Source organism: Chlorocebus sabaeus, chromosome 11 (assembly GCF_047675955.1).
Source record: "Chlorocebus sabaeus isolate Y175 chromosome 11, mChlSab1.0.hap1, whole genome shotgun sequence".
NCBI lineage: Eukaryota > Metazoa > Chordata > Mammalia > Primates > Cercopithecidae > Chlorocebus > Chlorocebus sabaeus.
The window spans coordinates 50,953,323-51,071,986 of record NC_132914.1 but is presented as its reverse complement, the minus strand read 5'-3'; the positions used below and the strand labels follow the sequence as shown (position 1 = coordinate 51,071,986).

Genomic DNA, 118,664 nt, shown 5'->3' with positions numbered 1-118,664 from the left:
CTCTCATAGCTGATGGGCAGCCAGAGTTAAAAAAACATAAGCTAAAGGCCTATATCCATTGACCCAAGGGAAGACAATAAAGATTCATGCCACTCTACCTGACCCAATTTTGAAGAGTTCTCCCACTTAAAAAACATAGGAATCACATGGTGTCTTCCTCAGTGAAGCTCTGGTTCCCTTCTATAAAATTGATACACTTTAAAGGGTCTGTGGAAGATTAGCAAAAGTTGTAGAATGTGCCATACCCAGCCAAGGTGATAGCACAGGTGAACAGAGACCAGGAGAAATATCTTTATTTGAATAGGACCTGAGACAGCATACTGGGCTAAGGAGGAAAGGTAAGGTTCCAAAATGGCGGTCAAAGCTCATCGACCAAACGGACTCTACTTCCCAGCAACTTTGCAGTTAGTGCAACCAACAAAAGGCCTGCTGGGGAATGTATTTGCCACTAAATTCCCCAAGTATGGCAACATTACAAAAAAGATAGAGGTTTTTCATCATAATTAAATTTCCGCAAACCTCCCCAATCACAAGTATTATAAGCGGAAGTAAAAAAATCACATTTTACAGATCTCAAACTTGTCTTCAACATTTAGTTCATCATTTTCAAAAAATAGCTCCCCTGCCTAATTCATTAGCTATATGATCTATCCAAGCAGCAACAAGATGGCCAGGCCATGGCAATCCTCTTCCCATTTCCCCTAGCCACTCAGGGCTCAACAGCAGGGTGAGGCTCAGGTGGAGGTAGGGGGTGGGGAGCACAAGGGCTACTTTCCCCCAGTACAACATGGCATCTGAAGCTTGATGGGAGAGCAGAACTGGTGAGACTTGAGGGAAGGGTCCAGGGCCTGTATTCAGTCAGAATCACTGCTGGAAGAGGAGGAGGAAGAGGAGGAGGAATGCTGCAAGGGGAAAGGGGAAAGAGGAAAGAAGCATCAGATCCAAATGACCTTTCATCACTCCGTGGGCCATTCTTTGGTGCCCTACCCCTCTACCCAAGTATCCCTTGCTTCCCTAAGAAGGTCAGGAGTCTTGAACAGACTGTACCTAAACAAAAGCAAGGGTTTCCTTCAGCAGTGAGCACACAGGAATGGATTAAACCATCCTAAATTATCACACAGAATTTTAAAAATTTAACATATTGCCTTTGGAGCAAATTTCCAACTTTCTTTACCTGAATCGATGCCTAGGCAAGGAATAAATTACAGGCCCAAGCATAGTATGGTGCTAGGAAACAGCAGTTACTTTATAAATGCTTATTTATTAGCTGCATGCAAAGTCCTATGATTTTAAGAAATTGGATTCTACAAATCTAAGAAGACAGTAGAAACAGCAGTTGTGTGTGCACGTATCTCTAGTTTTTCCAAAGCACAATGTGAAAAAGTGGGGAAGATGTAAGAAAAGGCTGGGAGTTCTATTCAATGATCCTTAAGCACATACTCCCAGCAATGCTACAGTTATTAAATAAAAACATTTTTCAGTCTCTCCAGGGTAATTTCTCCCCCTTCTTCCCCACTAAATCTCAATTCTCTTCAGATTTCTTTTTTTTTTTTTTTTTTCAGATGGAGTCTCACCCTGTCGCCCAGGCTGGAGTGCAATGGCATGATCTCGGCTCACTGCAACCTCCACCTCCTGGGTTTAAGAGATTCTCTGCTGGGTGCGGTGGCTCACACCTATAATCCCAGCACTTTGGGAGGCCGAGGTGGGCGGATCACAAGGTCAGGAGATCGAGACCACAATGAAACCCCATCTCTACTAAAAATACAAAAAATTAGCCAGGTGCTGTGGCGGGTGCCTGTAGTCCCAGCTAGTTGGGGCGGCGGGGCGGCGGGGGGGTGGGGGGGGACTGAGGCAGGAGAATGGCGTGAATCCTGGAGGCGGAGCTTGCAGTGAGCCGAGATCGCACCACTGCACTCCAGCCTGGGGGACAGAGCAAGACTCCGTCTCAAAAAAAAAAAAAAGAGAGATTCTCCCGCCTCAGTCTCCAGAGTACCTGGGATTACAGACACGCAGCACCATGCCCAGATAATTTTTTGTATCTTTAGTAGACATGTTTCGCCATGTTGGCTAGGCTGGTTTCGAACTCCTGACCTCGTGATCCGCCTGCCCCGGCCTCCCAAAGTGCTGGGATTACAGGTGTGGACCACAGTGCCTGGCCTTCTCTTCAGACTTCTATCAAATACCCAGAATCAGGAATTAGAATCCACAAGGCAAATAAATTTACTGGGCAGTTAAATGTAAATGGAGGCCTCATCAAGATGCAGATTGGTTTAATCCTTCCAGAGTTGTCCTCAGAGTTGCTTTTATCCTTGCACTTTTTTTTTTGAGATGGAGTCTTGTCTGTCACCGAGGCTGGAGTGCAGTGGTGAGATCTGGGGTCACTGTAACCTCCGCCTCCCGGGTTCAAGCAATTCGCCTGCCTCAGCCTCCTGAGTAGCTGGGATTACAGGCATGTGCCACCACACCCAGCTAATAATTCCCAAGTGCTGGGATTACAGGCATGATCCTTACTAATTTTTAACAGTCCTCTAAAATAAAGATACCCAGCCTTGGGGCTGAGTATAAAACCTCCTTAGTCCTAGGCTGTTAAGAGGCTGAGTCACTGACTGCTCTTGTCCTCACTTTTTCTGCTGGATGATAGGGCAAAGGGCCCATGTAATTAACACAAGGCCCTAAGAACACTGAAAGAGAGAAAGAACTCCAGGAACTAGGGCCATATTATTATTCTGTTAATTATTATAAGACTTTGCTTTGTCAAATCAATGACTTTAATTGATGTTTTGATAATGTCAGTGAGGGGGTCCAATTTGCTAGAATATGCACCTGCGGGGAGGGGAGCAAAAGTTCTGGGAGAGAGTAGGGCAGAAAAGATTTGGCTTTTGATTCTAAAAATCCATTTTAAGGCTCACCGTAGCTCCCCCCAGATAGGAGAAGCCTGATGTTTCTTTTCAAGATAATCAGATTCTTCCCAGTAGCAATCTTTTACAAAAAGGAAGAATCATCTACCAGAGCGACACAATCGTCATCCCCCACGTCCACAGAATGTGAATCCCCCTCACCCAACCCCTGCCTACCTAGTCCCTCTGAGGGGGCACCCCTTCCCTAGCCAGGCTCCAGAGGGTCAGAGGGTACTGACCTTGCCACGCTTGTGGTGCTTGTGGTGCTTGTTCATCTTTTTATGAGCTTTCTTCATCTTCTTCTGCATCTTCTTGTCCACTATCACTGCTGGTCCGACCATGCCAGGAGCCAAGGGATTCACAGGAGGGATTCCAGGGGCAGGCGGTGGGTATGGAGGAGGGTAGGGACCCAAGGGTTGGCATCCTGGATACCCTGGCTGTGGCACAGGATGAGGGGGCCCACCTGGGGGGAAAGCTGGATTGCCCTGGGGAGCTCCTGGGGGAGGAGGACAGGGGCCTGAGGGAAAGAGTGGGTTAATAGGTGGTGGGTGGCCAGGATTGGAACCTCCAGGGCACCCGATGTTGGGGGTATATGGATTTGGCCCTGGCTGCCCTGGGGGAAGAAGCAGATAATAAACATTAGAATTCCCCAGAGTCTCCGACAACAAACAACAAAAACAAAGAGATTCTTTCTCACCCAATACTTAAAGGGAAATGGAAAGGTGACAAAGGAGAATAGATGGTAGGGGAGACAAACCTGAGTTGGGGATAAAAGGGGGAATGTCCCTGGAAGGGCTGGAGAGAAGAGGGAGACAGTGAACTCTGAGGAAGACAAAAGCAGTGGTCAGGCCGGTGGGGCATGGTGGCTCAAGCCTGTAATCCCAGCAGTTTGGGAGGCCGAGGTGGACAGATCACATGAGGCCAGGAGTTGGAGACCAGCCTGGCCAACATGGTGAAACCCCGTCTCTACTAAAAATACAAAAAGTAGTCGGACGTGATGGCGCACGCCTGTAATCTCAGCTACTCCAGGGGCTGAAAGAGGAGAATCGCTTGAACCCAGGAGGCGGAGGTTGCAGTGAGCCGAGATCGCGCCACTGCACTCCAGCCTGGGCGACAGAGACTCCGTCTCAAAAAATAAATAAATAAAATAAAATAAAATAAAAAAGCACCGGTCAGCTGTAGACTAAGGACTTTGCTTTTGCGGGTGTGGCGGGTCAGGGGTGGGGCAGCTGATAGAGAAACTTCCTGTTACAGAGTCCATCAGAAAAAGGGTTAGGGGTGGTACAGAACCCCCAAACACTTACCGGCATTGGGATTCCACATGTTTAGGTGTGTCCTCCAGCCTGAGGAGAAAGAAATGAGGCAAAAAAGATGACAGTCTAGAGGTAGGAAGTGGACTTAGCACCGGAGCCCAGCCCTAACGTCTTCCACCCCACAGTAGGCTCTCCCACCTGGAGAACTACCACGACTTCCACATAAGACACATCTCTTTTCTGGCTGGGCGCGGTGGCTCACGCTTGTAATCCCAGCACTTCGGGAGGCCAAGGCGGGTGGATCACGAGGTCAGGAATTCGAGACCAGCCTGGCCAACATCGTTAAACCCCGTCTCTACTAAAAATCTAAAAATTAGCCGGGCGCGGTGGCGGGCGCCTGTAATCCCAGTTACTCGGGAGGCTGAGGCAGGAGAATCGCTTGAACCTGGGCGGCGGAGGTTACAGTGAGCTGAGATCGCGCCACTGCACTCTAGCCTGGGCAACAGAGCGAGACACCGCCTCGAAAAAAAAAAAAAGAAAGAAATGTCTCTTTCCACTTGTTTCTTCGCCCTCAATACCTACTTGGTTCCTAACACAGGAATCTAGTTCCCAGAGCCCCTCCACCCAGGTTGAAGCGTCTAACTCTTCGCAAGAGGGCATAGCCCGCGAGTCTCGGCACCCCCATCATTCATCCCCCTTGGGAACTGAGTCCGGAGGCCTTTAACCACCCACAGAGTAAGAAAGGATCTCAAACAACTTTCTCCCTGGGGAGGACCTCACCTCAGGCTAAGAAAAGGATACGCCTGGAGGCGAAGAAGGAAGTTGCTCAAGAACCTCAAATACTTAAATAAATGGACACAGCCCAATTCCTCCAAAAAAGAAAAAAGGCAAATGAAGATCCTAGCCCCAAGCTGCGAAGGGGCTCTTAACCCAGCAATGGGAAAAGGAAAAAACCCATGGAATCCAGATACCACGTCACCTTTCCACCGCCGCCTGGGCTGGATGCGTTCTTCGCAGTCTCGGCTCTTACTTCCTAGTCACACCTAGTCACCCAGACCCCGTGCTTCGGTACCCGCCTCTGCTACTGCCTAATTGGTAATTATGTGGCCACTCGGCTGATGATTGGACAACAAACTAATCAATCACTCTGGTCCGACTGAGGAGGAAACGGTTGCTCTAGCTGCAGAGCCGAGCCCTTTACGACTAGGCAAGTACTGAGAAGCCGGAAATCTCCTGGGGGCGGAGCTAGGCGGAGAGCGCTAGAGGGGGCGGGGCCAGCTGCTGGGCAAAGTCCTAGAGACACCGAGAAGAAACTCTGCCCTTGCCCTCTGCTAGTCATGGTTCACTGGGTGCAATACCTTGTAAAGTGAATATACTATGGTAAGTGTTGTAATACAGATATAGACAGAGTTCTCGGCAAGGGCAGAGGAGCTGCTAAGTCCTAGCCCCAAGCCTCAATGTTCCCGGCTCCCTCTTACACTCGCAAGGGAAGCAAACAAACATTCTTGCGGAAAATACAGAGATTTCATAATCTCTCCCAGGATTCCCTCTCTCAATTGCATAGCTCCGCCATCTGTCAAGAAGCCTAAACCAGAAACCAAGGAGGTCTTCCGTGATCCCTCTGTCTCCTTCACCTCCCTTACCCCAAATTATCAGTTTTGTCTCACAAATACATCTGGAATCTCTCCACTTCTCTCCGTCTTCCCTGGTCCAAACCTCCCATCATCTCTCGCCTGGATTCATTTCTCCCCTGAATTGCTACAATGGCCTCTTTTCTTTCTTTCTTTTTTTTTTTTTTGAGACGGAGTCTTGCTCTGTTGCCAGGCTGGAGTGCAGTGGTGCGACCTCGGCTCACTGCAACCTCCGCTTCCCGGGTTCAAGCGATTCTTCTGCCTCAGCCTCCCGAGTAGCTGGGACTACAGGCGCGGCTAATTTTTGTATTTTTTAGTAGAGATGGGGTTTCACCATGTTGGCCAGGATGGTCTCCATCTCTTGACTTCGTGATCTGCCTGCCTCGGCCTCCCAAAGTGCTGGGGTTACAGGCGTGAGCCACCGCGCCCAAACTTTTTTTTTTTTTTTAAAGAAAACAATACAAGTGGCCAGGCACATTGGCTCATGCCTGTAATCCAAGCACTTGGGGAGGCCGAGGCGGGCGGATCACGAGGTCAGGAGTTCGAGACCAGCCTGGCCAGCATAGCAAAACCCCGTCTCTACTAAATATACAAAAAAATTAGGCCAGGCGGGGTGGCTCACGCCTGTAATCCTAGCACTATGGGAGGCTGAGGCAAGTGGATCACAAGGTCAGGAATTCAAGACCAGTCTGGCCAACATGGTGAAATCCCATCTCTACTAAAAATACAAAAAAAATTCGACGGACGTGGTGATGGGCACCTGTAGTCCCAGCTACTCAGGAGGCTGAGGCAGGAGAATGGCATGAACCTGGGGGGCAGAGCTTGCGGTGAGCCGAGATTGCGCCTCTGCACTCTAGCCTAGGCGACAGAGCTAGACTCCGTCTCAGAAAAATAAATAAATAAATAAATAAATAAATATATATATATAGTGTGTGTGTGTGTGTGTGTGTGTGTGTGTTTAGTAGAAATGGGGTTTCACCATGTTGGCTAGGGCAGTTTCAAACTCCTGACCTCAAGTGATTCACCCACCTTGGCCTCCCAAAGTGCTAGGATTACAGGCATGAGCCACCAGGCCTGGCCTGTTATTTCTTGACTTTTTAAAAATCAGCATTCTGACTGGCATGAGATAGTATCTCATTATGGTTTTGATTTACATTTCTCTGATGTTCAGTGATGTTGTGCTTTTTTTCATGTTTGTGGGTTGCATGTCTTCTTTTGAGAAGTGTCTGTTCATGTCCTTTGCCCACTTTTTAATGGGATTGTTTTTTTTTCTTCTAAATTTGTTTAAGTTTATTGTAGATTCTGGATATTAGACACTTTGACAGATCATAAAAATTTTCTCCCGTTCTGTAGGTTGGCGGTTTGTTCCGATGTTAGTTTCTTTTGCTGTGCAGAAGCTCTTTAGTTTAATTAGATCACATTTGTCAATTTTTGCTTTTGTTGTGATTGCTTTTGGTGATCTCATCATTAAATCTTTGCCCCTGCCTATGTCCTGAGTGGTATTGCCTAGATAGTGTTCTTTTATTTTGTTTTTGTTTTTGTTTTTTTTTTTTTTTGAGACGGAGTCTCGCTCTGTCGCCCAGGCTGGAGTGCGGTGGCGCAATCTCCACTCACTGCAAGCTCCGCCTCCCGGGTTCACGCCATTCTCCTGCCTCAGCCTCCCGTGTGGCTGGGACTACAGACGCCCGCCACCGCGCCCGGCTAATTTTTGTATTTTTAGTAGAGACGGGGTTTCACCGTGTTAGTCAGGATGGTCTCGATCTCCTGACCTCGTGATCCGCCCATCTCGGCCTCCCAAAGTGCTGGGATTACAGGCGTGAGCCACCGCGCCCGTCCTGTTCTTTTATTTTGAAATAATTTTAGACTCACAAGAAGTTGTAAAATTTACCCAGCTTCCCCCAGTGATAGTATCTTACATAACAAGACTGCATTTTGGCCGAGTGGGGTGACTCATGTCTGTAATCCCAGCACTTTGGGAGGCCGAGGCTAGTGGATTCCCTTGAACTCAGGAGTTCGAGACCATCCTGGTCAACATGGTGAAATCTTGTCTCTACAAAAAATAGAAAAATTAGCTGGGCGTGGTTGTGTGCACCCATAATCCCAGCTACTCAGGAGGCTAGGGTGGGAGGATCACTGGAGTCTGGGAGACAGAAGTTACAGTGAGCCAAGATCATTCCACTGCACTCCAGTCTCACTCACAGAGTGAGACCCTGTCTCAAAACAAACAAACAGGCTGGGCGCGGTGGCTCATGCCTGTAATCCCAGGACTTTGGGAGGTTGAGGTGGGCAGATCACGAGGTCAGGATTTTGAGACCATCCCAACAAACATAGTGAAACCCCATCTGTACTAACAATAAAAAATTAGCTGGGCGTGGTGGCACACACTGTAATCCCAGCTACTTGGGAGACTGAGGCAGGAGAATCCCTTGAACTAGGGAGGCAGATGTTGTAGTGAGCCGAGATCGCACCACCGCACTCCAACTTGGGGGTGACAGAGTAAGACTCCGTCTCAAAAAAAAAAAAGTTTGCCTACTCTAGAAGTTTATTTTTTCTTTTCTTCTTTTTTTTTTTTTTGAGATGGAATTTCGCTCTTGTTGCCCAGCCTGGAGTGCAATGGTGCCATCTTGGCTCATGGCAACCCCAGCCTCCTGAGTTCAAGTCATTCTCCTGTCTCAGCCTCCCAAGTACCTGGGATTACAGGTATGCACCACCACGCCTGGCTAATTTTGTATTTTTAGTGGACACAGGGTTTCTCCATGTTAGTCAGGCTGGTCTCAAATTCCCGACTTCAGGTGACCAGCCCGCCTCTGCCTCCCAAAGTGCTAGGATTACAGGCATGAGCCACTGCACCCAGCCCAGGTTTCTAAAAAGTGTATTTACATGCCTAATACATCTCTAGGAGCATGAAATCACTACTCATAGGAATATCATATTAGGCAAACATTGGATTTGGTAAACTCATCTTCACAATTGGAACTTTCATATTTTATCATTTTATCACAGAATCATGGAACTATAGGGTTGGAAATGACTTAGAGAAACATTTATTCAATTTCCTGAGAAAAATAAACTTTCCTAAGAGTGCACAGTTAGGAGATACAAGATTATAACCTATATTTTCTGGCTTTTAGTGATTATTTATTTATTTATTTATTTATTTATTTATTTTGAGACAGAGTCTCGCTCTGTCGCCCAGGCTGGAGTGCAGTGGTGCAATCTTGGCTCACTGCAAGCTCGGCCTCCTGGGTTCACGTCATTCTCCTGCCTCAGCCTCCCGAGTAGCTGGGACTACAGGCGCCCGCCACTACGCCCAGCTGATTTTTTTGTATATTTTAGTAGAGACGAGGTTTCATCGTGTTAGCCAGGATGGTCTCGATCTCCTGACCTCATGATCCGTCTGCCTCAGTCTCCCGAAGTGTTGGGATTACAGGCGTGAGCCACCGCGCCCGGCCTAGTGATCTCTTCTATACAACATATTACAATACACTCATTCAAAAATACTACAAGTAGGCCAGGCGCGGTGGCTCAAGCCTGTAATCCCAGCACTTTGGGAGGCCGAGACGGGCGGATCACGAGGTCAGGAGATTGAGACCATCCTGGCGAACACGGTGAAACCCCGTCTCTACTAAAAAATACAAAAAAACTAGCCGGGTGAGGTGGCAGGCGCCTGTAGTCCCAGCTACTCGGGAGGCTGAGGCAGGAGAATGGCGTAAACCCGGGAGGCGGAGCTTGCAGTGAGCTGAGATCCGGCCACTGCACTCCAGCCTGGGCGACAGAGCCAGACTCCATCTCAAAAAAAAAAAAAAAAACTACAAGTAGAAACTGTAATACCACAACACTCCCCTTGTCTTTTTATTTATGGCCTCTCTGATGTTTGGGATATGGTCATTGTTTGTTTAAAATACGGAATGCTTCACAAATGTGCATGTCATCCTTCCACAAGGACCATGCTAATCTTCTCTGGTTTTTTTTTCCTTTGTTCGTTTCGATATGGAGGCTCACTCGTCCAGGCTGGAGTGCAGTGGTCTGATCTCAGCTCACTGCAAACTCCACCTCCCGGATTGAAGCGATTCTCCATCCTCAGCCCCCGGAGTAGCTGGGATTGTAGGTGTGCACCACCATGCCCAGCTAATTTTTGTATTTTTAGTAGACACAAGGTTTGTCATGTTGGCCAGGCTGGTCTCCAACTCCTGACCTCAGGTGACCTGCCTTCCTCAGTCTCCCAATCATAGGCTTATTTATTTTATTTATTTTTATTTATTTTTTTTATTTTTATTATTTTTTTTTTTAGACAGGGTCTCACTCTGTCACCCAGGCTGGAGTGCAATGGCGCAATCTTGGCTCACTGCAACCTCCGCCTGCCGGGTTCAAGTGATTCTCCTGCCTCAGCCTCCCAAGTAGCTGGGATTACAAGTGTGCACCACCACACCAGGCTAATTTTTGTATCTTTGTGTTTTTTTTTTTCTGGTTTTTTTTTGAGACAAAGTCTCTCTCTGTCGCCCAGGCTGGAGTGCAGTGGCACGATCTCGGCTCACTGCAAGCTCCGCCTCCCAGGTTCACGCCATTCTCCTGCCTCAGCCTCCCAAGTAGCTGGGACTACAGGCACCCAGCACCATGCCCGGCTAACTTTTTGTATTTTTGGTAGAGACAGGGTTCCATCGTGTTAGCCAGGATGGTCTGGATCTCTTGATCTCATGATCCACCCGCCTTGGCCTCCCAAAGTGCTGAGATTACGGGCGTAAGCCACTGTGCCTGGCCTAATTTTTGTATTTTTAATAGAGATGGGATTTCACCATGTTGGCCAGGCTGGTCTCGAACTCCTGACAGGTGATCCACCCGCCTCGGCCTCCCAAAATGCTGGGATTACAGGTGCGAGCCACCACGCCCGACCCATAGGTTTATTTTTGATTGAATATAGCCTTATGCTCATCAGCATGTTTGTACATTCTTTTCTTTTTCTTTCTTTCTGTTTTTTTTTTTTTTTTTTTTTTTTTTTTTTTCTGAAACAGAGTCTGGCCCTGTTGCCCAGGCTGGAGTGCAGTGGCACCATCTCGGCTCACTGCATCCTCCGCCTCCCAGGTTCAAGGGATTCTCCTGTCTCAGTCTCCTGAGTAGCTGGGATTACAGGCGGGCACCATCATGCCCAGCTAGTTTTTGTATTTTTAATAGAGACAGTGTTTCACCCTGTTGGTCAGGTTGGTCTCGAACTCCTGACCTCGTGACCCTCGGCCTCCCAAAGTGCTGAGATTACAGGCGCATGCCACCGGGCCCAGCTTCTTTTTTTTTTTTTTTTTTTGAGAGGGACTATTGCTGTGTCACCTGGGCTGGAGTGCAGTGGTGCAATCTCAGCTCCCTATAATCTCCACCTCCCAGGTTCGAGCCCTTCTCCTGCCTCAGCCTCCCAAGTGGCTGGGACTACAGGCATGTGCCACCATGACTGGCTAATTTTTCTATTTTTTGTAGAGATGAGGTTTCACCATGTGGGCCAGGCTGGTCTCGAACTCCTGACCTCAGGTAATCCATCCACTTTGGCCTCCGTCAAAAAAAATTTTTTTTGTGAGTGAGGCTCCGTCCGAAAAAATTTAAAAAAATAAAGAGTATCCAAAGAGTACTGTTTAGCCTAGATTAGGGGAAACATAAGCTGCCAGGGGGTAATTATAGTAGTTGGGGCCTGCAAGTCCTAGGAAGAAGGAAAGAGAAGGTGCCCAGAAGCAGGCCCTGCCCATCAAAGTATGATGTAGGTTGATTAAGAAAGGAAAAGAAGGTCAGGCGTGGTGGCTCACACCTGTAATCCCACCACTTTGGGAGGCCGAGATGGGTGGATCTCGAGGTCGGGAGTTCGAGACCAGTCTGGCCAACATAGTGAAACCCCATCTCTACTAAAAAACACCAAAAATTAGCTGGGTGTGGGTGGCGGGCGCCTGTAGTCGCAGCTACTTGGGAGGCTGAGACAGGAGAATCAGTTGAACCCAGGAGGCAGAGGTTGCAGTGAGCCGAGATCCCACCATTGTACTCCAGCCTGGGCAACAGAGTGAGACTCCATTTCGAAAAAAAGAAAAAGAAGAACTAGCCCCTGCCTAGGTTGCCTCAGTGGGACTTGAGAACTGACTGGATGTGGATGAGAGCTGAGTCACAGGAAGGGACAAGAACACGCTCCTGGGAAACTCTTGCTCAGTTAAGACACAGCTCAATCATCCTGTGCTCTGTGAAGCATTCCTGCTCAAGTCTCTCCTGTTACCCCCAGGACAGTGTACAGGACCCCAACAATGTGATGTGCAGGTCTTTGAACACCTTTAGGGCAGTGATTTTTGTTGTGTTTACCCTTCTTTCCCCACCATGAGATCCCACCTTTAAAAATAAATGTTGAGGCTGGGTGTGGTGTCTCATACTTGTAATCTCAGCACTTTGGGAGTCCTAGGCAGGTGGATCCCTTGAGCCCAGGAGTTCAAGACCAGCCTGGGCAACATGGCAAAACCCTGTCTCTATGAAAAAATACAAAAATTAGCCGGGTGTAGTGGCATGCATCTGTAGTCCCAGCTATTTGGAAGGCTGAGGTGGGAGGATCGCTTCAGCCCAGGAGGTCAAGGATGCTGTGAGCTATGTTCACAGCCTGGATAACAGAACAAGAGCTTATCTCAAAAACAAAAATAATAAACAATTTACTTTGGGAGACCAAGGTGGGCAGATCACGAGGTCAGGAGATCAAGACCATCCTGGCTAACACGGTGAAACCCTGTCTCCACTAAAAATACAAAAAAATTAGCCAGCTGTGGTGGCTGGTGCCTGTAGTCCCAGCTACTTGGGAGGCTGAGGCAGGAGAATGGCATGAACCCGGGAGGCAGAGCTTGCAGTGAACTGAGACCGTGCCACTGCACTCCAGCCTGGGCAACAGAGCAAGACCCAGTCTCAAAATAAATAAATAAATAAAAATTTAAAAAAATAAACAATTTGCTGGGCGCGGTGGCTCACGTCTGTAATCCCAGCACTTTGGGAGGCCGAGGCGGGCGGATTACAAGGTCAGGAGATCAAGACCACGGTGAAACCCCGTCTCTACTAAAAATACAAAACAAAAAATTAGCCAGGCGCGGTTGTGGGCGCCTGTAGTCCCAGCTACTCCGGAGGCTGAGCCAGGAAAATGGTGGGAACCCGGGAGGCGGAGCTTGCAGTGAGCCGAGATCGCGCCACTGCACTCCAGCCTGGGCGACAGAGCGAGACTCCGTCTCAAAAAAAAAAAAAAAAAAAAAAAAAAAAAAAAAAAAAACACAATTTAAAATGCTGGGTGCAGTGGTTTATGCCTGTAATCCCAGAACTTTGGGAGGCTGAGGAACAAGGACTGCTTGAGCTCAGGAGTTCGAGACCAGCCTGGGCAACATAGCAAGACTTCATCTCTACAAAAAATAAAAAATTAGGCCAGATGCAGTGGGCCTGTAATCCCAGCACTTTGGGAGGCCAAGGTGGGCGAATCACGAGGTCAGGAGATCGAGACCATCCTGGCTAACACAGTGAAAACCCATCTCTAGGCAGGGCGCGGTGGCTTAAGCCTGTAATCCCAGTACTTTGGGAGGCCGAGACGGGCGGATCACGACGTCAGGAGATGGAGACCATCCTGGCTAACACAGTGAAACCCCGTCTCTACTAAAAAAAAAATACAAAAAACAAACAAACAAAACAAAAACCCGTCTCTACTAAAAATACAAAAAATTAGCCAGGCATGGTGGCGGGTGCCTGTAGTCCCAGCTACTCGGGAGGCTGAGGCAGGAGAATGGCATGAACCCGGGAGGCAGAGCTTGCAGTGAGCGGAGACTGTGCCACTGCACCCTGGCCTGGGTGACAGAGCAAGACTCTGTCTCAAAAAAGAAAAAATAGCTGGGTATGGTGGTCCATGCCTGTGGTCCCACCTATTCAGGAGGCTGGGGTAGGAGGATCACAAGAGCCCAGGGAGGACAGGGCTGCAGTGAGCCATGATCGTGTCATTGCACTCCTGCCTGGACAGAAACTCTGTCTCCAAAAAAAGAAATCAGATAAATAAATAAAAATAAATGTTAGTGGAAGAGAAGAGAGACAAGAGGGTTCCTGGATTACAGGAATAGAGGAAGGCCCAAGGATATGCGTCAGGAAAGCTGACTTTATTCTGTTTCCTACACACCTACACCGAGTCACTGGTCAGAACTGTGGACTGGATGCCCGCAGAAGAATCCAAGGATTCGGCAGGTGGGAAAGGCAGTGATGAGGCAGACAAGACAGCTATGCAATCGCCATGTTTATGCTGGCATGTACATTGATTACATATAAACTGCATATTTACATAGGAGAAAGGGTACAGGCAGGCTGAGGATTCCTGGAACAAGGGCCTTGCTGAACACTGAAGTGGCAGGCACTCCGCTGAGGCCTACAGGGCAGGATGGTAGGGGCAGGAGTTGAAGTACAGTCTTCTGGGCAGAGAGGTGTGCAACCACATGGACAGCTCTCTGGAAAGGGGTGGCTCTCCTGAGGATGGGCCAGGGCAGCCAGGCGCTGCTGTACACACTCAGCCGTCAGCCGTGCTTCTGGGTCTGCATCCCAACAGTCTTCTAGGAGCTCCCTCAGCCCATCAGGGTCCTGGGAGGAATGACAGGGAGGGAGGGTTGACTCTAGGATCTTGAGTGGGCCCCAGAGTTAAAAGGCATCTTCAGTGTCCATCACTCTCCTGCTTTCAACACCCACTTCTGATCTTTCCTGGAGCCTCCCTCCTTTCCCTCTTGCTGAATTCCAGCCTTCTGAATCTTGTTCCCTATGAAACAGGCTCTGCGGGGGCCTTCTGTACAGCCCACTGTTTCCTCTGAGGAGCTAATATAGGTTGAAAGCTTAATATGCTAATGGGAAATTACTCTCTTTCCTCTCAGAGAGCCAGAGTCTTCTGCAAGTAATGCCCAGTTTCCGTTAGCTAACTTAACACTTGTGCCGTGGAAATTTCAGATCAGGTAGCAGAAGGCACATTCTGTTAAAAAAGTATTTGTGGCCAGGCGCGATGGCTCACGCCTGTAATCCCAGCACTTTGGGAGGGTGAGACGGGCGGATCATGAGGTCAGGAGATCGAGACCATCCTGGCTAACATGGTGAGACCCCGTCTCTACTAAAAATACAAAAAATTAGCCGGGCACGTTGGCGGGCACCTGTAGTCCCAGCTACTCGGGAGGCTGAGGTAGGAGAATGGCGTGAACCCAGGAGGCAGAGTTTGCAGTGAGCCGAGATCGCACCACTGCACTCCAACCTGGGCGACAGAGCGAAACTCTGTCTCAAAAAAAAAAAAACAGTGTTTGTGCAAAGCCCTGAACTTTCACTGTGAGGCCACTGCTTTCACCCTTTATACCCAGAACTACCTTTTATTGGGTCACAGCAGAAACATCATCAATGTATGACAGAATGGGGACTTACTGAACTGATTTTTGGGCTTTACTGTATTAGGAGAGCAGATGGGGCAGAGCTCAGGACAAGAGCAAAGCCAAGGAGGGCATCCTGGAGAAGGGGACTGAGGAACAGGGCTAACTGATGGTAGAGAGGAGAGACAGGCTGGGCAAGGTTGAGCAGGAGGAAGGTGTGTGTCTCAGGTAGATGGAATGGACTGTGTGAGACTTAGGGTGGAAGAGGATGAACTGAGGGAGAGAGCAGGCTTGCCCAGTTCCAGCTGAGCATGAACCAAGGAGTGATGGGAGATGAGAGGAGATAGGAGTAGACAGATGCCCTGGCAGAGATGTCCTTGAAGCCCATGCCCAGCCCCCACTCTCCAGGTTCCCAGCCCAACAGCCTAGGCCTCTTACTGTAGCAAAGCAGCGCCAGGTGGATGGGATGTAGGGACGCCTCCTCTCTTGCACTGCCAAGGCCCATAGCTCATCACAGGTAGGCGTATTGCCCAGTTCTGCCTCATAGGCCAGTTGGAAGGGTGGTGGACTGCTGTCTGGAGGGAGGTAGAGGGGCTGGGTGTCAGTTAGTCCTAGGGGTGCCTACCATATAGAAAAGGCAAGACAGGGAAGAGCAGAGCTTTCTCAGGACCAGGTCAGGTTGGGGTGAACCTAGAATGGGTGAGGGGGAGCCCAGGGGAAGGGACTGTACCACTTATCCTTACCAGGCCTCAGATCTGGGCAGCGGCTCAGTATCTCCCACAGGAGCAGAGCCAAAGAGTAAATATCAGCTCGTCGGAGGGCCATGCCCCAATCCTGTAGGTCCAGAGTCTTGTCCAAGAGCTCTGGTGCCATGTACCTCTGGGTGCCAGCCTGGAGAGCAAGGCACGAAGGGCCAAGAATCATCTCTGTGGCAATCCTCATTGCAGCAATGGTCCACGCAATATCCCCAACCACAGACTCAGCAATGTCCCAAATGCTATAGGTATTGCTACAACTGTTGACACACAATGGCTGCATTGCCATCAGCAGCACCACCATCATCCTGGGCCTCACCAGTTAGCCAGAGAACTCACTTCCATGATGGCAGCTGGGCCTTGTGGTTGAGTAGGGGTCCAGGCAGAGGGCTGAGTGAGGCCAGGGAGCACCAAGGCAAGGCCCAGGTCTCCAATGGCACACGATCCATCTTCCCGAATGAGCACATTCTGGCTGCTCAGATCTCGGTGGGCAATACCTGGTTTATATTGGCCTGTGGGGGAATCCAAGGTCGAAGGAACATGGATGTTCTTCCTCCCTTTTTTTTTTTTTTTTTTTGAGTCAGCATCTCGCTCTGTTGCTCAGGCTGGAGTGCAGTGTCGCAATCTCGGCTCACTGCAACCTCCACCTCCCGGGTTCAAGCGATTCTCCTGCCCCTCAGCCTCCCGAGTAGCTGGGACTACAGGCACGTGCCACCACGCCTGGCTAATATTTTGTATTTTTAACAGAGACGGGGTTTCACCGTGTTAGCCAGGATGGCCTCGATCTCCTGACCTCGTGATCCGCCCGCCTCGGTCTCCCAAAGTGTTGGGATTAAAGGCGTGAGCCACCGCGCCCGGCTCTTCCTCCCCCTTTTGACCCAATCCTTCCCCTCCAAACTAAGGGAGAATCAGAAACATAGCAGTGTGGCTGCCTTGACTTCCTATGCCCAGCTCACCCACCATTCTGCCAGCGCTCCTCATGGAGAAATGCCAGGCCCTGGGCCAGGGACAGTGCCATCCGCAGGGAACTTCCCCAGTCACTGGTGTGCTGGGTCAAGTAGTGGTACAGGGAGCCCTGGGAAAAAACAGAGAGAAAAGGACAGTACACAAAGCTGGAGGTGGCTGATCCATCCCAGGGAGCAGAGATCAATTGACAGTCTTCTCCCTGCATCTCCCCAGCAGACAGAAACACTGACGGATGCTGGCCAAGACAATAGGTAGAAGGAGTAAGACTGTGCATCAATTGACATGAAAAATAGTAACTCGAGATCAAGGTTACTAGGCACTTACTGTGGTCCAGGCCCAGTGGATGTGACCTCCTGTAATCCTTGTGACAACCCTAGGAGGTAGGTCTTCCTGTCACACCCCCATTTAACAGATGAAGAGCTTTTCCTCAGAGAACTAAGGAAACTCGCTTGAAGTCAGTCGGTGAGGCAGGAGTGGAGCTTGAATCCAAGCAGTCTGACTCAAGATCACTTACTAATAACCACCACCTTATACTGACTCAGAAAATGTGGGGCAAAGACAGTAACAGAGGAGGCAGGGTAAGCTAGTCAAGGGCATCCCTCATAAGCCACCTTGTCTGAGGTATCAGGCATGTGTACACATAGACAGGCAGAGCCAGTAGATAACAGAGTAGCAGGTGGAGGGCAAGTGGGAATTGGAGGGAAGGGAGCAATAGAACCCCTCATTCGACAAGTGTCATCGAGCACCTTCAGTGGCCATGAGTTGTGTGCAGGCACTAAGATGGCTCAGATGAGAAGGTAAGAGATAAAGAATGCAGTAAACCCCAAGATGGGAAAATTAACCGAGTGCCAAGGGGCATAAAGCAAGAATGACTAACACTGCCTGGAGAAGTCAGAGAAATTTAAACAAACAAACAAACAAAAAAAAAAACCAGTGATTTTTGAGCTGGGCCAGGAGGTATGTGGTCAAAGAAGGGATTTTCCATCATTCAAGATTTCGGAGGTGCAGAAGCTATAGGGGCTGAAAAAGTCCAGGGAAGAGCCACTGCATTTGGGCACTGAAACAGGTGGTGGAGGTTGAACTACTTACAATAGGGCAAAGTGAGTTGTGGGGAGCTCTTCTACGTGGACAGAGACACACACAGTCCTGGTGGAGGGGTAAACAGGAGGCAACAGACATGATCATGAGGAGCCAGCTCTAGAGTCACATAGATTCTGGGCAAATGACTTTCCTTTTCTGAGCCCCCTGTGGATAATCATTCCTACCTCATAATGTGTTTGCGAAGGGTGTGTTTGGAAATGTTTAAAGTGTGTAGCATGGCCGGGCGGGGTGGTTCACACCTGTAATCCCAGTACTTTGGGAGGCTGAGGCAGGCGGATCACTTGAGGTCAGGAGTTTGAGACCAGCCTGGCCAACATGGTGAAATCCCATATCTACTAAAAATACAAAAATTAGCCAGGAGTAAGTAGTGGCGGCATGCCTGTAATCCCAGCTACTCGGGTGGCTGAGGCAGAATTGCTTGAACCCAGGAGGCGGAGGCTGCAATGAGCTGAGATCGTGCCACTGCATTCTAGCCTGGGCAACAGAATGAGACTCTGTCAAGAAAAAAAAAGTGGGTAGTGTAATGCCTAGCAGGAAGCAGATGGGAAATGGTATGAAAGCTTTAAAAGTCCCAAATCTTTAGCAGGCCCATAGGGCCTGGTGTGGCTGGCCTCTGCCTACCTTTTCCTCTTCTTTTTGCTCATTGCTCTCCCCTTCAAGTCACATCTTATTATTCTTATAATTCAGTGACCCTCTCTTCTAGCACTTAGCACAGTTGACATTTGACACTTGTGTTTACTTGATCCATTTCTGTCTCCCCGGCTAGTCTATAAAATCTGTAAAGGCAGGGAATGTGTTTTTTCTGGCCTCTAGCATAGTGTCTGACATATAGTTCATAATTATTTGTTGAATGAATATATGAATGAGTTTGGAGGGTTGTGCCTGAAGGTATTTCTTTAACATTTTTTTTTTTTTTTTTTTTTTTTTGAGATGGAATCTTGCTTTGTCACCCAGGCTGGAGTGCAGTGGCGTGATCTCCACTCACTGCAAGCTCTGCTTCACGGGTTCACACCATTCTCCTGCCTCAGCCTCTCGTGTAGCTGGGACTACAGGCGCCCACCACCACGCCCGGCTCATTTTCTTAAATGTATTTTTAGTAGAGAGGGGGTTTCACCGTGTTAGCCAGGATGGTCTCGATCTCCTGACCTCGTGATCCGCCCGTCTCGGCCTCCCAAAGTGCTGGGATTACAAGCGTGAGCCACCGCGCCTGGTCAACATTGTTTTTTTTTTTTTTTGGCTGGGCACAGTGGCTCATGCCTGTAATCCCAGCACTTTGTGGGGCTGAGATGGGTGGATCACTTGAGGTCAGGAGTTCGAAACCAGCCTGGCCAACATGGTGAAACTCCGTCTCTACTAAAAATGCAAAAATTAGCCAGGCGTGGTGGCAGGCACCTGTAATCCCAGCTACTGGTGAGGCTTAGGGAGGAGAATTGCTTGAACCCACGAGGCAGAGGTTGCAGTGAGCCAACCTTATGCCACTGCACTCCAGTCTGGGCAACAGAGCAAGGCTCTGCCCCCCTCACAAAATAAAATAAAATAAAATAAAATAAATAAAATAAATATATAAACATGTATTGTTTATGTAATAAAAAATAAAAATAAATAAAAATTATTATTATTTTGAGACAGGGGCTTACTCTGTCACCTAGGCTGGAGTGCAGTGGCACAATCTTGGCCCACTGCCAGTCTTGACCTTCCCAGGCTCAGGTACTCCTTCCACCTCAGCCTCCCAAGTAGCTGGGACCGCAGGCACGTGCCATCACACCCAGCCAATTTTTTCTTTTTTGTAGAGGTGGGGTTTCACAGTGTTGCCCAGACTGTTCTTGAATTCCTGAATTCCTGGGTTCAAGCAATCCTCCCAAGTTGGCCTCCCAAAGTGCTGGGATTACAGGCGTGTGCCACCGTGCCCAGCTTGTTACTATTTTTTGAGATGGTCTCACTCTGTCTCCCAGGCTGGAGTGCAGTGGGATGCTCACGGCTCACTGCAGCCTCAACCTCCTATGCTCAAGCGATCTTTCCACCTCAGCCCCCTGAGTAGCTGGGACTATAGGTGTGCACTGCCATGCTGAGCTAATTTTGCAGTGATAGGGTTACCTCATGTTGCCTAGGCTAGTCTTGAGCTCCTGGGCTTAGGTGACCCACCCACCTTGGCCTCTCAAAGTCCTCGGATAACAGGCGTGGGCCACCTCACCTGGCCATTTTTAATGTCTTAGAAAAGAGAAAATCGAAAGCAGAAGCATCAACAAGGCCCAGCTGCCATGTAGCCCCCACCTCCATACATACACACAGGCACACATACACATATATACTCCTTGGTGCTCACCTTGGGATGCAGTTCCAGTACCAGCAGGGGCCCAGAGAGCAGGGGGCCAGGGCCCCCCCAGCTGGCGGTGATAAATCGGACAATGTGGTCGTGCTGTAGGCCTGGAAGTTCGTACAATGCTCTCTCAGCTTGGAACTGAGCCACAGACCTCGGTGGAAAGGCCTTGATGGCAACCAGTTTGCCTTGCAGCTGCCCGGCCCAAACCACTGCATGACCTCCTTCCCGGATTACCTGGTAGGGACACTGTGCTGAGTGTGGGCCTCTGAGCTATAATAGGGCCAGGCTTCCTCCCCAGCACAACCTCCAGGAGTGCCCAGAGGATCCCTTCTCTCCCTCCCTGGGGCACCTGGGAGAAGCACAGCTCGGGCAGCTCCTGCAGCTCCACACTCCAGTCCCTGCCCAAGTCTGGCCCTGGCTTTGGCACTGGTTCACTTCGCACTCTGTAGTTCTTTCGCTGTAGCAGGGCTGGAACAGAGAAGAGCCTTAGGTTCAGGGTGCACATGCATGGGGACAGGAAAAGGGACTCTATGGAAAGGGAGCTTTGTGAGAGGTCATGGGAGTCTGGGAATCAGGCTATAGAGATCCCAAGACCATGGGGTCAGGGGTGCCTGGAGAGGGATCAGAGCTCTGGGGACAATGTCTTGGGGTCACAAGGGAGGGATGGGGTGGATTAGTACCCAAGATGATGCTGCCCAGCAGCAGCAGGAGGAGGAGGAACAGCCCCAGCAGCACCAGTGCCATCCAGATGGACTCACCTGGACATCAAGGCAAGAATGCAGGCTGGCAAGCACTGACCCAAACCTGCTCTCTGCTGTTCCCCTCCTGAGAGCTTGCTTCTTAACCCACCCCCACCCTGGTCACAAGACCCCTTATCTCCCAGTCACCAGGGCAACCAACTTCCCAAGGCCAGGAGGAGGAAAGTGTGGGGTGGGAGTAGGGTGAGAACTGGCCCTGGTTCCACCTCTCATCCTAACCTGGGCCCCAGCCCCCACCAGCCTTCAGTACCCTTGGGTGGCTACCTGGGGCAGCCTGGGGACCCTGGGAGCCAGGAGTCCCAGGGCTCCCTGGAGGAGGCAGATGGCTGTAATTGGCATTGCAGAAGTCAGTGCCACAGGAGCAGGTGAAGAGAGTGGAGCCAGGGCTGGGGTGGGTTCGGGGACTTGGGTCACAGTGGAGGGACTCACAACCTGGCTCATCACTGTCTCGGCATCCTGATGGGGCGGGATTAGGGGAAGAGGAGAGAAAGGGGGAAAACGGAGAAAGCATAATGGCATGTGGAAACAGGATAAATCCCTTCTCTATCAGAGGCATCCCTTCCATCTCTCATGGGCTTTTCTTTCCCACCACATGTTCTATTTCTCCCCTTCCCCCTTGGTTGCCACCCACACCCCAGGATGTGTCTGTCTCCCACCCTAGCTATCACCTGCCATATACTTTGCCATTCACCTTGCATTTCCACCTGTGCCCGGTCTTGGGTCAGGTTCCAGATCCCAAAGCAGCAGCGGCTGTAGAGGCAGCGGATAGCTCTAGGGAGCTCTGGGCCTGTATCTAGCAGCTCTCCCAATGTCTTTGTGCTTCCCTGCACTCCAGGGGCCTCAAAGAACACACAAGTTCGCCTGTTTGGGGGTGCTGAGGCCCAGGGTGGGGAAAGGAAAGGATTCGAGATGGGAGTGAATGCAGAGGCAAAAAAGTGGCCAAAAGAACAGACAAAACATGTTCCACATCCCAGCGTCAGTATGGTAAAGCCACAGGAGGAAGCAGGGTCAGCAGAGGGCTGGAACCTGAGCCCCGCCATGGGGACACATGGCTCTGTCCTTCACCCTCACTCACCCAGCCCACTCACCACTCTTCCAAAGGGGTGGCTCTTGCTTCAAGCGCCCCTTTCCCTCACGGGATGGATGGAAAGACCCTTCCCCTCCCTGTAGACGCTTACCTTCCACAGCTGTGGGAAGTAATGCCCAAAGCCCCAGTGACCCTAGCATCTTGCTGGAGGATGGCAGCAGCAGAAGGAGGAGAGCATGAGCCAGCACAGCTGCCCCTGGCCAAAGCTTTCTTCAGATACAGGGCATCCTGGGGCTTCTGATCCCTCAGTCCCCAACTCCGCCCCCCTCATTCTATCCCAGCCTCTGTGGGGGAGAAGGCTGCTGTGGGGGAGAGGGTGGGTGTGGGGAAAGCAGGGAAAGAAAGGGAGGAGCAGAGAACCAATCTCATATCCTCTTCTCTTCTGCAACCTCCTCTTTGCTCTGCCTAGTGGGAGGAGGGGACCTTGCAGGCCCAGCTGAGAACCCAGTGATGCCTAATTTCAAATCTTTGCCCTTTCCTGACCTTGGAAGAAGATGCTGGACTCTGTTGACTCTTCTCAGGAGGAAACTAAGGTGAGGTCAAATGCTTAGAGCCATTCAGCTCTGCCCAAGATCCCTTCTAGCCTAATATCCCTTTATATTCAGGGTTCATATCTGCAGCTGCTTGGGCAGAGGAAGGCCTCACAGCCCATATTAGAGGTTACCTTGTTTTCCAACTTAAGAATCAGAAAATACATAAAACTTACCTGAATTAAAAAAAAAACACACACATTGAAAACAGTAACAATGGTAAATTTTGCTATGTGGATTTCACTTAAAAAAAATCACATTGGTTCACAGGCTGAACAAATAACCATTATTAAGGAAGTGACAAAGTTCTTATCAAGCACCTACTATATTCTGGGTCACAGCTAGGGCTATGCATTTTACAATCATCTCATCTAATTCTCCCCTGAAATATTTATTATTATTATTATTTTATTTATTTTTTGAGACTGAGTCTTGCTCTGTCACCAGGCAGGAGTGCAGTGGTGCCATCTTGGCTCACTGAAACCTCCCACTCTCTGGTTCAAGCGATTCTCCTGCCTGGGCCTCCCAAGTAGCTGGGATTACAGGCACACGCCACCATGCCCAGCTAATGTTTGTATTTTTAGTAGAGATGGAGTTTCACCATGTTGGCCAGGATAGTTTCAATCTCATGACCTCGTGATCTGCCCGCCTCGGCCTCCCAAAGTGCTGGGATTGCAGGTGTGAGCCACTGTGCCTGGCTTATTATTTTTATTATTTCCACTTTATAGGTAAGAAAATTGAGCTTAGGTAAGTCGCCCAAAGTCATTCAGCTAGGAAACAGCCGAGCTGGAATTTGAACTTAGGCGGGTCTGACTCCAAAGTCCAGGTTCTATTCTTTTTTTTTTTTTTTTTGAGACGGAGTCTTGCTCTGTCACCCAGGCTGGTGTGCAGTGGCGGGATCCCGGCTCACTGCAAGCTCCGCCTCCCAGGTTCGTGCCATTCTCCTGCCTCAGCCTCCTGAGTAGCTGGGACTACAGGCGCCCGCCACCTCGCCTGGCTAGTTTTTTTGTATTTTTTTAGTAGAGACGGGGTTTCACTGCGTTAGCCAGGATGGTCTCGATCTCCTGACCTCGTGATCCGCCCGTCTCGGCCTCCCAAAGTGCGGGGATTACAGGCTTGAGCCACCGCGCCCGGCCTATTCTTTTTTAAAAATTATTATTTTTGTACTTTTAGCAGAGACGGGGTTTCACCATGTCACACCATGTTGGCCAGGATGGGGTCGATCTTTTTTTTTTTTCTTAGACGGAGTCTCGTTCTGACGCCCAGGCTGGAGTGCAGTGGCGCGATCTCGGCTTACTGTAAGCTCCACCTCCCAGGTTCACGCCATTCTCCTGCCTCAGCCTCCCGAGTAGCTGGGACTACAGGTGCCCACCACCACACCGGGCTAATTTTTTGTATTTTTAGTAGAGACGGGGTTTCTCCGTGTTAGCCAGGATGATCTCAATCTCCTGACCTCGTGATCCACCCGCCTCGGCTCCCAAAGTTCTGGGATTACAGGCGTGAGCCACCGCTCCCGGCCTATGGGGTCGATCTCAACCTTGTGATCCCTCCGCCTTGGCCTCCCAAAGTGCTGGGATTGCAGGCGTGAGCCACTCCACCAGGCCGGCTGTATTCTTTGTATTACACCATACTGCCTGAAAGACGTACAAAATTCAACAATGAAAAAAAAAAAAAATAACGACTTAGTACTATACTTGGACATTTGAATTTAAATTGAGAAAATATGCATCATTACCTGCCAACATGCTACCAACTAAAAAGGGAGGATACAGTTCAAACTATCACCACCAGAGGTCAGCAGAGGAGAAATTCCCTGCTGCGGTGAGAGGGCAGAAAGTACCTCCTCTGATGACTAATACATATAGTACACCTCCTACATTTACTAAGCTGCAGGAACTATAAAATGTAAAGGGCGGGCACAGGATGTGAAGAATTTCAGCATGGGGGTGGGAGAGGGCTATGGCTTGTTCTGCAATAGAGACAGAGGAGTCCAACTCCACCAGACTCTTTCCCAGAGTAATAAACAACAGAAATAGGTAATCACTTCCACCCCTGTGAGCCACTGGCTCATTGAGAATTAGAGTCAGAGGGGACTTGTTCTCTGTTTCCCTAGCTTTCTGTCGCCCTAGTGGCTGCCTGGAAACCCTTTCTTGGAATGATGGGGCTTAGACCAAGGATGATAGTCCCGAGTACTGACTTTTTTTTTTTGAGACGAAGTCTCACTCTGTCACCCAGGCTGGAGTGCAGTGGCGCGATCTCGGCTCACTGCAATCTCTGCCTCCCGGGTTCAAGCGATTCTCCTGCCTCAGCCTCCTGAGTGCTGGGACTACAGGCGCCCACCACCACGCCCGGCTAATTTTTGTATTTTTAGTAGGGACGGGGTTTTACCATGTTGGCCAGGCTGGTCTCAAACTCCTGACCTCAGGTAATCCACCCACCTGGGGCTCCCAAAGTGCTGGGATTACAGGCAGGAGCCACTGCGCCCAGCTTGAGTACTGACTTTTTGATTCTGGGGTCTTTCTTCTGGGGAACCTGCATGAAAGGAAGAGATAGTAAAAGTTCCAGTAGTCGTGTAACAGCAGCGGGAGGAATGACCAGGGATAGAGATAGCCGCCCATCCTTCCTTGGGCCCTTCCAGGAGTCTGCAGGACCTTGCCAGTGAGGTGGAATGTTGTGCTTCCAGCTACTTTTCTTCACTGGCTCCCAGATCAGATAAGTCTGGGGTGGTGTGTGTGGTGGGGGGTGAGGGGAGATTTGAAGGTGAAATAGCTTCCTGTGTCTGGAATGTCTCAGGAGACTATCTCCTCCAGAGTGGGAGCAGGGTAAGGATCAGGCAGAAAGGCAGTCTCCTCACCCAAAGCTTTGGATAACTAATTCTTCCCAAGACAGAAACATTCCAGTCAGGTTTATGGGAACTATACCTGCTCTGGGTTGTTAGGTTTTAGAGTTAAGATGGTGATAGAGGCTGGGCGCTGTGGTTCATGTCTGTAATCCCAGTACTTTGGGAGGCCAGAAGTTTGAAACTAGCCTGGGCAACATGGTGAGACCCCCATCTATATTATTAAAGAAAAAAAAAAAAAAGCATTTCCTTTTTTTTGTGACGGAGCCTCACTCTGTCACTCAGGCTGGAGTAAAGTGGTGCAATCTCCGCTTACTGCAACCTCCGCCTCCTGGGTTCAAGCAATTCTCCTGCCTCAGCCTCCCAAGTAGCTAGGATTACAGATGCCTTCCACCACGTCTGGCTAATTTTTTGTATTTTTAGTAGAGATGGGGTTTCACCATGTTGGCCAGGCTGGTTTCAAACTCCTGATCTCAGGTCATCCACCGCCTAGGCCTTCCAAAGTGCTGGGATTACAGGCGTGAGCCACTCCACCAGGCCAAAAAAAAGTCTTTCATTAAGTGCTGGGCCTACAAAGATAGAGATATGATTACTGCCCTCTGGGAACTCATAGTGTAGAAATGCAGGCAGATACATGGACAAGCAACCAGAAAACTGTGTTTCCTACTAGGGGCATGAGCAAAGAGCTATACAAATAGATCAAGTAAGCTAATTCTGCCTAGGGCATAGAAGAAAGGTGCCCAGAGAGTTTCACAGAGAAGGGGATATTTAAATAGTCCCAAAGGTAAACACAATGGTAAGAGGAGAACAGTTGTTCTAAGCAAAGGGAATGACAAGAGTAAAGGCACAGAGAAGTAAACACAAAGCCTTGTGTGTTAGAGGTGGAAGGAGTGAGGAGGAAGCAGTATGAGATATGAGACAGAAAATCACCTCAGAGAGAGATGGACCAAATTGGAAAGGTTTTCAATTCTGTATCAAGGAGCTTAGACTTTCCCAAAAAGCAAAATATTTTAGGCAGGGGCCTGGTGGCAATTGGAAGATGGATGACTACTGGGGTTTGGAGAGATCAGTTGCAAGACCTAAGCAGTAAACAAAGTGAGTACTGAGACAGTGGAAATGAAAATAAAAGAGGAGGCCGGGCGCGGTGGCTCATGCCTGTAATCCCAGCACTTTGGGAGGTCAAGACGGGCAGATCTCGAGGTCAAGAGATCAAGCCCATCCTGGCCAACATGCTGAAACCCCGTCTCTACTAAAAATACAAAAATTAACCGGGCATGGTGGCGCGCGCCTGTAATCCCAGCCACTCAGGAGGCTGAGGCAGGACAATCGCTTGAACCCAGGAGGCAGAGGCTGCAGTGAGCCAAGATCACGCCACTGCACTCCAGCCTGGAGACAGAGCGAGACTCCATCTCAAAAAAAAAAGAGGAAAAATTTGATATATATTGTATAGGTAATGTTGACAGGATTGGTAATCAAATGAATATTAGTAGGTGAAAGGGAGAACTAAAAGATGATTCTGAGGTTTCAAGTGTGAGTGATCAAGGAGCAGTGGGTGATATTATTTAGGGAGATGTGAAAGACAAAGAATTATTTCCCCTTCTACCATGTTGAATTTATCTGGAGGACATCCAGATGAAAATGTCTAGCAAGCAGACTTCCAGGTCAAGAGAAAAGTTAGGGCTTATGATTTGGGAGTCATCAACGTGGACATAATCTAATGTTAGAGTGGATGGGACTTGTTTAAGGGGGAAAAAGGTAGAGAAAGGAAAGGACACAAGACAGGGAACACAAATACTAAAGAGACACAGGAAGAAGTGGCTATGAAGGAGACTAAAAAATACAGAAATGTAGGCCGGGCGCGGTGGCTCAAGCCTGTAATCCCAGCACTTTGGGAGGCCGAGATGGGTGGATCACGAGGTCAGGAGATCGAGACCATCCTGGCTAACACGGTGAAACCCCATCTCTACTAAAAAATACAAAAAAAAAAAAACTAGCCGGGCGAGGTGGCGGGCGCCTGTAGTCCCAGCTACTCGGGAGGCTGAGGCAGAAGAATGGCGTAAACCCGGGAGGCAGAGCTTGCAGTGAGCTGAGATCCGGCCACTGCACCCCAGCCTGGGCAACAGAGCAAGACTCCGTCTCAAAAAAAAAAAAAAAAAAAAAAAAATACAGAAATGTGCCGCGCACGGCGGCTCACACCTGTAATCCCAGCACTTTGGGATGCTGAGGCAGGCAGACCACCTGAGGTCAGGAGTTCGAGACCAGCCTGGCCAACACGATGAAACCTTGTCTCTACTAAAAATACAAAAATTAGCTGGGCATGGCAGCGGGTGCCTGTAATCCCAGCTACTCAGGAGGCTGAGGCAGGAGAATTGCTTGAACCCAGGAGACAGAGGTTGCAGTGAGCCAAGATCATGCCACTGCACTCCAGCCTGGGTGACAGAGTAAGACTCTGGCTCAAAAAAAAAAAAAAGAAAGAAATGTTGAAGGAGAACCAAGAGTGTATCAGTGTCACATTTTATGGGAAGAAAGCTCTAAGATATAGTAGTCAAAAGTAGCACATTGAAGCAGTGAGGTCTAAGAGGTTAATGACTAAAAGATCACCAGAGCTGGCATCCAGATGGTTGATGCTACTGGGAAATTTTCTGGTAAATGATGGATGCTGAACAAAGTAGCCTGGGCCAGGTACAGTGGTTCATGCCTATAATCCTAGCACTTTGGAAGGCCGAGGCAGATGTGAATCACTTGAGCTCATGAGTTCCAGACCAGCCTGGGCAACATGGCGAAACTCTGTCTCTACAAAAAATACAAAAATTAGTCGGGTGTAGGCCGGGCGTGGTTGCTCACGCCTGTAATCCCAGCACTTTGGGAGGCCGAGGCGGGCGGATCATGAGGTCAGGAGATCGAGACCATCCTGGCTAACACGGTGAAACCCCGTCTCTACTAAAAATACAAAAAATTAGCCGGGCATGGTGGTGGGCGCCTGTAGTCCCAGCTACTCGGGTGGCTGAGGCAGAAGAATGGCATGAACCCAGGAGGCGGAGCTTGCAGTGAGCCGAGATCCCGCCACTGCACTCCAGCCTGGGCGACAGAGTGAGTGAGGTTCCATCTCAAAAAAGAAAAAAAAAAATTAGTCGGGTGTGATGGTGCGCACCTGTAGTCCCAACTACTTGGGAGGCTGAGGTGGGAGGATAGCTTGAGCTTAGGGGATGGAGGTTGCAGTGAGGCAAGATGAGTGATGCCACTGCACTCCAGCCTGGGTGATAGAACTAGACCTTGTCTTGGAAAAAAAAAAAAAAAAAAAAAAAAGAACAAACAAAAAACAGGCCAGGCACAGTGGCTAACACCTGTAATCCCTGCACTTTGGGAGGCCGAGGCAGGCGGATCACCTGAGGTCAGGAGTTCAAGACCAGCCTGGCCAACATTGTGAAACCCCATTTCTATTAAAAATACAAAAATTAGCCGGGCATGGTGGCGTGTGCCTGTAATTCCAGCTACTCGGAAGGCGGAAACAGGAGAATTGCTTGAACCCGGGAGGTGGAGGTTGCAGTGAGCTGAGATTGTGCCACTGCATTCCAGCCTGAGTGACAGAGCAAGACTCCATCCCAAAAAACAAAAACAAAAAAAAAACAAAAGCAAACCTACAAAGTAGCCTGAGGATTGAATAAAGGAAGAGAAAAATGAGTGTAAACTACTTTCACTAACTTTGGAAATGGAAAAAACTAATCAGTAGCTTGAAGAGGAAGCTGAGGTTTTTCAAAATGGGGGAAGGGGGAATACTTGAACATGCTTTTTTTTTTTTTTTTTTTTTTGAGACAGCTCTGTTGCCCAGGCAATGTGTAATGGCGCGATCTCGGCTCACTGCAACCTCGATCTCCCGGTTCAAGCAATTCTCCTCCCTCAGCCTCCAAGTAGCTGTGATTACAGGTGCCAGCTCCCATGCCCTGCTACGTTTTTGTATTTTTAATAGAGACAGTGTTTCGCCATGTTGGCCAGCCTAGTCTCAAACTCCTGACATCAGGTAATCCACCCAGCTCAGCCTCCCAAAGTGCTGGGATCACAGGGGTGAGCCACCGCGCCCGGCCAGAACATGCTTATAGGCTGACAAAAGGTAACAATGGCTGTAGCTGGGAAAATTTAAGCAACAAAATAGTATTGGATTATAATCTATGTATAAATACACATTAACACATACTAATATAAATTGACTAAATGAGGGAGAAGAGACAAACCTTCCTTTCTTACAGAATTCCACCATAAGCTTGGGAAGCTGGGAGGAAAAAAAATCCAGATAATAGATGTAGATATCATCCTCTAGGAGGTAAGGTCGTAAGTGTTAACAATGGGGAAAACACCAGACAAACCCAGATTGGGGGATATTCTACAGGATATCTGGCCAATACTCCCAAAGACTGTCAAGGTCATGAAAAAAAGGGAAAGACTGAGAAACTCTGAGCCTACTGGGGAGACATGACGAGTAAATGCTATGTGGTACCCTGGGATGGAGCCTGGAACAGAAAGAACACATCAATGGAAAAACTAATGAAACCCATAGTCTGGAGTTTAGCTAATGTAATGTACCAATGTCAGTTTCTCTTTTTTTTGAGACGGAGTCTCGCTCTGTCGCCCAGGCTGGAGTGCAGTGGCGTGATCTCAGCTCACTGCAAGCTCTGCCTCCTGGGTTCACGCCATTCTCCTGCCTCTGCCTCCCGAGTAGCTGCAACTACAGGCGCCCGCCACCACGCCCGGCTAATTTTTTGTATTTTCAGTAGAGACGGGGTTTCACCATGTTAGCCAGGATGGTCTCCATCTCTTGAGCTCGTGATCTGCCCACCTCGGCCTCCCAAAGTGTAGGGATTACAGGCGTGAGCCACAGCGCCAGCCCCCATGTCAGTTTCTTAATTTTGACAATGTACCATGGTAATATGTTAACAATGAGGGAAACAGGGTAAGGATTATACGGAAACTGTGTTCTAGCTTTGCAACTTTTCTGTAAATCTAAAATTATTCCAAAATAAAAAAGCATATGGGAAAAAAAATAAAGTTAGTGCTGCCTGTTTGTCTTGGTCCTCCACATTTCCATGCAGTTGTGGCACATTGATCTGATCATGAAAACATTTACCCAGGAGTTAAGTGTAGGGCAACTGCACTGATTAACATGTATGGAGCACAACACAGTATAGCTGTAAACCTTTGTTAGGTTCAGAGTATGAAGTTATAAACGTACACTCTCCCCATTCCCAACCCTCCTCAATACACCAGAGACATGGCTTTTTATTAAAAAACTTTTTAATTGGTTTACAAAGGAGGCTACAGACTACATTGAAACTAACCTTTGTACAAAAGGCCAAAAAAAAAAAAAAAAAAAGTCCCAAAACACCAAGAGACAAAAGGTAGGAGGAAAAACAAGAAAGGAAGATACAAAAGGAGCAGGAAGAAACTTACTTAGGGACAAGATTAGCATCATACACACCTAAGAGTAGGGGGTGAGGGGGAAGAGCAAGATGAGAGAGCATTTAAAAGCATTTACCCACACAGCCCTGGTGATAATTGGATTGGAATCAACAACAAACACAGCATGAAATTATTAAGAGGTTTTAAAAGGCAACAGTGGTGTGGACTGGTTATTGCCAGTGTTGAGAAATAAACTTGGGTTTTTAGGCACCAGAGACTGGAGCACCACCCCTCCCTTCCAGAGGATGACAGACTTAGGAAGAGGAAGCAGGCCCTGGGGCAGCTGCCACTGGTGTGTGTAGATGTCTCCTCAGGTCAATCTCAGCGTATCTTCCCCAAAGTCTTTGTGCCCTAGACTCTAGGTAAGGGCTATGGGATTTCACTGGGAGTAAGGGATGATCAGAAATATGAAGACCTGCCCTTGTCCACAATGGTCAAGAGCAGTTACCGGGAAACTGGAGCACTGAGTAGACAGAGCCCATATCCCTGGGGAAAAGGCACAGTGTAATTCCTGAAGGCAAGATATGGGAAAGCACACATCCCAGTAGAGGTATCAACAAACTCCTCACTACTTGCAGCCCTAGTCTAATCCCATTTGTTAGGTTTTTTTTTTTTTTTTTTTTTTTTTTCCCTGATAACTTAGCTAGGACTTAAGGCAGTTGAGGGGCAGATCATCATACCTCTACTCTTAGCAGAAACAAGGAAGACTGGGGCTGTTTGATAATAAGGAAGGGGAAAATGGGACAAAATACTCCCCTTTTCAAATGAACACTGTGGAGAAAATCTTTCTGGGTTTGGGGAAGTCAGAGTGAAGACTTAGGGGAGTAATAAAGCCAGGGATCCCCCTTCTTTTCCTTTCCCTGCCTTGGATCTAAGGCAAGTGAGCCAAATTTGGAAGAGGGAGTAGGAATTTAAGCTTAAGACTGCTTAATGTCTTCCTGGGGGCTGGTGTTTTGGGAAGGCAGACAAAGAGAAACAGGTCAACCTCAAAGCTGGTCTGCTCATCCTCCTAGAAGAGGTCTGGTATCTATGGAGTAGAGCCAAGAGAGGCACCAGAGAGAGCACAGTCTCCCAAACAGAAGTAATAACCGGCTCATATTTTATCAGCAGTTTTCAAAAGCAATGTTTTCCAGGGTTGGAGAAGTGCCATATCTTCCTCCCTTTCCCCAAAGCTACTGCTGTGACCTTTCATCCTTGTACGTAAGTTACTGGCTCTCTTCTAAGGGAGATAAATTCCAAGATTTCACATTTTCCCTCTCAACCCCAAGAGGCTACCCAGCTTCAGTGAGGGGGAAGGAGAGCTATGCAAAGGGCCCCTCATTTGAGGCAGCTAGACTGTCCCTATTTCCTTGGTACCTGATCTCCGAAATTCTTGATCTGATCCCAAGGTCCAAAAGGCATCAGGGTACTTACAACTGAAAACTTCAAGCAAGTAGCACCAGGGCTCCCCCTAAGCATAATAGGGGCCTGATTAGCACCCCCAGAAGAACCCCTCAAAAAGTATATAAATTTATTGCGTCCTAGCAAAGATCTGCAGCTTCCAGTATTCACAAAACGTGAAGATATTAACAATACAAAATATACTTTGAAAGTCAAACACCTGCAGTTCATAGTGCTTTTTTAGATTTGTTAAAAAAAAATACAATGCTTAGTTTCCTATATAGGATACACAAAAGCAAAAAATATATATGTATATAGTAGAAATAAATCAGCCATAGTAATTTACAGCTTTTGTCTCCAAACCTCCCCTAATCATAATCTATCCCACACTTCAATATATACTTTCTGGGATCAAAGGTTCAATTTATTCTGAACCAGGCTGAGAAATATCCATTAAATTGCATTCTGTGTAGCACCCACAGAGTGCCAGTTGGGAAGTTCCTGAAGGAAGATGGTGTGGGTTGTTACTGTTCTGGGTAAAAAGTGAGACAGTCAAATGATATGCAAATGAATATAAATGGGCAACCTGAAAACCTGAAAAGATGAGGGAATAAGTGTTGTACTATCTCACCACTCTTCTGGGCATCCCCTGCCCTGCAAGATTGGTCATCTAAAAAATTAATTTAAAAAACTCATTCAAAAAAATGAAAAAAAACTTACGAAAAAATTTCAGAATCAATATGCATGTCAGTTACATTAATTTTTGTTAGCCAAAAGTTCAGGGAAACGGGGTTTTTCTGTAATGAGCTCCTGACTCAAGGAATGTAGGCTCCTAACTTCCTGTGGAAAAGACTGAGTGGCTCACTACTGCTGGGAGACAAAAGAAGCTGCTTCTGTTTTGAGGCCAAACAAGATACTGGATCTGGAGCTTCTTTGGTGAGAAGAGAACAGGGCAAGTGGAAATAATTAGATATAAATTCACTCATGGTAATGCTAATGAAGAGGGTTGAGGGTAAACCAGCAGCTTTCCATTCAAGAGAGAAATACCATCAAATTACCTTCTAAAAGCTTATATCCTCACTATCATTACACTAGTTTATATCTAGTAATTTCATACTGGAGAAGATTCCATTCCTTGAAATGCACTAGCAAATACTGTACACTTCAGTGAGTTATCCTGCCCCTTTCCTCCAAAAGATGCCAAAGTACATGATTACAGACATAAAATAACAGGTTCTGAGTTCTGCCTTTCAGTGAGAATAAAGGGTATGATAGTGGCTGTGCATGGATGACTTGTATCTCAGCGTTAATAGAATTTGATCTGGGGAAAGTTTCTTGTCATAGTTCCTGAGTTGAAAACAGAATTACATCTGTGGAGAAAGGACCAAATGGAATGAACTATTGTTTAGAGTATTAAGTTATTATATTTCAGGTTAAACAACACACTTACCCAAAACTTAATTTGGATGGATTTTATATAAAATATATAATAGAATCATACCATCATCTATTTGTAGCCAAAGTAAAAAGATTTATGAAAAGAATAAGGACTCTGCTATAGATCTGCATGTTGGTTTCACTTTCAAACACAAAAATAGTTTCTTTTTTAAAAAGTACAGTAGAATATCCTCCATTCATAATTGTAATTAATTTAGCATAAGCAAAGAAATGACCTTAGGAACATACCCAGGTTTTAAGATAGATTTCTAGGTAATGGGCCTGAAAGATATTTTGATCTGAATTTATTTTCCAACAATTTCAAATATAATTTGTCATCTGTGTATAGACACATACAGGCATGAACACACATTCACCACACATACAAAAACACTTGCTTTCTATCAGATCAGGGTAATTTTTTATTGCAGGTCTCTTTTAATATTGGCTAGCAGAAAACCTATCCCCAACCTAACAGATTACACACACACACACACACACACACAGCCATTTTTCTACACTTCCTCACAGTGAAAAGCTCTCTAACAAGATACCAGAAGGTCAAGAGAGGCAATGCTTTTATGGCTGGGCCTTGAGGACAATTCTGGTTGCATTTATATCTCAGTGCCAAATGCTCTAGGTTCCCTGCCGTTATAATTTTTGGATCAGTCTCTTCTGAAATCAGGTCACAGAGAAAACAGGATTTCTCCCAATCTCTCCTATAAACCACCGTGGTAAGACAAGATTTCTTTTTGTTCTGGGCTAGCATTCCCATGATCATGTGCTTCCTTTTCCCTTAGGAACCACCCAAGAACATTCAAGGAAAAGTTAAGGGAAAAGATCCTAAGAACCACTGTCTTGCCACTAGTACATGTTCTGGAGGAGTTCTGCAGAATGGAAACCTGAAACAGATTCATTGGCTGATGCTCCTTATTGACAATGGAAAAGAACCTAGTGGGGATGTTCAAAAGTATATTTACTTTCAGAATGTAAACTCAGAAGCCCACACATCAAAACTTAGAGCTACCCTGGAAGACAGTGGTACCAAAGTCCAAATATTCTAACTTCTGAACCTGACTACAAGTCATCTCCTCTCTGAGCACATGATTTTCCTAGTGAAAGCCCCCTACCTATTATTTGAAAATTTGACAGTTTATACAAACTGAGTCAAGATTATAATCTTCAAAGGGACTCTTGTACAATTCCACCCAAAGACTTCTAATTTTCGATGCTTAGAGCAGCTAATGAAGGGAGATGACTTTGACTCTCCAGCGCCAAGAAGGTGCCTGCGTCAGCAGTATTTTGAACACTCCCTCCACACCACAGCTACTTCAAGCATCAGCCTGGGCTTCAAGGATTTTTCCATTCTGCTGCTGGAACTAAGGTCTTGAAAAAATTGACAGAAGTGCCTCATCCAGGCAGTAACAAAAACAAAACATGAGAGAAGGTGAGACTGCAACAGTTGAGTTAGGAAAGGAGTGCAAGAAGCTGATCCCAAATAAAAAGACAAAATTAAGAAAGGAAAAACATTATGTATGTATATATGAACTAAAAGCAGAGCGTATGAATGCTTAATCTGGTGGGAAGCCAAGACAACATCTATAGAAAAGCTTGATGTGTCACAACAAGGCTCAGCCATAGGGAAATAAGGCAATATAAAAAAAAATGACCAAGGTATTTTGGTCACAGAATGGTCTTCTTCCTCCTCCCAGCCAACCCCTGTGAATGCATCTCTATATATCTTTATATATATATATATAATAATATAGAATCTGTTTCTTGTTAAAAAGTATTTCAATGATCATATATATTTATCAAGGCATGATGGCTTTAGGAAAGGGGGGGGGAATCCATCATGGAAGAGCTGAGAAGAGAAATGCAGGAAGGGTAGGCTGGGGTAAGAAGTGTAAGAAGAAACTGGGGTCAAACAAATGCTCATCAAAGGGTGGCACCAACAGAATTTTCACTAATGTTTCCCACCTTCTAAGAGGCACTGATGATACAGATGGGTGCCGGGACCCCATCTCTTCTCTTGTATCCCTCTCCTGATTCTTCTCACCACCATGCATTTTAATGCTTCATGGCTCTCTCTTCCCACATGTCTCTTGGACCCATGCTACCTTGCATCCCGGGGTTGATGGGTATGGCCCATATGTCTCTGGCCCCGGGTGCCTGATCTCAGAAGCCATTGCCACTGATATTAATGGACTGCAGATCCGCCACCTGCATGACGTTGATGCCACTGTTGGCAAGACGGGCAATGCCCTCTGGACAGATGGCCTCCATGGCTACCATATTGGTGGTAATAAGGGCTGAAGGAGTGGCAGTGCCACTGCCTTCTGAACCTGCCCCACTGTCCAGGGGCAAAGTGCCCACACTCAGAGCTACACCTGGGCCTCCCTTCTTATTTTGGTGGGTCTTGATATGTTTTGACAGGTGGTCACTCCTCATGAAGCGCTTAGGACACTCAGGGCAGGCAAATTTCTTCTCACCTAGGTAAAGGAAGGAAAGATAAGAAGCTGACATGTTAGGAAGTGAGGTTATCTTACCCAGTTCAGTAATTACTCTTCTAAGCTGAGTAAGACCAGTATGAGAAGATGATTAAAAACAAGAAAAATCTTCAAGTATCTTTTCCTTTGGTGGGGGCGTGGGGAAGAAAAGTAGATAAAGGTTGGGGAGTACTCAGTAAGGAGGGTAGAACTTAGCAGAAAAGTAAGGCAGGGCAGAGACTAAGAGTAATGGTTTCAACACTTTGCCTTCAAAACATCCCACTCAAAATCTAGCTCCTTCCTTCTTTTTTTTTGAGACAGTCTTGCTCTGTCGCCTAGGCTGGAGTGCAGTGGCACAATCTCAGCTCACTGTAACCTCCACCTCCTGGGTTCAAGCAATTCTCCTCCCTCAGCCTCCCGAGTAGCTGCGATTACGGGTGTGCACCAGCACGCTTGACTGTTTTGTAATTTTAGTAGAGACAAGGTTTCCCCATGTTGGTCAGGCTGGTCTTGAACTCCTGACCTCAAGAAATCCACCTACCTCGGCCTCCCAAAGTGCTGGGATTACAGGCGTGAGCCACCACACCCAACTCCTTCCTTTTTTTTTTTTTTTTTTTTGAGACGGAGTCTTGCTCTGTCGCCCAGGCTGGAGTGCAGTGGCCGGATCTCAGCTCACTGCAAGCTCCGCCTCCCGGGTTTACGCCATTCTCCTGCCTCAGCCTCCCAAGTAGCTGGGACTACAGGCGCCCGCCATCTCGCCCGGCTAGTTTTTTTGTACTTTTTAGTAGAGACGGGGTTTCACCGTGTTAGCCAGGATGGTCTCGATCTCCTGACCTCGTGATCCGCCCGTCTCGGCCTCCCAAAGTGCTGGGATTACAGGCTTGAGCCACCGCGCCCAGCCCCTTTTTTTTTTTTGAGACAGAGTCTCACTCTGTCGCCCAGGCTGGAGTGCAGTGGCACAATCTTGGCTCACTGCAAGCTCCGCCTCCCAGGTTCCTGCCATTCTCCTGCCTCAGCCTCCCGAGTAGCTGGGACTATAGGAGCCTGCCACCATGCCCGGCTAATTTTTTTGTATTTTTAGTAGAGACGGGGTTTCACTGTGTTAGCCAGGATGGTCTTGATCTCCTGACCTCGTGATCCGCCCACCTTGGGCTCCCAAAGTGCTGGGATTACAGGTGTGAGCCACTGTGCGCAGCTCCTCCTTCCTTCTTAAAAGGTTTCCAGATTAACTCCAATTCCATTTGTGACCCATATATTTAGTTTCAAATTAAGTTGTTCAGAAATTTTAGTTATTTTGTAGGTATACTTTGTATTTTTCATTCTAGGCTATTACTCTATTTTTCTCCCATAAGCTCTTGCTCACCTGTGTGTGTACGTTTGTGCCTCTGTAGCTCATCTGAACGTGTGAAGCGTTTCCCACAGTACGACCAGGTACACATAAATGGCCTCTCGCCTGTATGCCAGCGCAAGTGTGCCCGCAGGTGTGAAGTCTTGCCATACACTTTCCCACAGCCTTGGATGTGGCAAATATGTTGTTTCTTTTTGCCAGGATCCCCCGAGCCCCTGAAAGTGAGGATACAACTATTTATCATTCATTCTAGAGACAGAAACTAAAGAACCACAAAGTATCAACAACAGTCACCCAACCTACACCAAACTAACCCAAACTTTTATTTTTTGAAAAAGCCTTCTTTTTTGTTCTGTTTTTTTTGAGACAGAGTCTCACTCTGTCGTACAGGCTGGAGTACAACGGCATGATCACGGCTCACACCTCCTAGGTTCAAATGATTCTCCTGCCTCAGCCTCCCAAGTAGCTAGGATGCACGCCACCATGTCCAGTGCACCAACAGGTGCATGCCACCATGTCCAGTTGAATTCTGTATTTTTAGTACAGATGAAGTTTCGCCATGTTGGCCAGGCTGGTCTCAAATCCCTAACCTCAGGTGATGGATCTGCCTGCCTCCACCTCCCAAAGTGCTGGGATTACAGGCATGAGCCACCGCGATGCACCAAGGCTTCCTTTTAAAAAGCCTTCTAGGGGCTGGGCGCGGTGGCTCACGCCTGTAATCCCAGCACTTTGGGAGGCGGAGGCAGGCGGATCACAGGGTCAGGAGATTGAAACCATCCTGGCTAACATGGTGAAACTCTGTCTCTACTAAAAATACAGAAAAAATTAGCCAGGCGTGGTGGCGGGAGCCTGTAGTCCCTCCTACTCGGGAGGCTGAGGCAGGAGAATGGCGTGAACCTGGGAGGCGGAGCTTGCAGTGAGCCGAGACTGCGCCACTGCATTCCAGCCTGGGCAACAGAGCGAGACTCAGTCTCAAAAAAAATTAAATTAAATTAAATTTTAAAAAAGGCTTCTAGGCTGGGTGCAGTGGCTAATGCCTGTAATCCCAACAATTTGTGGGGCTAAGGCAGGAGGACTGCTTAAGCCCAGGAGTTTGAGACCAGCCTGGGCAACACAGGGAAATCCCATCTCTATAAAAAACTTAAAAGTTAAGCTGGGCACAGTGGCTCACACCTGTAATCTCAGCACTTTGGGAAGCCAAGGAGGGTGGATAACAAGGTCAAGAGATTGAGATCACCCTGGCCAACGTGGTGAAACCCCATTTCTACTAAAAACACAAAAATTAGCTGGACATGGTGGTGCATGCCTGTAGTCCTAGCTACTCAGGAGGCTGAGGCAGGAGAATCACTTGAACCCGGGAGGCAGAGGTTGCAGTGAACCAAGATCGCATACCACTGCACTCCAGCCTGGCCACAGAGCAAGACTCTGTCTCAAAAAAAAAAACAAAAAAGCAAAAAACAAACAAAAAAAAACCCCAAGGCCAGGCACGGTGGGTCATGCTTGTAATCCCAGCACTTTGGGAGCCCAAGGTGGGCAGATCACCTGAGGTCAGGAGTTCACTGACCAACCTGGTGAAACCCCATCTCTACTAAAAATACAAAATTAGCCAGGTGTAGATTACATGCTTGTAATCCCAGTTACTTGGGAGGCTAAAGCAGGGGGAATTGCTTGAACCCGGGAGGCGGAGGTTGCAGTGAGCCGAGATGGCGCCACTGCACTCCAGCCTGAGAGACAGAGTGAGACTCAGTCTCAAAAAAAAAAAAAAAAAATTAACCTTCTTCCTCTTTCCTCCAAATCCTATTATTTTTTCTTCATATTTGTAAGAAACTTGCTGGGTCAACTCACCTTCCTTCACTGTCTTTACAGTAGGGGCAGGTGCATGCTTCCCGCCGGGTCCTCCGACCGGCTTGGGGTTGGGCATCTGGGCTGTTTTCTCCTTCCTCTCCACCTGCTGTGTCATCATGTATTCCATCACCACCAGCCCCATGGAGACCAAGCTGAGCTCCATGATCACCTATAATTAAGAGAGAAAAGAGTCAACATGTGACACGGGCAGGTTATCACTGGCATCTCAGTGATACCCTACAGTCACGGCATGATTTCTTTTTAACTGACATCCTACGTTCACAGTATCACAAGTTTTGAAGCCTTTTTATGTTCAGCCATTCCATTCACTGACACCTGAAGACTCACTGAAATCTCAAGAATCATCATTGAAAATACAAAGAGTGACTGGGCACAGTGGCTCACGCCTGTAATTCCATCACTTTGGGAGGCCGAGGTGGGCAGATCACCTAAGGTCGGGAGTTCAGGACCAGCCTGACCAACATGGAGAAATCTCGTCTCTACTAAAAATACAAAATTAGCTGGGCGTGGTACGAATGCCTGTAATCCCAGCTCCTCAGGAGGCTGAGGCAGAAGAATCGCTTGAACCCGGGAGGTGGAGGTTGCAGTGAGCTGAGACTGCGCCACTGTACTCCAGCCTGGGCGACAGAGCAAGACTCTGTCAAAAAAAAAAAAAAAAAAAAAAGGAAGAAAAGAAGAGAAGGAAAGAAGGAAAGAAAGGAAAGAAAGAGAGAAAGAAAATACCAAGAGCCAATAAATACATAAAAATCTGATCAAATTTCAGTCATAGTTTTTAAAATGCAACTCCACTTATAACACATTTGTAATTTTTCACCTATCAGATTACCAAAAGTTGAAACTCTTTATACAGCATTGGTAAGGGTACAGGGAAACAGACCCTCCCTCTCTCTCTTCCTTCCCTCCCTCCCTCCTTCCCTCTCTCTTCTTTCTTTTCTTTTTTTGAGAGAGAGTCTCCCTGGCTCTGGAGTGCAGTGGCGCAATCTGGGCTCACTGCAACCTCCATCTCCTGGGTTCAAGTGATTCTCCTGCCTCAGCCTCCCAAGCAGCTGGGACTACAGGCATATGCCACCAAGACTGACTAATATTTTTGTATTTTTAGTAGAGATGGGGTTTCACCATGTTGGTCAGGCTGTTCTCAAACTCCTGACCTTAGGTGATCCACCTGCCTCGGCCTCCCAAAGTGCTGGGATTACAGGCATGAGCCACCATGCCCGGCAGGAAACAGATTTTCATACACAGATAGTGATAAATTAGTACAACCTTTCTGAAGGCTAGTTTGAAAATATTTAAAAGTACATCTACTTTGAACCAGCAAAATCCACACACTTACATGTGGTTCTGCCTGTAACCTCAGCACTTTGGGAGGCTGAGGCAGGAGAATTGCTTGAGATTAGGAATTCCAGACCAGCCTGGACAACATAGAGACACTCTGTCTATAAAATAAATAATAGGCTGGGCACGGTAGCTCACGCCTGTAATCCCAGCACTTTGGGAGGCCAAGGTGGTTGGATCACTTGAGGTCAGCAGTTCCATACCAGCCTGGCCAACATGGTAAAACCCCCATCTCTACTAAAAATACAAAAACAAAACAAAACAAAACATCAGCTGGGTATGGTGGAGCACACCTGTAATCCTAGCTACACGGGAGGCTGAGACAGGAGAACTGCTTGAACCCGGGAGGCGGAGGTTGCAGTGAGCCAAGACTGCCACTGCACTCCAGCCTGGTCGATAGAGTAAGACTTCGTCGCCAAATAATAATAATTAGCTGGGCATGGTGGCATGTGCCTATGGTCCCAGCTACTCAGGAGGCTAAGGTGGGAGGAGGATTGCTTGAGCCAAGATGTTTAAGGCTGCAGTGAGCTATGGTCACATCACTGTACTCCAGCCTGGTCAACAGAACAAGATTCCAACTCAAAATAAATAAATAAATAAATAAACAGTGAGGCCAGGCGCGGTGGCTCATGCCTGTAATCCCAGCACTTTGGGAGGCCGAGGCGGGTGGATCACGAGGTCAGGAGATTGAGACCATCCTGGCTAACACGGTGAAACCCCGTTTCTACTAAAAATACAAAAAATTAGCCGGGTGTGGTGGCGGGCGCCTGTAGTCCCAGCTACTCGGGAGGCTGAGGCAGGAGAATAGCGTGAACCTGGGAGGCGGAGTTTGCAGTGAGCCGAGATTGCACCACTGCACTCCAGCCTGGGCGACAGAGCGAGACTCCGTCTCAAAAAAAAAAAAAAATAAAAAAGAAATAAACACTGTATGCTAAAATGTTTTAGACTCTCATCATGACTCGGTCACATCTGACATTTTCACCATGTTAGCCAGGATGGTCTCCATCTCCTGGCCTCGTGACCCGCCTGCCTCGGCCTCCCAAAGTGCTGGGATTACAGGCGTGAGCAACCACGCCCGGCCATTTCTTCCCTTTTTTTAAGGAGACTGGGTCTTGCCATGTTGTCAGGCTGATCTCGAGCTCCTGGGCTCAAGTGATCCTCCCACCTCAGCCCCCCAAAATGTTCTGTTGTGATTACAGGCGTGTTAGCCACTGCTGCCTAGCCTTTCTCAAATTTTCAAAGCATTTACTATAAATAAGTATTAGTCTATAATGGCACCTTGTAAATAAGTTAGCAAGTCTATCCATATATTTAAGATGTCTGGGCAGGCACGGTGGCTCACTCCTATAATCCCAGCACCTTGGGAGGCCAAGGCAGGAGGACTGCTTGAGTCCAGGAGTTTGAGATTGGTCTGGGCAACACAGTAAGACCTTATCTCTACAAAAAAAAAAAAAAAAAAAGAAAAAGAAATTAGCTGGGCATGGTGGCGTGTTCCTGGAGTCCCAACTATTTGGGAGGATGAAGCAGGATAATCACTTGAGACTGAGGGGTGGAGGCAGCAGTGAGCCGTGATTGTACAACTGCATTCCAGCCTGGGTGACAGACTAAAAGCCCATCTCAAAAAAACAAAAAACCAAAAAAGATTTCTATAAACACAAGGTGTTAACTTTGCCTGCTTTATCTATTTTATAAGGAAAGAAAGTAACTAAATGAGGTAGGACAGACTTAACATCTAGAAATCCAGGTTCTTGATTTTACTTCCTTACGTAATCTCTAATCTTTTCAGCTCTTCGACATAATTTTGAGTTACTATGCCTAATAAACCTCTCCTTGTGCTTTCCTTCTCACTCTTTTTTTCTTTCTTAAGACGGGGTGGGAGTGCAGTAGCAGAATCTTGGCTCACTGCAACCTCCGCCTCCTGGGTAGCTGTGATTACACGTAGAGGCTACTGCCACCATGCCTGGCTAATTTCTGTGTGTTTCTTTTTTTTTTTTTTGAGACGGAGTCTCTCTCTGTCCCCCAGGCTGGAGTGCAGTGGCGCGATCTCGACTCACTGCAACCTCTGCCTCCCGGGTTCCAGCAACTCTCCTGCCACAGCTTTCTAAGTAACTGGGACTACAGGCTACAGGCATGCGCCACCATGCTCGGTTAATTTTTCACTCTTTATTAGTAAAGATGGGGTTTCACCAGTTTGGCCAGGCTGGTCTCAAACTCCTGACCTTAGGTGATCTGCCCTCCTTGGCCTCCCAACGTGCTGGGATTACCAGTGTGAGCCACCTTGCCCTGCCTCCTTCTCATTCAATCACTTTTAAGGTGCAGCCTATGGCACTAAAATAATTTTAATCAGAACATCTGAGATTTTCATGATATTGGCAGAGCTAAAATAGGAAGATGTACTGGAGTACAAGGTTAAGAACAGGTTTTGGAGTAAGAGAAAATTAGATATGAGTCCTTTCACAACCATTTAATTAAGTTTCTGACAATGAGCAAAAACTTTTCTGGTTGTCAGTTTCTCCATCAGTAAAACTGTGATGAATTATCAACTTCATAAAATTACTGTGAAAAACTAATGAAGTAGGCTCACACCTATAATCCCAACACTTTGCAAGGCCGAGGTAGGCAGGAGTTCCAGACCAGCCTGGCCAATATGATGAAACTCCATCTTTGCTAAAAATACAAAAATTAGCTGGGTGTGGTGGTGGGCGCCTGTAATCCTAGCTACTTGGGAGGCTGAGGCAGGAGAATCGCTTGAACTCGGGAGATGGAGGTTGCAGGGAGCCAAGATCGCACATTGTAGCTAACAATATTAGGAAAATATCTTAAGGAGTGGCAAAACCATAGTAAGTAATCATGAAATAAGATATATACCAATATTTTATTTAATCAACACTGAGCACGGCCCAAAATCATGTTTTCTTAAAATAAGTAATGATTATGATGAACATATCAAAATTTTCTTGACTGTGCAAAATTTTCTTGACATCTCAATATGCCTTGCCAGTATCATTATTTGTTGTGTGCATGAAATAGATAAGAGCATTCAGTGCTTTTATTTATTTATTTTTATGAGATAGAGTCTTGCTCTTGTCGCCTGGGCTGGAATGCAATAGCAATCTTGGCTCAATGCAACCTCCACCTCCTGGGTTCAAGTGATTCTCCTGCCTCAGTCTCCTGAATAGCTGGGATTACAGGTGCCTGCCACCATGCCTGGCTAATTTTTATACTTTTAATAGAGACAGGGTTTCGCCATGTTGGTCGGGCTGGTCTCGAACTCCTGACTGCAGGTGATCTGCCCACCTTGGCCTCCCAAGGTGCTGGGATTACAGGCGCGTGCCACCACGCCAGGCCAGAAAAACTTAGTATTTCTAGGACATAAGTAAAATAGTAAGACTGCCAAGGATAGTAACAAAATCTGGCAACCAATATGTTTAAGATCAAGATATAGACTCACCCAGGCAAGGTGGCTCATGCCTGTAACCCCAGCACTTTGGGAGCCTGAGGCAGACGGATCACCTGAGGTCAGGGGCTCGAGACCAACCTGGCCAACATGGCGAAACCCCGTCTCTACTAAAAATACAAAAATTAGCCAGGCATGGTGGCAGGCACCTGTAGTACCAGCTACTCAGGAGGCTGAGGCAGGAGAATGGCGTGAACCTGGGAGGCGAAGCTTGCAGTGAACTGAGATCGCGCCACTGCACGCCAGCCTGGGCGACAGAGTGAGACTCCGTCTCAATAAAAAAAAAAAAAAAAAAAAGAAAGAAAAACATCCAGGCGCAGTGGCTCATGCCTGTAATCCCAGCACTTTGGGAGGCCGAGGCGGGTGGATCACCAGGTCAGGAGATTGAGACCATCCTGGCTAACACAGTGAAACCGCGTCTCTACTAAAGATACAAAAAAAAAAAATTAGCCGGGTGTGGTGGCAGGCGCCTGTAGTCCCAGCTACTTGGGAGGCTGAGGCAGGAGAATGGCAAGAACCCAGGAGGCAGAGCTTGCAATGAGCCGAGATCATGCCACTGCATTCCAGCCTGGGCGACAGAGGGAGACTCCATCTCAAAAAAAAAAAAAAAAAAAAAAAATTAGCCCAGTGTGGTGGTGCACACCTATAATCCCAACTACTCCGGAGGCTGAGACAGGAATTGCTTGAACCTGGGAGGTGGAGGTTGCAATGAGCCTAGAGCATACCACTCCAGCCTGGGTGATGGAGCAAGGCTCTGTCTCAAAAAAACCCACAAAACAAAAGAAACAAAACAAAGGTACACACTTGAACTCATCACAACTGAATCTAACCCAGTAACTCCACTCCTAAGTATATTACCAAGAGAAATTAAAACATATGTTCACATAAAAACTTATACACAAATATTCATAGCAGCATTATGCATGATAGCTAAAACACAGAAATAACCCAAATGTCCACCAACTGATGAATGAATAAACAAAATGTGGTATATATACACAAAATGAAATATTTAGCAATAAAAAAATAGAGTACTAATACATGCTACAACATGGATGAACCTTGAAAACATTATGCTAAGTGAAAGAAGCCAGTCATAAAAGAGCACATACTGTATGATTCTATTTATGTGAAATATCTAGAATAGTCAATTCTATAGAGGTGAAAAGTACATACGTTACTTGGGGCTGGAAGTGAACATGAGAATGGGGCATGGCCAATGGGCAAGAGGTGTTTCTTTGTTGGGTGATGAAAATGTTCATAGGTTGTGGTGATGGTTGCACAATCCTGTGAATATACTAAAAATGAGCTGGGACCGGTGACTCACGCCTGTAATCCCAGCACTTTGGGAGGCCTAGGCAGGCGGATCACGAGGTCAGGAGATCGAAACCATCCTGGCCAACATGACGAAATCCTATCTCTAATAAAAACACAAAAATTAGCCGGGCGTGGTAGTGCACACCTGTAGTCCCAGCTACTCAGGAGGCTAAGACTCAAAAAAACAAAAAACAGGCCAGGCACAGTGGCTCATGCCTGTAATCGCAGCACTTTGGGAGGCCGAGGCAGGCGGATCACAAGGTCAGGAGATCGAGACCATCCTGGCAAACATGGTGAAACCCCGTTTCTACTAAAAATACAAAAAATTAGCCGAGCGTGGTGGCAGGCACCTGTAGTCCCAGCGACTCGAGAGGCTGAGGCAGGAGAATGGTGTGAACCCTGGAGGCGGAGGTTGCAGTGAGCCGAGATCATGCCACTGCACTCCAGCCTGGGCGACAGAGCCAGACTTTGTCTCAAAAAAAAAAAAAAAAAAAAAAAAATCAAATATTGGATAAGGATGTTCATCACAGTATTGCTTATAACATGAAATTTTGGAAACAAATGTACATCAATAAGGTTAAATAAATTCTAGTAATTCTACTACAAATACCCTACGGAATCACCATAAAATCATTTTAAATGATGAAGACTTTACATTTACTTACATATAAAAGATGTTCATAACACACTGGTCAGTGAAAATAGGTTACAAAGCACTGTGGATAGTATGATTATAATTAAGTGCCTATGGACAAAACTACACATAGATAATTGTACAGAAATGTACAAAAAGATGGCTGGAAGGATAGTCACCAAATTGTCAACAGTGAATCCATTTGGACAAATTTCAGTAAATTTTACTTTCTCTTATTAATTTTGCATTGTTTGACTATTTTTAATCAATATTATTTATATAGATAATTGTTACTTATTTTTCCCATCCTCAAAAAAAGTTTGCAAATTTAAGTTCTACAGATCTTTATCAAGTAAATGCTTTGAATTTTCCCATTACCCACACTGAAACTGTAATTTACATCAGCAGTCCTTTGTGCACAACCACTGTTCTCCTTCACGTCGTATTTATTCTGTACCCAAATGTTTATGGCAGCAAACACATTTTGTATTATTAAAAAATAAAAATAAAAAGGCCAGGTTTGGTGGCTCATGTCTAATCCCAGTACTTTGGGAGGCCAAGGAGGGTGAATCACTTGAGGTCAAAAGTTTGAGACAAGCCTGGCCAACATGGTGAAATCCTGTCTCTACTGAAAATACAAAAATTAACTGGACGTGGTGGTGCACATCTGTAATCCCAGCTACTCAGGAGGCTGAGGCAGGAGAATCGCTTGAACTCTGGAGGCAGAGGTTGCAATGAGCCAAGATCATGCCACTGCACTCTAGCCTGGGAGATAGAGGAAGACTCTGTCTCAAATCAAAAAACAAAAACAAAAACAGAGGTGGTTCCTGCCCTATAGGCAGTTAAGATCTAAAACACTGACATATCTGAAGTGGTTCAAGAGGCACAAAGAATAGTTAATACACATGAACTTAATTTGTTCATATGTATTTGTATATCTATAAATCTACATCACAATAAATTCAGTAGTTATAATCATCCTACTTCTAAAAGCAGAAGTCAAGAAATTCCACTAAATTAAAACAGTCAGTTCAGACCAAAATAGTTTAATTTTCTACTTTCATTTTAAACTAGAAGATTAAAGTAAGGAAGTTCATCTACACACACAACCATATCATTATCTGGTAAAACCAAAGGTTCTGTAGCAATGTTAAAAAGTGTTAACAAAGGGTGCTTTTATGGGCTTTACCAGTATTTGTAACGTATTGCTTCATGAACTTGGATACAGGTAAAAGATTATCTATGGTCGGGTGCAGTGGCTCCCGCCTGTAATCCCAGCACTTTGGGAGGCCGAGGTGGACGATCACCTGAGGTCAGGGATTTGAGACCAGCCGGGCCAACATGGTGAAACCCTGTCTCTACTGAAAATATAAAAATTACCTGCGCATGTTGGCAGGCACCTGTAATCCCAGCTATTCAGGAGGCAGAGGTTGCAGTGAGCCAAGATCACACCGCCACACGCCACTGCACTCTAGCCTGGGAGAAGAGCAAGACTCCATCTCAAAATTAAAAAAAATTTAAAAAAATAAAGAAGAGTCGCTTGAACCCAGGAGGTGGAGGTTGCAGTGAGTCAAGATTGCACCACTGCATTCCAGCCTGGGTAAGAGAGCAAGACTCCATCTCAAAAAAAGAAAAAAGAAAAAAAAAAGATTACTATATTATCGTATATATTGCTTAGATGTCTTGAATTACCTCATAAACATTTTTGAAGTGTTGGGGTTTTTGAGGGGAGGATGAGATGGGTGACAGGAATTAGCTGAGAGTAAGAAAAGTAAAACAGTGCTTTTAATAAAACCAGAGTCTAAGGCCAGGCACAGTGGCTCACATTTGTAATCTCAGCATTTTGGGAGGCTGAGGCGAGTGATCACTTGAGGTCAGGAGTTTGAGATCTTCCTGGCTAAAAAGGTGAAATCCCGTCTCTACTAAAATACAAAAATTAGCTGGGCGTGGTGGCAGGCGCCTGTACTCTCAGTTACTTGGGAAGCTGAGACAGGAGAATTGCTTGAACTCAGGAAGTGGAGGTTGCAGTGAGCCGAGATTGCACCACTGCACTCTGACTTGGGCGACAGAGCAAGACTCCCTCTCAAAACAAAAAACAAAACGGGGTCTAGAAAGGTAGGGAAAAAAAATGTTTTTTTTTAATTTATAGAAAACAGAACAACTCTCAAGAAAACAGGAGAGGCCGGGTGTGGTGGCTCACAACTGTAATCCCAACACTTTGGGAGACTAAGGTTGGAGGATCACTTGAGCCCAGGAGTTTGAGGCTGCAGTGAGCCATGTACACACTCTTAAAAAAAAAATGTATTTTAATAAATAATCTAATAACATCTAACACAGTACCCACAAGACTATAATATAAATCAAAATATTTATGGCCCTATTATTTCATACATTTGTCTGCAACTCTCAGGAATAGGTGAGTGAAAACTGGTCTCCTCTGAAGTGCACTAAGTAAAGCTATAGCATAAAAGCAACTGGAGCAGAGGAGCACACTAAGAAGGCAGCAACCTTATCTGTTTTTGTTTTTGTTTTTTTGAGACAGAGTCTCGCTCTGTCACCCAAGCTGGAGTACAGTGGCGTGATCTCGGCTCACTGCCAGCTCCGTCTCCCAGGTTCAAGCGATTCTCTTTCCTCAGTCTCCTGAGTAGCTGGGATTACAGGCGCACACCACCATGCCTGGCTAATTTTTGTATTTTTAGTAGAGATGGGGTTTCACCATGTGGGCCAGGATGGTCTCGATCTCCTGACCTGTGATCCACCCATCTCGGCCTCCCAAAGTGCTGGGATTACAGACGTGAGTCACAGCACACGGCTTTTTTTTTTTTTTTTTTGAGACACAGTCTGTCACCCAGGCTGGAGTGCAGTGGCGCAATCTTGGCTCACTGCAAGCTCTGCCTCCCAGGTTCATGTCATTCTCCTGCCTCAGCCTCCCGAGTAGCTGGGACTACAGGCACCCACCACCACACTCAGCTAATTTTTTGTATTTTTAGTAGAGACGGGGTTTCACCGTGTTAGCCAGGATGGTCTCGATCTCCTGATCTTGTGTTCCGCCTGCCTCAGCTTCCCAAAGTACTGGGATTACAGGTGTGAGTCACCGCACCCAGCTTTTTTTTTTTTTTGAGACAGAGTCTTACTCTGTTGCCCAGGCTGGAGTGCAATGGCACGATCTCGGCTCACTGCAACCTCCACTTCCCAGGTTCAGGTGATTCTCCCGCCTCAGCCTCCGAAGTAGCTGGGACTACAGGCGTGAGCCAGCACACCCAGCTAATTTTTGTATTTTTAGTAGAGACAGGGTTTCACTATGTTAGCCAGGCTGGTCTCGAACTCCTGACCTTGTGATCCGCCGGCCTCGGTCTCCCAAAGTGCAGGGATTACAGATGTGAGCCACCGCGCCCAGCTACACTTGGCTTTTTTTTTTTTTTTTTTTTTTTTGTAGTTTAGTAGAGACGGGGTTTCACCGTGTTAGCTAGGATGGTCTTGATCTCCTGACTTTGTGATCCGCCCGCCTCGGCCTCCCAGAGTGCTGGGATTACAGGCGTGAGCCACTGCACCCAGCCTAGCAGCAGCCTTACCTGTTTCAAGGGCTCCAAGAAGCTAGGGCATTGGCACATAATAAATGTTCAATAAATTTTGCTAAATCTGTCTAAGAATGAAGTACCAAAAATTGGAACTCATTTTTACTTTTACACTTTTCTCATTCTTGAGCCTGCTGGGAGTAATTATATTACTAAGTATACTGGTGTTCAGCAAATGCCTATGTAAATTAACTGAACCATAATATAACTGAATTTCTTAAAGAGCACTTAAGAAAGCTAGATAAGAAGCCTTAAAATGTGATAACACCAGATGCTCTTTTTTGTTTTTTAATATGACAAGACAGAAGATACAAATATTCTGTTGTTTTCTGAGATGGAGTTTTGGTCTATCGCCTAGGCTGGAGTACAGTGGTGTTGTCTCAACTCACTGCAAATTCCACCTCGCAGGTTCAAGCGATTCTCCTGTCTCAGCCTTGGGAGTAGCTGGGATTAAAGGTGCGTGCCACCAAGTCCATCTACTTTTGTATTTTCAGTTGAGACGCGGTTTCATCATGTTGGCCAGGCTGGTCTCAAACTGCTGGTCTGAAGTGATTCACCCACCTCAGCCTCCCAAAGCGCTGGGATTACAGGCATGAACCACTGCGCCTGGCCAGAAAATACAGATTTTCTTTCAAAGGGACACCAAACCAAAGAAACTTGTGCCCATAATCCCAGTTACTGGGGAGGCTGAGTCGGAGGATTGCTTGAGCCCAGGAGTTCAAGACTACTCTAAGCCACACAGAAAGACCTTATCTCCTGCCAGGCGCAGTGGCTCATGCCTGGCTCGACCTTCTTGCTTTCAAAGGCTAATTAAAGGCTGGGCGCGGTGGCTCACAACTGTAATCCCAGCACTGAGAGACCAAGGCGGGAGGATCACCTGAGGTCAGGAGTTTGAGACTAGCCTGGCCAACATGATGAAACCCCGTCTCTACTAAAAATACAAAAATTAGCTGGGTGTGGTAGCCCACACCTGTAATCCCAGCTATTTGGGAGGCTGAGGCAAGCGAATCGCTTGAACCTGGAAGGTGGATGTTGCAGTGAACCAAGATTGCACCACTGCACTCCAGTCTGGGCAACAAGAGGAAAACTCCGTCTCAAAATTGAAAAAAAAAAAAGGAAATGCAGTCCGGGTGCGGTGGCTCACTCCTTTAATCCCACCACTTTGGGAGGCTAAGGCTAACAGATCACCTGAGGTCAGGAGTTCGAGACCAGCCTGAAAAACAGGAGACACTCCGTCCTACTAAAAATATAAAATTATCCAGGCGTGCTGGCACACGCCTATAATCCCAGCTACTCGGGAGGCTGAGACAGGAGAATGGCGTAAACCCGGGAGGCAGAGCTTGCAGTGAGCTGAGATCCAGCCACTGCACTCCAGCCTGGGCAACAGAGCTGACTCCATCTCAACAACAACAACAAAAAAAAAAAAAAAAAAAAAAGCAAGACTCCATCTCAAAAAAGAAAAAATAAGAAAGAAAAGAAAAAAGAAAATTTAAATAGAGATGGGGGTTTCACTACATTGCCAAGGTTGGTTTTGAACTTCTGGGCTAAACCAGTCTTCACACCTCAACCTCTGAAAGTGCTGGGATTACAGACTTGAGCCATTACCTGTCTAAGTCTTTGTCTTGATCTAGGTATTTTATATTTTAAAACTCCTTCTATCACGCCTGTAATCCCAGCACTTTGGGAGGTTGAGACGGGCGGATCACGAGGTCAGGAGTTCAAGACCTGCCTGATCAACACAGTGAAACCCCGTCTCTACTAAAAATACAAAAATTAGCCGGGCATGATGGCAGGCAATTGTAATCCTGACTACTCAGGAGGCTGAGGCAGGAGAATCGCTTGAACCCAGGAGGTAGAGGTTGCAGTGAGCTGAGATGGTGCCACTGCATTCCAGCCTGGGCGACAGAGAGGCTTTGTCTCAAAAACAAACAAAAAAAACACCTTCTAGCCCAGGCATGGTGGCTCACGCCTGTAAATCCCAGCACTTTGAGAGGCTGAGGTGGGCGGATCACCTTAGGTCAGGAGTTCGAGACCAGCCTGGCCAGCGTGGTGAAACCCCATCTCTACTAAAAATACAAAAAAATTAGCCAGGCGTGGTTGTGGGCACCTGTAATCCCAGCTACTTAGGACGGTGAGGCAGGAGAATTGCTTGAATTCGGGAGGCAGAGGTTGCAGTGAGCTGAGATCGCGCCACTGCACTCCAGCCTCTGTGACAAGAGCATGGCTCCATCTCAAAAAAACAAACAAAAAACTCCTTCTTCCAAGTGGTTAAATTATTATTTATTTTGTATATAGGTGAGAAGGAGAATTCACAGAAAATTAGATATGCACATCCAAACTTGTCAAACAAGTCATACTGCCCAATTTTCACAAGCCAATCAGAGTCCCAAAAACACTAGAACAAAAGGACAAATCCAAATTACAGCACAGATTTGCAACCAACTCAAAGATACACTTAGAAAGTTTCTACAGAAACGTTTTTCAGGATAGCCATAAAAAAGAATGAAATCAGGCCGGGCGCGGTGGCTCAAGCCTGTAATCCCAGCACTTTGGGAGGCCGAGACGGGCGGATCACGAGGTCAGGAGATCGAGACCATCCTGGCTAACACGGTGAAACCCCGTCTCTACTAAAAATACAAAAAACTAGCCGGGCGAGGTGGCGGGCGCCTGTAGTCCCAGCTACTCCGGAGGCTGAGGCAGGAGAATGGCGTAAACCCGGGAGGCGGAGCTTGCAGTGAGCTGAGATCCGGCCACTGCAGTCCAGCCCGGGCTACAGAGCAAGACTCCGTCTCAAAAAAAAAAAAAAAAAAAAAAAAAAGAATGAAATCATATATTTTGCATCCATGTCTGGATGCAGCTGGAAGCCATTATCGTAAGTGAATAAATGGAGGAACAGAAAACAAAATACCGCATGTTCTCACTTGTAAGTGGGAGCTAAACACTGAGTATTCATGGACATAAAGATGGCAACAACAGACACTGGGGACTACTAGATAGGGGAGGGTTGAGGGTAAGGTTGGAAAAACTAACTGTTGGGTGCTACGCTCACGACCGGATCCGGGGAACAAGATCATCTGTATCCCAAACCTCAGGATCATGTAACAAACAAAATAAAAGTTGAAATTACTTTAAAAAAGGCCAGGCACAGTGGTTCACGTCTGTAATTCCAGCACTTTGGGAGTCTGAGGCTGGTGGATCATGAGGTTAAGAGATTGAGACCATCCTGGCCAACATGGTGAAACCTTGTTCTGCTAAAAATACAAAAATTAGCTGGGCCTGGTGGCGCCTGAGCCTGTAGTCCCAGCTACTCAGGAGGCTAAGGGAGGAGAATCACTTAAACCCAGGAGGCGGAGACTACACTACAGCCTGGCAACAGAGCGAGACTCCATCTCAAAGAAAAAAAAAGAAAGAAATTACTTTTAAAAAGTTTCTCAGTCTTCTAAGGGAAATAATTCTTACTTAAAGTCTAGCACAGTATTGACAATACAGTCATATCATGGTGTGGGCAAATACATTTTAAAGTAATCCTTTAGCATACCAGGCCCTGTATATTGCTAAATGTTAAAGAAAATGACAATACTATTGTAACACTGTCTGTAGGAAATATGAAAAATAATGTGCTTGTTTTTCAATTAAATAGTAAAACAAAAAAACTCAACTATTATCCACTAATGTTGACAGACACCCAATAAGTAATTTAAAAAGCATTACATAATAAAGTTTTTCTACAGATGTTCATCTTACATTTTAAAACATTTTCAAAGCAAGTAATGAGCAGAACTAAATTATTAGCTGCACGTTTACTTTACAAAATGAAACAAAGGGAAAGAGAGATATAACAGATACTAAACTTTTCTGAAACAGAAGCCACTCTTGTTATTTAATTAAGAACTAAAATGGCCCCATTACACAAGGCAACGTGATTTAACAATGACGTCATTCATAAAGAGAAAGCCACTGGAATGAATAAATAGGAGCCATGGAAAAGGTCTGAAGACTGTCTTCTCATATTCCACTGATTTTCAAATCAATCAAAGCACTTAGATTTTTTTTTTTGAGACGGAATCTAGCTTTATTGCCCAGGCTGGAGTGCAGTGGTGCAATCTCAGCTCACGGCAACCTCCGCCTCCCAGGTTCAAGAAATTCTCCTGCCTCAGCCTCCCGACTAGCTGGGACTACAGGCGCATACTGACATGCCCGGCTAATTTTTTGTATTTTAGTAGAGACGGGGTTTCACCATGTTGCCCAAGCTGGTCACAAACTCCTGAGCTCAGACAATTCGCCTGCCTTGGACTCCAAAATTGCTGGGATTATAAGCGTGAGCCACCGCGCCCGTCCCCCTCAAAGCACTTAGATTTTAAATGAGATATTTCCTACTTAAACTGAAATAACCATTTAAAAAGCACCAAACACCCTAAGAACCAAGTATATCTTTCTGTGCTGATATCTGTAGAAAATAAAATTTTTGGCTGGGCGCGGTGGCTCACGCCTGTAATCCCAGCACATTGGGAGGCCGAGGCGGGCAGATCACAAGGTCAGGAAATTGAGACCATCCTGGCGAACACAGTGAAACCCCGTCTCTACTAAAAATACAAAAATTAGCCAGGGGTGGTGGCGGGCGCCTGTAGTCCCAGCTGCTCGGGAGGCGGAGGCAGGAGAATGGCGTGAGCCCGGAAGGCGGAGGTTGCAGTGAGCCAAGATCGCGCCACTGCACTCCAGCCTGGGCGACAGAGCGAGACTCCGTCTCAAAGAAAAACAAAACAAAAAAAAAAAAAGAAAAGAAAATTTTTAAATTAAAAAGAGAAACAAGTATAATACTAGGTAAAGACAAAAGATGCAGAAACATTCAATATTATATTTGATAAAATATCTTAAAATAGAAAATTCTCTCATATGACCTTTTGCACAAAAATGATAACTGGTAAGACATTTAAATCATCTAAACCTACTTTTCATTAATGTCCAAATTTACTGGTCTAAAACACAACTTTTTAACAAATGAGATCTCAGCAATCTGACCCCAAGTTTAGTAACACCCTTGGCAAACCAACCCTGGTATCACATTCAACTTAACTTCTAAGAGAAGACATTTTCCTGACCCCAATAAAACCCAGCAGATGTGAAATCGTTATTTTTAGTACCTGAAATTTGGTTCGTGAGTGAATTATACCCATCAAGGAAATATGTTCTATTCTCCTGCCAAAGCCCAGTCCTGCACTCTTTATTAGACAGAACTCACAAGTAGTCATCCAAACTTAATCTTTAAAAGTCAACTCCCCCTCAACCTGTGGCAAGAGCTTCAGGATTCAGCAGTGGCTAAGAAAAACATCTGAGGCTTTAAATAAGAAATAAAATAAAACAGGCCGGGAATGGTGGCTCACGCCTGTACTCTCAGCATTTTGGGAAGTTGAGGTGGGTGGATCACTTGAGGTCAGGAGTTCAAGACCAGCCTAACCAATGTGGTGAAATCCTGTCTCTACTAAAAATACAAAAATTAGCCAGGCGTGGTGGCGCATGTCTGTAATCCCAGCTACTTGGGAGGCTGAGGCAGGAGAACTGCATGAACCCAGGAGATGGAGGCTGCAGTGAGCCAAGACCGCACCACTGCACTCCAACTGGGGTGACAAAGCAAGACTCCATCTCAAAATAAATAAATAAATAAAATAAAACAAAGATCTGGGAGAATATGACTACAAAATGAAAGGAAAAGCTGCTGATAAAGAAAGAGGAGTGTCAAGAAAAAAAAAAAAGCTCATACCTGTAATCCCAGCATTTTGGGAGGCCAGGAGATCAAGACCATCCTGGCCAACACGGGGAAACCCAGTCTCTACTAAAAATACAAAAATCAGCAGCTGGGCACAGAGGCTCACGCCTATAATCCCAGCACTTTGGGAGGCCAAGGCAGGCAGATCACCTGAGGTCAGGAGTTCAAGACCAGCCTGGCCAACATGGTACAACTCTACTAAAAATACAAAAATTAGCCAGGTGTGGTAGTGGGCGTTACTCGGGAGGCTGAGGCAGGAGAATCGCTTGAACCCAGGAGGCAGAGGTTGCAGTGAGCTGAGACCACGCCATGGGACTCCACCCTGGGCAATAAGAACAAAACTCCGTCTCCAAAAAAAAAAAAAGAAAAAAAATCATTAAAAAAAAAAATAAATGTAAACAGACTAAGTAAACACATGGAAGCTGCAATCTCCCACAATCATGTAATATATCTCATTTTGTACAGTGATATATACACATATCATACATTTCACATCCAATGTTCTTTCTACATCATACCATTAAGAAGTTGAACATATTGCAAAAAGGTTAAATTTTACAGTAAAATAACTATAAGAGAAGGGGGTAAAATGAGACACTTTTTTTTTTTTTTTTGGCCAGGGACTCACCCTACCGCCCAAGCTGGAGTGCTGTGGCGTGATCATGGCTCACTGTGTCCACAATGTCCCGGGCTCAGGCGATCCTCCTACCTCAGCCTCCCAAGTAGCTGGGACTATAGGTGTGTGCTACCATGCTCAGGTAATTTTCATATCTTTTGTAGAGATGGGGGAATCCCTATGTTGCCCAGGCTGGTCTTGAACTCCTGGGCTCAAGAGATCTGCCCGCCTTGGCCTTCCAAAATGCTGGGATTACAGGCATAAGCCACCATGCCTGGCCAAAACAAGATACTTTATAGCAGGAAGACAAAAGCTGAAAAAGCAGTGAGCTTCTGGGAAGTAATTTTTTTATCTTTCATGAAGGATAAAGTCGTATAAACTAAAGGGGAAATACTACACAATTATTATTAGCCAGAAAGGAGGAAATCTGGATCTTCAAAAACCCCTATTAATGAAGCAAACAATCTCAGCTCTCACAAAACAGCCTGTCAATGCCTCATTATCCCATTAGTGAATGTCAAGCTCCTGTTACCTTACAGAAACACATGCATTTTCTTCAGCTCAAAGACCATCGGTAACTAGGTAGCACTAGCCTATGACATATTAAATGGTAGACTTCCCCAGAGCATGATTTATCTATGAGAATGCATCACATCTTTTCTCTAAAGCCTAAGTTATAATAAGCCTTTAAGAATTGCAAGGATCCAAATTATTAACAGGAATAATCCATTTTGCTTTGAAGAAAAGCAAAACTGGGTACTTCAATCTAAGAGCAAATAGAAAACAAACATGAGGCCCGGCGCGGTGGCTCACGCCTGTAATCCCAGCACTTTGGGAGGCTGAGGTGGGCAGATCACGAGGTCAGGAGATCGAGACCATCCTAGCGAACACAGTGAAACCCCATCTCTACTAAAAATACAAAAAATTAGCCGGGCATGGTGGTGCGCGCCTGTAGTCCCAGCTACTTGGAGGCTGAGGCAGGAGAATGGCGTGAACCCAGGAGGCGGAGCTTGCAGCGAGCCGAGATTGCACCACTGCACTCCAGCCTGGGCGACAAAGCCAGACTCCGTCTCAAAAAAAAAAAAAAGAAAACAAACATGATGGTGTAGGTTGCCCAGAAGTGTCTAATTTTCTATGCTGTAGAGCTCAGTTTTTATAAAGCTTTTCCCATTTCTACTCCCATGTTTAGTTTATAAAACACCTGTCAGTTCTAGAGCATTAAATCGTAAAGCAAAAACATCTTTTCAAACACATTTTTAACAATCTAAAGAATTTTTCAAGTCCCTAGTTAAAACAGGTTACACCCTAGACTAGTAGAACTAGCCCCAGCTCTGTCTGTTATCTCATTAAGTGATTCTCTGTACCTCAATTTCCTCGTCTAGAAAATAAGGCAGTTGTACTGGATAAATTCAGTCCCTTCCAGCTCTAACTTTCAATTCTAAGATTTCAATTAACTAAGAAAATTACTGTCTTGTTAAAGCTCAACATGTAGTATTTCTAAACACACCACAGAAATGTAAGAAAATCAGGGAACTCAAGCAGACTTTCCCCCCAGATTTACCAAAACTGCAAGAGGCAGGAAATATGGTTGCCTATTTGTTACCCTCACTTATGTAAGAATCAGTCTAAATGGAATGAGAACTTGGTAACAAAAGTAAACAATTTATAAACCCACATATATATGCCAAAAGAACTAGAAGTGGCCAGGTGCGGTGGCTCACACCTGTAATCCCAGCACTTTGGGAAGCCAAGGCAGGTGGATCACGAAGTCAGGAGTTCGGAACCAGCCTGGCCAACATGATGAAACCCCACCTCTACTAAAAAAATACAAAAAATTAGTAGGCATGGTGGCGTGCGCCTGTAATCCCAGCTACTCGGGAGGCTGAGGCAGGAGAATTGCTTGAACCCGGGAGGCAGAGGTTGCAGTGAGCCAAGATCATACCACTGCACTCCAGCCTGGGAGACAGGCAAGACTCAATCCCAAAAAAGAAAACGAAAAAAAAAAAAAAGAACTAGAAGTTGCGTGATATTATTTGGTGACACTGAACTATTTTCCATATTTGTATAATTGTGCCAGAATATAAAAATGTGTGTATATCCTTTTACTGTGCTTTATTAAAGATCAGCTCCATACAACGGAATTTAAAATGTTACAGTCAGGCAGGTCGTGGTGGCTCACATCTATAATCCCAGCACTTTGGGAGGCCGAGGCGGGCGGATCACTTGAGGTCAGGAGTTCAAGACCAGACTGGCCAACACAGTGAAACCCCGTCTCTACTAAACATACAAAAATTAGGCGGGCATGGTGGCTCGCGCCTGTAATCCCAGCTACTTGGGAGGCTGAGGCAGCAGAATCACTGGAACCCAGGACGGGGAGGCTGCAGTGAGTAGAGATTGCACCACTCCACTACAGCCTGGGCAACAGAGCAAGACTCAGTCTCAGAAACGAAAAAAAAAAAAAAAAGACACGGTCTACATAGACTTACACCTGCTTACTGTTTTAATTTCAAATTAATAGTGAAACATTTAGTTCAAAATGAAAGACCCTGAACACTATGGTCAACCGATTCAATATTCTTCCCAGATTATTTTTCCCTTCAATGCTCTCCTCATTCCTAACTCTTCTCAATCCCACATCCCCCACTCCATTCCAGACCCCAACTTACCCCACTCCCTTTCTCTCTCCTCCCTTCCTAACCATACACAGTACTTTCAAAGCAGACTAGGAAGTTAGACTGCTACCTAGGAAATACCAGAATCACCTAGGACACTCATATGTTAGTGTGAAGGGAAGCTATGGGATTTTGTTTTTAAGATAACTAGGAGTTAAAAAAAATTCAACCCTGATTAACCAGCACGCTCAGTGTGGGATATTCTGGTTAATACTAACCAGGGAACTTATTTTGTTGAAAAGCAACCCATTAGATCATTTTCCCTTCAATTAGGAGTTACAGTTCACAAGAAATACCTGATGATAATCTGTGTTCTACAAACGGGCAAAATTCATAATCAATTTTTTTTTTTTTTTTTTTTTTGGAGATGGAGTCTTGCTCTGTCGCTCAGGCGGGAGTGCAGTGGCACGATCTTGGCTTACTGCAACCTCTGCCTCCCAGGTTCAAGAGATTCTCCTGCCTCAGCCTCCCGAGTAGCTGGGACTACAGGTTTGTGCCACCACGTCTGGCTAATTTTTGTATTTTTAGTAGAGACGGGGTTCACCATATTGGTCAGGCTGGTCTTGAACTCCTGACTTCATGATCCGTCCACCTCGGCCTCCCAAAGTGCTGGGACTATAGGCGTAAGCCACCGCGCCCAGCTCATAATCAAATTTTTTATTTTTATTTTCTGAGACAGGGTCTTGCTCTGTCAACCAGGCTGGAGTGCGATGATGTGATTTCGGCTCACTGTAGCCTCTGCCTCCCAGGTTCAAGCAATTCTTGGCCTCAGCTTCCTGAGTGGCTGGGACTATAGGTGCGCATCACCATGCCCGGCTAATTGTTTGTATTTTTAGTAGAGAAGGAGTTTTGCCATGTTGGCCATGCTGGTCATGAACTCCTGACCTCAGGTGATCGACCCATCTCGGCCTCCCAAAGTGCTGGGATTACAGGCATGAGCCACCGTGCTCAGCCGCCCGACTACATTTTGTATTTTTTTTTTCAGAGTCTCACTCTGTAGCCCAGGCTGGAGTGCAGTGGTGCAATTTTGGCTCACTGCAACCTCTGCCTCCCGGATTCAAGCGATTCTCATGCCTTAGCCTCCCGAGTAGCTGGGACCATAGGCATGTACCACTATGCCTGGCCAATTTTTGTATTTTTTGTTGGACAGGGTTTCGCCATGTTGCCCAGGCTAGTCTTGAACTCCTGAACTCTACCCATCCACCTGCCTCGTCTTCCCAAAGTGCCTGAATTACAGGAGTGAGCCACCGTGCCTGGCCCATAATCAATTTTTATCATATGGAGGAGTTGGCCTACAGGCCAAAGAAGGCCTTAGAGCTAAAAATGGTTTTACATTTTTAAAAGGGTGTGGAAAAAAACATACAAAAAAGAAAATGTGGCTAGGCGCAGGGGCTCGTACCTGTAATCCCAGCACTTTGGGAATACAAAAATTGGCTGGGCGTGGTGGCGTTTGTCTGCAATCCCAGCTACTCAAGAAGCTGAGGCAGGAGAATCGCTTTAACCCGAGAGGCAGAGGTTGCAGTGAGCCGAGACTGCGTCACTGCACTCCAGCCTGGGTAACAGAGCAAGCCTCTATCTTAAAAAAAAAAAAAAAAAACGAAAACAGAAAAGAAAACGTGACCACATGAGGCCCACAAAGCCTAAAATATTTACTATCTGGCCCTTTACAGAAAAAGTTTGTCAACCCTTATTCTGCAGCACCAAAAACACTGAGTAGTACACAGACTCCAAAATATTGCCCAGAAGTGCTCCTTTCTCATCAAACTAACTGGAGAAGTTTCCTTTACTTCAGTTCCAAATTACTTAAACAGAATCTCTATTTCTCAAATTTATTTGCCTAAATGACTAGCCCTCAAGAAAGTGTTATCTCAAAAGGCTCTATTCCCTTATTTAGACTCAAGTTTCAGCTAAGATGCTAGGGTTGGTTCCCAATAAATGCAAAAGATCGGAAAGCTTACCTGGTGCATTTGCTATAGCCAACGGCAGGCCTTGAATTGGGTGCACCTGGATTCCTGAAGTACCCAATGCACTGAGGTTAATGGTCTGGAGGCCTGGCATGGAGGAGAGTTGAGCAGCATTCACAGTGACTGTGCCAGCAGGAATGGAAGCAGCTGAGGCAATGGGTGTAAGAGTGGTGCTGCTGCTGCTGGTCTGTCCCAAAGAAACACCCTGCATTGGGGCTAAGGTGATTGTCTGGGCTTGTGGGTTCTGAACTTGGAGGTTCTGCAGCTGTAGAGTCTGCCAACTGACCTGTCCGTTGGGCCCCACTGTTGGTGTCCGGATGATGATGGGACCAGAGTTTGGAACAGCCTGAAGCTGGAGGTTCTGGAGGGTTTCTTGGGAGATAGCTTGAGTTGTAAAGGTCTGCCCTGACAATGGTGCTGCTTGGAGGGCCTGGAGGGCCTGTCCCCCTTGAACTAGCTGAGGCTGGATAAGAATTTGTTGCTGCTGTGTCTGCTGGTTTTGCTCTCCTTCTTTTTGCTGACCTGCTTGCAGTGAGCCTCCAGATGTCTGGTTTTGCTGGATGTTCAGAGCATCAGACCCCTGTAGCCCACTGACCCTCTGGGGTGTCTGGCCTTGAGAGTTGGTCCCTGATGATCCACTGGTAGTAAAGTTCATAATTCCCATGTTGCTGGTGGTAGTAGTAGTTGAGTAGCTATTGGCATTGGTAAAAAAGGAGCTGGAACTGGCTTGTGATGACACCAAGCTGGCAGAACTGATGGTAGTCCCTGAGGTGACAGGCTGTGAGCCGCTCTCCTGGGACCCAGAGCTGCTGATGGTGACTGCCTGAGAGCTGGGAGTCAAGGTAGCTGCAGAAACGCTGTTGACAGGTAGCAAGGTGATGTTCCCATTCAGGGCCACTGGTACATTGGTCACATACTGAGTCTGTCCTGAGAGTACATTATTAGCCAGGCCTTGGAGGGGAACAGCCTGCTGGAGTAGATTTGGCATAGCAGCAATGATGTTGCCTCCACTTCCTCGATTTGTGATAATCTGTTGGTTTGCACCTGGTATGATCTGTATTTGACCAGAACCATCCTGCTGCACTTGGGCCCCAGTGGCAGCAAACTGCAGCTGTTGCCCATCAACGGTCTGGAACTGTGGGATTACTTGATACTGAATATTAGGCATCACTCCAGGTAGTCCTGTCAGAACTTGCTGGTTCTGTAAGTTGGGAGTGGCAGCCACAACATACTGCCCACCAGAGACTGTGCGATTCTTGGAAGACTCACTGCCATTGCTGCCATTGGTACTGCTGCCACTCTGTTCCTTTGAGGTAGGGGTAGCCCCAGAGGAGGAAGAGATGATCTGCCAGCCATTGGCACCCTGTGAAAGTTGTGTGGCTGTGAGGTCAAGCTCACCTGTTCCCCCTGACTGACTCGGGCCCTGGGAGTTGTTGCTGTTCTCATTGGGTGACTCAATTCTGCTGCAAGTTGCTGCCAGCAGAGCCAAAGGGGATGGCTGGGACTCCTGGCCAAAAATAAGGGAGAGGAAAGGAGTTAGTGACACCCAGCTGCCAGCCTAGGGGGCAGTATACAACAAATAAACAGCAACGTAGTGCAGACAAGGAGCAAAAAACAGAAACAAAAAGCTGACCTATCTGTATTGCTGAAACTCCTGTCTTTGGGGATCTCCATACTCCTACTTCTTATCTATAAAATGGTTTTGATAAGCTCCCTAAAAAGCTTTCTATGAAGAGTAAGGCAATTATCTAAGAATATTTACATCCTCTCAACATCTTCCCCACTCTATTATTATCACTTACCTGCCCTCCTCCTCCTCCACTGCTGCTGCTACTGCCTGTGCTGCTACTTCGAGCCTGTGAAAAGGCACCACCACCATTACCACTGCCCCCATTATTGCCACCAACTCCTTTTTCAATCTTCACCACAGCTGTCATTTCATCCATGGAGTGATCTTGGTCTAAAACAATTAAAAAACAAACAACTTAAACTTGAGGGAAGAAAAGAGATGAAGTAGGAAGGATAAAAGGAGGCTATGATGAAATAGCAATGACTAACAGGAAGGCGAAAGGCGCCAGTATAAAGAAAATGGATTGGAGGGCAGAGGGGAGCTGCAGGGCATGCAGGACGTGAACTAGGCTCAATGGTGCCAAAAGTGGGCCTCAATTCTCCCTTACACAAAATTAAACTAAGAAAACATTCAAAAAGTGCTTTGGGGATAGGAAATGTGAAGGACGGTAGTCATGCTGAAAGAGTTTCAAAATAAAAAGTATCCTAAGGGAAAAAAGGACAGGTAAGGCAAAAAACAATATGTGGGTGGATGGAAAGCTTGCTAAAATTAAGGTTAAAAGAGATGGAGAGGCCAGGCGCGGTGGTCATGCCTGTAATCCCAGTACTTTGAGACGCTGAGGCAGGAGGATCACCTGGGGTCAGGAGTTTGAGACCAGCCTGACCAACAAGGAGAAACCCCGTCCCCACTAAAAATACAAAATTAGCCGTGCGTGGTGGCGCATGCCTGTAATCCCAGCTACTCCCGGAGGCTGAGGCAGGAGAATCGCTTGAATCCGGGAGGTAGCAGTGAGCCGAGATCGCACCATTGCACTCCAGCCTGGGCGACAAGAGCGAAACTCCCTCTCAAAAAAAAAAAAGAGAGAAAGAAACAAAAATCCAAGTATTAAAAGTAACAAGAGGAGAGGGGGAAAAGAAATAAAAAGTTTGAGTAGGAAAACATTTGTGAATACTACTAAGGAACTAAAGGGGTGTACTGGTTAGTAGTCAGGAGGTTTCGGGGCGGAGGGCGGGCCCTGAGGGAAAGGGCGGTTTCGGGGTGAGGGGCGTGGAAAGGGCGGGACGGTGGGGCGGGGGGAAGGGAAATCTACGGAAAGTGGGGGGAGGAGGGCGCCGGAGCAGGCGGCGACCAGAGGGCGGACCAGACAAGCGGTTGGCCCGGGCGGGGCCTTCACTGCTCGGGCCGCCCCCGCGGCTCCAGCCCCCGGCGGGAGGAGCCTCAGGCGGGCGGCCGAGTAGTGGGGGGTAAGGCCCGTCCCCCGTGGCCGGGGCGGGCAGGGGGCGGGCGAGGCCACGCTGCCCCCTCCCCCGGGGCGGGCGGCCCATCCCCCTCCTCCTCGGAGGCCCCGCCACTGCCCCGTCTCCCTCCCTTCCCTCCGCCCCGGGCGGGACCTAGGCCGCCGCCGCCGCCTCCCGCCCGCCCCCCCTCACGGCGGGGATCGCCCGGTCGGCCCTCGCGCGCGCCCCCTCACTCGCCTCCCACCCCTAAGCTTGGAGTGGACTCATCCTTACCGCTCATGGTGGCAGCTGAGGGACAAGCTCAAGGGGGTCCTGTCCGGGGGGGTTGGGGGGGGCCGGGAAAAACGCGGACGCTGACGAGGCAAGCGAACCCGGACCGGACAGGGAGGGGGGGGTGAGGAGGAGGGAGCAGCGCGCCACAAGCCCAACCTATGCCCCGCCCCTTCTCTGCTGCCCCGCCCAATGAGGGAGGGGGAAAGGTGGGACTTGCAGAAGAAAGACGGTGAGGTTTTCCAATGGCAAGACTCGCTTGCTCTCTAAGGCGTGTAAGACTAAGTTGCGTGCCTGGTGTCCGCCCAAAAAGACAGCCCTCTCAGTGTTAAAAGCCAATGAAGGATGCAGGAAGTGAAGATGGGCGGGAGCTGGGGATTATTGGCTTGGAAGGAAACCAGTCAACCGGCAGGCGGGCTCCCTGAGACGTTGGGATAGGGAAAGCTTTGATAGGAATGACAGAACAACGGCCAACTAGAATCCGGGATATGCTTGGGCAAAATCCTAGTGGGAGGAGAGGTAAGAAGTAGACAGGAATAGGATAGGCTGAAGCTGATTAAAACCAATCAGAAATCAGGCGGGCAGCCAGGAAAGTTATGATTGGATTAAGACTGAAAAAAGACAGGAAAGGACGCATATTGACGTGAATTAAAAGCCAATTAAACGCCGGATTAACTCTGAGGGCGGAAACTTGGAGTGGCAGAGGAGAATTGGCGGCTCCCTCAGTTATTCAATCCAATGAGGGAACGAAGTAAGCCTGGCACCGCCTCCTAGTTGGCCAATGGGCGTTACCGGAGCCGCCCATCATGAGGGAGGGAAGAGGGCTGTGCCAAGAGGAGACCGTCGCCATATTGGCCCACCTCAGGGGACGTTGTTACAGTCATTAGGTGGGACGCTTTAGTGGAGTCTTGCAGCTCAACAGGTGTCAGAGCCAAGGCATTCGGCGCGCAGTTCCGCATCAACACTAGGATTTATTTGAGTCTTCATTTAACTGCCCCTATAAAGTACCTCTCAAATCTTACCCGTTTCCCGGGTGGGCGGACAGGCGGGCAGATACCTCAATGTCGCTGCAAGCCCTGCGAGTGCAGCCGGAACGGGATTTGGGGACAGCGCTCACCAAATAAGTTAATACTGAGCTGACCAATATGCAGAGTCTCCGTAAGATTCCAGAAAACGCCATTTTGTTAAGTTCCGCCAGACAAAGGCGCTAACCAATTACGACTGGTTAACTTTTCAAGCTTTGGGGCTAAAGTGCGGATAAGTCACTTCCATTTTTCCGAGTTAATAGTAAATACTGCCTATGCATAAAGCAAGATAGCTGAGCTCCTGCTTTTTGCAATCACGAAGGTTAAACTTTACTGCAGGCACCTGGATTTCTGGCCTCCTCTTTATCCGTGTTTTGGTGGAGCCGGCCTTGATAGCTTGTCAATGACACGATAAGGTCATGTCCTTCAGTATTTGTATCTTAAATGTTGTCGCTTGCTTGTATGTTCTTATGTTTTAAAATCTGAATTCTCCTATACTATTTTAAGCCCTTTGGAGTTAAGAACTGAGGCCTCTGCTGCTTTAGACAGGTAAAAAGGTTAAGTGATTGCTGACTGCCTACCGTGTTAGGTGCCTAAGTCAGGGGGGCAGTTGGTATTTCGTGTCATCCTTATCAGGAAGATTTTATTAAGTATTAGCTATATTATGTATTTTATAAGTGAAGACATTCAGGCTGAGAAGTGACTTACCCAAGGTCACAAAGCAAATGAGTCTTAAGTGTTAGATTCCAACCCAGAATAGTTCCACAAAAAGTTTTCTGTAAATTCTTCAGTGAATTAATGCTGCCGGGCGCAGTAGCTCAGGCCTGTAATCCCAGCACTATGAGAGGCCGAGGCGAGAGGATCGCTTGAGCCCGGGGGTTCAAGACCAGCCATGGGCAACATGGTGAAACCCCGTCTCCACAAAAAAATAACAAAAATTAGCTAGACGTGGTCATGTACGCCAGTAGTCCCAGCTACTCAGGAGGCTGGGGTGGAAGGATCGCTTGAGCCCGGGAGGTTGAGGCTGCAGTGAGCCCAAATCCTGCCACTGCACTCCAGGCAAGACAACAGAGCGAGACCTTGTCCCCAAAGTAAGTAAATATATAAATGCTTTTTAATTTTTACTGTCTAGCTCCTGGAAAAAAAAAAAAAAAAACCTACCCCTACACCCAGGACAGCTCAAATGGCATCATCCTCTTATATACCTTTGTTATGAAATTTATCAGAAAGGGCCGGGCGCAGTGGCTCAAGCCTGTAATCCCAGCACTTTGGGAGGCCGAGATGGGCGGATCATGAGGTCAGGAGATCGAGACCATCCGGGCTAACACGGTGAAACCCCGTCTCTACTAAAAAATACGAAAAACTAGCCGGGCGAGGTGGCCTGCGCCTGTAGTCCCAGCTACTCGGGAGGCTGAGGCAGGAGAATGGCGTGAACCGGGAGGCGGAGCTTGCAGTGAGCCGAGATCCCGCCACTGCACTCCAGCCTAGGCAACAGAGCGAGACTCCGTCTCAAAAAAAAAAAAAAAAAAATTATCAGATTACATGACAAATAATTGCTTCTCTCACTATATCAAGGTTTCTCAAAACGAAATGTCACACACTCTCAGAATCCTCTGGGTTCTTTTTCAAAAAAGGCAGATTCCTAGACTTCCACCTTAAACCTATTTTTAAGTAGCTCTTTCAAGTGATTAGTCCCTAAACCCAGTTTAAAACACACCAAGAAGGCTGGGCGCGGTGGCTCACGCCTGTAATCCCAGCACATTGGGAGGCAGAGGCAAGCAGATACTTGAGGTCAGGAGTTTGAGACCAGCCTGGCCAACATGGTGAAACACCGTCTCTACGAAAAATACAAAAATTAGTCGGGCGTGGTGGCGCATGCCTATAGTCCCAGCTACTCAGAAGGCTGAAGCAGGAAAATCGCTTGAACCCAGGAGGTGGAGGTTGCAGTAACCGGGGACCATGCCACTGTACTCCAGCCTGAGCAACAGAGCAAGATTCAGTTTCAAAGAAAATAAAACAAAAACATCAAGAGAAGAAACTGGGGAAAAGAAACTTCCAGAAAGGGAGAAATTTCCTGGAAGGAAGAAACTGCATTACTCATCTTTGTAAATCAAGCTCTGAATATTCTAACAGCTGTTTAGTGCATTCAGCAACTGTCTATACCTAAACTTGCTTGGGGAGGGAGGTAGGGAGAGAAACTAACACCGTGGAGGAGTATTCTAAACATTTCACATATTTATCTAATTTAATTATTCCTACCAATTTAAGAGATAGTTGTCCCCTTTTACAGATGAGAAAACTGAGGCTCAAATATTTTGGTTAAATTATAACTGTCCTGTTTAGTTCCAAAGCCTGTGTTTTTTCCATAGCCCTAGTCTACATCTGAATTGGGAATTAGATTCCCAATTTTGGGAATCTTTTGGGAAAAAGACCTAGATTCAGAAATTCAAAAGCCATCATCCTTCTCACAATCCTTTTGCCTCTGCTCCTCCAGAAGAAGATAATTCAGCATGTGGCTAGTGAGGAATACCCTAAAGGTATACTAGTTTATTGATAGTCCCTGAGAGCAAATGAATGACATGCTCCATCTTCTCCAATTGCTCTGTAAAAACCTGAACAAATTTCCTTTAGACTGAAAAAAAAACACAAAAAACCCAAACTTATATCAGACTATTCAGATCCCTCACATGCACACACGCAGTGTCTTTTTTTTTTTTTCTGAGACTCTCACCCTGTCTCCAAGGCTGGAGTGCAGTGTTGCAATCTTAGCTCACTGCAACCCCTGCCTCCCAGGTTCAAGTGATTCTCCTGCCTCAGCCTCCCGAGTAGCTGGGATTACAGGCGCGTACCACCATGCCCGGCTAATTTTTGTATTTTAGTAGAGATGAGGTTTCATCATGTCGGCCAGGCTGATCTCAAACAAACTCCTGACCTCAGGTGATCCTCTGCCCACCTCGACCTCCCAAAGTGCTGGGATTACAGGCGTGAGCCACTGTGCCCAGCAATTTTTTTTTTCTAAGACGCAGTCTTGCCCTGTTTCCCAGGCTGGAGTGCAGTGGCACGATTTTGGCTCACTGCAACCTCTGCCTCTCAGATTCAAGCAATTCTTTCTGCCTCAGCGTCCCTTGTAGCTGGGACTACAGACATGTGCCACCATGCCTGGCTAATTTTTATATTTTTAGTAGAGACAGAGTTTCATCATGTTGGCCAGGCTGATCTTGAACTCCTGACCTGAGGTGATCTGCCCGCCTCAGCCTCCCAAAATGCTGGGATTACAGGTGTGAGGCATTGCGCCTGGCTACCTGGTTAACTTTTTGATGTTTTGTTGAGATGAGATCTCATTATGTGGCCCAGTTGGTCTTGAACTCCTAAACTCAATCCCAAAGTGCTGAGATTACAGGCATGAGCCACCATGCCCCACTTAAAATTCATATCTTTTTCTTTTTTTTGTTTGAGACGGAGTCTTGCTCTGTTGCCAGGCTGGAGTGCAGTGGTGTGATCTTGGCTCACTGCAACCTCCGCCTCCTGGGCTCAAGTGATTCTCCTGCTTCAGCCTCCCAAGTAGCTGGGACTATAGGCACATGCTACCACGCCCAGCTAATTTTGGTATTTTTAGTAGAGACAGGGTTTCACCATGTTGGACAGGATGGTCTTATCTCTTGACCACATGATGCGCCTGCTTTGGCCTCCCAAAGTGCTGGGATTACAGGCGTGACCCAGTGCACCTGGCCAAATTCCTATCTTTCATAAGAATTACTTCTATGAAGCCTTTCCTACCTCCCTCAGTTATTGAATACCCTGGCCACTGTGCTTCTTTTATTTGCCTCCATTAGAGGTATCTGAGTATCCTGTCTCCCCGACTAGATTAAGCGATTTGAGGGCAGGGATGATGCCTTTTCACTTTGGATTCTCAGGGCCTGGAATATAGTTGAGTCCCAGTAACATTTTTGTTAAATGGGAGGGGAAGCCTAATCCTGACCATCCTGAATAGTCTCCAGATACAATACTAAGATTGATTCTCAGCTTTCATTTGGGTGCCTTATAAAAGTTAAATCACTCTTCCTGATTTTTTTTTTTTTTTTGAGATGGAGTCTCACTCTGTCGCCCAGGGTAGAGTGCAGTGGCAGGATCTTGGTTCACTGCAACCTCCGTCTCCCAGGTTCAAGTGATTCTCCCACTTCAGCCTCCCAAGTAGCTGGAACTACAGGCATATGCCACCACCCCTGGCTAACTTTGGTATTTTTAGTAGAGATGGGGTTTCTCTATGTTGGCCAGGCCGGTCTCAAACTCCTGACCTCAAGTGATCGGCGCGCCTCAGCCTCCCACAGTGCTGGGATTGCAGGTGTGAGCCACCGCGCCAGGCCTCTTCCTGATTTTCAACCCAATCCTCAGCTTTTTTCAGTCTCCTATTTAGCAATCTGATAATTAAGAACATTTTACAGGCCGGGCGTGGTGGCTCATGCCTGTAATCCCAGCACTTTGGTCGGCTGAGGCAGGCGGATCACCTGAGGTTGGCAGTTCAAGACGAGCCTGACCAACATGGAGAAACCCCATCTCTACTAAAAACACAAAAATTACCCAGGCATGGTGGCGCATGCCTGTAAACCCAGCTACAAAGGAGCCTGAGGCAGAAGAATCGCTTGAACCCTGGAGGTGGAGGTTGCAGTGAGCTGACATTGCGCCATTGCACTCCAGCCTGGGCAACAAGAGCGAAACTCCATCAAACTCTCAACTACAGCTAAGTACAAAGTGGACTAACTGAAATTTCTTTACCTGTCCTGCCTACTCTAGGATAAAGGAGGCTAGAAAAAAAGAGTCTTTTGACAAAATAGTGAAGTCTCGCAGTCTTCTAAACTCTTACTTTCCACCTCTCTGAACAAGAAAACAAGCCTAGACTTTTCACATCAGAAGCTTGTGATAAGCAGGCTAAGATCATTCAGTGCGATTCGGACTATAGAAACTGGAGGGAACACCGCATACAGCCCCCGAAGTCTTTTAAGAACCCTGGCAAGGCAAGAAATTGATCCAAAAAGAAACTGAAACAAGACGGGCTTCTTCCTGGTTGGCAAGCCCAGAACTTGTGAGAAATTCAGGACTGGCTGCTGCTAACTGGTTGCTGATAATCTTTTTTGTGTTTGTTTGTTTGAGACAGAGTTTCGCTCTTGTTGCCCAGGCTGAAGTGCAATGGCGTAATCTCGGCTCACCGCAACCTCCACCTCCCGGGTTCAAGCGATTCTCCTGCCTCAGCCTCCTGAGCAGCTGGGATTACAGGCATGTGCCACCACACCTGGCTAATTTTGTATTTTTAGTAGAGATGGGGTTTCTCCATGTTGGTCAGGCTGGTCTCCAACTCCCGACTTCAGGCAATCCGCCCACCTCGGCCTCCCAAAGTGCCAGGATTACAGATATGACCCACTGCGCCCGGCCAATATTCTTTATTATTATTAACACTATTTAAGATGACTCATTCTGTACCTTTGCTGTGTCTTTGTTTCCTTATTTGAGAAGCACTGTGATTCATCCCTGCCTGGGCTGCACCTAGTAATACTAGGAAGGCGTTCATTCAGTTCTGCAGAGTCTGTGGCTCTGGTGGTCTTGAAGGCCCTGAAGGAGCAAGGCTGGTTGTAAAATGAGAGGTTTTTGTTTGAGGGTTGGGAGGTATGGTCAGGAACACAATTTAGTTATTGTTGGAGCTGAACTCTGGCTCAACCTTTTTTAATATTCCCTGACAGTAAGCCCAGTTGATGGTCTCTGGAGCTGGAAGATCCTTTACCAAATAAAACCAATAGTAGTTGGAGGCATGGTGAGAAAGAGGAAAAAGAGATTGCTGAGAGACTGGAAGTTTCACAATCCATCTGCTTTCTTGAGAACTGGAGAAGGAAGGCTCAGTGAACTGAGGAGTGTCAGAGATTGGCTTATACCCCAAGTAGATCAAACATAGAGCTTTCCTGAACATTTAAATCTGACCCCTAGGGATTCCAGTTTGGAACAAACACATAATTAAAACATTTCCCTTTCCTTCACCAAATACCCAAACCCCTAAGGCTCCTCAGGGAGCCTAGGCTTGCCACACCCGAGGAAGGCGTGCTTAATGTCATCTAACCCCTGTGGTACCTACACACACCCAGACCCCTGCACTCCAAGTGTGATGGGGTCCTGCCTGGCAGCTAAACATTTAGATTTTTTTTTTCTTTTTTGAGATGGAGTCTCGATCTGTTGCACAGGCTGGACTGCAGTGGCACAATCTCCATTTACTGCAACCTCATTTACTGCAACCTCTGCCTCCAAGGTTCAAGTGATTCTCCTGCCTCAAACTCCCGAGTAGCTGGGATTACAGGCACATGCCACCACGTCCCGCTAATGTTTGTGTTTTTAGTAGAGAGGGTTTCACCATGTTGGCCAGGCTGGTCTCAAACTCCTGACCTCAAGTGGTTCTCCCGCCTCGGCGTCTCAAAGTGCTGGGATTACAGGCGTGGGGACACCACGCCCGGCCCAGCTCAGCATTAAAAAAAAAAAAAAAAAGTTCCTCTTTTACCCAAAAGTGAAGCAGTTTCCTTTTCTCTTTCCTCTCCTGAGACAAGTAGCCCTAAGTCCTCTCCAGAGTCCAGAGGTGAGAAGAAAGGGACACTACCCCATTCCCAGAGAAGGAGCATGGCCCAGACAGGTGTGGGAAAAGGACCTGCTCTCCCTGGGCATTCACGGCAGAGGCTGGAGGAAGAAAGGGAAGGGGAGGCGAGAGGAGGGCAGCGAGCCAGGGGCTGGCTCTGTTTCCCCCTCCCACGGAACTGGGGCCACCCTGGGGGCGGGCGGAGGGCCGGGCTGGAGGAGGAGGGAGCCAGATTCGTAAACAAACCCGCCCGGGCCACGAGGTGCCCAGAGGAATGGGGTGGGGCTTGCCGGCCTCAGGCCCAGCCCGGAGCTGGAAGACTGGCGTGGGCTGGGCTGGGGGCTCTCCACCCCCAGTTTCCTGTTAGGGGTGGGCCCTGTGGCTCTCCCCGGCCGCAAACCCCTCCTTCCTGCTTTGCCCTCCCTCCCTCGAGCCCGAGAAGCTAGCTGAAGTTCTTGGAGGCCTGACACCTGACTTCTCAACGCTTCTTCCGGAAGCCTTCACTGCCCCTAGGGAGAAAAACTGGGCGAGTGGGTGGCCCCTGTAGGGGAAAGGCCCTGGAACACCATGTTAGTTCCTTCTTGGTATGGTCAGGAAAATACTGGAGAGAAGGAGGGAGAGGACAGGAGCGCCACAGACTTCTGTCTCCAAGAGGGGTTTTCCGTACCACTGCCTGCGCCCCAGATGCGCTGCTTAGAAGCGTTAATCTTCACCACCTCCTGCCAGCGCTTTGCGCTCCCCTCCCCCGCCGCTGTAGGCTATCAGAGGTGCCTGGGCAAAGGTCCCTGGGAGTGTCCCAGGAAGAATTTCTCCAGTCACTCACAAACTCATAACTAACATCTGTAGATATATTATCCCTTTCCAAAAGTTAGGAAATAAACAGAGCTTGAGAAGTGTGCCCGACCAAAGTCTCAAGGCAGGTCAGGCAGGACTCCCTGATTACAATTCTGCTTCTTCAGCATTTCCGTAAGTGTGCAGTGACCACTGGTGGAATTTATTTACTTATTTATTTATTCTGAGACAGAGTCTTGCTCTGTTGCCCAGGCTGGAGTGCAGTGGCACATTCTTGGCTCCTTGCTACCTCTGCCTCCTGGGCTCAAGTAATTCTCCTGCCTCAGCCTCCCGAGTAGCTGGGATTACAGGCGTGAGCCACCATGCCCTGCTAATTGTTGTATCTTTAATAGAGATGGGGTTTCACCAGGCTAGTCTTGAACTCCTGACCTCAAATGATCCGCCCACCTTGACCTCCCAAAGTGCTGAGATTACAGGTGCAAGCCACTGCGCCTGACAGGGCGAAACCTCCTCTCTACTAAAATAAATTAGCCCGGTGAGGTGGCACGTGCCTGTAGTCCCAGCTACTCTGGAGACTGAGGGAGGAGAATCGCTTGAGCCCAGGAGGCGGAGTTTGCCATAAGCAGAGATCACGCCATTGCACTCCAGCCTGGGCAACAAGAGCAAAACTCCGTCTCAAAATAGTAATAATAATAATTATAATTGTTAAGTTTAGATGATGGGTGTTCTAGGTTCATTTTCTTCTCTATAGCGATTTAAATGATTTTTTTTTTTTTTTTTTTTGAGTCCGAATCTCCCTCTGTTGCCATACTGGAGTGCAGTGACGTCATCTCAGCTCACTGCAACCTCCACCTCCCGGGTTCAAGAGATTCTCCTGCCTCAGCCTCCCAAGTAGCTGGGTCTATAGGCGTGCTCCACCATGTCCAGCTAAGTTTTGTGAGACTCCGTCTTAAAAAAAAAAAAAAAAAAAAAAGGCCAAGTGCTTTCCTCTGTGACATTGCACTAATACACACACAGTTGTAGCCTCCTAGAGTGCCTGCCCTTCTCCCATAGGTCAATAACTCACCTTGTTTGTTTGTTTTTTTTGAGACAGAGTTTCGCTCTTGTTGCCCAGGCTGGAGTGCAATGGGACAATCTTGGCTGACTGCAAACTCTGCTTCCTGGTTCAAGTGATTCTTCTGCCTCAGCCTCCTGAGTAGCTGGGATTACAGGCTTGTGCCACTACACCCGGCTAATTTTTTATTTTTGGTAGAAACGGAGTTTCTCCATGTTGGTCAGGCTAGTCTCAAACTCCCGACCTCAGGTGATCCACCCGCCTTAGCCTCCCAAAGTGCTGGGATTATAGGCATGAGACACCGTACCCGGCCTAAATAATTTTTTAACAGTACAAATGGTGAAATTTTTCAATTTTTTTGAGACAGGATCTCACTTTGTCACCCAGGCTGGAGTGCAGTTGCATGATCATAGCTCACTGCAGCCTCCAACTTCCGGGCTCAAGTGATCCTCACACCTCAGTCTCCTAACTAACTGAGACTACAGGCACTCACCCCTGCACTCGGCTAATTTGTCTTTTCTTTCTTTTTTTTTTGAGACAGAGTCTCACTCTGTCGCCCAGGCTGGAGTGGGGTGGCATGATCTCAGCTCACTGCAAGCTCCGCCTCCCGGGTTCATGCCATTCTCCTGCCTCAGCCTTCCGAGCAGCTGGGACCACAGGCGCCTGCCACCACGCCCGGCTAATTTTTTGTATTTTTAGTAGAGACGGGGTTTCACCATGTTAGCCAGGATGGTCTCAATCTCCTGACCTTGTGATCCGCCCGCCTCGGCCTCCCAAAGTACTAAGATTACAGGTGTGAGCCACCACGCCCAGCCGCACTCGGCAAATTTTTGTTTTATAGAGATGGGGTCTGGCTCTGTTGCCCCATGGCTGGTCTTCAACTTCTGGCCTCGATATCCTTCTGCCTTGGCCTCCCAAAGTACTAAAATTAGAGGTGTGAACTGCCATGCCTGACCCCAACAGTATTAGTTTTATTTAACTTTAATTTTTTTTTTTTTTTTTTTTTTTTTTTGAGATGGAGTCTCGCTCTGTCACCCAGGCTGGAATGCAATGGTACGATCTTGGCTTACTGCAACCTCCCCCTCCTGGGTTCAAGCAGTTCTTTGCCTCATCCTCCCTAGTAGCTGGGATTACAGGCACCCACCACCACGCCTGACTAATTTTTGTATTTTTAGTAGAAACGGGGTTTCACCATCTTTGCCAGGCTGGTCTTGAACTCCTGACCTCGTGATCCACCTGCCTCGGCCTCCCAAAGTGCTGGGATTACAGGCGGGAGCCACCGCACCTGGCCTTAATTTTTACTTTTTGAGGCAGAGTTTCACTCTGTCACTCAGGCTGGAGTGCAGTGGCACCATCTCGGCTCACTGCAACCTCCACCTCACAGGTTCAAGGCATTCTCCTACGTCAGCTTCTTGAGTAGTTGGGACTACATGGGTGTACCACCATGCTGGGCGAATTTTTGTATTTTTTATAGAGAGAGGGTTTCACCATGTTGACCAGGCTGGTCTGGAACTCCTGGCCACAGGTAATCCGCCCGCCTCAGCCTCCCAAAGTACTGGGATTACAGGTGTGAGCTATTGCACCCGGCCATTTTTAATTTTTTTTTTCTTTTTTTGGAGATGGAGTCTTGCTCTGCCGCCCAGGCTGGAGTGCAGTGGCATGATCTCAGCTCACTGCAACTTCCATCTCCCGGGTTCAAGCGATTCTCGTGCCTCAGCTTCCCTAGTAGCTGGGACTACGTGTGCACACCAGCACGCCTGGCTAATTTTTTGTATTTTAGTAGAGACGGGGTTTCACTGTGTTGCCCAGGCTGGTCTCGAACTCCTGAGCTCAGGCAATCTGCCGGCCTTGGCCTCCAGAGTGCTAGGATTACAAGCGTAAGCTACCGCACCCAACCCATTTAAAAAAATTTTTAAGACAGAGTCTCGCCCTGTCACCCAGGCCAGAGTGCAGTGTCATGATCATAGCTCACTGCAGCCATGTACTCCTGGGCTCAAGCCATCCTTCTGCCTCAGCCTCCCAAAGTGCTGGGATTACAGCTCTGAGTCACCACGCCTAGCCAAAATGTTTAAATTAAATAATAATAATCATAACAATACAAATCCCCACTGGCTCCTTTTTCCTTTCACATCACAAGCCTCAGGCCCATGGCCTCCTTTCCTTTTCGCTGGAGTTCAGCACCTTCTCAGCTGCCCTCTTCTCTTACCCCCTTGCCAAATGAGCCTGTGGCACAGAGCCAAGGACATGCCACCTTTTGCCATATATGTCAAGGCTTACTGGTTTAGAGAAGGGAAGTAGAAGTCCTGAGGCTTCTCCCACACAGTGCCTCTTTAGAATCAGTTTCTGGGTTGGGTGCGGTGGCTCACGCCTGTAATCCCAGCACTATGGGAGGCCAAGGCGGATGGATAATCTGAGGTCAGGAGTTTGAGACCAGCCTGACCAACATGGTGACACCCCGTCTCTGCTGAAAATACAGGAAGTTAGCTAGGCATGGTGTTAGGCACCTGTAATCCCAGCTACACAGGGGGCTAAGGCAGAAGAATCACTTGAACCTGGGAGGCAGAGGTTGCAGTAAGCCGAGATTGCGCCATTGCACTCCAGCCTGGGCAACAAGAGCGAAACTCCGTCTCAAAAAAAAAAAAAGAATGGCTTCTGGGCAGTAGTAGTAGAATTTAGGTGAGACCCTCTCCCCCATACTGAAGACATCCATGTCCCAGCTAGTCAGCATCTATCACACTGTGTGGCTAGTCCAAAGAAGGAAAGGACTCAGAGAAAACTGAGCAATCCTCCATGGGTCAGACTTTTGACTAAGGCTGAGGAGGGAGGGAGTAGCCTGGAGAACTTCCTATCTTCCAAGTGGTGTGATTATTTACACACCCACCATTCTCTGCTCTCCTTACTACCACCCCAGACTAAGGCCACTCTTGACTGATGTTCTTTCATCAATGTTGAACATACTGTGTGCAAGACATTGTGCCAGACACTAGGGAAGATGAGGGGGATGAGACATGGCCCTGACTCATGGCCTACTAGAGGAAGCAGATGCATACACAGGTAATCATAATATACTGTCCTACTTGCAATGAAGGAGATACATACACAAGTTATCCCTTTTTCAGGGAACTTCTGTCTGGTTTACTCCCCAGCAAACTTCTACTCTCTCCTTCTCAAACTTCCATCATCCCCGTCACAGAATATGTAGTTAGTCATCAAATCTCATCAATTTAAAATAAAATAATAAATAAAAGAAGGCTGGGCATGGTGGCTCATGCCTGTAATTCTAGCACTTTGAGAGGCTGAGGCAGGCAGATCACTTGAACCAAGGAGTTGGAGACTAGCCTGGGCTACATGGTGAAACCTTGTCCCTAAAAAAAATACAAAAATCAGCCAGGCGTGGTGGCATGTGCCCGTAGTCCCAGCTACTCAGGAGGCTGAGGCAGCAGAATCGCTGAACGGGGAGATGGAGGTTGCAGTGAGCTAAGATGGTGCCCCTGCACTCCAGCCTGGGCAACAGTGAGTGAGACTTTGTCTAAAAAAGAAAAGAGGCCCAGCACGGTGGCTTATGCTTGTAATCCCAGCACTTTGGGAGGCCGAGGCGGGCGGATCACGAGGTCAGGAGATGGAGACCATCCTGGCTAACATGGTGAAACCCCATCTCTACTAAAAATACAAAACAATTAGCCGGGTGCGGTGGCGGGTGCCTGTAGTCCCAGCTACTCAGGAGGCTAAGGCAGGAGAATGGCATGAACCGGGAGGCGGAGCTTGCAGTGAGCTGAGATCGTGCCACTGCACTCCAGCCTGGGCGACAGAGTGAGACTCCATTTCCAAAAAAAAAGAAAAAAAAAGTTCCATCAATTTTATTCCACGAGTATCTTTTAGACCCATCTCTTTTGCTCTCTCCATACCCTTAGTGACTGCTTTAGTAATCCACAAGCCCTAACCCCCTCATTGCTTATTTGCATTGCTCCTGTGTATGCATTTAACAGATTTGTTGTCTCCCGGTTGATCTTCTTCAAAATAGGCACCACATTGTGGCCTCCGGGACTCTTACTGAACACCTGAACACAGACCTCATCAGATGGTAAAATGAAATCAAGGCTGGGTGCGGTGGCTGATGCCTGTAATCCCAACACTTTGGGAAACCAGGGTGGGCAGATCACTTAAGGTCAGGAGTTTGAGACCAGCCTGGCCAACGTGGTGAAACGCTGTCTGTGCTAAAAATACAAAAATGAGCCGAGATAGTACCACTGCACTCGAGCCTGGCAACAGAGACTCCGTCTCTTAAAAAAAAAAAAAAAATAGGCCGGGCGCGGTGGCTCAAGCCTGTAATCCCAGCACTTTGGGAGGCCAAGACGGGCGGATCACGAGGTCAGGAGATCGAGACCATCCTGGCGAACACGGTGAAACCCCGTCTCTACTAAAAATACAAAAAAAAACTAGCCGGGCGAGGTGGCGGGCACCTGTAGTCCCAGCTACTCCGGAGGCTGAGGCAGGAGAATGGCGTAAACCCGGGAGGCGGAGCTTGCAGTGAGCTGAGATCCGGCCACTGCACTCCAGCCTGGGCGACAGAGCCAGACTCCGTCTCAAAAAAAAAAAAAAAAAAAAAAATAGACCAAGTGCCTTCCTCTGTGACGTTGCACTGATACACACACAGGTGTGCCCTTCTGGAGTGCCCTTCTCCCATATGTCAAGAACTCACCTTTCTTTTTTTCTCTTTTCTTTTTTTCTTTGAGGTGGAGTTTCGCTCTGTCGTCCGGGCTGGAGTGCAGTGGCGCGATCTCAGCTCACTGCAAGCTTCACCTCCCGGGTTCACGCCATTCTCCTGCCTCCGCCTCCTGAGTAGCTGGGACTACAGGTGCCCGCTACCAGGCTTGGCTAATTTTTTTGTATTTTTAGTAGAGACGAGATTTCACCGTGTTAGCTGAGATGATCTCGATCTCCTGACCTCGTGATCCGCCCTCCTCAGCCTCCCAAAGTGCTGGGATTACAGGCGTGAGCCACTGCGCCCGGCCGATAAATTTTGTATTTTTAGTAGAGATGGGGTTTCTCCATGTTGGTCAGGCTGGTCTTGAACTCCTGACCTCAGGTGATCTGCCTGCCTCAGCCTCCCAAAGTACTGGGAAGAACTCACCTTTCAAGTCTTAGATTAAGCTGCAGTTCTGGAGTACTTTCCAAAAACATCCCTTTTCTCTTTGAATTGGCCACACTACTGCAGGAGCCCCCATTGCAACCTCTACTGTCTTATTAAGCATGCAGCTGTTAACACTTTGTTGCCCTTACTAGTCTGTACCTTTATACATACAGTGGAGGCCTGGCACAGTGGCTCATGCCTATAATCCCAGCACTTTGAGAGGCTGAGGTGGGTGGATCACCTGAGGTCAGGAGTTCGAGACCAGCCTGGCCAAAATGGCGAAACCCAGTCTCTACTAAAAATACAAACGTTAGCTGGGAGTGGTGGTGGGCACCTGTAATCGCAGCTCCTTGGGAGGCTGAGGCAGAAGAATGGCTTGAACCTGGGAGGCAGAGGTTGCAGTGAGCTGAGATCGTGCCATTGCACTCCAGCCTGGCGACAGAATGAGACTCTGTCTCAGAAAAATAAATAAAATAAAATAAAAAACACACAGTGGAATGAAGTGAATCTAGGTGGTGGAGCCACAGGTCAAGGTTCACATCCAAGCTTATTTATTTATGTATTTATTTATTTGTTTATTTATTTGAGACGGAGTCTCGCTCTGTCGCCAGGCATGATCTCAGCTCACTGCAATCTCTGCCTCCCAGGTTCAAGTGATTCTTCTGCCTCAGCCTCCTGAGTAGCTGGGACTATAGGCGCGCACCACCATGCCCAGCTAATTTTTTGTATTTTTAGTAGAGACAGGATTTTACTGTGTGAGCCGGGATGGTTTCGATCTCCTGACCACTGAGCCACTGAGCCCGGCCATGTTTTTATTTTTATTAAAAAAAATTTCTCTTTAACTGGACATTGTGGTGCACACCTGAAGTCCCAAGCCACTCCAGAGGCTGAATGAAGTGGGACGGTCGCTTGAATGTGGGAGGCAGAGGTTGCAGTGAGCCCAGATTGTACCACTGTACTTTAGCGTGGGCGACAAGGCTTTTGTCTTAGCACAAAAACAAAAGAAAAGCAAACAAACAAACAAAAATAAATAATTTGTTTGTTTTTGTTTTTGAGATAGGGTCTCACTGTGTCACCCAGCCTGGAGTGCAGTCGTGGGATCTTGACTCATTGCAGCCTCCACCTCCTGGGCTCAAGCAATCCTCTTGCCTCGACCTCCCAAGTAGCTGGGATCATGGGTGTCTGTCACCACACCTGGCTATTTTTTTTTTTTTTTTTTTTTTTTTGTAGAGACAAGGTCCCACTGTGTTTTCCAGGCTGGTTTTGAACTGCTGGGCTGAAGGGATCCTCCTGCCTTGGCCTCCCAAAGTGCTGGGATTACAGGAATAAGCCTGCCCAGGCTTAAAATGAATTTTTGAGACAGGGTCTTAGGTGTCATCCAGACTGGAATGCAGTGATGCAATCATGGTTCACTGCAGCCCCGACCTCCTGGGCTCAAGTGATCTTTCTGCCTCAGCTTCCTAAGTAGCTGGGACTACAGGCGCAGACTACCACACCCAGCTAATTTTTAAAATTTTTTTCTAGAGATGGAGTCCCAATATGTTGTCCAGGCTGGTCTCAAACTCCTGGACTCATGTGATCTTCCCGCCTTGGCCTCCCAAAGTGCTGAGATTACAGACATGAGCCACCATGAGTGCCCAGCCAAATGTTTTTATTTTTTTGTAGAGATGGGGTCTGTGCTCAGCCTACATTTTTGTATTGAATTGTTTGACTTAAAGAAGCTTGTTATGTGTGGCCGGGCATGGTGGCTCACGCCTGTAATCCCAGCACTCTGGGAGGCCGAGGCAGGCGGATCACAAGGTCAGGAGATTGAGATCATCCTGGCTAACACGGTGAAACCCCATCTCTACTAAAAATACAAAAAATTAGCCTGGCGAGGTGGCAGGTACCTGTAGTCCCAGCTACTCGGGAGGCTGAGGCAGGAGAATGGCGTGAACCCAGGAGGCAGAGCCTGCAGTGAGCCGAGATTGAACTACTGAACTCCAGCCTGGGCAACAGAGCGAGATTCTGTCTCAGGAAAAAAAAAAAGAGCTTGTTATGTGTATTATATTGTTTATTTGTTTAAAATGTGACAAATATTTTCTCCCTATGGATTGTCTTTTTTTAAATTCCACACATACTGCAGGTGTTGTTGTTGTTTTGTTTTTTGGACACGGAGTTTTGTTCTTGTTGCCTGCTACCACGCCCGGCTAATTTTTTTTTTTTTTTAATTGAGACGGAGTCCAGGAATGCCTCTAAAAATTGTATTTTATCTACTGATCCTTGGGTAAGAGCATGTACTTATTATAAATCCTGCCCTTAGGTCAAGACCACCTTGACCATGAATCTTGCCCTTAGGCAGATTCACAGAACATTCTTGCCTTTCCTGTAGAGGTCAACTTCAATTGTCCTACACATTCCTTCCCTATGGTATATAAATTCTGGATCTGGAGATTAATGGCACAGGGATACACTGTCTTGTCTCAACACCACCAGAGATACAAACATGGCTTCTGTTCGTAAGTCTCTGTTAAATGTTTCTCCCTTTTTTTGAGATGGTCTTGCTCTGTCACCCAGGCTCTTACTGCCTCAGCCTCCCCAGTAGCTGGGACCACAGGCAGGTGACACCACACCCAGCTAATTTTTTTTTTTCTTTTTTGAGACGGAGTTTCGTTCTTGTTGCCCAGGAGTGCAGTGGCACAATCTTGGCTCACCTCAACCTCTGCCTCCTGGGTTCAAGCGATTCTCCTGCCTCACGCTGCCAAGTAGCTGGGATTACAGGCATGTACCACCTCACGTGGTTAATTTTACTTTTTTTTTTTTTTTTTTTTGAGACGGAGTCTCGCTCTGCCGCCCAGGCTGGAGTGCAGTAGCCAGATCTCAGCTCACTGCAAGCTCCGCCTCCCAGGTTTACGCCATTCTCCTGCCTCAGCCTCCCGAGTAGCTGGGACTACAGGTGCTTGCCACCTCGCCTGGCTAGTTTTTTGTATTTTTTAGTAGAGACGGGTTTTCACCGTGTTCGCCAGGATGGTCTCGATCTCCTGACCTCGTGATCCGCCCTCCCAAAGTGCTGGGATTACAGGCTTGAGCCACCGCGCCCAGCTAATTTTACATTTTTAATAGAGACAGGGTTTCTCCATGTTGGTCAGGCTAGTCTTGAACTCCTGACCTCAGGTGATTCACCCACCTCGGTCTCCCAAAGTGCTGGGATTAAACAGGCGTGAGCCACCGTGCCGTGCTTTTTTTTTTTTTCTTTTTGAGACAGAGTCTCACTTGTCACTCAGTCTAGAGTGCAATGACTTGATCTTGGCTCAAGGCAGACTTTGCCTCCCAGGTTCACGCGATTCTCCTGCCTCAGCCACCCATGTAGCTGGGATTACAGGCACCTGCCATCATGCCTGGCTAATTTTTGTATCTTTGTAGAGATGGAGGTCACCGTGTTGGCCAGGCTGGTCTTGAACTCCTGACCTCAGGTGATCCGCCTGCCTCACCCTCCCAAAGTGATGGGATTATAGGCGTGAGCCACTGTGCCTGGCCCATACAACCTCCGCCTCCCAGGTTCAAGCAGTTCTCCTGCCTCAGCCTGCCAAGTAGCTGGGATTACAGGCATGTGCCACCTCACCCAGCTAATTTTATATTTTTGGTAGAGACGGGGTTTCTCCCTTTTGGTCAGGCTGGTGTCCAACTCCTGACCTCAGGTGATCCGCCCACCTCAACCTCCCAAAGTGCAGGGATTACAGGCATGAGCCACTGCGGCCGGCCTGGATGTTCTTGCTTATATGTGGGACCTAAACATGGACATTAAGCTGGGGACAATAATTACTGGGGACTCCAAAAGGGGGAAGGGAAGGAGAAGGGCTAAAAAATACCTGTTGTGTACTATGCTCACTGTTTGGGTGATGGGATCAGTAGAAGCCCAAACCTCAGCAATATTTTTGTTGTTGTTGCTGTTGTTGTTGTTGAGACAGGGTCTTCTTGCTCTGTCACCCAGGCTGGAGTGTAGTGGCATGATCTTGGCTCACTCCAATCTCCACCCACCAGGCTCAAACAATCTTCGTATCTCAACCTCCGAAGTAACTGGGACCACAGGCTCACACTGCCATTCCCAGCTTTTTTCCTTTTTCCTTTTTCTTTTCTTTTCTTTTTCTTTTTTTTTTTTTTTTTTCTGAGACGGAGTTTCACGCTTGTTGCCCAGGCTGGAGTGCAAAGGCACCATCTCGGCTCATGGCAATCTCCTCCTCCTGGGTTCAGGTGATTCTCCTGCCTCAGCCTCCCAAGACTGGGGTTACAGGCGTATGCCACCATGCCCAGCTAATTTTTGTACTTTTTTTAGTAGAGATGGGGTTTCGCCATGTTCACCAGGCTGGCCTCGAACTTCTGACCTCAGGTGATCTGCCCGCCTCGGCCTACCAAAGTGCTGGGATTACAGGCATGAGCCGCCACGCCCAGCCTCTTTTTTCTTTTTTTGTATTTTTAGTAGAGATGGGGGGCGGGTCTCACCATGTTGTTTAGGCTGGTCTTGAACTTCTTTTTTGTTGTTGTTGTTGAGACGGAGTCTCGCTCTGTCGCCCAGGCTGGAGTGCAATGGAACAATCTCAGCTCACTGTAACCTTCACCTCCCAGCTTCAAGTGATTCTCCTGCCTCAACCTCCCAAGTAGCTGGGATTATAGGCACCCGCCATCACGCCCAGCTAATTTTTGTATTTTTAGTAGAGACAGAGTTTCACCATGTTGGCCAGGCTGGTCTCATACTTTTGACCTCTGGTGATCCACCCACTGTGGCCTCCCAAAGCGCTAGGATTACAGGCGTGAGTCTTGAACTTCTAAGCTCAAGTGATCCACTAGCCTCCCAAAGTGTTGTGATTACAGTCATGAGCCACCGTGCCCGGCCAGCATCATGCAATATGCCCTGGTAACAAATCTACACTTGTACCCCCGAATCTAAAATTAAAAATAGCTGGGCGCAGTGACTCACGCCTGTAATCCCAGCACTTTGGGAGGCTGAGGCAGGCGGATCAGGAGGTCAGGAGATCAAGACCATCCTGGCTAACGTGATGAAACCCCATCTCTACTAAACATACAAAAAATTAGCTGGGCGTGGTGGCAGACTTCTATAGTCCCAGTTACTCAGGAGGCTGAGGCAGGAGAATGGCGTGAACCCGGGAGGCAGAGCTTGCAGTGAGCTGAGATGGCGCCACTGTACTCCAGCCTGGGCGACAGAGTGAGACTCCGTCTCAAAAAAAATCAAAATCAAAATCAAAATCAAAATAAATTAAAAATAAAATAAAATGTTTATGGCCGGGCGCGGTGGCTCAAGCCTGTAATCCCAGCACTTTGGGAGGCCAAGGGGGGGACCGATCATGAGGTCAAGAGATTGAGACCATTCTGGCTAACATGGTGAAACCCTGTCTCTACTAAAAATACAAAAATTAGCTGGGCGTGGTGGCACGTGCCGCCTGTAGTTCCAGCTACTTGGGAGGCTGAGGCAGGAGAATCACTTGAACCCGGGAGGTGGAGGTTGCAGTGAGCTGAGATCGTGCCACTGCACTCCAGCCTGATGACAGAGCAAGACTGGACTCTGACTCAAAAAAAAAAAGTTTCATCCAGCAAAAAAAAGATTTATCCATGTTTCTATAGGTATATCTAGTTTATCAGTTCATTTATTTTATTTTTTATCGTAGAGATGGAGTCTCGCTATGTTGAGCAGACTGGTCTCTTAACTACTGGCTTCAAGCAATCCTCCTGCCTCAGCCTCCCAAAGTGCTGGAATGCTGGAATTGCAGATATGAGCCACTGCACGTGGCCTAGTTTATCACTTCTAACTTTTGCATAGTATCCCCTGCAAGATGGAGAACTAGCTTCTTTTTTTTTTTCCTTTTGAGACATAGTCTCACTCTGTCGCCCAGGCTGGAGTTCAGTGGCACTGTGTTGGCTCACTGCAACCTCCATTTCCTGGGTTCAAGCAATTCTCCTGCCTCAGCCTCCCAAGTAACTGGGATTACAGGCACCCACCACCACGCCCGGCTAATTTTTATATTTTTAGTAGAGATGGTGTTTCACCATGTGGGCCAGGCTGGTCTTGAACTGCTGTCCTCAGGTGATCCACCCACCTCGGCCTCCCAAAGTGCTGGGATTACTGGTGTGAAGCCACCATGCCGGCCAAGAACTAGCTTCTTTTTTTTTTTTTTTTTGAGAGGGAGTCTCGCGCTGTCGCCCAGACTGGAGTGCAGTGGCTGGATCTCAGCTCACTGCAAGCTCCGCCTCCCGGGTTTGCGCCATTCTCCCGCCTCAGCCTCCGGAGTAGCTGGGACTACAGGCGCCGCCACCTCGCCCGGCTAGTTTTTGTATTTTTTAGTAGAGACAGGGTTTCACTGTGTTAGCCAGGATGGTCTCGATCTCCTGACCTCGTGATCCGCCCGTCTCGGCCTCCCAAAGTGCTGGGATTACAGGCTTGAGCCACCGCGCCCGGCCAGAACTAGCTTCTTGAACCAGAAAGCTGTCATGAATATTCTCAAACATGTTATCTTACAGTTCTGTGTAATACTTTCTCATGGTGACAATTCTGATATAAAAGTCTGGTCATTTCACCTCCCTGCTCCACATCCTTCAGTAACTCTTCATTCCTTTTTCTTCTTTTAAGTTTCTGTGGGCTTTCTGAGAACAAAGATTAGACCTTGAGTGCAGTGACAGGACGTCAGCTCACTGCGACCTCAATCTCCCCAAGCTCAGGCGACTCTCCCACCTCAGCTTCCCAACTAGCTGGGACTATAGGTGGATGCCATCACGCCTGGCTAATTTTGTGTGTGTGTGTGTATTTTTACTAAAGGTGGGGTTTCACAAAGCCTTCCAGAGGCCAAGGCTGGGATTACAGACATGAGCCACCGTGCCCAGCCTCTTTTTTTTCTTTCTTTTTTTTCTTAAGACAGGGTCTCGTCGGGTGCAGTGGTTCACGCCTGTAATCCCAGCACTTTGGGAGGCTGAGGTGGGTGGACCGCCTGAGTTAAGGAGTTTAAGACTAGCCTGGGCAACATGACGAAACCCAGTCTCTACCAAAGATACAAAGAAATTAGCAAGGTGTAGCGGTGCACACCTGTGATCTCAGCTACTCAGGAGGCTGAGGTAGGAGGATTGTTTGAGCCTGGGAGGCAGAGGTTGCAGTGAGTCAAGATTACGCCGTTGTACTCCACCCTTAGTGACAGAATGAGACCCCATCTCAAAAAAAAAAAAAAAAAAAGTCTCATCATGTTGCTGATCTGGAACTGGGCTCAAACTGGACTCCAGCGATCCTCCTGTGGGACTATAGGCATGTGCGAGCACATCCAGCCCTTCTTTTCTTTTCTTTTGTTTCTTCTTTTGTTTTTTTCTTTTCTTTTCTTTTCTTTTCCTTCCTTTCCTCCCTCCCTCCTTCCCTTCCTTCTTTCCTTTCTCCCTCCCTCCCTCCTGCCTTCGTTCTTGCCTTCCTCCCTCCCTCCCTTCTTTCCATCCATCTTGCTGTGTCACTCAGGCTGGAGTGCAATGACATTATTATAGCTCACTGCATGTTTGAACTCCTGGGCTCAAGGTCTCCCCCTGCCTCTGCCTCCAGAGTAGCTGGGTCTATAGGTGTGCATCACTGTGCTTAGCTGCCGGCTGTTTATTTATCTTCATTGACTCTTGTTTTTTTTTTGTTTTTTTTTTTTTTCTTTTTGAGACGGGGTTTTTGCTCTTGTTGCCCAGGCTGAAGTGCAGTGCCGTGATCTCGGCTCACTGCAACCTCCGCCTCTCGGGTTCAAGTGATTCTCCTGCCTCAGCCTCCCGAGTAGCTGGGATTACAGAAATGTGCCACCATGCCCAGCTAATTTTTTGTATGTTTTTAGTAGAGACAGGGTTTCATCATGTTGGCCAGGCTGGTCTTGAACTCCTGACCTCAGGTGATCCACCCGCCTCAGTCTCCCAAAGTGCAGGCATTATAGGCATGAGACACTGTGCCCAGCCTTATCTTCATTAACTCTTATAACCTTTTTTTTTTTTTTGAGACGGAGTTTTGGTCTTCTTGCCCAGGCTGGAGAGCAATGGTGCGATCTTGGCTCACTGCAACCTCTGCCTCCTGGGTTCAAGTGATCCTCCTGCCTCAGCCTCCTGAGTAGCTGGGATTACAGTCACGTGCCACCACACCTGGCTAATTTTGTGTTTTTAGTAGAGATGGGGTTTCACCATGTTGGTTAGGCTGGTCTCGAACTCCTGATCTCAGGTAATCTGCCCCCCTCAGCCTCCCGAAAATGCTGGGATTACAAGCATGAGCCACTGTGCCCAGCCAACTCTTATAACTCTTGAAAGAAGTTCCTAACAGGTGCTCACCAAATGCATGTTGATTTGAGGAGACAATCCAGACCATGCTAGCCTCCACTATGGGAAGCTGGGCCTATCCTGTCCCTGTGCTGGTGAAGTAGGGCGTGTACATTCATCTTCTTTAGAGTTTGTCTGTCTTACTCCTCCTGGCCCACTTTCCCCTACCGCTACCTTTTCCCCACCAGACTGTTATGCATCTGCCATTCATCTTTCACAGTTATTTTTTTTTCTTTTTGAGATGGAGTTTCGCTCTTGTTGCCCAGGCTGGAGTGCAATGGCACGATCTCAGCTCACCGAACCCTCCGCCTCCCTGGTTCCAGCAATTCTCCTGCCTCAGCCTCCCAAGTAGCTGCAATTACAGGCATGCGCTCACACCCAGCTAATTTTGTATTTCTTATTTATTTTTTTATTTTTTTCGGAGACAGAGTCTTGCTCTCTTGCCTAGGCTGGAGTTAGTGGCACGATCTCAGCTCACTGCATCCTCCACCTCCCTGGTTCAAGCGATTCTCTTGCCTCAGCCTCCTGAGTAGCTGGGACTAAAGGCACGTGCCACCATGCCCAGCTAATTTTTGTATTTTTAGTAGAGACGGGGTTTTATCATGTTGGCCAGGATGGTCTCGATCTCTTGACCTCATGATCTGCCTGCCTCGGCCTCCCAAAGTGCTGGGATTATAGGCGTGAGCCACCGCATCCGGCCAATTTTTGTATTTTTAGTAGAGACGGGGCTGGTCTCGAACTCCTGACCTCAGGCAATCCGCCCGCCTCAGCCTCCCAAAGTGCTGGGATTACAGGCATGAGCCACCTTGCCTAGCCTAATTTTGTAGTTTTAGTAGAGATGGGGTTTCTCCATGTTGATCAGGCTGGTCTCAAACTCTAGACCTCAAGCAATCCGCCCACCGCGGCCTCTAAAAGTATTGGGATTATGGGCGTGAGCCGCCGCGCCCGGACTCATCCTTCACAGTTCTACACAGTGGTTCCCTTCTCTGAGAAGTCTCCTCAAGACTGAGGTGAGGACTGCTACCCTAGCATTGGCATTTGTAATAACTGCCACGTGGCAGGCAATGACCTTTATGTTTTCTCCTTAGGCAGTGAATTTTTATATATCATCTTAGTCTACTATTAAGGTGTTCTACCCCCATTTTATACACAAAGAGACTAAGGCTCAGATAGATGGTGCAACTAGCAAGCATTGGTACTTTAATTCACACCCTACTCTGACTTCCAAGGGAGTGTACTTAAGCACTACTCAAACTGACTCTCAGTGTCATACCAGTGTAGTGTTTACCAAGCTCTCTTCCACTAGGTTGCACACGTCTTGTTAAATGCTATATTGTACACTTCTAGCACATACCTGGCACACAGTAAATGCTTAGGAAATGTCTGTGAAAGGCAGTCGGGTAGGCTAGTGGGGCAGGAAATAGACCAGCACTTGCTGAACTCTTGACTAGGAGTCAGGATACCTTGTGTTTGCCCTCTCTGTACCAAGACTGTAGGGAACGATAGAATAAGTACCATAACTCTGAGACTTTTTCCCACCTCAGCCCTTGCCTCAAGCGCTGACAACTCTGCCACTGTCCCCCTGCAAAAAAGGTGCCAACACTCTGCCTCCAGCCATGAGCTCCAAGCAGTCGGTAATCGGTGTTGCTGAGCGGCTCACTTCTGCCACCTGGTGGTAGTAATAAGCCTTCCTCATTCTCCAGGGCAGTGGACCCAAGGGAAGGTCTTGTCTAGAAAAGGGTGGAAGAAGCTCTTCGCACACTGCCCGTTCCCCTGAGGGTTTCGTTTTTGTGGAATCCTTTCTCATTTGCAGCACGCCTTGACATTCCTGTTTTCCGATATGCTGAATTGGATAGAGTTAAGACCCTTAAAGATCCTAAGCTCTGAAAAGATTATGGTGCACACCCCCACCATGAGGGCTTCAAGACAGAAACAATACAAAAAGCGCGGCAGCTCACGACTGTAACCCCAGCGCTTTGGGACTCCGAGGCGGGCGTATCATCTGAGGCTAAGAGTTCGAGACCAACATGGCGAAACCCCCGTCTCTACTAAAAATACAAAAAAAATTAGCTGGGCATGGTGGTGCGTGCCTGTAACCCCAGCTACTCAGGAGACTGAGGTAGCAGAATAGCTTGAACCCGGGAGGCGGAGGTTGCAGTGAGCTGAGCTGGTGCTACTGCATTCCAGCCTGGGCAACAAGAGCAAAACTCCGTCTCAAAGAAAAACAAAACAAAACAAAAAAGGGCCGGGCGGAATGGCTCACACCTGTAATCCCAGCACTTTGGGAGGCCAAGGCAGGTGCATCACGAGGTCAAGAAATCGAGACCATCCTGGCCAACATGGTGAAACCTCATCTCTACTAAAAAAAAAAAAAAAAAATACAAAAATTAGCTGGGCGTGGTGGCACGCGGCTGTAGTCCCAACTACTCGGGAGCTGAGGCAGGAGAATTGCTTGAACTCAGGAGGCAGAGTTTGCAGTTAGCAGAATCCCGCCACTGCACTCCAGCCTGGGCGACAGAGAGAGACTCCATCTCAAAAAAAACAAACAAAAAAAAGAATCAGGCACCTACCCACTGCAAGCTCTGCCTCCTGGGTTCACGCCATTCTCCTGCCTCTGCCTCCCAAGTAGCTGGTACTACAGGCGCCCGCCACCATGCCCGGCTAGTTTTTTTGTATTTTTAGTAGAGACGGAGTTTCACCGTGTTAGCCAGGATGGTCTCCATCTCCTGACCTCGTGATCCACCCACCTCGGCCTCCCAGAGTGCTGGGATTACAGGCGTGAGACACTGCGCCCGGCCTCCCTACTCACCTTCTTATCCCTCGCTCCCACCAACTCTAAGAAAACACATTTCAGGCTGGGCGCCATGGCTCACACCTGTAATCCCAACACTTTGGGAGGCTGAGGCGGGTGAATCACCTGAGATCGGGAGTTTGAGTCCAGCCTGACCAACATGGAGAAAACCCGTCTCTACTAAAAATACAAAATTAGCCAGGTGTGGTGGCACATGCCTGTAATCCCAGCCACTCAGGAGGCTGAGGCAGGAGAATCGCTCAAACGCAGGAGGTGGAGGTTGTGGTGAGCCGAGATTGTGCCATTGCACTCCAGCCTGGGCAAAAAGAGCAAAACTCCGTCTCAGAAAAAAAAAAAAAAAGAAGAAGAAGAAAAAGAAAACACATTTCACCTTCAAAGAAGGATCCTAAAATGGTAATCTCTATCATTTGTTGAATACTGTTTTTTTTTTTTTTCCCCAAATGAGTTTCATTAAGAATAGCCTTTTTTTTTTTTTTTTTTTTTTTTTTTTTTTTTTTTTGAGACTGAGTCTCGCTCTGTCGCGGGGGCTGGAGTGCAGTGGTGGGATCTCAGCTCACTGCAAGCTCCGCCTCCTGGGTTTACCCTATTCTCCTGCCTCAGCCTCCCAAGTAGCTGGGACTACAGGCGCCCGCCACCTCGCCCGGCTAGTTTTTTGTATTTTTTAGTAGAGACGGGGTTTCACCATGTTAGCCAGGATGGTCTTGATCTCCTGACCTCGTGATCCGCCCATCTTGGCCTCCCAAAGTGCTGGGATTACAGGCTTGAGCCACCCCGCCCGGCCAAGAATAGCCATCTTGACTTTTATCAAATGTCTTCTTAGCATCCATTGAATTGATGATGTGATTTTTCTTTTCTTTTATTTATTTATTTTTTTGGAGACAGAGTCTCGCTCTGTCCCCCAGGCTGGAGTGCAATGGTGTGATCCCAGCTCACTACAACCTCTGCCTCCAGGGTTCAAGCGATTCTCCTTGAGAAGAGCAGCTGGGATTATAGGCGCCTGCCACCACGCCCGGCTAATTTTTGTATTTTTAGTAGAGATGGGGTTTTGCCATGTTGGTCGGGCTGGTCTCGAACTCCTGACCTCAGGTGATCCACCTGCCTCAGCCTCCTAAAGTGCTGGGATTACAGGCTTGAGCCACCACGCCTGATTGATTTTTCTTGCTTAACATATTAATGTGTTTTATTTATTTATTTATTTTGAGATGGAGTCTCGGTCTTGTCACCCAGGCTGGAGTGCAGTGGTGGGATCTGGGCTCACTGCAACCTCTGCCTCCTGGGTTCAATCAATTCTGCTGCCTCAGCCTCCTGAGTAGCTGGGATTACAGGCTCTTGCCACCACACCTGGCTAATTTTTGTAGTTTTGGTAGAGATGGGGTTTCACCATGTTGGCTAGGCTGGTCTCGAACTCCTGACTTCAAGCGATCCGCCCGCTTGGGCCTCCCAAAGTGCTGGGATCATAGGCATGAGCCACCGCGCCCGGCCTATTTTTATTTTTTAAGACAGAGTCTTGCTCTGTCACCCAGGCTGGAGTGCAGTGGTGCAATCTTGGCTTACTGCAACCTTTGCCTCCTGGGTCCGAGCGATTCTCCTGCCTCAGCCTCTTAAGTAGCTGGGACTACAGGTGTGTGTTAATATGCCCGAATAATTTTTGTATTTTTAGTAGAGACAAGGTTTCACTATGTTGGCCAGGCTGGTCTTGAACTCCTGACCTCAGGTGATCCACCCACCTTGGTCTCCTAAAGTGCTGGGATTACAGCCGTGAGCCACCATGCCTGGCCTAATGTGTTCTTTATTAACTAATTCCTGTGGTAAATCAGAAAGGGACCTAAAAGATCATGGAGACTAGTGGTTCTCAATTACACATAGCCAAATTACTACTACTTCTTTTTTTTTTTAGAGATGGCCTTCTCGGAGGTTGCAGCGAGCCAAGATTGCGCCACTGCACCCCAGCCTGGGTGATCTGTCTCAAAAAAAAAAAAAAAAAAGTCATGTTGTGCAGGCTGGTCTAGAACTCCTGGCCTCAAGCCATCCTCATAACTCAATCTCCTGAGTAGCTGGGATTACAGGCACATGCCACTATGCCCGGCAAATTCCTTCATTTTTGAATGAGGAAATAGAGGCATTGAGAAGTAAAGTGAGTCATCTATGCCTTCAAATATGGTCCCTAGTTTTTTCTTTTCTTTCTTTCTTTTTTTTTGTTTTTTGTTTTTGTTTTTTTGAGACGGAGTCTTGCTCTTGTCACCCAGGCTGGAGGCTGGAGTGCAATGTTGCGATCTCGGCTCACTTCAACCTCTGCCTCCTGAGTTCAAGTGATTGTCCTGCCTCAGGCTCCTGAGTAGCTGGGATTACAGGCACTCGCCACCAAGCCTGGCTAATTACTTTGTATTTTTAGTAGAAACAGGGTTTCAGCATGTTGGCCAGGCTGGTCTCAAACTCCTGACCTCAGGTAATCCACCTACTTTGGCTTCCCAGCACTGTGGGAGCCATTACGCCTGGCCCCTAGTTTTTTCCTGTATCTCTTTTCCCTAACCACATACTAAACTCCTAAAGAGCAAGGACTGAGAGTTGTATGCAGCATTTTCTCTATAGTATTTCACCCAAGGGGCCACTCAATAAATGCCATTGACTACCAAATTGATGAATAGTCTTCTGTATTGGAGCTACAGCAAAAAGTTACAAGCTGAAAGGAAGATAGACAATGATGGTTATACCACATAAAGGACTTCTAGGCAAGGCATGGTGGGTTATGCTTGTAATCCCAGCACTTTGGGAAGCTGAGGTGGGAGGATCGCTTGAGCCCAGGAGTTCAAGACCAGCTGGAGAACATAGGGAGACCCTGTCTCTACAAAAATATAAATAAATAAATAACTTCTGGATAGTTGGAGGCAAACCATTAAACATGTGAGTAAAGATGGCTTGAGGTATTGCCTCCCCAGGTGAGCTTGGGAAAGGAAGATATACCTTCTAACGGGGCTACAAAACTGAAGAAAGAACACAAGGACTTTTGGCCATCCTGATTAGCTTTGGTTCTTATGATTATATAGTCAGTCCCTCATCCCTTCATGGTAACCATGCATCCCAGATTTTCTGGAACTTTCCAGTTTCAAATATTTACCTAAACCAGTGATATGTTCCAGGAAAGAGGAGACTATGTATCTCCATCCTCAGCTTTTCCATAGCTCTGTTCCATATTGTATCCATGCACAAATCTGTGCCCTTTCCAGCAAAAGACAAATGAGGGATGTAAAAATTAGGGTCATCAGGGCCGGGTGGTGGCTCACATCTGTAATCCCAGCACTTTGGGAGGCCGAGGTGGGTGGATAACCTAAGGTCAGGCGTTCGAGACCAGCCTGTCCAACATAGTGAAACCCCATCTCTACTAAAAACACAAAAATTAGCCAGGAGTGGTGGCGCATGCCTGTAGTCCCAGCTACTCGGGAGGCTGAGGCAAGAGAATTGCTTGAACCCAGGAGGTGGAGGTTGCAGTGAGCTGAGATCATGCCACTGCACTCCAACCTGGGTGACAGAGCAAGACTCCATCTAGAAAAAGGAAAATTTAGGATCTTGTACTGGAAATGTGCTCGGATTACTGGCAGAAGATAATATGGTTGAATAATGGGCTGAGCTGGGGGCACAATCCCTATCCTCTTCTTCTTAATCACCAGGGCTGAGATAGAAGAGATCAGGAGGATCAGTGTTGGGGGCAGTAAGTCACCAGTAAGACCATAAAATCCCTAGGGTTCCTCTCTGTCCCCAGGAGTTACTCTGGTTCTCCTTCCTCCTCCAGGCTCCCAGAGCTCCCTGCAGCTGCACACATTATTCCCCTTTCTTTGTCCTTTGGCTGCCATGAGTGAGCCCACTAGACATCGTATGCATCTTCTCCAAGAATCTGGAAGCAACTAGAAAGTCCTCTGAAGGTAGCACTTGAGAAGAAGCCCCCACAGCCTTCCTCTACCCAAGTTCCAAGGATCCTGGAGAGATGGGTTAGGCAGGCCTGAGCACCATCTAGAAGTAGAATGGAATGGTGGGTGTTGTCTGGCTGGACACATTAGATGTCTCTGTCTCCTCTGTTAATTGAGGTCCTCCTGTTATCCTGTGCCAGTGTTCTTGGATTCCTAAGGTCTCCTTATCTGGCAAGGAAGGCCTAGGGTCCAAGGACACTTTAGAGGGCTAGGTAGAAAGAGAGTGTGATCATTTATGGGTGTGTTAACTTGACCTGACCTCTGTGGTTCATGTGTCCCCATGATTGCCCCTGGTGTGACTGTGACATGTGGTATATGCCTGTGTCAGCCTCTGTGTGTCAGGGCAGGGGCTCCTGTGGTGTGCATATGTGTTGGGAGGGGGTGATGGTGAGAGTCTGGCTCCCTCTCCTCCTCCCCCATCCCTGCTCCCATCTGGCCTTGATCAGCCGGTCCCTGGGGAGGGAGCCGCGGTTTCGGATACAGGAAAATGTTCCAGGAAGCGGCCACTGTGCTGGGCCCTGCTCTGGCTCCCCCAGCGGAAATTGTTCCAGGAGGGAGGGAGGAAGGGAGTGTTGAGATAGTATTAAGGGAGGAGGGGGTTGGCTCTTGGCTCCCCTTTCCACAGGATAAAGCTGGATAAGTTGATAGGAAGCTCAGGTCAGCCAGGAACCTGGATGCTGCCACTGAAATCATTGAATGCAGGAAAATGGGCCAGCAAAAGAGGGTCCCCTTGACTATCTGCTTCTCTTTTTAAGTTTCAGGATTGGGACGAGGGTGGCCGCTGAGGGTCCCTCTTCTGGCCTTGCTATCATGTACACAAGCTGGAGACCAGAGCACCTGGGTCTTGTCTGAAAGTAGTGTGGCTTGGTGGGGAGGTAGGGGGCATACGATTCAGCTCCCTTTTCTCCCAACTGAGGGGGCTTTGAAGCTTGGATCCAGGACTGGGAGGGCTGCCTAATTGGGATAATGGAGGTTAATGGGGCGCCTGGAGGGGGTTGCCACGCTCCTAGATCAAAGGAGCCAGCTCTTCTCAGCCACCACAGCTGGAGATCACAGCTGGAGGGGGAGGGGTAGGGACTTCAGGCCAGCCAGCAGGGGGTGCTCTGGCCCTGGAAAGCCCGTCCTCTGCGTCTCTGACCTCCTTCTTCGCTTGGAAGGGCTTTTGCCTAGAGAGTGCGTTGGGGAGCGGAGGATACGAGAATCGGGGAGCTCTGAGATCCTGACTCCTCTCTGTGTGGGTTGATGGGAAGAGAAAGGGCATGAGAGACTGGCAGGCTGGGGTCAACGGGATGTTAGCACCGTCGGGACCTCGGGCACTGCAGGATCCGGAGGAAGAAGCCTGGATGCAGCCTCGAGAAAGCTACAACCGAAGACGCAGGACTCCAGTCCTGGGTTCGGGCGGCTGAGAAAGGACTGGGCCGGGCAGCGGGGGGCGCTGGCTGGGCGGAGGCGAAGGGGCATCCGGAGCTCCCCCGCCGCCGCCCCCTCCCCCGGGCTGGCGCTCCCTCTCGGGCTCTAATCGGCGCGGCGGCCGCAGCGGGCAGAGTCAGCGCCGCCAGTCTCCGGGACGCGACTCCCAGCAATTGTGGTCGGGACCGCAGATATGCAGCTGCCTCCTGCCCGGGCGCCTGGCCCGGCCGGCCCCGCCCGCGCCCCGCCCCCCGGCTGCCCGCCCCTCGGCCGCGCGGGGACACTGAGGCACGGGAGGGAGGCGAGATCCCCAGCGGCCCTGAGCCCGGCCTAGGCCGCGAGAGACCTCCCAGCAGCCCCGGAGCTCACGACCTGTCCTGTCCGTCTGAGGGTGCCTATCTCTCCCACAGCTGTGGCTGGGGGCTGAGACCGCCCCCATCCTGCCTCAGCTTCAACTGTGCTTCTTGCCTCCCACGTCCACGTGGGGTGGGGATGGATGGGGGACGTTGAATAGTGCTTTGAAATCCAGAGAGGGGCGTCCTATTGAGGCTGTGCGGGGAGGAGGTGGTAATGTTGGTAGCTGAGTTCCAAGGACCCTCATTAACTGAGGCAGTGGAAAAAGGAAGGAGGGGAAAGAGTGGGCCTAGGTAGGCTTAGAACTTACAGCCGGTTCCTATGTAGGGGAGGTGATGGAATGTGGGGGGGAGGGGGACATGGGTGAAAAGGGGGAAAGGAAATAGTTCAGGAGGGATTGGGGCAGAGGGCAGAGGCGGGGGTTCTTCTGGGAGACTGCAGGCCAGGTCCTCAGATACTGCCCTGGCCCTTCACTCTGTTGGCCAGATCCAGCAACTGTCAAGAGCCATTCTCGGAACTGAATAGACATACCTCTAAAATGCCTGCACGTCCTGTGTGCAAGTGCACACATCAACACATAGATCAAGGGAAGTCATCTGTGACTACTCACCCCTCACATCCAATTGGACACCAAGTCCTCTCCACCTCACATCCTCAATATCACCCCTTCATTGACTTATTTTTTTATTTTTAGTTTTTTGAGACAGTCTGGCTCTGTCGCCCAGGCTGAAGAGCAGTGGTGCGATCTCTTACTCACTGCAACCTCCGCCTCCCAGGCTCAAGCGATTCTAATGTCTCAGCCTCCCAAGTAGCTGGGATTATAGGCATGTGCCAAAAATTGGCACAGCCAATTTTGTATTTTTAAGTAGAGAAGGGGTTTCACCATATTGGCCAGGCTGGTCTGAAACTGCTGGGCTCAAGTGATCTGCCCACCTTGGCCTCTCAAAGTGCTGGTGTGAGCCACCGTGCTGGCCCCCTTCATTGACTTCTGCTCATCCTCTCTGCTACTACAGGCCACACCTTCCCACATCTTGCTTGGACTGCTGCAACAGATTGTTTCCTTGCCTCCAATTTTGCCCTTCTCCCAACTGTGACAATACTGATAGACACCATTTATGGAGAAACTACTAAGTGCCAGACACTGTGCTAAGAACTCTACATGTATTATTGCTAATCCTTGTAACAACCCTGGGAGGTTACCATATTACATTGTCCCTTTCAACAGGAGAGGAATCTTAGGCCTTAAAGGTTAAATAGGTTACCCAAGCTTGCACCATTGTAAATGCCTGATTTACCCAGAACCTCCTGGCTCTAAGCCCCTATTTCATTCTCCTCTCTGAAGTCAGTTGTTTCTCTAATATACAAGTATTCACCTATGTTGCCTTTGGATCAAGTCTAGGCCCCTTGCATAGCTGATTAGAACTTCTTCATCAGCCTGCACTCTGTGTTGCACTCACATTCAATTTTCAGCATCTCAAAAGTTGTTAATCCCTCATACCTCTGAGCCTTTGCATATACTCTTCCCCCTGCCTACAACACTCTTCCTTTTTTTTTTTTTTTTGAGACGGAATCTTGCTCTGTCGCCCAGGCTGGAGTGCAGTGGCCGGATCTCAGCTCACTGCAAGCTCCGCCTCCCAGGTTTACGCCATTCTCCTGCCTCAGCCTCCTGAGTAGCTGGGACTACAGGCGCCCGCCACCTCACCCGGCTAGTTTTTTGTATTTTTTAGTAGAGACGGGGTTTCACCATGTTCGCCAGGATGGTCTCGATCTCCTGACCTCGTGATCCGCCCATCTCAGCCTCCAAAGTGCTGGGATTACAGGCTTGAGCCACCGCGCCCGGCCCTTTTTTTTTTTTTTTTTTTTTTTTTTAAAGACAAGGTCTCATTCTGTCAGCCATGGTATGGTTTTTTGTTTTGTTTTTTGTTTTTGTATTTTTTGTAGAGACGGGGTTTTGTCATGTTGCCCAGGCTGGTCTCGAACTCCTGGACCCATGTGATCCACCCACCTCAGCTTCCCAAAGTGCTGGAACTACAGGCATGAGCCACTGCACCGGGGCCACACTTCCTTTTTTTACTTGATAACTCTGATTCGTCCTTTAGTTTCTTTACTTAGTCATCCTTTCTTCCAGGAAGTCTTCCTTAATTCCACCCCCCCACAACAACTGGCTTAGGTTTACCCTTTTGTCTCCTATAACATCCAATACTTATTTTTTATTTTATTTTTATTTATTTATTTATTCATTTATTTTTGAGATGGAGTCTCGTTCTGTTGTCTAGGCTGGGGTGCAGTGGCATGATCTTGGCTCACTGCAACCCCCGCCTCCCAGGTTCAAGCAATTCTCTGCCTCAGCCTCCCAAGTAGCTGGGATTACAGGCACCCGCCACCACACCAAGCTAAGTTTTTTTTTGTATTTTTTTTTTTTTTTTTTTTTTTTTTGAGACGGAGTCTGGCTCTGTCGCCCGGGCTGGAGTGCAGTGGCCGGATCTCAGCTCACTGCAAGCTCCGCCTCCCGGGTTCACACCATTCTCCTGCCTCAGCCTCCCGAGTAGCTGGGACTACAGGCGCCCGCCACCTCGCCCGGCTAGTTTTTTGTATTTTTTTAGTAGAGACGGGGTTTCACCGTGTTAGCCAGGATGGTCTCGATCTCCTGACCTCGTGATCCGCCCGTCTCGGCCTCCCAAAGTGCTGGGATTACAGGCTTGAGCCACCGCTCCCGGCCGTTTTTTTGTATTTTTAGTAGAGATGGGGGTTTCACCATCTTGGCCAGGCTAGTCTCGAACTCTTGACCTCATGATCTGCCCACCTCAGCCTCCTACAGTGCTAAGATTACAGGCATGAGCCACTGCGCCCGGCTCCCCAGTACTTATTCTATCGAGATACTTCCTACTCTTCTGTATTAGCTGCTGGTTAGTTTCTGAGGTGAAGGGATGAGTCTGTGTTGCTTGTTATCGCATGCCTAAGTCTAGCCCAGTGTGCTTGACACAAAGTAGGTGCTTTCTGAACATTTGTTGAATGAAAGAATGTTCTTTAGGTTCATTCCACATCTCAAAAATCTGTGCTCCCACGAAGAACACAGCAGGCCAGAGAAAGCGGGGAGAGGTGTGTATTTAGGATTTTTTTTTTTTTTTTAGATGGAGTCTCGCTTGTCCCCTAGGCTGGAATGCAGTGGCGCGATCTCGGCTCACTGCAACCTCTGCCTCCTGGGTTCAAGTGATTCTCCTACCTCACCCTCCTGAGTAGCTGGGATTACAGGCACATGCCACCACACCCAGCTAATTTTTTTTTGGCCAGGCTGGTCTCGAACTTCTGACCTCAGGTGATCCACCCACCTCAGCCTCCCAAAGTGCTGGGATTACAGGTGTGAGCCACCTCACTCAGTCTGTATTTAGGATTTTGAAGGACCATCCCCTTGAGTTGCTCAGCCTCACTCCTAGGGATGATGTGATCAGAACTCCATCACCCCAAGTTCTTCTTATGAAAGACGCTAGTATATTTCATGGATCAGATCCTAGGGTCATTTTTACAAAGGGTCATTTTCTAGAGATGACTAGGTTCTTACTTAATTCAATGTTGTCCCATTTTAGACACAGGCATCCAGGACAGGTCCCTTGTTTCAGAATCAGACCTCAGTCTTCCCCTCCCTTTCATTTTCCTCTTTGTCCCCTGCCATCCAGTTTCCTTCCTCCTCCTTACGTGGTACTTCTGTTTCTGATTCTGATCTGCCTCTCCTAAAGCTGCTGAATTATATCAGGGCTCAATATCAATGAAAGAACCCAAGGTTCAGGGAAGAGGGGAGCCAGAGCCAGTCCCAGAAGTCCTGCCTTGTAGCCCTGGTGCTGGAAGAGGGGATGGGGAGACCTAGCAGAGAGGAAGGGAAGTTGTAGTCTGTCTGTACCTGTAAATTTGTGTACATATTTCTTGGGATGAGGAGCTACTTTTCCAAGCTGTCCTATGCAAAGTTTGCCAGCCTCTTAAAAGCTTTCCTTCTACCCCGTGTCCTCAGCTTTGCCTCCTAAAATTGGATCCTCTTCCCCAAGTACGCTGAGCCTAGTGTCAGAAATGCTGGGTCAAGGCACTCAGCAGTCTCTAAATCCTGAGGCCATGAGTGGATGTTCCTTCAACCCAAGGAGCAAGCTTTCCTGGTCATCAGCCCCATTGCTCTTGGAAGACCCAACAGACTAGTAGCTGATCCTCAGGGTCTCTCATCTGTATGCCCACCATTTGTTTCCTCTTGTCTCTCCTGTGTCTTTCTGTTTCCCTGTCTCTGGGTGCCTTCTTCTTTCCTGTCCCCTCTATGTTCTCTGTCGCTGGAGTATCCACTGGAGACAAGGGCTGGGCTGGGTGCATGGGCGGGTAGTGGCCAGACCAGGGGCCCGGGACATGAGCGCAACTTTCCAAGCTTCTCTTCCAGGCCCCTGTGGTTGGGGAGCTCCACAGAGGGAGAGATGAGTCAGCGGGGCCGCAGAGCAGCGGGGGCCTGGGTGGGGGTAGGGATGCTGGGGTTCCCCAGGGCCAGGGAGTTTGCTGGGCCATCTGCGTTTCTGAACTCTGGTGTATGTGTGTGGAGTATTGGATCAACAGTACCTAAAAGTACACTGGAGCTTCTTATACTAGTAGGAGTTGGAGGCAGCAATTTGCAGGACTGGCATTGGCCTCCATATCACCCTTATCCCCAGATCCGTATAGGGAGAGGGGTTCCCAAGTGCCCTTTAGGAGACCTCAGAGATCTCCAGAGCTGTAAAGTTGTAATGATAGCCCTGGGTGTATGTATGTGACATTTGCCACATGTGTAGATGTGTGTGTTGATGGGTGTCTGGGAGTCCATGTGGGGAGTAGTCTAGGTGGCTGTGAGTCTGTACGATGTATATATATATACTGGTGTATGCATTTTTATGATTGGGGGTTAGGGTGTCTTGGGGTAAGCATTATCTGTACATGTATATATAAGTGTTTGTCAATATGGATGCCTGCATAGTACAAATGTGTATGAATTATGTGTCACCTTGTGTGTGTGCAAGTATGCAGATATGAATGTGTCCCTCATCAGGTATGTATTAGTGCATGTGTCAGTCTCTGTTTCAGTGACTCTGCTCACTATTCTCTGGTGATTCTCCCTAGGATAGTCAAACCTTCTATAACAGCAACAATGAAAAGTTGGGAGTCCCTTTGGACGAGGCTCTTAGAGACAGCCCAACCTAGAAGAGTGGTAGAGGGCGATGGTGTGGACGATGGAGGTAGCATTCCTTGGGAGTAGGGGGTACAGGTCTCCCACTCTCCCCAGTTTTTTTTTTTTTTTGAGATGGAGTTTTGGTCTTGTTGCCCAGGCTGGAGTGCAGTGGTGTGATCTCAGCTCACTGCAATCTCCACTTCCTGGGTTCAAGTGATTCTACTGCCTCAGTCTCCCGAGTAGCTGGGATTACAGGTGCCCGTCACCACGCTCAGCTAGTTTTTGTATTTTTAGTAGAGACGGGGTTTCACCATGCTGGCCAGGCTGGTGTCAAACTCCTGACCTCAGGTGATCCACCCACCTCGGCCTCCCAACGCGTTGGGATTACCGGCGTGAGCCACCGCACCTGGCCCCACTCTGCCCAGTTTTCATTCTGTTTTCACCCCACTGATCTTTCCAAAAAGATCTAAAATCATTTGGAGAACTGAGGCAGGTGCCAGATTCAACCCCCTCTAACCTAGAAAGCCCACCCTGATTCTCCTAGGGGAGGGCGGGAAGGGAGTGGTTCCTGTGGTTCAGCCCAGTCCTGGCATTGGGATATCAGAAAGGCATCATCCCACCCCTTCCTTCTGGGGCATCCATTCCTTGGAGCTCAGCGTCTGGGTGGCCGTGGGCGGAGGCTGAGGGGCCCCCAGGGTGGTGGGGGGTGGTGGATAGAAACCAGATGCCTAGGGGGTTTATACTGGAAGGACCAGAGCCGCAGCCTCTACCCGCCCCTGCCACATGGCGCCTCTGCCTGGGCTGCCCCACCCCCTGGGAGGCTGGGCTGAGGGAGGCCTGAGAGGGTGGAGGTAGGTCCTTGGTTAGGACTTCCAATTGCTGCCCCCAGCCCCTCAGGGCCCTGGGAAGGAAACTAGGGAGCTGGACCCAGGAACACCAGAGCCTCAGCTTGGCTGCAGGACTATTTTTTAAAAGGACATGGAGAAGTCAGAACCCAGGGGGTCCTGAGGGCAGCAACTGGGGACTTCAGGCAGCCCCTCTGCCTATCTTTGGCGCTGATCTCTGGTGAGGAACAGGCTCTGTGTCCAGAGGGTGTCCTATATTGACACATCAGGGGCCCTGGCTCACATCTTCCTGGGACTCTGCTCCTCCTTTTTATTTCCCAAGCACTCATAGGATCTGCCCCTTCCCGGGTAGGGTTAGGGATTAAAGCCCACACGGGGAGTGAGAAGGTGACCCTTCCTTCCAACCCCTCTCCCCAGCCCTGTCTGTCCATTCATCTTTCCATCCTTCCTCCTTTTCCCCTTCAGTCTCTTCCTTTCTTCTCTCATCTAATCTGAGTCCCAATCCCCTCCTCACCTGCTATCTCTTCTTTAGAGTCTAGACTTTCTCCTCTGCCTCAGTTTCCTGCCTGATCTAACTGGGCTTGGGCTTTTCTGCTGGTGATACAGAATTTCTCTAAAGCTTATCTTTCCCAACTTCTGAGTTCGGGGCCCCGGAAATCCATCTGGCACCTTAGTCTCAGACTCCCCCCACAAGGGGGAGACCGCGAGGTCACAGGGACACCCCACCACGGGCACTTCCTCTCAGGCAGACGGGTGGGGTGGCCCGTGTAATCAGCGGACACAATTATGTGCTATTTATACTCCATCCCCGCCCCCCCACCTGCCTGGCAACACAACACAACCACCCTCCTCCTCCTCCTCCTCCTCCTTCTCCTCCTCCTCCTCTGGACCTGGCTATGCCTCAGGCTATTTTCCCTGTCCTTCCCAAGCCATTGTCTCCCCATCTTTGTTCCTCTGGGCCTGTTTCTTTACCTTTTTAGTTTCTTTCCTGCTCTGTTTTTGTTGTTGTTGTTTTTGTTTAAAGCCACACATCTGGTCTTCTGTTTTCCTCTTTCCTCTCTCTTTCTTATACCTGGTCATATCTCTTCTGATTCTCTTGGACTGTTTCATTTGCTCTGTTTCTTCTTTTGCTGCCTTTTCTTTGTCTATCAGCCACCTGGTTCCCAAACCCTTCCCCTAAACCTTGGGTTCCCAGAGTTCCTTGGGGTAAATCAAATCATGGGGCTAGAATCCAGAACTCCTGGGCCCTACCCTGAAATTCGTCCCTGCCTGCTGGCGAAACTGCTGTGCAACCCTCCCTGGACCTCCATCTGCTCCTGCCAGCTACCAGCTTTTTCTGTGGAGATCTGGGAGAGCAAAAGGAGCAAGGAAGTAGGCACTCCGAGAAAGTGAGGGATGGTGTTGCGGAGTGAGGAGAGTGGAAATGATGGGGCTTTATTCCCCTGACAGGCAGAGCGGGGAGGGGGAGAGGTGTGTGTTAAGGAATAACCTGCAAAACAACCCCAGCAGGCTAAGCCCCCCTGTGGGAGAGCTGCCGGTTCTACCACTTAGCTGCCCAGTCCTCTCTCTCCCATAAACACCTCAGGGCCCAGGGCCCAGGTTTCAGGTAATAGACTTTTTGGGTTTCTCTTCTTAAGACCTTCCTTCTCTTATTTCCTATTTTGATGGGAAGTCAAAGTTGGGAAGTCCTTATTAAGTTATAACTTCAGTTCTTTCTGTGGAAGAGGGAATTGATGTATGGCAATGAGAAAGGGAACCCGGAGTTCCCAGGAAAGTCAGATCACTCAGGAGAACTGTCCACCAAAGGATGGAGATTAAACCCATGGCCTCTAAGAGATGGTAACTTGGTTACCCAGGGATGGTAACTGACAAGGAATGATGGCGGTTAGGGCATTTCTTTTTGGGGGAAATAATCCAAAGGGGCTACGTGTCGGCATGAATGAGTTGACCCAATGACCTTCTACCGCCACCCTCACTCCTGCCTGTCTTAAATTTTCTCTTCATCAACAAGATCCAGGTTCTGCCCCACAAAGTGAGGTGGGCCTAGGTATGACCTCCAAACAGTGAAACTGAGGCACTGGAAGACTGAGGGACCCCCAAGCCAATACCAAGCCTTTCCCAACTCTTCAACCCTTCCTCCAGGCCTTGCTCTGGAACCTACCTCAGTGACACTAAAAGTTTAGGCAGCAGAAACCTCCACCTCAGAACCTTCCATCCCTCTTCACACAACATACACAAACACACACACATGCACACACACACGGGCACGTACACACACACAGGGGCACGTACACACTGCTGTCCTGACCTAGAGGCAGGTGGGTGACTGGGGAAGCAAGCCTCTGCATGGTCAGCTGGGGCGGGTGTGGTGCGTGTGCCTCTAGTGTGTCACTGTGTGCATTTGCGTGTGTCTGTCTGTGTTCATTCATGATAGTGGCTGTACCCATGTGAGTGGTACTGTGTGTACGTGTGCATGCATCACCCCTGTGTTTGGCCATAAGTGTGTATGTCAGTGCGTTCCAGTCTCTGTGTGTGAGTGTCGTCCCCAACCCCCCATCCCCCCCCTGGATCTCTAATTAGTGGTTTGGGGTTTGTTCCTTTTCCCTCCTGTTCCTTTCCTCAACAGCGGCGGGCAGCAGCAGCCTAGGCAGCAGCAGTAGCAGAAGCAGCAGCCGCCGAGCAGCAGCAAGGACTCTGGAGTCAGAGTAGAACTGTAGGACCGGAGCCTGAGTGGGAACAGGAGTGGAGCTGGCCTGGGAGACAGCGGATCCCTTCCAGCACCCTCAGGCCACCCGTTTCCTGCACTCTCCCTGCCAGACCTCCAGAGAGGAGAGACTCGGGACAGCCAGCCCCAGGTTCCCCAGGTACATGATACTGGGGAGCTCTGGGAGGGGTGCCCACAGATGCCTATGGGACTGCTGCCACGTGTAGGACACCGGGGTCCACCATCCCTTTAACCTCTCCCCTCAGCAGCCCCCTCCGAGGAAGCCCTGACAACTTGCCCGTGTTGCTCTCCCCTCTTCCTGCTTCCCACCCCTTCCATGGGCGCCCCTTTTTCTCCTCTCCCTCCCTGATCCCTTCTTTGGGGAGCTCAGCAAATGGAGCAGGAAATTTGGACCCTCTGCCTCCCTCTCTCGCCCTCCTCATTGGATCCGGAGCCTTCTCCACTGGGAAAGCTGTAATTAGAGGGTGGATCCCTACAGACAGAGAGCAGCCCCCCACCCCCCACCCCCCACCCCGGTCCCTTCTAACTTTAGATCTCTTCTCTCCCATTCTCCCATTCTCCCTCCCTCTCCCTTCTCTCTCTCTCCCCGGCTCAGCTCTCTCCATCTGCCTGGCTCCTTGGGACCCGTTCCCCAGCCTCAGGATGGCGTCCTCCCTGCTTGAGGTAACTGTCCCCTCTTCTCCCCAGGAAACCAGCCACAACATTAATAGTCCTAGTCCTTGCCCACCTACCTCCTCCAACTCACATAGATAGTAGCTCTGGTGCTTGTCAATTCCAGGGGTCCTTCTGATGCGGAGAGAGGAGTGGGGTCCAAGAAAGGGGAAGCAGAGGGCAGGAGAAAAGGGAGGGAAGAATAGGGCCAGGGTTCAGAGGGCAGTGAAAAGAGGGTGAGAGGGGATTAGGTCAGAAGACGGCATGGACCCCTACCTAAGGTCAGCTAAGCACACTGACTGTGAGGAGTGGAAAAGGGATGGAGAAAGGAGGGGGAGGGGGACGAAGGGTAGTGAGGAGAGAGAGGTAGGAAATTCATAAGCTGGCAGCAGAGATAGAAGGCAGAGAGGACTGGCTGAGTGGGCACAGAGCAGCAACTGGGTATAGCTCTTTAGGGGTCCTGTCTCCTGGGACTTGTAGCCCAGGCAGGATCTTGCCTGGTTGTGTGGGGAGGGGGCTGGGCCTGTGAGCTGGTGTGTGGAGGAGAGGAGGCAGGCTATGAGAGAAAGGAGGAGGCCAGCCTGTGCATGTGGGGGGGCTGACCAGGGGAACTGAGCCCAGGCCTGAGAGGGAACCAAGGAGGAGGGACGGGGTCTGAGGCCGCTTGCCCGGCTCACAAATATTTAGCTTTCAGCCAAAGACAAACTCAGCTCTATTTTGGGAGTGGGAGGCTCCAGGGCGGACTGGGCCACTTCCCCTCTGGGCTGGGACCCCAGCATCCCTTGCCTCTGGCACTGGGGACAAAGGGAATTGGGGTACTATCGGGGTCAGGGTTTGGTGTCTTGAGAAATTTCTGACTCTACCATGGCTTCTAGGAGACCCAAGGCACAGAGTTGGGAAGGGAGGGCTCACAGCCACTCAGGGCCAGACTCCTCCCTGCTTCTGGGTCTCTGACACTGTTCTTCTGTCACCATCTCTGTCCTGCTTTCTAGGTCTCTCTACAGAAATTGAGGGCCAGAGGGCCCTCCCCGAAAGTCAGCCCCCTGCAGTAGCCTTGACTCTGCCCTATTCTTGGGTCCCACATCTCACTTCCCAGTGCCCTAGCTCAGACCCAGGGGTGCGGGGCCAAACAGGAAGCCGACTCACTCAACCTGTGGGAGAGGTGTGTGTATGAGAGATGGGGCAGGAGTCTTTTACCACCTGTGTTTATTGGCCGTAGTATAATCGTTAGGGTTAGGGTGCAGTCGAGTGTGCTCCGGGCTCTGAGAGAGAGAGAGAGAGAGAGAGAGAGTGTGTGTGTGTGTGTGTGTGTGTGTGTGTGTAAGTTGGGCCATCTGAGTGCTGTGAGTCCAAGTGATAAATGGTGTGTGCACAAGGCTGTGAGATAGTGAGTTTGTGGCTGAGTTTGGGGGAATAGCATGCAAGCCAACCAGATGGACACCATGTCCCTTGTCACACTCTGTATCCAGCCAGGGGTCTACCCACAGATGCAATGGGTGCAGACTGTTGTCCTGCCACCTCCCCAACAGACTCTATTTTGAGCCATCGTTGAAACACTGTGGTCTTGAGGAATAAGATGCATGGAAATCCTGGGTCCACCCAGGGCAGGGACAGTGTCAGTGGGCGTGGGCATCATGCCAGTGTTGCCAACGTGGCGCTAGTGCCTTGGGAGGGACTGGCCCAGAGGCCTGCTGGAAAGACATAGGATTGGGATAGTGCATGGCGAAAGGAGAGTGTCGTGGAAGCTAGGCTTTCATGTCCCCTCATTCCTGTGAGCTAGAGATGCCTGCAACACAAAGGCACACCAGTCCCTCCTATCCCTCGACCAGCTGCACCTAGTTTTTGGGTACCTGGGCCCTTAACTTCCTCCCCACCTCCCCAGGAACCTCTCTGCCTGGTAGGGGTGGGCTCTCTGGCAGTGGGAAGAACGTGGGGTTCAGAGAGGGAAGCAGCTGCTGCTTGATGAGGGGCTCACCTCAGCCAAATGAGATGCAGGGAACAGGGAGGGGGGAAGAAATGGTTGGGGGCCTAGGTGGGAAAGGAGAATTGGGAAGCTGGGAGAACGAAGAAACTTGGGAGAAGGCTGAGAAAGTTGAGAACTGGAAAATGGGAACCTAAGGCCAGTCAGCCCTGAGATGTCTAGTGAACATTTCCACTGGGAGGCCAGGCTGGGCACAGCACCACGAGCTCCCTGGGAGGAGGGGTCCCCCTCCCCTGCTCCACATCTGGGTGGGAGAGTTGGGACAGCTCCTATCTTGTTCTTTTTCCAGACACTCCCACTTCAATACTTTAATTCTGTTTGTTTTGTTTTAAGGGTGGTGGGGTGGAGGTCGGGAGGGAACAACTCGAAGGTGGGACTGCTAGGCCCTGGAAAGGGAGCACATTTGATCAGGTATGGGAACACATACTTAAAACTCTTAACCAGGACTCTTTCCCTGAGTTCTCAGGAGAGAACAATCAGCAGAAGGAAACTGAGGCTGTGGTGAAACTTCGCCACGTGCTCAGCCCGTAGCCCCCCCAGCCCCGGGGTCTGGTTCCTTGCTCCCCCTTCCCTGCCTTCAAGGGCCCTCTGGGCCTCCACTCCCCAGGGCTGGGGTCTCCTGTTGGCCTGGGGCTGGCTGCCTTCTTTCACCCCTCCTTCCCTCCCCACAGCTGGGTGGGGTCCCTGGGCTTGGCTGAGGCCCCTGTGGCCGCAGTGTGAGGGCCGGGCGGGGGACGGCGTCGGCGTTTTTAAAAATAAACCGACCGCAGGGAAACCATCGGAGCCGGGCTGGGCAGAGGGAGAGGGGGCGGTCAGGGGGGAGAAGAAGGGAGGAGTGGCCTGGTCTGGGGGTTTTCTGGGGCCCAGCACCATGGTGGTTTTCTCTTAGGTAGGAAGGCTGCCTTCTTCCTTCTCCCCCACTTTTCTTTTTTCTGCTCTTTTCTTTTCGTCTCTGCTTTTCTTTGCTTTTCTAGCCCAGTCTCTTTTCCATCATCTCTCCTTCTTAGTTTGTGTCTTTTTACCTTTCTGCTCTTTTAGGTCCCTGCCTATTTCTGCCTCTTTTTTGTTGTTGTTGTTGTTTTTGAGACAGGGTCTTCCTGTGTTGTCCAGGCTGGAGTGCAGTGGAGCAATCATAGCTCACTGCAGCCTCTAACTACTGAGCTCAAGTGATCTTCTCATCTCAGCCTCCTGACGAGCTGGGACTACAGGCATGCACCACCAAGCCCAGCTAATTTTGAAATCTGTTATACAGATGGGGTCTCACTATGTTGCCCAGGCTGGTCTCAAACTCCTGGCCTCAAGCAACCCTTCTCCACTTGACCTCCCAAAGTGCTGGAATTATAGCTACTTCTGCCATTCAATGCCAGTTTTTCCTCTCAGGTCCTCCTTTCCCCATTGCTATGGGTCTTTTACCTCAATCACTCACCCTACGCAGGTTCTTTGTGCCCCATGTCTCTGGGTATCTACATCTCTCCTTTGAACTCCATGTTTCTACCTCTTCTTTCTGCTAGGATTTCAGTCCTCCCCATCAGCTGCCTTGCCATAGCTCACCAACTGCTTGGAAGATCAGGGGTTCCTGGGAAACCCTGACTAGGAGGAACCGTGAGTGTTCACTGTGGTTAGACTGGAGAAAGCTTTTGGTGGCTCAGTTTGGGAGTCAACGGGACCTTTGAGAGAGGTAACTGCGCAGGAGGAGCAGCAGGTTTGCACTTGGGGAGCAGTGCAGGAGTGGGGACTGCACACACACCTCATGGCAACCCTAGGGCCCCAGGCCCACCTCTCAGATTGGCATCATACACATACTACATGCTAAGAGCTACCAGGCAGGTGTGAGAACTCTGAATTCTCGAGTTCTTTTCTCAGCTTTACTGGGAAAGGATCAGGCATATCAGTTTGTGAAGAACCCAATCCTCAAAACATGTTCTTCTAGCCCTTTCATACCCATATAACTGTATAGGGGTAGCTGTTGAGGGCATCTTTTTTGGTGGGATTCCCAGCAATGAATGAATGTCTATGCCAGCCAGCAATGCTGTAGGGCATTTCCTCCTTGGATGCCTTCCCCAGGGAGAGGTACCATGATTTCCTGAGAGGCGGAGATCTTGAGAGTGGTTTGGCATGGTAGCAGCAGCATGGTGGGCATTAAGAAGATATCTTTGCATTTCTTTTTTTTCTTTCTTTTTTTTTTTTTTTTGAGATGGAGTCTCGTTCTATAGCTCAGGCTGGAATGCAGTGGTGCCATCTTGGCTCACTGCAACCTCCACCTCCCAGCAATTAGTAGCCTCCTGAGTAGCTGGGATTACAGGCGCCCGCCACCACACCCGGCTAATTTTTTTTGTATTTTTAGCAGAGATGGGGTTTCACCATCTTGGCCAGGATAATTTTGAACTCCTGACCTCGTGATCCACCCACCTCAGCTTCCCAAAGTGCTGGGATTACAGGCATGAGCCACTGCACCTGGCCAGAAGATACCCTTGCATTTCTAAAAGACTCCCATACACTACATCCATGTCTTCCTTCATTCACGGTACTAGAAGGACTACATGTTAGGGGATACTGAGGCATGAAGCAGTGTGGCTGTGGGCCAGTGTCTTAGTCACCCCATTCCTTGCCTTGGAAGGGCATGACGGCTTTGGGCTCTTCCTGCCCTCTCAAAGGGGTACCAGCTGGCACCACGAAGCAGGAGGTGCTCACTGCCTGCTTGAAAGGCATTCTTGTCTCAGCCACAGTTTGGGCTTGGCGGCAGCCCTGTTCCCTCTCAATGTCCCAGTGTCTCCACCATCACTTCCTCTTGCTCCCCAGCCCGAGTCCCTGCCAAGAGATTCCTTACCAGGGACATGAGGATTGGACCTCAGGGAGACCAGACCACTGCCTCAGTCAGGAGCTGAAGCAGCGACAGGAAATGGAATATGGGGTATGGGATGAAGCTGGGAAAATCTGTCATGGGAGCAAATATAGTCCCCTAATACTTTCACCTTCTTCCTACACTGCTCTTCGAGCCTCATCTTTCCTCTCCAAGGCCCTGACCATGGCCTTGGTCTGCTCCAAACCTACTTCCAAGGGTCAGGATCCCCAATTCTCACTTCACCTAGCTGCTGTCTCTATCCTCAGTTCTTCTCACAGCCATTTTAAAAGAGCCCCTGGCATGTGCCTGTAGTCCTAACTACTCTGGAGGCTGAGGGTGGGAGGATCGCTTGAGCCCAGAAAGAAGTTTGAGGCTACAGTGAGCTGTGATGGTGCTATTGCACTCCATTCAGCTTGGGAGACACAGTGGGACCCTGTCTCTAAAAATATTTTTTTGGCTGGACGTGGCCGCTCACGCCTGTAATCCCAACACTTTGGGAGGCTGAGGTCAGGAGTTTTGGGTCACTTGAGGTCAGGCGTTCAAGACCAGCCTGGCTAACATGGTGAAACCCCGTCTCTACTAAAAATACAAAATAGCTCAATGTGGTGGCATGCGGCTGTAATCCCAGCTATGCGGGAGGCTGAGGCAGGAGAATTGCTTGAACCTGGGAGGTAAAGGTTGCAGTGAGCCGAGATTGGGCCACTGCACTCCAGCCTGGGTGACAGAATAAGACTGTCTCAAAAAATATATATATTTTTTTAAATGAAAAGAAAAGGCTGGGCACAGTGGCTCATGCCTATCATCCCAGCACTTTGGGAGGCCGAGGTGGGTGGATCACCTGAGGTCAGGAGTTTGAAACCAGTCTGGTCAACGTGGTGAAACCCCGTTTCTACTAAAAATACAAAAAAAATTAGCCAGGTGTGGTGGCAGGCGCCTGTAATCCCAACTACTTGGGAGGCTGAGGCAGGGGAATCTCTTGAACCTGGGAGGCGGAGGTTGCAGTGAGCTGAGGACACACCATTGCATTCCAACCTGGGCGACAACAGCGAGACTCCATCTCAAAAAACAAAAACAAAAACAAAAACAAAATGAAAAAGAACCTCCTGTTCCTTGGAGGCCCCTAGTACACCCCTAGCAACTCCAGAAAGAGCTCTGCTTCCTGCCTCCCGGGCTGGGATACTGAGCTGCAATCTTGGGCCTCTGCTCTTCTTCCCACGACTCCATGTGAGTCTGCCCTGAGGTCCAGTTCTCACTGGCCAACCTCTTTTACCTGTAATTCTCCACCCTCTTCAACTCTTCCCTGACCCCTCTGTTCTGCTGTGGATGTCTCTAGGTCACAGACCTAAAGTGTTGCCCTTTATTCTGCACCTCTCCTCCCCTCTCCCTAAGCAGTGCGTCCCTCTTTCCACAGGAGGAAGTTCACTATGGCTCCAGTCCCCTGGCCATGCTGACGGCAGCGTGCAGCAAATTTGGTGGCTCCAGCCCTCTGCGGGACTCAACAACACTGGGCAAAGCAGGCACAAAGAAGCCGTACTCCGTGGGCAGTGACCTTTCAGCCTCCAAAACCATGGGGGATGCTTATCCAGCCCCCTTTTCAAGCACTAATGGGCTCCTCTCACCTGCAGGCAGTCCTCCAGCACCCACCTCAGGCTATGCCAATGACTACCCTCCCTTTTCCCACTCATTCCCTGGGCCCACGGGCACCCAGGAGCCTGGGCTACTAGTGCCCAAGGGGCACGGCTCTTCTGACTGTCTGCCCAGTGTCTACACCTCTCTGGACATGACACATCCCTATGGCTCCTGGTACAAGGCAGGCATCCATGCAGGCATTTCACCAGGCCCAGGCAATGCTCCTACTCCATGGTGGGACATGCACCCTGGAGGCAACTGGCTAGGTGGTGGGCAGGGCCAGGGCGATGGGCTGCAAGGGACACTGCCCACAGGTCCAGCTCAGCCTCCACTGAACCCCCAGCTGCCCACCTACCCATCCGACTTTGCTCCTATTAATCCAGCCCCCTACCCAGCTCCCCACCTCTTGCAACCAGGGCCCCAGCATGTCTTGCCCCAAGATGTCTATAAACCCAAGGCAGTGGGAAATAGTGGGCAGCTGGAAGGGAGTGGTGGAGCCAAACCCCCACGGGGTGCAAGCACCGGGGGCAGTGGTGGATATGGGGGCAGTGGAGCAGGTCGCTCCTCCTGCGACTGCCCTAATTGCCAGGAGCTAGAGAGGCTGGGAGCAGCAGCGGCTGGGCTGCGGAAGAAGCCCATCCACAGCTGCCACATCCCTGGCTGCGGCAAGGTGTATGGCAAGGCTTCGCACCTGAAGGCCCACTTGCGCTGGCACACAGGCGAGAGGCCTTTCGTCTGCAACTGGCTCTTCTGTGGCAAGAGGTTCACTCGTTCGGATGAGCTGGAGCGTCACGTGCGCACTCACACCCGGGAGAAGAAGTTCACCTGCCTGCTCTGCTCCAAGCGCTTTACCCGAAGTGACCACCTGAGCAAACACCAGCGCACCCATGGAGAACCAGGCCCGGGTCCCCCTCCCAGTGGCCCCAAGGAGCTGGGGGAGGTCCGCAGCACGGGGGAAGAGGAGGCCAGTCAGACGCCCCGACCTTCCGCCTCGCCAGCAACCCCAGAGAAAGCCCCTGGAGGCAGCCCTGAGCAGAGCAACTTGCTGGAGATCTGAGCCGGGTGGAAGGTCTCCCACCCCAGGGCTGCCCTGCCAGTCTCTCTTGGCTCTCTAGACCACTGCTTGCCAATCACTCTCTTTACCCCATGCATGCCATCCTTCAGGGCTCTCTCTCTCCCTCTGTCTCCCTCCTGGTCATTCTGGGCTTGGGTATCTCCTTGCATGCCTCCTCAGCTCACCTCCCTTCACCATGAGACTGGCTTTCTGCAAACTCTCATCTCAGGCCCTCCCCTTGTGCCTGATTTCCGCACCCCGGCTTCCTAGACTCTGGCCCTGCCACACCAAAACACTTTCTTTCAATTTGGGCTCCCAACACGATTTCTCCGTCTCACTCCTTGACATGTACCCTTTCTACTTCTCAAGCTTATTTACTGCTGTCCCTCAGCCTCTAGGCTTCAGTCTTCCCAACTTCTTACATCATTGTTTTCCGTTCTCCAGAACTTTTTTTCCTTTTTACAAACACAATGATAATGATAATTTATTGCCCCCTGGTGGCTTCTTCATCAGGGACCATGGTTGGGGGATTGGGGTTAGTGACCTGGCCAGAGGCAGGGTGCCAAGAGGGGGGCAGACCAGCGGGGATCTGATCCCAAAGATGGGGTGACCCCAGGGTCAGGGAGGCTGCCCCCAGGCCTGTATATTTAACCCCTATGTACCAGGAGTAATGAATAGTAATAATAATTCTATTTATGTAAGTTATGATGACAGGTCAGGTAGAGTGAGCTGGGGAGGGAAGTGGATCCATTTCTACTAAGGATATTCTAGTCAAATGCATCTCTGTATAGACAAAATGTTAGTGGAGAAGATCTTGCCAATAGAATATCTATCATCAGGATCTCAGTTGATGGGGTTTCTCTTGTAATGAAGTCTCTACAAATTGGGTTAGCTAGATCTCTGCTAAAGAGGTGATGGGGTATCTCTTGATTAGGGGGATCCCTAACATCCCCAGCCCCAGCCAGAAGCTGTGAAACCTCAAGTCCTATGGAGGGGAGAAGTACTGGAATGTACCCCAGCTCCCTTGACCCCAGAGCAGGTTCTTCCACTGCCCCTCCCCTTAGACACCATGACCCCATCAGGTTAATCCCCTGTTGCCATGGTTATGGAGAGCTTGCAGCTGCCATCTTAGATGTGCTCTTTGGGGAAGCCCATCTAACAGGAGGACATTGGTTTGGAGGTGCACCTCCTGAAGAATCAGTGGGGAAGGCTTTCTCTGGGATCAGATTCAAATCAAGTATTTATTGAGTGCCTACTCTGTGCAAGGTACTGTGCTAGACCTGGTGCCTAGAAGCCCTGAGAAAGAACAACTTACAGAGCTAGGAAGACAGAGGCCCCCAAGCTGATCTGGGGGTGCATCCACACACCCCCACCCTGGGACTTCGGATGCTCCCATCTCCACCACCAGACTTTTAAAGCCGCTTCGTGCCTTTCCTGTAACTTTGGATCCTCCTTTTCTGTCCCCTGCTGTCTCAAGGCCCCAAGTTAAAGGGTTAAAGCCGCTGGAGCTTGGGGAGAGAACATTGTGGAATGGAAGAGATCATGCCCTTTGTGGAGTCTTTTTTTTTAATTTAATAAATAAAAGTTGAATTTGAAATTTTGTCCTGGTGAGAAAAGGAGAAGAGGAAGGGCGAAGCGAGGGCCAATGAGCTTTTTTCCCTTAGCAAATTGGGGACCACTCATGGGCGAATATTTTATTGTGCACGTTTGCTTATTATGCTCGCGGCGAAATAGAAATAGTTTATCTGCCGGGCGCGGTGGTTCACGCCTGTAATCTCAGCACTTCGGGAGGCCGAGAAGGGCGGATCACCTGAGGTCAGGAGTTCAAGACCATGCTGGCTAACATGGTGAAACCCCGTCTCTACTAAAAACACAAAAATCAGCCGGGCGTGGTGGCAGGTGCCTGTAATCCCAGCTGCTTGGGAGGCTGAGGCAGGAGAATTGCTGGAACCTGGGAGGCGGAGGTTGCAGTGAGCTGAGATCGCGCCACTGCACTCCAGCGTGGGCGGCAGAGCGACTCCGTCTCAAAACACAAAACAAAATTGTTTCTCGGTCATATCCTCTGGCGGTGTTGTTTTTGGGCGTGTAGTGCTTTCTGCAGAGTTGGGAAGACTCACTGGTTTCTACCCTGGTCCTTTCCGGATTGCACCAATTGCGCCTGGTCAGGGCAGTGACGCGACCGAGCGCTGGCACCGCGGTTGCAGTGCGGACTACTGCGCGGCCCCAGTCGGGCGGTGGTGCGGCTCCCGGCGGGCAGACTGGGCCTGGCACGTAACCCGCCCCCTGCCCGGGGCCTGCAATCAGTTGTGCCCGCCACGGAGTTAGCCGAAGAACAAAAGCCACTCTGTGGCGGCCATCCCCGAGCTACAATAGGGCTTTGTGCGGCCCCCGCCCCCCAGGGTTCCCCTGCTGGGCTGAGGGGACTCACAGGCCACTCCCCCCGGCCTGGGCCCGACTCCCAGCTGCGACACGCGTCGGACTGTCCACCGCGCGGGTCGCAAGAGGCGCTACTCCGGGTGGGAGGGGGCCGGCGATCCTGGGCGGGCTCGGGTTACGAGCCCCCGCACCCCCTGACGCCACTCCCGCCCCCGCCCAGGTGCGAAATCTCCTGCCCTCTGGCGGGGCGCGCTGCTTCAAAGGCGCTTTGAAGAAATCCGAGTTCCGAAGACTTCTTTAGTGGGCTGGGGGCTGTGACTGAAGAGACACGGGAGACGGGGCTGGGGCGGAGGAAGGGCGGGGGGCGCCTTGGAGCTGGTCTGAGCGAGGCGACGGCCTGGATGGAGTGGACCCCCGGGACCCCGCCCCAACCCCGCCGGACGGGCTCCTCCGGACCCCCCAGAGTTTGGCCCTCTCGCCTCCCGGTCTCCGCCTGTCCGGTGCCAGCTCTCGCCCGCCGCAGCCTCGCGGTCCTCCCCTCCCCAGCCCCTCGGCCCCTTTCATCTTCCCTAGACTCCGCTTGGGGTTTTGCTGGTTTCTGGGAGATAAAAACCGCTTCAAATAGTGGCGGCGCGCTGCCAGGACAAACAGGGCCGGGCGGGCCATGTGCGCCTGGTTACCGGCCCCGGGTCGGAACGCCGGGCTCCAGCGGGCCCGGGAAGGGGTGGCGGGCGGAGCTCCAGGCACCTAGGCTCCGGCGATGACTCCCAAAGTGGGGGGCCCCTTTTAGAAGCGGCCTGCGCGCTGTCTCGGTTCCCGCCCAGGTCGTAGGGAGGGGCGGGCGGAGACCGCCCGCTAAGCGCTCCGAGCCCATAGGGTCACAGTCGCTGCGTCGCCGGGCCCGCCGCGCCCCCTGGTGAAGTTACTGGGTGAGCGCGCTAGGCCTGGACTTGGGCCTTTCTAGAACCCGCAAATTGTGAAAAGCGTTCCACAAACGTTAGATAAGCAGCATGGGGGAGGGGACGGTACTTGTGCCAGGCCAGGGAGGGGGGGCGGCGGGCGGAACAGCACTGTTCCTTCTCTCCGGTTCACCTTACAGGGTAAAATGCAGGCACCTAAACCGATCATTATAACCTGTTGGTGAAAATCGAGGTTTCATCGAAGGATGCAAGTTGCAGGCCGGAGTGATTTTTCCTAGGGGTATCTGGGTTTGGATGGTGTTACCACTAAGGTACAAACGGAAACTATCGTAGGTCTTCAGTGCTCTCCACTAATCTGTCAGTCACCTATTCCCTCTTTCCCTCAAACCTGCCCACTTCCCCTTCTCAGAGAGAGCTTTCCCAGCCAGGTTCCCCAAACCATCCCTAGTGTATACCTTATGCTCTTCAAGCTTTCTGTGACTTCCCAGGTGACGGTGAACTCATTTAGGAAACTAAATGGGGCTATGGGAAAAGGTTAGAGCAGGAGTCCCGCCGCCCGTAGTGTTAGTGGCCTGTAAAGGAAGCGCACAGCAGGAGGTGAGCTGAGCAAGCTGAGCTCCGCCTCCTGTCAGATCAGCGGCATTAGATTCGCATAGCCGCGCGAACCCTGTTGTGAACTGCGCACGTGAAGGACCTAGGTTGCTCGCTTTTTATGAGAATCCAACTAATGGCTGATGATCTCAGGTGTAACAGTTTCATCCCAAAACCATTCCCTCCCCCGCTCCCCGTGGAAAAACTGTCTTCCACTAAACCTGGTGCTAAAAAGATTGGGGACCCCTAGGTTAGAGCCTTGCTACTTAAAATGTCGTCTGTGCAGTATCAGCTGGGGATTCTTTGGAAATATAGCCTCTGAGCTCCACCCTAGAAGATGCCCAGGAGATTCATATGTCCCTTAACAGTTGAGAAGTACTAGATTAGAGGAGATCCACTTGCCTTCTCAGGTGAAGTGCATTTTCAGGAGACTGCGGAGCCCTTTGTTTTCTGACCTGGGAATAACTCTCTTGGGGGGAATTTTTCAGGTGAAAAAGAAGGGCAGACACGGAATCCATAATACTAGAACTAAATGCCCCCTAGATTATTCAATGAGACTGGTAGCTCTTGGGAGTGGAGACTTCTACTTCTTCAAATCACTTAACATTTGTTAATGAACTCTGACCAAGGTCACCTAGTTGATGGCACAGTTACAGCTATTAACCTCTGACATTTGTTTAGCACTTTAAAATTTATTAAATAGCTTCACTTCATTATTTTGTATGGAAAACAACCATATGAAATAATTAGGACACTGCAAATGAGAAAAGTGAGACTCAAAGAATTCAATGTTTCTTTCTGCCTCTCCCTTTTTTTTCTTTCTTTTTTTTTTTTGAGACGGAGTTTCACTCTTGTTGCCTAGGTTGGAGTGCAGTGGCGTGATTTCTGCTCACCGCAACCTCTGTCTTCCAGGTTCAAGCGATTCTCCTGCTTCAGCCTCCCAAGTAGCTGGGATTACAGGCATGCACCACAATGCCCCGGCTAGTTTTGTATTTTTAGTAGAGACAGGGTTTCTCCATGTTGGTCAAGCTGGTCTCGAACTCCCGACCTCAGGTGATTAGCCCACCTTAGCCTCCCAAAGGCTGGGATTACAGGCGTGAGCCACTGCGCCTAGCTTTTTTTCTCTCCCTTTCTTTCTCTCTTGCTTGCTTGACAGGGTCTCGCTTTTTGCCCCAGGCTGGAGTGCAGTGGCACAATCTTGGATCATTGTAGTCTCGATTCTCCCATCTCAGCCTTCTGAGTAGCTGGACTACAGACGCTTGACACCACCACACTGGCTAACTTTTGAATTTTTTGTAGATACAGGGTCTTGCTATGTTGCCCAAGCTGGTCTTGAATTCCTGGGCTCAAGAGATCAGCCTCAGCCTCCCAAAGTGCTGGGATTACAGGTGTGAGCTACCATGCCCAGCCTCACTTTTATTCTTAAATCAGAATAACTGGTTTGGGTGTATCTAGGTCCAATCTCTCTGTGACTCACTTTCCTCGTGGTGACAGAACAGCACCCACCTTATGGGGTTATAAAGATTATAAGAGCACTTATCATAACAAGTGCTCAGGAAATAGTTTTGCAGCCTGGCAAGGTGGCTCAGGCCTGTAATCCCAGCACTTTGGGAGGCCAAAGCGGGCGGATCACTTGAGGTCAGGAGTTTGAGACCAGCCTGGCCAACATGGTAAAACCCCGTCTGTACTAAAAATACAAAATTAGCTGGGCGTGGTGGCGCATGCCTGTAATCCCAGCTACTCCAGAGGTTGAGGGAGGAGAACCGCTTGAACCCAGGAGGCAGAGGTTGCCTTAAGCCGAGATAGCGCCACTGCCTTCAGCCTGGGCAATAGAGTGAGACCCTGTCTCAATAAAATAAAATAAAATAAAGTTTTCCTTTCTTTTTTTGTGAGACAAAGTTTTGCTTTTGTTGCCCAGGCTGGAGTGCAGCACAGCCATCTCGGCACACTGCAACCCCTGCCTGCCGGGTTCAAGAGATTCTTATGCCTCAGCCTCCCGATTAGCTGGGATTACAGATGCCCGCCACCACGCCCGACTAATTTTTGTATTTTTAGTATAGATGGGGTTTTCAACGTGGCCAGGCTGGTCTACGAACTCCTGACCTTCAGGTGATCCACCCACCTAGGCCTCCCACAGTGCTGGGATTACAGGCGTGAGCCACTGCGCCTGGCAGGAAATGTTACTTTTCCACCTGTCCCCACCTGCCTTTCCAGGAGTCCGCCTAACCTTGTGGGTGCAGCACTGTTCCTCCTCTCTGAGGTTTTTCCCTTAGCTTTCCAGCCAGCTGCCTGTGACATAGCCTGTATTTTCCTCTGGGTGATCCACAGGCCTGGGAG

The 118,664-nt window shown here is 48.8% G+C and overlaps 4 protein-coding genes and 1 non-coding gene across 14 annotated transcripts; 1 reads left to right on the top strand and 4 right to left on the bottom strand.

Annotated features, from left to right (window-relative positions):
* Nucleotides 1-277: 277 nt before the first annotated feature.
* Nucleotides 278-5,190, bottom strand: PRR13 (proline rich 13). Of its 4 annotated transcripts, XM_037997048.2 has the most exons (5): nt 5,130-5,146; nt 4,931-5,019; nt 4,202-4,240; nt 3,137-3,510; nt 278-902 (listed from the first exon to the last, which is right to left on the bottom strand). In XM_037997048.2, the coding sequence occupies exons 3-5, from the start codon at nt 4,218-4,220 to the stop codon at nt 855-857; spliced, it is 441 nt and encodes a 146-aa protein (XP_037852976.1). In that variant the 5' UTR covers nt 4,221-4,240; nt 4,931-5,019; nt 5,130-5,146; the 3' UTR covers nt 278-854. The 4 variants fall into 4 exon arrangements, with proteins under 4 accessions (XP_037852976.1, XP_008001647.1, XP_008001649.1 ...); XM_008003456.3 differs by lacking the exon at nt 4,931-5,019 and having other exon boundaries at nt 5,130-5,190; XM_008003458.3 differs by lacking the exon at nt 5,130-5,146 and having other exon boundaries at nt 4,349-5,097.
* Nucleotides 5,191-9,678: 4,488 nt separating this feature from the next.
* LOC119623993 (U6 spliceosomal RNA) lies at nt 9,679-9,782 on the bottom strand. The gene has a single exon (XR_005240090.1). It is a non-coding gene; the product is annotated as a U6 spliceosomal RNA (small nuclear RNA).
* Nucleotides 9,783-14,028: 4,246 nt separating this feature from the next.
* AMHR2 (anti-Mullerian hormone receptor type 2) lies at nt 14,029-27,500 on the bottom strand. Of its 5 annotated transcripts, XM_073020785.1 has the most exons (12): nt 25,096-27,500; nt 21,732-24,291; nt 21,305-21,496; nt 20,963-21,040; nt 20,632-20,750; nt 20,286-20,516; nt 17,951-18,007; nt 16,856-16,970; nt 16,235-16,407; nt 15,884-16,031; nt 15,579-15,715; nt 14,029-14,379 (listed from the first exon to the last, which is right to left on the bottom strand). In XM_073020785.1, exons 2-12 carry the CDS (start codon nt 22,078-22,080, stop codon nt 14,083-14,085), a joined length of 1,896 nt encoding a protein of 631 aa, XP_072876886.1. In that variant the 5' UTR covers nt 22,081-24,291; nt 25,096-27,500; the 3' UTR covers nt 14,029-14,082. The 5 variants fall into 5 exon arrangements, with proteins under 5 accessions (XP_072876886.1, XP_072876887.1, XP_008001611.1 ...); XM_073020786.1 differs by having other exon boundaries at nt 20,286-20,386; nt 20,517-20,750; nt 21,732-27,500; XM_008003420.3 differs by lacking the exon at nt 17,951-18,007 and having other exon boundaries at nt 21,732-27,500.
* A 4,041-nt stretch (nt 27,501-31,541) lies between these two features.
* On the bottom strand, nt 31,542-64,225 carry SP1 (Sp1 transcription factor). Of its 3 annotated transcripts, none has more exons than XM_008003415.3 (6): nt 64,099-64,225; nt 62,601-62,758; nt 60,793-62,305; nt 39,447-39,615; nt 37,617-37,816; nt 31,542-36,256 (listed from the first exon to the last, which is right to left on the bottom strand). In XM_008003415.3, exons 1-6 carry the CDS (start codon nt 64,103-64,105, stop codon nt 35,943-35,945), a joined length of 2,361 nt encoding a protein of 786 aa, XP_008001606.2. In that variant the 5' UTR covers nt 64,106-64,225; the 3' UTR covers nt 31,542-35,942. The 3 variants fall into 3 exon arrangements, with proteins under 3 accessions (XP_008001606.2, XP_008001607.2, XP_037852978.1); XM_008003416.3 differs by having other exon boundaries at nt 60,793-62,161; XM_037997050.2 differs by lacking the exon at nt 64,099-64,225 and adding an exon at nt 63,564-63,582.
* Nucleotides 64,226-101,320: 37,095 nt separating this feature from the next.
* Nucleotides 101,321-114,514, top strand: SP7 (Sp7 transcription factor). Its single transcript, XM_008003413.3, has 3 exons — nt 101,321-104,422; nt 104,879-104,946; nt 111,169-114,514. The coding sequence occupies exons 2-3, from the start codon at nt 104,926-104,928 to the stop codon at nt 112,441-112,443; spliced, it is 1,296 nt and encodes a 431-aa protein (XP_008001604.1). The 5' UTR covers nt 101,321-104,422; nt 104,879-104,925; the 3' UTR covers nt 112,444-114,514.
* The last annotated feature ends 4,150 nt before the right edge of the window (nt 114,515-118,664 follow it).

What these genes read in the sequence shown, in the direction of transcription:
- PRR13 (XM_008003456.3), bottom strand. An exon ending in AGCACCACAAGCGTGGCAAG is followed by an intron (nt 903 to 3,136) that starts GTCAGTACCCTC and finishes TTCCCCTTGCAG; the next exon opens with CATTCCTCCTCCTCTTCCTC.
- AMHR2 (XM_073020785.1), bottom strand. Translation starts at nt 22,080, where the DNA reads ATGGCGGGGCTCAGGTTCCAGCCCTCTGCTGACCCTGCTTCCTCCTGT. An exon ending in CCGAGCTGTGCTTCTCCCAG is followed by an intron (nt 20,517 to 20,631) that starts GTGCCCCAGGGA and finishes TGTCCCTACCAG; the next exon opens with GTAATCCGGGAAGGAGGTCA. An exon ending in CTGCCCAGATCTGAGGCCTG is followed by an intron (nt 15,716 to 15,883) that starts GTAAGGATAAGT and finishes ACCTCCCTCCAG; the next exon opens with ACAGCAGTCCACCACCCTTC.
- SP1 (XM_008003415.3), bottom strand. An exon ending in GGCTATAGCAAATGCACCAG is followed by an intron (nt 39,616 to 60,792) that starts GTAAGCTTTCCG and finishes TCTTAATTATAG; the next exon opens with GTGATCATGGAGCTCAGCTT. An exon ending in GCACAAACGTACACACACAG is followed by an intron (nt 36,257 to 37,616) that starts GTGAGCAAGAGC and finishes TCCTTTACCTAG; the next exon opens with GTGAGAAGAAATTTGCCTGC.
- SP7 (XM_008003413.3), top strand. Translation starts at nt 104,926, where the DNA reads ATGGCGTCCTCCCTGCTTGAG. An exon ending in TGGCGTCCTCCCTGCTTGAG is followed by an intron (nt 104,947 to 111,168) that starts GTAACTGTCCCC and finishes CTCTTTCCACAG; the next exon opens with GAGGAAGTTCACTATGGCTC.